Source organism: Drosophila persimilis, unplaced genomic scaffold, assembly GCF_003286085.1.
Source record: "Drosophila persimilis strain 14011-0111.01,24,50 unplaced genomic scaffold, DperRS2 tig00000191-arrow-pilon, whole genome shotgun sequence".
Lineage (NCBI taxonomy): Eukaryota > Metazoa > Arthropoda > Insecta > Diptera > Drosophilidae > Drosophila > Drosophila persimilis.
Genome location: NW_020825298.1, coordinates 5557729 through 5677802, shown reverse-complemented (window position 1 = coordinate 5677802; position 120074 = coordinate 5557729). Strand labels below are relative to the sequence as shown.

At 41.5% G+C, this 120074-nt stretch overlaps 13 protein-coding genes and 1 long non-coding RNA gene across 20 annotated transcripts; 5 read left to right on the top strand and 9 right to left on the bottom strand.

The window, feature by feature from the left end:
• Positions 1–18187: 18187 nt before the first annotated feature.
• Positions 18188–19514, bottom strand: LOC6588682 (stress response protein NST1). The gene has a single exon (XM_002015174.2). It carries the CDS (start codon positions 19512–19514, stop codon positions 18534–18536), a length of 981 nt encoding a protein of 326 aa, XP_002015210.1. The 3' UTR covers positions 18188–18533.
• A 212-nt stretch (positions 19515–19726) lies between these two features.
• On the bottom strand, positions 19727–20454 carry LOC6588683. Its single transcript, XM_002015175.2, has 2 exons — positions 20315–20454; positions 19727–20253 (listed from the first exon to the last, which is right to left on the bottom strand). The coding sequence occupies exon 2, from the start codon at positions 20233–20235 to the stop codon at positions 19882–19884; it is 354 nt and encodes a 117-aa protein (XP_002015211.1). The 5' UTR covers positions 20236–20253; positions 20315–20454; the 3' UTR covers positions 19727–19881.
• A 482-nt stretch (positions 20455–20936) lies between these two features.
• On the bottom strand, positions 20937–22279 carry LOC6588684 (GPN-loop GTPase 1). The gene has a single exon (XM_002015176.2). It carries the CDS (start codon positions 22230–22232, stop codon positions 21066–21068), a length of 1167 nt encoding a protein of 388 aa, XP_002015212.1. The 5' UTR covers positions 22233–22279; the 3' UTR covers positions 20937–21065.
• Positions 22280–22553: 274 nt separating this feature from the next.
• On the bottom strand, positions 22554–24318 carry LOC113565737. Its single transcript, XR_003408753.1, has 4 exons — positions 24181–24318; positions 23866–24004; positions 23003–23807; positions 22554–22941 (listed from the first exon to the last, which is right to left on the bottom strand). It is a non-coding gene; the product is annotated as an uncharacterized LOC113565737 (long non-coding RNA).
• A 209-nt stretch (positions 24319–24527) lies between these two features.
• Positions 24528–25947, top strand: LOC6588685 (endonuclease III-like protein 1). The gene is made up of 4 exons (XM_002015177.2): positions 24528–24644; positions 24702–25199; positions 25258–25428; positions 25488–25947. Exons 1-4 carry the CDS (start codon positions 24540–24542, stop codon positions 25902–25904), a joined length of 1191 nt encoding a protein of 396 aa, XP_002015213.1. The 5' UTR covers positions 24528–24539; the 3' UTR covers positions 25905–25947.
• A 116-nt stretch (positions 25948–26063) lies between these two features.
• LOC6588686 (replication protein A 32 kDa subunit) lies at positions 26064–27065 on the top strand. Its single transcript, XM_002015178.2, has 4 exons — positions 26064–26116; positions 26177–26238; positions 26300–26859; positions 26922–27065. The coding sequence occupies exons 1-4, from the start codon at positions 26104–26106 to the stop codon at positions 26998–27000; spliced, it is 714 nt and encodes a 237-aa protein (XP_002015214.1). The 5' UTR covers positions 26064–26103; the 3' UTR covers positions 27001–27065.
• Positions 27066–27473: 408 nt separating this feature from the next.
• On the top strand, positions 27474–29206 carry LOC6589412 (probable aspartate aminotransferase, cytoplasmic). Its single transcript, XM_002015179.2, has 4 exons — positions 27474–27929; positions 28015–28489; positions 28549–28717; positions 28777–29206. The coding sequence occupies exons 1-4, from the start codon at positions 27531–27533 to the stop codon at positions 29120–29122; spliced, it is 1389 nt and encodes a 462-aa protein (XP_002015215.1). The 5' UTR covers positions 27474–27530; the 3' UTR covers positions 29123–29206.
• Positions 29207–29332: 126 nt separating this feature from the next.
• LOC6589413 (zinc finger FYVE domain-containing protein 26 homolog) lies at positions 29333–37192 on the bottom strand. Its single transcript, XM_002015180.2, has 8 exons — positions 36753–37192; positions 34934–36700; positions 33503–34793; positions 31767–33439; positions 31450–31708; positions 30298–31397; positions 30116–30243; positions 29333–30061 (listed from the first exon to the last, which is right to left on the bottom strand). The coding sequence occupies exons 1-8, from the start codon at positions 36834–36836 to the stop codon at positions 29593–29595; spliced, it is 6771 nt and encodes a 2256-aa protein (XP_002015216.1). The 5' UTR covers positions 36837–37192; the 3' UTR covers positions 29333–29592.
• Positions 37193–38355: 1163 nt separating this feature from the next.
• On the top strand, positions 38356–42569 carry LOC6589414 (microsomal triglyceride transfer protein large subunit). Its single transcript, XM_002015181.2, has 6 exons — positions 38356–38546; positions 39562–40358; positions 40425–41355; positions 41412–41952; positions 42025–42192; positions 42264–42569. The coding sequence occupies exons 1-6, from the start codon at positions 38465–38467 to the stop codon at positions 42412–42414; spliced, it is 2670 nt and encodes an 889-aa protein (XP_002015217.1). The 5' UTR covers positions 38356–38464; the 3' UTR covers positions 42415–42569.
• A 923-nt stretch (positions 42570–43492) lies between these two features.
• Positions 43493–98146, top strand: LOC6589416 (TBC1 domain family member 24). Of its 7 annotated transcripts, XM_026988253.1 has the most exons (13): positions 43493–43542; positions 44986–45231; positions 62693–63329; positions 83321–83523; positions 83582–83786; positions 92907–93031; positions 93110–93438; positions 93502–93673; positions 94033–94062; positions 95669–95755; positions 97060–97218; positions 97282–97502; positions 97586–97727. In XM_026988253.1, exons 3-13 carry the CDS (start codon positions 63179–63181, stop codon positions 97725–97727), a joined length of 1824 nt encoding a protein of 607 aa, XP_026844054.1. In that variant the 5' UTR covers positions 43493–43542; positions 44986–45231; positions 62693–63178. The 7 variants fall into 7 exon arrangements, with proteins under 7 accessions (XP_026844054.1, XP_026844056.1, XP_026844059.1 ...); XM_026988252.1 differs by lacking the exons at positions 43493–43542; positions 44986–45231; positions 62693–63329 and adding an exon at positions 78954–79689 and having other exon boundaries at positions 97586–98146; XM_026988255.1 differs by lacking the exons at positions 43493–43542; positions 44986–45231; positions 94033–94062; positions 95669–95755 and adding an exon at positions 96317–96373 and having other exon boundaries at positions 63179–63329.
• A 1052-nt stretch (positions 98147–99198) lies between these two features.
• On the bottom strand, positions 99199–101485 carry LOC6589417. Its single transcript, XM_002015184.2, has 3 exons — positions 101214–101485; positions 100936–101112; positions 99199–100820 (listed from the first exon to the last, which is right to left on the bottom strand). The coding sequence occupies exons 1-3, from the start codon at positions 101260–101262 to the stop codon at positions 100594–100596; spliced, it is 453 nt and encodes a 150-aa protein (XP_002015220.1). The 5' UTR covers positions 101263–101485; the 3' UTR covers positions 99199–100593.
• Positions 101486–101849: 364 nt separating this feature from the next.
• LOC6589064 lies at positions 101850–104404 on the bottom strand. The gene is made up of 3 exons (XM_002015185.2): positions 103889–104404; positions 103334–103507; positions 101850–102376 (listed from the first exon to the last, which is right to left on the bottom strand). Exons 1-3 carry the CDS (start codon positions 103938–103940, stop codon positions 102150–102152), a joined length of 453 nt encoding a protein of 150 aa, XP_002015221.1. The 5' UTR covers positions 103941–104404; the 3' UTR covers positions 101850–102149.
• A 1292-nt stretch (positions 104405–105696) lies between these two features.
• LOC6589065 lies at positions 105697–108424 on the bottom strand. Its single transcript, XM_002015186.2, has 3 exons — positions 108287–108424; positions 108046–108222; positions 105697–106102 (listed from the first exon to the last, which is right to left on the bottom strand). The coding sequence occupies exons 1-3, from the start codon at positions 108345–108347 to the stop codon at positions 105894–105896; spliced, it is 447 nt and encodes a 148-aa protein (XP_002015222.1). The 5' UTR covers positions 108348–108424; the 3' UTR covers positions 105697–105893.
• A 2761-nt stretch (positions 108425–111185) lies between these two features.
• LOC6603930 lies at positions 111186–113032 on the bottom strand. The gene is made up of 3 exons (XM_002028837.2): positions 112918–113032; positions 112341–112517; positions 111186–111554 (listed from the first exon to the last, which is right to left on the bottom strand). The coding sequence occupies exons 1-3, from the start codon at positions 112976–112978 to the stop codon at positions 111346–111348; spliced, it is 447 nt and encodes a 148-aa protein (XP_002028873.1). The 5' UTR covers positions 112979–113032; the 3' UTR covers positions 111186–111345.
• Between the last annotated feature and the right edge of the window lie 7042 nt (positions 113033–120074).

The following is a 120074-nucleotide window of genomic DNA, read 5'->3' as shown; positions in this document are numbered from 1 at the left end:
TAGCAGATTTCACTTTTTCCTTAGCCTCAAAGTTGGGATGTCAGTTTTTTGTTTTTTTTTTTCATCCTGTTTTTTGTTTTTGTATCCTCCTGCTCTCCTACTGGTGTACGGTGTGTGGTGTGTGGTGTGTGTTGAAGGTGCAGCTTGAACGGTTGCAACTGTTGCGCCAGTGTTGCCTATGTTGCCTGCCTTGTCGTCGTTTTGTTGCAAGCCTCCGCTTCAGCCTCCATCTGCCGCCCCATCTGCCTCACACTCCGGGGCTCTGGTGGATCGATCTCCCCGGCACATTGCACATTTTTATCTCAATGAGTCGGGCAAACATGTTGTTGTTGCTGGTTGCCGGTTGCTGGTTGCATGCCACAAATGTGCGATTGGCATGTCAAAAGAATTATGTATTGATTTTTGATTTCGCCCTAAAAGCGGCGGATACGTTTTCCTATTGCTTTTCTCGAGAAAACTTATTAAATTCAAACAAATTAAAATCCAGAGTTTAGTCCGGGATGAGTAGTTGCTGGGTGGCTGGGATGGGTGGATGGGATGCGATACGGGGAGGTAGAAAACAAGTTTTTTCCGTGTCCAAGTGGGCGCCGCACCGTGCCGCGCTTGAACGCAAAATGAATGACACTAAATGCTCTTGACAGCAAACATTTGTCCGGACCAGAGGTAGTTAATTAGTTTTGCACGAAATTATGTTAGTTAATTGATTAACTATCGAATATTAAACAGAGGCTGCAACATAGAGGCAGAGAGGCACGAAGCGGAGTAAGAGGAGGCGACTACCGGTACAGGTTCAGGTAGAGGTACAGGTAGAGATCGATCTGGTCAGTCCCAGGCCCTGCCTTAAAAGCCAGGCCAGCCAAAGTCAAGTCGAGCCGGGCAAACGAACATAAATTGCTGTGTTTTCTTTCTGTTGTATTTTTCCCCTTTTTTCTTTCTTTTTGGTTGGTACGAGGAGCTCTGATATCTCTCTCTCTGAGTCTCTGAGTCTCTAAGGCTGCACCCACGCAACAAGACTCGAAAAACCGCGCAATTCCCGGCTAGTCGGAGACCATAGAGATCGTTGTGCGCTGTCTAAATATGGACATGGGCGGCCTGATATTTCGAGGGGCCGAAGAACACCGTCATTGTGATCGCTGTGTGGAGGAGTAACCACTAGACTACACTACACTTCACTATAAAAGACCAAAGACCAAACCAGACCCAAACCAGGGTCTGGTACACGGCAGAAGCTGATCTTCAGCCTTTGCCTCTCTTCGGTGGTAAAATAGTGTCTGTGGAAAGAATTTAGAAAAGAAATTGGTTGGCAATGGCAGGGGATCCTATATGGGGAGTAGCATTGTAGGGAAAATGAAAATGCCCTCTTACAGGTTGAAAAGATCGAACCATTCAACCAACCATTCAAAGACTACACACCTCAGATATCAAGATAACAGTCAGATCAAAGATCACCCAATAAAATCTTAAAAATCTATAACTTACAGCAAAGGTTGTAAAAACAACACCAAAAGAGATTGTACGTGGAGCGTGGCGCAACTTATCGAACAAAAGAGAGGCAAAGAGAATGGTAGATCTGGCAGATAGTAAATATGGCGGTTAGTCTGTTAAAGCCATCAATAATTAAAGATACATACTCGTAGAATGCTTGGTGAATGTCGATATCCGTTTCGATTGATTTGTGAAGTTCATCGATTGCGAGACAGAACTGGTTATAGTCTATGAAGAATGAAGAATTTTGTTCTATCTTTAAGAAGATAGATACCCCCCATTCCCGAGATGGTAGGTAGGCCTTTAAGCTGCTCATCGGCTTTTGTTCAACTGCTAATGAAGAAGAGAAAAAAGATGGTTTGGTTTCGTGTGTGTGCCATAGTAATTAATATAAATTTCGACACGACACCAAGCTCACAGCAGATACAAAAAAGTAAGCAAAAAAATACAAAAATTAGAGCCAGTCAGACAATGGGCCCAACCAACGAACGCTTTGCCAACGCATTGAAAATTGTGCGCATTGTTCGGGGCTCGGGATGACTATAGGTAGAGTACATTGTGGCCCTACCTCTCTCTCTCTCTCGCTCACTGTCAACTACTTGAAACCAGAAAAGCAATACACGTACAATACGAGTATCTGAACAAAAATAACAGACAAAACAAAAATCACATACACGACTTTTTCGTAACAGTCACGTTTTTTATTTCACTTTATTTACTTTGCTGACAAAACAAGAAAAGTACGAACAGACCAGACCAGACCCCCACAAAAAAAAAAAAACACATAAACGAAAATCGAGCAGACCTCGCGCCCAAAAAAAAAACCACTGACGCATCGTGCGAGAGCCAACAAATCATAAAAATATATTTAATAGTACACAAAAGATTGTATGGTAGCCGCTCAACAGCTGAATTCCAGCAAATCAGATTAGACACTCCAAAGAAGAAAAGAAGGCTAGATTCGGTAGCAGAAGCTGTGGATACCCTTAGGAAGATCCGTCGTTTTTATGGCAAACATCTCTTCCAATCCTCATGCCATACTCGGAAAAGCGTATCATGTGGGGCACTCAAATCTTTGGGGAGTAGGAAGTTGTCGGTGTATTTTGGGGAGGGATTAAGTATGATGTTGCATTGGATTTAATGACAGCTTCAGGTTGTCTGCAATTAGTTCTCTCTCTCCATCTCAATCTCTATCTCTGCGGCTGTCCCTGGTGGCGTATACGCAATATGGTCATATATCATTCTGCAGCTCTCTGCTTTCTTGTTGTTGCTGCTGACTGGCTGGCTGGTTGGCTGGTTGGCTGGCTGGATGTGTGTGTGTCTGAATGATGAGTGTTGAGTGTTGCAGGTAATAATTGCTACTGGTCGTCATCGGGCTTGTCGTGAGCCCCCCGGTCCAAAAACGTATAATTAAGATTGAGTCTCCACAAAGGTCACTCTCTCACTCGCTCTCTCTCTCTCTCTGTCTCTGTTTGTCTCTGCCTCTTAAAAGGCCATATTTTAACCAAAAAAAAAAGAAGAGAATAAAGTGAAAAAAACTGCATAGCTTGGCACAATTATGAAATATTTTTGCAAAAACACAAAAAAAAAGTTGCAAAAGAAACCTCCAACCGGTTTGGCCAACGTAATGAAGGATAATGATGATGATGATGATCAGGTGAGGCCCAAGCCCAAGCCCAAACCCAAGCTCAGACTCAAGCCCAAGCCTCGTCTAGAAGTGGGGAAAAGATTTATGCCCGCGCGCAACCCAAAGGAGCCGTGCAACATATGAAGATGAAGATGCCACTTTGTCAAGATTAATTACAAAAATTTGCGTTAAATCATAATTTTCAATGTTTTATGAGGCAGGTCGGCCGTCCGGCCATTGGCCAACGTCTAGAAGAACAGTGAGGGTGAATTGTGTGCGTACAAGAGCACCGTTCATTGATTTACGATTTATTGTGGCTGTTGACAAGCCCATGCTGGGGCAAGCTCTTGGCATTTTTTTGCTTGCCTGGGAACGACATTTATCTGTGGAAAAATTCGGCTCAAAAATGTTGTGTCGATTAGATTTTGGGGAGAAACATTGGGCAGGCAGGCAGGCAGGTAGGCAGGTGGGTTCCTTGGGGGTTTGGGTGTAGCTATCAATGAATGGTATGTGGGATTGATAATATATTAATAAATTGAATTTCGCTAGAGTTTGATTAGAGAACAAGAGTCATGGGAGAATTTTATTGCTCAAGAAATCCAGTGGTTCTTTTCGCTTTCCTTTCGTTTTCTAACATTTCTTTGATGGATACACCAATTAATCAAGCAATCGTCTTACACATGTAACAACCCTTTTTCAAACAAAAAATGCATTTCCTTTGCAGTCAAATTCTTGGCACTCCATAACAACAACATCATCAAAGGCGTACAGCGATTGCAATGATTCCCAGGAGTCCTTTCAGCGGAACCGTATCGGAGCCAGAGGCCAAACCCCCCGCTGACGAGAACCAGAGCAGAGCCAGAGTCAGAGCACCTCTGAGGTAAGCCGAACTCGAACTCCAACTCGCAGCCAATGCTGTTTATGGTTTTAATTAAACGGGGGCAACATTGGTGCGCCTCATTAGCGGCAATTTGTTGGGCATGCCGCCGCCGCCGCCATCAAACGTGGAAGCCGTTTTCACAGAAGCCACGCGGTCCCCAGATAACCCACGTTGTACCACAGTGAGTGTTAGGCCACATGGATAACCACCACACCACACCACTTCACTCCAGTTCCAGTTCCAGTTTGAGTTTGAGTTTTGTGGACCTGCTAATTATGCAGGGTTTGACGGTTTGACGGTGTGGCTTTGGCTTTTCTTTGTGGCCTTATCTATCAAAGTGTTGCCTGACTGACATCAAATTCAAATTGACGCTTCGAATCCAGTGAAAGCGTGTGAACTGAACTTGAGACGTGGCACAGACATAGACATGGGCCACCATCAACAAATAACACTTAAACCGCAAATAAACATGAGGTTTCCGAAGAGGAAACAGTAGGCAATGCCAGGCATTGGAGATGGATGCGTGATAGGCAGTAAAGTCACGAAGAACTCATTTCAAACAGAAATGAAAAGCGAAGAAATTTGTATTGTAAAAAGAGCTTTAGGGCCAAAATAAGCGCCAAAAAATGTATCTGCAAAGCAATGTAATGAGACGCATTTCATGTTCGTATCACTTTAACAAAATTTCTTCTTAAACGAATTCCACACTAGTGACTCGTGACACGCACGCCTCACGTTCTCCTCTCCACCGATCAGAGCCATGGAGCTCTTCATGCATATGCAAACCGTGGCAGACAAGAATCAGAGGAAAGGAGAGGGACTTTAACCCATAAATCTACACATGTTTGCCGTGGCCTTAGCCCCCCTCGATTCAGAGGACTAGTACGCTTCCATATCCATATCAGTTGACAAATTTGTCAACTTGCCTGGCAACTTGAATGACATTTTCCAGCAGCCCAGCCTGCCTCCACCCGAAAGGAAAACCAAACAATGGACAGCCAAACAGCAAACAAGTCGAGGGGAGGGCAGGGGTCTTACCTGCGCGGCGCTTTCAATTCATGAAATGGACAATTGTTGTCTCGCCTCGTTGATTCAATTGGAACTGGAACAGGCACAGACAACAGACAACAGACAAGAACGGACAAGAGCGGACAAGTACGCGGACGACAGAGCAGTAGCAGTCAACAACTGTAATTACTCTGAAAACGATAAGAGGAATGTGGTAGAAGTTGGAGTTGAGTTGCAGAGGAGAGGGCCCCCCTTCCCCCATTCGATAGTCGGTGACGTTGCACAAGACACATGTCTTATCAGTCAATAAATTTTGCAGGCCTGGAGGAAGTTGTCCGATCCAATCATTATACTATTCAGAAGATAGATGGAATTGAAATACATGGGAATATTTCCATTAGATTTCTCAAAAGATAACCAAAGATAAAGCAAGCAATCCATCAATTGTACTTTGTTTTGCCTGACTTATAGCCCCACTGATAACGTCACCAATAAAATCCCAATGAAACCCCATCAAAGAATTAAAGACTATAGTCTGAACAATCAAAACAAATTATAAAACGTGCAGTGCCCGCAGACCTAGGCCACAGCTCTCTGGTGATGCATAAATCTTGTCTATATCTTTATCTGCTATCGGCTATCGACTATCAGCTATCTAATACGGATTTCGATGCAGCTGCTACTGAAGCGACCTGAAGGGGAGAAGATAAATGCGACCGCGAAAACTTTGACAAGCGATTAACTTTACAATTTATCGCCAAGCAATTTGAATCGTCGTAAATCTTCGAGGAGGCGACTGTTGCCCAGGCTCGTGTTGCGTCATTAATTCAACCAGTTGTTGCAACAAGCTTAGGCCCCAATGGGTCGGGATCGAGTCTCGTCTCGTCTCTCTCCTGCTGTTATGGCTGCTGCTGCTGCTGCAGTCTAAGAATCGCCCTGATTAAAACATCAGCTTAAAGTAAAGTTGTTCGGGTTGGGATCGGGGTCTCCGGCCTCCTTTTATTTATGCATGTTTAAACATATTTAATGTCATTACGAGCACCTTGCCCCATTGCCCACTGACCATGCCACAAACACGCATTTAATTATCTGCTCAGGCTCAGACTCAGGCTCCATGGCTGCTTGCCTTGCCCCATGCGCATTAATTTAATGAACGCATGCATTTCACATTTTTATCATGTCTTTCGGAGAGGGGCAACCCCAACCCCGACCCGAGCCCAAACTCGAATTGGAGCTGGAGCTGGAGCTGGAATTGTGCTACTACGTCCGGCGTCTGGTGTCCACACACAAGTCCAGTAGCTGTTTGGCCTGTTCCCAATATATTTATTGCATCGTCGCCTTCCACGTTGTCGTCTTCGCTGTTGTCGTTGTCGTCGTCTTTGCGTTTTTAATCGCATTTAATATTTCATTTTATTAAGCCAATCGTTAACTCGACTTGTGCGCCTGCCACTGCCCATGCCCCATGCCACATCTGCATCTGCTTCCATTCGGAGCGAGCCCATTCCTATGGCGATATCCCCGATGTCTGCTTATCGTCTGGGCGGCTGGCGAGCAATTTGCTTAATGCTGTCATAAGGCTGTCAGTTTATCATTTGCATTTTGGCGCGAGGCGGCGCCTTTGGCGACATGGAGATGACACTTAATAAGTGACTTACTCAACACTGGCTGGTTACCACTGGAGGTACCAGTACCACACTTTCCCGATAGCTAGACGAAATGCCAGGCATTTCATTTGTGGCATGGCATGTGGCAGTCGGCAACAACTCCTCTCTGTTTCTCTGGCTCTATAGCTCTTTGGCTCTTTGGCTCTCCGTCTCTCTGCCTCGTTGCAGCTGCAACCACCGACTGCATTCCATTGAGTCAACCAACCGATCAGAGTCGACCCGAGTCGAGCAATTGTCAATTGTAGCCCCAGCCAGTCAGCCACCACCACCCTACCAGATCTGTTCACATAAATCAACGCAGGAGCGTAGTCCGGCCAGTAGATTGGGGGACGGGTGACTCGCGGACAGCCTTAATTCAATTAACTTGCTTCCAGTTCCAGTCAAACTGGATGCTAAGTTCAGGGTCCCAACCCTCTTGTCCACAGTTTTTGGACTACGCATCTGGCATCGCATCGGGCATGGCAAAAAAAAGGGGTAAGGTAAGGCCGCATGTAACGCTGTGGCAACTTATTGAGGCAAGTTTTTGTTGCTCTCGTTTCCTGTCGTTATGGGAGCTGTAAGTGGTAAGCGGATAGGATACCACCGAGGGTCGTTCGATGGGGTTACATCAGTCTCAACCAAAGAGCATTGAAATCTATCAAAGATATACATGTGTAGTTATACTTTCTTATATGATAAGAATATTATATAGATGTTTTCAGCTCTTCTCAACTAATTGTTACCTAATTTGATCAACTTACGTATCGACCCTCGCCTGAATTCATTGATACTTATGTCAATTACCATTCCCCATTCTTTTCTTGCAGACAAATGCTGTGGACTCTCGTCTTGTCAATCAATTGGCCTGTGATGGGGCCTAGAAACTGGAACTGGAAATGGTCGTCGCATCGAATGCTTCCTGTTCGGGTAAGTTGATACGTTGGACCAGGCTCTGGGTCTGGCTTAATGAGCGACCCCGACCCCGACCCCGACCCCGACTTGACCTCAAAGCGGACTGAAAGCAAACCAATTTATCAAAATGGAAAGAAGCACTGAAACAACTCCACGCATAATTAAACCAAACCAAAACAGAAATACACAATGGAAAGGAAAAAATGAGAAACAGCAACAGAAACAGAAACATAAAGATATCCAAATGCGTTTTTAAACCGTTGAGCAACGCCTCTTTCTAACAGTTTTGTTTTCTTTCTTTTTTCAGTTTTTTTTTGAGTTTTTGTTTGATTTTTGTTTCTTTTGGTTAATTGCCGCTTATTAATCTTGGCCTGGCTTGGTTCCTAGGCCAGTTTAATGGTCTCACAAACGAAATTCTAATTAATGAAATATTTTTCTGCCTCGAAAACTACTTTTCTGAGCCATTGTCTGAGCGTTCCAACTCCCCAAAACAAAAACTAAAAGGCAATTAATCATAGAAAAAAAAAATAAAAGTTAAATTTGAGAAATGTTTCCCTCATTTTGGTTCGTTTGGAGCTGTTGACAAATTTCTAAGTTTCTCAGAAGATTGACAGGAAAATTAAGTAATCAATCATTTGCTATCAAACGAAGCCGCCTCGAAGACGTATGGCCTTTATGACCGACCGACCGACCACCATCTGTGCTAGAAACTGTTAGAGCTCGGACTTGGGCCAGAGTCTTATCAACAGATGATGCACGTCTGGGCCATTATTTAAATGTTAATTTGCGAAATCACGTTAGTGGAGAATGTTGACAAAATCTCAGCGTAGTCAAGCGGCTATGATTAAGCGGCGGATAGACACTTGTATTATAATCGGTAATCGTGGAAAAGTACAAAGGTACGAGTATATGGTATATGCGTTGAATCTGTGGCGGAAGGTAGAATGGATGGTTTTCCATTCTTAATCTGGAGCAATAGCTATATATCCAGAAAAAGTAGTTGTCAATATTTTTTCATATTTCGGCAACAAATGAAATACCCAGAGGATTGTTGTTTTGCTAAACCTGATTAGTAGGTATCCCATAGTCGCTATAGCGGATATAGCATTCCTTACTTGTTTTCAGTTTGCTGCTGTGCTATCTCGCATGCGATTGAAATGAAATATAAAATTACATTAAATTACCGGATGTAATTGCGGTGGTCGTGCCAGTCGCTCAGCTCGTCATTCGGTCCGACTCCTCCGAGATCTACCAGCTTGGTCAGTGAATCATGATGGGGGCCCCTACACAGCACACAGCGCACACGAAATGCGTCGAAACACAAAAGACTCAGGCCACGAACTCGAGTCGCTCCGTGCCCGAGACCGAGCCTAAGCCTGAGACCGAGCCCGAGCACTCATGACCAAATCAGGGGTAGAACTATGTACGAGTACAAACAGCCCACACACTCAAAGAGTGGAAGAGGAGACCCACACACAAAGACCAACTTGAGTTGTCTTATCAGGGCTAACGATTTTGTCAAATGACAATTTCCCCAGCCACATTGAATGCCTCTTTTTCACGCCATTGACTTTTGTATGGTCCATTTAGTTGTCAATTATTTTTGATAGCCTCCGCTCGGGCAGCTGATAAGAACCTCCTCGGAGAATGGAGTGGGGCGACCAGACTTGTTTAACCAACAACAAACGAACGAAAGAAAGGAAAACAAACAGATTTGGGATTGTGGATTGGGGATTGTGTACTGGTAGCTCCAGCTACTCGTACTCCTTCTTCCTCTCTCTCTCTATCTATCTATCTGTCTGTCTGTCTGTGCCACATTTGCATATTGAACGGCAGTTTGTCTTGAGCCTGAGCTTTTAGTTATGGCCAAACATTAAATTTAACTATTAAGCCATTTTTGGTGTCCAGCTTTGTGTGGTTCGACTTTCCAAGCGGCCACCAAACATACCACCAAACATTGTCCGTTGACAGTTGTACCTTACGAGAGTCTTTTTTTCGTCTGTGCCTTTTTTTTCTGTTTAAATTTATGAGCCAAAGACACGGGAGGACAAACATACAGACGGACATACGGACAGAATGATTAACAAGAAATGGAGAGGCATGGGAACTAGGAATTGGAGGAGCTAAAAGGCCAAAAACTCACTCAAAGGTGAAGTGAAATTTGCAGACATTTCTGTTGCCAACTGAATAATAAAATATGTAAATAGGTATTCACGAAATAGCTTTAAGTAGACTGTTTTTGAGAATAATCCCCTGATGATAGCTTGTAAAGTGTAGCAATGTAAAGCTTTACATTTCGGAGAATCCGATACGGGAACCTCGTGAGACCTGATTGAATCGTACCATTAAAGAAATTTCAAATTGCCATGAGATAAAAATCAATTTTTTTTTTTGCAACTCAATCAAGAGGCTGCTGACCTATATATGACTTCCACTTATACAGATATGTACATATCCTCGTTACATATTCCCCCTTCATATTGATATTTCCCCCTGCCATTTCCATCTGTGTCTCGTTTGGGGTTCGTGCAACAATTTTCGACGAAAACAATTTTGCAGAGCCATGGATCGTATCAAAGGGGAGCAGTATACGCAGGCATGGGGGGCGGGGGCTGAAGGAAAGATCAACAGAAAATGAGAAATTTTTGCAGTGCATATGCCACGCACGTAGAAACCAAACCGAAAGATACAACAGTAACAGTAACAATCAGACAATCATGCACATAATCATGCCATCAATATATGGCAATTATCAATGAAATTTATAACAATCCTCGAAATGTAACGAAAACTTAACCGACCAATAAAAATTTCATTTTTCAACAAGAAAGGCAGGAAAGGAAGGCTTACCAAACGAACCGAACTTTGGGATACTCTTGCAGCCATCATTCCTATGATATCGGAGTGTAGTGATTCGGATTTGATCATAAGATCTAGTCATACCATTTTGGTACATATATCGTTTCACTGTTGAAGTTATTCCCGAATGTATACTATGGTGGAAGATTTGTCTTCCTTTCTGTTACAAAATTCTGTTTAAAATCGTATTGCTCTCTGCAAAGGGAATCGACTATAGGAGGAGTCTCACGTCAAGTCCAGCCCGTTGCTGCTGCGGCTGCTGCCTCGTGCTGTGTCCAGTTCGTCATCCTCATTCCACAGCAACATGATAATCATGATCATAATCATGAGCAACATTGTTGTTGTTTGGGGACTGTGCTGTGCTGTGCTGCTTCGCTTCGCCTTGTGATCTGCATCATAAAAACGTGCCAGATTGATGCGTGATTGAAATGCCAATTGGTTTCCAGTTGAAGTTGGAGTTCGAATTCGAGTTCGACTTCGAGCTGGACACCAATTGTTTCGGCGTGTGTTTGTTTGAGTGTGCGTTCTTTGTACCGTTATGCCGCTGGCCTGTGTTGGCGTACCCGACACCATTTTTCCACCTTCTCCATCATCTTTTTCCCGATTACAATCAGCATTGTCATCTTAGACAATTAGAGCAAGACAATATAAGATTTCGTTTTTAAAGCATTTGACTACAAAGAAGAGGGATTATTAGGTACTGGCTAAACGGAACAAACAGAATTTGTAGCAAACTTATGATTATTATATTATAAAGGGATAAAATCCAGCATGAAATTTATTTGATATGCTGTAACGCAGGTGCTGCCTTGTTTGCCCAGTACTTAAAGCGGAGATGTAGCAGAAAGAGAACAGAACACAGCAAGAGAGAGAGTTAAATCGATCCGCTAGATAAACAGTTAGAGCTTCACCCATATCAAGAGAAGTAGCGAGAGGAAGATGGGATGGCAGGAAAGTCAGAAAGAGAGAGAGATTTCCGTTGACCGCTTACCGTTGGGCGATGTGTTGTTTTTGTTTTTGTCGCCATGACCATGACTTGTGGATGTACACAGTTGTTGTTTCTTGGGTCCCATGTGTGTCATGCTCTTCACAGATTTTAATTTACTGAGCTTTTCCATAAGGTTTGTAACGGATGTGGCCAAGAATGACAGTCAATGTATCGATAACAGAGAATTTCGACTGCCGTTAATTTAATTCATATTTAATTATTTCTTTTACGAGTATACACATTCATCAATCAACATTCCATAGGAGAGTATTCCCAGTTCGTTCTGGATGGAATTCCTATTAATATGCATTCGAGATGCCGCTGTCACCGCCGCCTGATGAATGGAAGTCTGCTGGCGCCACAAACCAGAGAACTATCAAACTCCTCTTACAATCTTACCATATAGGGCAACGGCAAGCCGATCGACTCCTCCTCCGTGGAAATATCAATGCAACCTAACAGCCACAGCCACAGGAGGATCCGAGGATGGACTGCCACTGCCACTGCCTCAACAGCATCTGCCACTTGCTGCTTCTGCTTCTACTTCTGCCAGCAACTTCCTCTCTTATCTCCGACTACAAATTGACCATTTCAATTAATGAAACGCACTTAAACATTAAAGAGTCGGTTTTCTGTTGGTCGGGGGACCTCTGGCTCTTCGTATGAGTGTGTACTCAAGTGTCGGCACTAATGAACATGGCGAATCGTTAAAAAAACAACTTCTTTCTTTCCTTTACCCTTTCCTTGGCTTATCCTCCTACTCGAGCCGCCGCCTCGTCCCGCTCACATTTGCATATTTTGTTGTCGAGATTAAGCGCGTAAATTTGTCGTTAAAAATCATGTTTGAGATCGGCAATGGAGACACACGCGATTATACACCTAGACAGGGGTGTAGACAGGATATTTTTTGTTTCATTAAGGGGGGCTTGAAATTGATTAATGCAGGAAAACTAAAAATTGTAATAAATATTTTATATTTCCTTGATGCTTAATAGCAAAAAAAAAAAAAGAAAAGGTTACCCCCCCTTGGGGAGAGAGAGCAACTAGAGGCAGCTGTTGATTTTTAACAGTTTCTGTTTCTTTTTGGGTTGTGGCGTCTCTTTCCTGCGTTCGCATTTGATTGCCGGCCTCTCAATTTGATTGATGGCTGTCGCCTCACGGCGCATGCTCGGCATGTCTATGCCACAGCCGTACTGATTTACCGTTACCTGATAAGCAAAAAAAAAAAAGAAACCGAAACCAGAGAGAAAAAAAAACGAGTGGCAATTACCTCAAGTGGAGCAGCATTTGGCATTTGCATAAATTGGCCTAAAACAAAAAAAAACTAGAGGATAGAAAAGCAAAAACCCAAATGAAACGAAACCAGAGAGAGAGAGAGAGAGACTTGGGGAATGAAACCCGAGCTTTCTTCGTGACTGGCGACGTTTTCCCAGAGATCTCCGGATCATTACAGAGGTCCCAGGGGTCAGAGATGTCCAAAGCAATTTGATGTTACAATTTGTTTGGGCAACGACAAGTCAATTTGGGATCCGAAGTCCCCTCCTGGGTAGCCTAGCATGTCTAGGGGTAAGATCTTCATCAAATCAAAAGTTATTCAATGAAAAAATTAACCATTTCCAGCTTACCATTTCCATTCGCGAATGATCTTGAAAAGCTTCTCTGGATATGGATATATAGTAACACTTAATCGGACCCAGATAATATGTAGTTCCGATCCATGGAGTTGGCTCTAACACTGAATTTTTTTCCCACTTTTCCACTGGAGCATGGAAATGCTCTCAATACTTTTTTTGCTTAATTAGTTTATCCACCATTATAATTTTTAATTGGCTTGGTCTCCGCCACAAACACGAAAGATGACGACGAAAAAGAGACCGTCTAGATGGAGGGAGAGAGAAAAATTTCAATTGTAATTTTATGCAACACGCAGCCGCAAAATGATTTTCACAGCAAATTATGCGGCCAACCGCAGTCGGTGCCCCCAGAGAGACATGCAACATGGATTTCCCACGCATGCCCCCAATGAATGGAAATCAAGAGAGGCACAAAAAAAAATGAAGAAGCAGTCTCTCTACTATATCTACACAGTAGAGGCAGAAGCAACTTCCGCGAGTAGCCGCAGAAGAGAAGGAAAAAAAGACAACAACAAAAATTTGCGTTTTTGATTAAATCGTGGGATAGATCAAAGCCATCTTATCAAAAGTTCGCCAAGCAGGTGAACTGGTCGGGGCCTGGCCAGGCCCCAAACGTGGGATAGTATTTGAAAGATATTCCGGCCTTGATTTTCAGATCAGTTGTTTGTGGGAGAATGGGTGAGACAATGTGAAAGAATGGAGCCAGAGAATCTACATAGATGAAGATTCTCTGAAAGACAGAAGATTAAATTTCTAGATTATAGTCTAACTTTGTTATATGGCTCCCAATTTAAGGGAACTTTACTCCAAATATTTCAGATTTGTACTGCGTAACGAAGGGTATCAGGTGAGTAGATAACCTTTAATCAAAGTTAAATCAAAACTAGTCACAAAAGTGAAATAAGAAGTGAAAAACTCATAAGTGTATCCACATCCCGGCACAGTTAATGGCACTGGAAGAATTCACGGGGTTTTTCAATACAACCCGTGATCTCTTAGTGGCATCTATGGTGCGGGACTCATCTCAATCAATCCCAATCGCAACCAACGTTGATAATTGTGTTAATGTGTGAACTGCATTAAATCGGTTACTCAAAAGGGAAATTTTTGTTGTTGTTTTTTTTTTGTGTGTGGGAAATTAATTATTAAACCGGACTCATTAGCACCTTAAACCCTCCTCAAACCTCGGACCATCTAATTCATAAATTTTCGAATGTATGCAAGAGAGAGAGAAGAGACTTTCAAAAATAATCAATAGGAAAATAAAGGCAACGAACAAAAATGGAAGTTTACAGCATTAAAAGAAGTGAGAGGAGGAGTGGTGTGGTCTGGTCTGGGAACCTGATGGGGCACCAGGTACCGGACATGGTGGCAGCCTTGAAAAATCACCTTTCACACCGCCTAGAGTTCTCGAATCTGTTCTGTTCTTTTTTTTATTTTTATTTTGTGCCCACAATTAGCAGTTCAATGAACCAGTCGTTCCACTGTTCCAGACCAGCGGATGGAGCCAGAGCGAGAGGAGAAAAAAGTCAGCACTGAGCACTGAGAAGAAACGAACAAAGTACCAATCTCCCGGAGAATAGCACAAAACCCATGGATAATAACCCAATGGAGCTGTTGGGCATGCCAATGCCCATGGCAAGAGACGACCAGAGAGAGAAAGAGAGAGAGGCAGGCCACAGAGAGAGAGAGAGGTAAAAAAGATAATTAACTTTTTTTCTTCTTTTTTCTTATTTTTCTTTTAGCACTAAGTATGCCAAAGAGGAAGCACTAACAACGACTACAACAGCAACAAATTACAACACATTACAATGGACGGGGGCCCAGGCCCTGCAAGTGTGAGAGAGTTCCTCCCCAGCCGAGGGGGAATTCCCCCCGTCTTTTACCCTTTTCCTGCTTGAATGGTTTTGTCATGCATAAATTTTGTAGTTTTGCTTAAAATTTTGCACTCTGCCAAAGCAAGAATCAAATAAATTCCTGCACAACCTTTTTTTTTCTGTTTGTTGTGGGTACCAGTGCGAGTACCCTTCTGGACAAGTTCCGCCCGACTGCTCTGGAGGGAAGGCGTCTGGATGGGGGCAGATAATGATGATGCTTCCTGTTTGGCGGCGGCACATAGCACATACATACATATGCCAGTGTCCGTGTATGTGTATTTATGAGACACCTTTTGCGCTGATAAGTCTGTACTCGAGTTACAATTGAAATGTGTACTTAATTAAGGGAAGGCGAGTCGATTCGGTGTCTTTTGATCTATGGTCAAGAGAGAATACTGAGAAGTACAGGGCGAGAGGAGATCGAGATGTGGAAGCAATTATTCACTTAAACCTAAAATGGAAGATTGTAATTTGTAAATTCCTAAGAAGACCTTGTTGTTAAGATAGTTTTGGTTTTTCTTTCAAAGTTAAATTTGAAATATAGTATGATGCACACAAAAACTCCATCTTCCCACACAATCCGACACGATCCGATTTTATGTAAGAGGTTTTCAACCTTTACCGAATTTTAATATAACATTAATGCTTTATATAACAGCAGAACACAAAAACAACTCCTGAAATATATATATTTTACCCAAAAATCTACGAGTGTGTGATATCTTTGGAACAAAACTTGGCAAAAAAGTTTCAAAACCTTTAAATAAACTGGAAAAATCAAAGAAAAGGAAGGTTCATTCACTCTTTAATGACAGCTTCACCACACACGATTCAAAATATTTCCGAATAATGCATTTTCGGCTGATTACTTTGATAACCAATTCTAATTTTAAGAAACAAAGTAAACCGTGCTACCAAGTAAGTTAAGGATAAAGCTGTCCGATATGTAATGGCATATTTAGGGGCCAACCAATCACATCCATTGTTCTAATATTATGCTGGTTTGTCGGGGAAAATCCCACAGATGGTAGGCAATACAAATTGATTGGCGGCAAATGGTTAAAATTTTTGCATAATTCAATGCGCACGCGTTCTGGTTTTAGTTTCGGCAATTTTCCTATTTCCCGCGGCCACAGCTGGAACCAGAGGGACACAGGAATGGCCCCTAGACATTGTCCGGTCCGGTCGCGCAACATGGTGCACCACCAGACATCCAACAAGTTTCTGGTCTTGGGCCTGGGCCTGGGTCTGGGTCTGGGCCTGCTGCTCCGATTTGAAATCATTAAATGGACGACAGGCGAGATCGAAATTGCCGGCAGTGCCAAAGTTGCCGCCTGGCCTGCTGTTGTTGCTGTCCGTTCCCGGTGTCGCAGAGGGTTGTTGGGGAAATTTGAAAATTACCTTTAATCAGAGCGAAAATGAGATGGCTAATTTGCATTTGCCGGAATTGGCTGGAAAATGTTGCATGGACTGTGGGAATGGCCGCAATCCTGTCATTTGGTCAGTGGGAAAACGTGGCTCAAACTCGGTTTGGTTTTCTTTTTTTTTTTTTTGTTCATTGGCGTGGGTGGGCACTGGCCACAGCACTGGCTGGAACGACAGCAGCTGTGCGTTGGAATGTGATCAACCCCTGCCTGACTGGACTGCCTCTCGAGTGCCTGATGGGAACTGGACCTGGTTCACATAAGGAAAAGAGATGCAGCCACACGTCTCGCTCTTCTGTTGTTCTCTGGCGCTTTTTGATCTATGAGCTGCGATTACGAGGCGCAGCTAAAAGCTGTACAGATAAAGCACAGTTGATCCCCAAGTGAGGCAGCTGCTGCCGCCAGCAGTTGCAAATGATGATGAGGCATGCCACCAGCAGCAACAGCAACAGCAACAACGAATGCAACAGCAACATAGATCAGACCGGGAGACCATGACAAGCGACAAGTTGTCGTTAGGCCCAAAATTAGATGCATTTTGTATGCCAAACAGAGAGAGAGGCTACGGAGCACACAGCCAGAATCGGAGCTTGAGAGAGGGAGAGGGAGAGCACCACTCTACAGGCGGTGGCTCAGAAAATTGCATAGCTAAGTGCAGCAACGAGAGAGCGTGCAACAGCTATGGGCCTAGGGTAAACATTTGGCGACGCATCAGTGCAGCTGGAAAAGATACCTGCTACAAAAAAAAAAGCGGAAAGAAAGAAAGGCTAGCTTTGGAGCCACAGCTATAGATACCCTTGCAGATTCAATGCTTCAATGGCAACTGTTGTTTTTATATACAATAGTGGGAAAAGGATACATGAATCATGTTTTGATACTGTGCACAGTGTGATTCCTAACTATTAACACGAATTAGTGTGTACTCGTGCAGGGCTTTATTATATAGCTATATAGAATATATCAACTGGTGACATTGACTATTGATATAGTGATCTGCAAAGCCCACTTTTTCCGCCCTATTATTTTTAATTTTTAATGATAATGATTCTTCTCTGCCCTTCAAAAATCTGCTCAAAGTCAAAATACTCTTCGCTAGGGTAGAATATATAGCCCCAAGCCTATACCTACCTATACTGTGCAAATATTTTAGCAGCAATTTTCAGCTTAAATGCCTGCAAAACGAGATGCCCAACAGCTTTTGGCGGTGGCCAGAGGCTTTTCTTTGGTTTATTTCCCTTCTTCAGCGCTATTCATTTGGAAAGAGCTCTTCTTTGGGGCTATTATACATATATACACTGGAAAGCTAATTGCGTACATCCACATATTGTTTATAGGAGAGGATGATAGCAGAATGAAACTATTTTAGACATTTTAAAGTGGAATTTAGACAAAATCGAATCGATGTAGTCCGTAAATTTTTAACTGAGATTGATCATAAATCTATTTCTAGTGCTCTTTAATTATAAATGTGATTTACACTAGCTAAGTGAAACTGATTTTTGTATTACACTCCAATTAAAAGAGATATACGAAACAGAATTGAGTACAGATCCGCTCTTTCTCACTCTCTACTATATTGGGTTCGGGGAATTTCCTAGCGTTAATTAGAGAGCGCGGTACACGTGATAACAATGACTCTTCATATCGGTTCACAGAGATCAACGCAAAAGTAATTCCTAAGCTTCCCCTTCCCATACTGGAATGAATGAATGTATGGCGTCACAGAACTCTCGCCACACTACCCCTAAGGCGGCTTTGCTCTGGGCGTTGGATTTGTCCATGAAATTGTGCAGCAACCCCGTCCCCGTTTTCGGGTTTCCGTTATACCCAGCTGTGAGAAATCGTATCGATTGATTTTATGCGAATTTATTAACAATTCAAATTTCCAGTGGAAGTTGAAACTCAAGGCGGATTAATGACGAAAGAATACGTTTGATGGGTGCTTCTCAAACTGTATGGGTGTTGAGCCTGATTAAGCGAAGACCCCAACCAGTGTGGAGAGTTTTCGGTGGTTCTTGTCTTTACTGAGTGTACTGATGATCGCCATTATATATCCATACCACTTCTAACGTTTATACCGAATTTTTTTATCGTTTGAGTTATCTAGAAGTCGGCATTATTGAAACGATGAATTTTGCGACACAATTGCAGAATGTGCGGAATTTGATTGTTTTTTGTTGTTTGCTTTTTTTATATTTATGTCTTGTTTTTGTTGCTCCCATCTGTTCCACAAGGGGGCTTCTCCTCATTTTCGTTTTTAGCTTCATCTTCTTTTTTCTTATGCTCCGCCTCACATTTCATCTTCAATTCCTCTTGCTCTTTCTTTTGTTTTTCTTCCTTGCATTTTTCCTTGTTATTCTTTTCTTCCACTTCACATTTAGGTTTTAACTTCTCGTCTTTTTTCTTCTTTTGCTCCGCCTCACATTTCATCTGCAATTCCTCTTGCTCTTTCTTTTGTTCTTCTTCCCCGCATTTTTCCATTTTCTGCTTTTCTTCTGCTTTGCACTTAGCCGTCTGGCTATTCCCTTTCCCTTGATTCTTCTCCACCAGTTGTGCCTGGAGGGACTTATCGCACCACTCTCTGAGCTGTTCATCTGTCATCTCTAGCAATGCATTGACCTTCACAGCTTTTGTTTTTTCCGCTTTCTTTTCGCACCGTTGCTTCTCTTCCTGCTCCTTGCAGAGTTCCTCCTGCTTTTTCTTAGCCCTCTGTTCGGCTTCTTCCAGCTCCTTGGCCTGTTGTGCGATTATCTTGTCGCACTCCGCTTCCAGTTTCTTCATGTTCTCCATACTGACGTAATCGCACTCCTCCTCCTCATCTTCTTCAATTGTGTCGTGTACTCCCCCTTTGAGTCGACGGTCGTCTCGCATCTCCAAGGCATGGTTCTGCAGCTCAGCAAAAGAGAATCGATGGTAGCCAAAATATTGGCCATTCTTGTATTCTAAACCTCTCCCAGCTCCTGGTCCCAACTGTTCATCAGGTCCACAAAACTGACGAAAGGCTGCTGGTCTCACATAGTCCGGCACTTTAATACCATCATGATCGATACTCGTCGGCTCGTAACCCTCATCTGGGGGATCCTTAGGTGGACGTTTGGTATTTGAGAGTTTGCTACTCATCTTCGCCTTGTCGCTAAACTGGCGACGGAGCTGAGGACGAGAGAAAAACTTGTACATGTTTACGTGCTTCTCTGATCTGATTTGGAAAATATATGAGGGTGCAACTATCTTTTGAATGAATTTACTAAGGCTACTTCATATTCAACAAATATTATTTTTACGTTTGATACATATCGTCAGAAAATATCTCTATTAAATTGGGCACTACTGTACTATACTGTACAGTAAGTATACTGTATGACTAGTGGTAAAACATAATACTAATAATAACAAAAGTTGAAACAAATCAATCAAGCAATTGGTTTTCGAAAATCCAGTTTTCAGTTTAATAGAGTTGTTGCGTGTATTGTTTCAGAATTTAATTATTTGCCTAGATTTCCGGTCGCTACGTTTGTTGGCTACCATTTTGAACTTTACAGAATTACTAATTTTTGGCTTTCTTCTTCGACTGCTCCGCAGCCAAACGCGTTGTGGCCTCGTGTAAATCGTATAGAGAGTAGGAGTGATATTTGTAGTCATAGCTTTTCTGCTTTTCGTCCTGATGCTGCTCCCCATTGACAGTTTTCTTTAGACGCACACCTTTCCCAGCCGTCACGGGCTGGAGGCATTTTGGATCTATATAGTCAGGCAGCTGCACTGTAGCGGTATCTTCCTCTACCTGCGGTACCTCAATTGAGTTGCATTCGGGTTCCCGTAGAGCTCGGAGTATGGGACCCTTAAAAATATACTTCTGATGAACGAGACGGCGCCCGAAGGTCAACAGCGTCTTGGGCAACATTATAATTTGCTTAAATATCTAGGAAATGGGGAATTTTTATCGAAGCGGAAAAAATAAATATGCTTTTTCCATCTTTTACCAATTTGCCGGTTTAGTTGATCTGGGGTTTATGTGACAAGCTGTATATATTTTACCATTTTTTCGGTCAAGTTTTATTCAAGGCAAACTGTTTTCCAAGAAACGAATAAGTTTCATATAAACAGAAAACGCAGGAATCAAGAATACGATACTTGGTTTAGGTCATCTTGGATAAGAATCTCCGTAAATCTCCGACTGCGTCCTGGGGCATGTTTTCTGCGTATCGTTTTGTTAGGAAGCTTGCCCCGCTTGGGAGGAACCGCATCTTGTTCCTCAATGTCAGCATCTCATTTATGTGACAGAACCGCGTGATCCTAAAGGCGGTGTCGGTTGAAAAAATTAAAAATGACGAGGAGCTGGTGGCTGGTGCTGTTGACGAGCAGAAGTTCAGCAATGGCGACATACTAAAAATAGTGGAAATTTCCAATTGCCCATGAACAAAATTCAATATTTCCACCGCAAATGGTTAGGAGAAATAATAAATAAATTCATGTGGGGTATATGTAGGTACAAGACAAGATATGGAAGAGATTCTTTAGAAGACGGCTTTACAAGCTCAAGACATTCAATAAATAAGAGAATTCAAACCTGCTGAAAGTTAAAGTAAATCGATTTGAATCCACTATGTTTTATCATTCTTTATATAGAATATATTATATTATATTATCTCACCTCCAGTTTGGGGGTCACTTCGGGACAACAAGTTATGGTTAAGTCCTACAAAATATTTATATTCAACTCTGCATATCACGTTAAGGCTTTTGCTGCTCCTGAATGAATTTGTTGCGCTTGGTTTTCTGGGCCGTCAGGTGACTCTGGACAAATGTCTGAAAGTTTTGCTCTTCGGTGTTGCCCTTGGCATCAGTCTCCATATCATCCTCGAACTCTTCAGAATCCATTTGCTGCGGCACAAGACCAGGGGCCATCAGGAACATGTTGTTGCCAGAGTAAGGAGGAGGATCTTTGAGGTCCAGGCCCATGGGAACTGCAGTACCCGAATCTTCAACCGTGGAAGGTGGCTGTAGCGTGGCTTGCTTCTCGGCAAGGCGCTCCTTTCGCATCTTCTCGTACACGGGCTTGTAGTCCTTCTCGTATTCCGTCACGCAGTCGAGGACATGCTTTATGAGCTGGGCAAAGCCGACGCCTGTCTTGGCCGAGACACCGCAGGTGACCAGGTTCTCGTAGAAGGTGTCCAGAGTGAGGGACATGGTGCGTGTGAGGTTGTTCACGAAACTCTGCTCCTGCTCGAGGGCATCCTGGTAGGCCTCAAAGTCCGTCATCCATTCCTGAACAAAGCTGCAGTCCTTCAGGTCAATCTTATTCAAGGCCACAAGGAAGGGCAGCCGGGTCTTGTAGAGAATAGAGCAGGCGTAGAGCATGTTGGACATGAAGGTGGTGGGACAGGCGGAGCGTACCACATCCATAACATATACAATAATGGTGGGGAACATGGTAGCCAAGCCTTCGGTAATGATGTTGCCCGAGGCCGACCAGGTGAAAACTTCAATCTGGCCAGGTGTGTCGATGATGCACCACTTGTGGCCACGCTGCCCGGCCCGACGCACCAGCTCTGCGAATTTGGCCATCTTGGTGGTAAACATGTTTAGGGCCGTCACTATACCGCCATTGGGTCCCAGTTGATATTGCTTCATAACCTCCTTGTAGTTTACTGTGTCGCGGATGTCGATGTGCGTCGCATACGGCACCTCGCGGCATGCGGGGTCCAGGTTGACTACATACGGGTTGAACTTTTCCTGGGCGTGCTGGATGAGGCTGCGCGTGAAAGTCGTCTTGCCGGAACCAGCCATGCCCAGCACAATAATGCAGACGGGCGAGTCCTGGATGCCTTCGCTCAGCGAAAGGGCCTCCAGTGAAATGTTCTCCATGCTGAGCTCACTGCCAGCTGGTTTGGCAGCCATATTCGTGGCTTTTTAGTTCGTATTTCACTGAAATTGAGGAAACAAAACAAAACGTGCGCTCTATAGGGATCAGTGTGGCCGCGGGCTTATCGCTAAAATATACCGCCCGACCCTCAGAAATATACCAAAATATACCGTCTCATTTTAAAAATATACCATGAATATACTGACGAATCCAAGTTCTATTATACATATTCCTCGATTTTGATATTCCTTGGAAAATAACTAGCTTTTTAAATCTCTTAGCCCTGTCCACATGATTTTATCCGACTAATGAACCTATTTACTACTTGACTGGGTTGTTTTAAATACTTGGTTTTATTGGATTTTACGTAAAAAAAGGTTTTAACGAAAATGGTCAAACAAAAAAAAACGAAAGTTGATAGTCGTTCAATGGACTTGAGTGTATAGAATATGCTATTCCACCGAGTGGGATATTCACTTTGTAGGCTTGACTTTAGATTAACATTTTCCAGTAATATTTTCAGGTATTTAACGAGTTCCGTCGCTTGCAGCTTCATATCTTCCAGTTCCTTGACATCTCTGAATGATTTCTCCACAACGTTATTCAATAAATGATTGATGCAATAAATGTGATCAAAGTGTTTAAATGCAGAATACACTTCCGAACTACGATCCGTCACAATGATGGCTCCAGCCAAATCGAGATTATGTAGGCAGTCCTCCACTTCCTTCTGAATTTGTTGGTCTGCGATTGTTACACATATGTAAATATATTCAAATTGCCTGACTTTAATACTCGTAAATACCTGTAAACGGCTCTCCGTCCATCGAACGCATGGCCAACAGTCGGTTGAAGAGTTTGTGCTCGTGTATATAGTGTATACTCGCACTAATGTAGGACCGTTTTAAGAACATGTCAGTCCATATATCAATCGTAATACTGAAGCCCTGTTCTTTGATCTGAGCCAGTTCTCCTTTAATTGTGGAAAGCACTTGCTCAAATGACTCCGAAGCGACCCGGGCTACTGATGTCGGATGCGGCAGGCTCTCCATTATATCAATGTTAGGTCCATATCGAGACGAGGCTTTAAGAAACACACGCAACAGATCATGCAGGCCTTCATCGACAAATATATCAAATGAGTGGCAGCTCTTGATGCACCACTTTGTCACCGCAAGTGCTATTTCATCCATGCTGATGGCATCTATCACAGGACTCTTTTATGTATTGATGATTGAATCTCCAGCAGATTTTTGTGCTGCATTAATGACTAAATCTACTGTAGGTTTTTGTGCTGTATGGCTGATTGAATCTACTTTCGATTTTTGTGTTTTTTTGCTGTTTTCATTTGCCGAAGATGTTTGTGTTGCCTTGCGCGCTCGCACTTGAGGAATAGACTGTTTGTAACACTTGTGGCGAACTAAATTCGAGGTATTGCCATAATACCCCATAACACTGCCACACGTTCGACACAAGACCACGCCATTTATTTCTACTCCTTCGCCGTCAATAATTTTTCCAAAAAACCCCCAAACTTTGCTACGGCCATGTTGCTCTGCAACGGTGTATTCGCCCGCAGCTAACTTTGCCTTCACCAGGCTGAGAAAGCCCTGCATATGGTTAATAAAAAAAAAAAATCATTGAAAAGGTAGAAATGCTTATATTCACCTCGCGCGGGTCTGGGATGTCTTGTATTGGGTATTGTATTGTATTGGGACCCAATTCCACAAACTCATCCGTCTCCGTCTTTGGCCAGTTCTTGTGCCTGGTAATTGGTATTGGTAATAATTGGTGGCTCGTCAGAATCCTAAAAAGTATCAAAGCAAAGCAATGAACAAAATACAGACTTTTTTGTCGCAAACTTTAATGCTCCACAATGCTCACAAACAACGTCTATTAAAGCAAACGAAAGGATGCAAAGGATGAATAAATCATGGAACTTCATTCATTCTTCATTGAGCTGCAAAAGCACACTGTACGTACCATGATGATAGACATTCTGCTCTCTCCTGGTCGATATTATGTTTCGCTTAGAACTGATCACCCAAGTTTGCCTGCACCGCTCTTTCTCGTTCTGTTCGTTCAATAGGAACCTTTCTATTAAAGCTATTTCACTTTGAAAACTACAAAAAAAAAACAAACATCAACAAGACAATCAAGGAGTGTGACCAGAATATACCGAATACCGGTTGCCTTTCACAGCTGATGACTGTTTCTCTGCTGCTACGTAGCTAACATTTAAAACTGTTTACATACATATATCCTTCTCACTCTCACTACATGCTTTTTTATAAACAAAAATCAAAGTGAACATAAAAAAACTCGCACAAGTCTCACGCAATATGGCCAAAAATGTCAAGAAACTCACATTGGCCAGCAAATTGGCCAGACAGGGTGCCGTAATTTCGCCAAAAACAATAACTAAGAGGGAAAATGGCAGTGTGGGGGTAAGTGCGGAGAGTTTGAATTGAAATCGAAGTCAAGACGTATTTTATCGTCCACAGGATATTGAGGATCTGGTAGGAGGTGCCGCACCGTCCACTGGTCCCCTATATTTTTCTCCCATACAAACTCGAAAGCAGCGCTTACTAAATGGCGAGGCCATTAGAAAAACTTCCACCAAGGAGGAGATTTTGACTCCTTCTCGAGTGCCCCAAAAGAAAAAGCGTTCATTTGTGGATAATAACAAGATTGTCGCTTTGGCTTCGGGTGGGGCAGAAACGCCTTCAATTAAGACCGAAGCTCCAATAAAGAAGGACACAAAGCCAAGGATCAAGAAAGAAGTTGAACCAAGGAAACAGAAGAAAGTAGAAGAGCAGGTCAAGATGATTGAACCACAGCAAAAGAATGAAATTGATCCTCTGGTAAACCAAGAAGTTGTGTCGCCCCAGTCCATGTGGTATCGTCAGTTGGAGAACATTCGTTCCATGCGGAGTCTAAATGCTGCCCCTGTTGACACAATGGGCTGTCATCAATGTGCCGACACAACTGCTGATTTTAAGGTATCACATATGTACATCTTCTCCCTCACACATCTGTATCATCCTTTCGCCTTGACAGACACAACGATTCCACAAATTGGTGGCTTTGATGCTTTCCAGTCAGACGAAAGATCAAACCACCTACGAGGCAATGACTCGCCTGAAGGCGCGCACACTTACCCCCGACAGCTTGAAAGACATGCCAATTGGTGAACTGGAGACCCTTTTACATCCCGTGTCCTTCTATAAGGTAGATTCTTTCCTATAGCGCATTGGAAGATCTCTATCATTTAAGAAAAACCATTTCAGAACAAGGCCAAGTACCTTAAGCAAACCACACAGATACTGATCGACAAGTACGATTCGGATATTCCGAACAATGTCAAGGAGCTGATAGCCCTGCCCGGCGTTGGACCCAAAATGGCCCACATCTGCATGGCCGTTGCCTGGGACAAGCTGACTGGAATCGGCGTCGATGTCCATGTCCATCGTATATCCAACCGACTGGGCTGGCTACCACGTCCCACCAAGGAGCCGGAGCAGACCCGTGTTGCTCTAGAGAGCTGGTTACCCTCCACTCTCTGGGCGGAGGTCAATCATTTGTTTGTGGGATTCGGTCAAACTGTTTGTACGCCATTGAAGCCCAACTGTGGTCAATGCTTGAACAAAGATATTTGTCCATCTGCAAAAGTGGGGGTCACTCCCACAAAGAAAAAGGATAGATAGAAAGGAGAATAAAAAGATCTAGTATCAAACAGTATTTCTTTAATACGCGCGTTTTTCCTCTTGTCGGCTTATATGAAAAAATAACTATTTCTCTAGTCTCGACACTCGGTCACACTATTGCAGTGCATTTTGGCGCATTTTGTTGTTTACGGAACCCTCACTTGTGAAATTATTAGAAAACTATTAACACCTGAGCAAAATGAATGATTCGTGTAAGTTAAATACTATCCATTAAGGAAATAAAACAACTTAAGGTTTATTTCGTATTTTAGTTGGTGATTTCAATGCCACACAGACGGCACCGGCGGGCGCCGCCAGCAACCAAAAAGGAGAGGTGAGTGAATTTTAGCACAATTAATTAGAACTCGTGTATTTATGTGCCTCAAATCTCTTAGGGAATTGTGCCTTTGTTTATAAAGCAGATTGTGGATGCGCCCGAAGGGAATATTGAGCTGTTCGGCATGCAATTTGGCATGGCGTGTCTGGTGGCAATCGTTCGGAATGTGGAGACCTCTTCCACCAAGATAACCTATACGCTGGAGGACCACAGTGGTCGGATCGATGCCCACTACTGGCTGGAGGAGGGCGACGCCCTCAAGGCACCGGAAGTGATGCTAAACAACTACGTCAAGGTCTATGGCACCACACGCTCGCAGGCGGGCCAGAAATCGCTGATGGTATTCAAGCTGCTGCCCGTCCTGGATCCCAATGAGGTGTGCACCCACCTACTTGAGGCTCTGAATGCCCGCTACAAGGCGGAGGATTACCAGAACAAGGGCGGTTCGTCTGCCATGGTCCCTGATTTCACCGCCTCTCAGAGCACGGCTATTGTGAATGGGCTGGATCCCAAGCAGCAGGCGGTGTTCCAGGCCATCAAGAGCAACATGTCCGAGGAGGGAATAAATCGAAAGGAGCTGAAGGCCAAGTTTTCGCACATCAGTGATTCCGAATTGACGTAAGCAAACATTTTCTGCGCATTTACTTGATGTTTTTTCTAAGTATTTTGGTAATTTTTAGCAACATTTTGGACTTTATGATTTCGGAGGGCCATATCTACTCGAGCATAGATGCTGATCATTTTATTTGCACCATGTAAAATGTTTTGGTTCAACAATATCCACTAACTTTATAATTAATCGAATAAATGTATTAAGTTTCCAGAAAAGCAAGCGTTCCCTATTGTTGCTATTTTTCAGCATATTACTTTTATCCACATTACCAATAATGCTTATGCGGTTTGGTTTGTACTGGATCGGAAGAAGAGATAAGTGTGGAGATGTCTTAGCGCCCAACATTTAACCGTACCTCTAGCACTCAGGGATATAGTTATAGATAACGGTATTGCGTTCAGAGCAGCTCATCATCTACTCTAGCACCTGTGCCTGCTCCAACTCTGGTTCCTGGTCCTGACCCCCTTGATGTACATACTTCTCGTGATTTGCATTTGTTACTGTGTTGCGATGTAACATTGTCAGCTTGAGTCCGAGTTGGAGCCATCTACTACTATCTACTATTCAGTACCCTTTGGTATTAATATCATCACAATTGTTTAGATTTTCCCACCTACGGACTAAATTCAAAATAGTCGATCTCGACCTTATCGCTGTTCTGGCTGACTGACTCAAAATGAGTGCGATCTTATCCGTGTGGCATAGTCTTCTGCTGCAGACCGTTGTCAAGTCCTCAAGTCATCGTAGTGCTGCCACAGGAAGACTCCGAAATGATGGAGAAAGGTTATCGCCATTTGCCTGCCTTAAGCGAGCCACGCCCACCGAGATGGAAAACCTTAATCAAGACTACCAGCTGGATTCATCGCCGCGGAAGATGAATCTTGCACATGAGGTGTATCGAAATGAGGTTGGCAAGGCTCAGACGTTTCAGGCGGTGAAAAAGGCTGAGGTCAGTATTGCCTGCAATGATTTCAATTCGAGCGAACCGCTTCCGCCACTGGGGAATCCAGATTTCCTCCATGCAGCTACTGAAATGGTCCTCGGAAAGTCTTCTCCAGCACAAGCAGTGGGTCGAGTAAGCTAATCGTTTCTTCACTGAAGAAAGAGGCCAGACTTGTCTGAATGGATTTTAGAGTGTTTGTTGCATATTCTTTCGTCAGGTTGTTGGCATACAAACAAAAAACAGCATCGATGCCTTGGCCCTGGCCGCACAGTTTCTGCGCCAGAAGACGACACGGGACGTTTGTCTGCTCGCCCGTCCCTGCAACCCCATCTACTGGCAGATATTCAAGGAGGCGGGCTTCAATTGCCAAAGATATCAGTACTACTCCGATGCGAGGGGCGAGCTGAACATCTACGGATTGGTGGCCGATTTGATGACATCGCCGGATGGGGCAGTGGTCGTTTTAGATGCATGTTCGCAGCATCCCACCGGACAGGATCCCAGTGTGGATGAATGGAAGCTGCTTTTCCACATTGTCAAGTGCAAGAAAATGCTACCCCTGATCCACTTGGACTCTCCTGGGCTGGCCAGTGGCGATCCCAATGAGGATGCTTGGCCAGTGCGATTCTTTTCCGACTGCGGCATCGATGTGCTATGTGCACAGTCTTTTGTTAAGAACTTTGGACTCTACAGTAAGAACAGCTCAAGTGCCTAGCCAATGCCAATCATTAATCACTGTTTCCACCTCCAGACGAGACAGTTGGGCATTTGATGGTGGTGCTGTCAAACGTTGCCCAAGTGCATGCGTTTCGTGGACAATTTGAGTCGATGCTGTTGGACAAAAATGCCGAGTGCTCGTCCGTGCATGCTAGTCGAATTGTAGCCAAAATTCTGACCGATGAGAAGCTCCGCTCAGAGTGGTAAGAATTTATAGAGAACCATCAAATGGAACCATTTTGTATAGATTTTCCGTTTCCAGGTGCCAAACCCTAAAGGACATGCACCAGAGGGTCTCTCGAATGCGCGGCGAGATAAGGAAGAAACTATCAGAACTTAAGACCCCCGGAAATTGGCAGAACTTGGTGAAACAGAACGGATATCATCTATATTGGAATCCAAGCCGTTCTCAGATCCGCCAGCTGAAGGACAGACACATCTATGTCCCGAGCTCGGGTCGCATGAACCTCACTTCAGTGAGCCCCACCAACCTGGATAGCTTAGCTGCAGCCCTCAACGATGTGATGCAAGCCACTAAGGGCGACGTTTCCTCGGATAACTACTTTGTAGCCGATAAATTTAACACTCAATACTTTCACTCTGTCTGAAGTTTGTACTTGTCACTTTCCAGAATACTCGTAATACAAAATTATTATTCAACTTAAAACAGTCAGAGAAAAACTTCCAACACTGCTTGAAGAAATTTTAGTTTGCTGGGAACCAATGCATTAATCCAGATCAGAGCTGGCTATCTCCGCTTATTGCTTGCTGGGATTGTGGGAATATATAACATGATTTAATAAAATAAAAAACTTTGATAAAATTGAGATAAATACAATAAAATACAAACAATAATATAATTTGGTTACTTAAGGAAGTCTTTGAGCTGTTTTTTTTGATGAGAGAATACTTGCTGGACAGCAGCAGCATGACACTGCCTCTGCCTATGCCATGGGATGGGACTTTGGAAAGATTAAAATTGATCTAGGGTAAATGTTAGCTACTAAAAATTATTATATTCTATCCCAAAAATAGGTACTAATAACGTATAATGAAGGGGGGGTTGTTTATCACTTTATCACAGAGGCTTTGGCGCTGAAGCTGACGTTGACGTTGAGGCTGCCGCGTTTGGCGGAACAGTTAGTTGCAGCTTCAGTTCGCACAGCTTTTTGATGTGTATCTGATTGGTGAGCTCGGCCTGCCAGCGAATTTTACGTATATCACTCAGTCGCTCGTGCTTGTTGGCCAGCAAGTAGGCGGACTTCAGCTGGCCAATATATATATAGGAGGAAATGCGCAGCTCCACATTCGAGATGCGCTTGATTAGCCTGTCCAGGGTCTGCTTTGTCTCCGGCAAATTGCTATGCACGGCCGCATTGATGGCTATCGAGAGAATCTCGTCGGATTCCGAGGTGATGGCGCCACCATTGTTGCTCCCAATGCAGTCCAGCAGACGGTCCACCTCCGAGAGGCGTTGATTCCGGGCCAAATACTTGGCTGTGGCTCCAAACACCTTCATGGCTGACAGTTTGTAGTCCTGTATGATGCTGCAATGGAATGGAATGGGTTTATTTGCATTATGAATGGACATGGACACCTACCCGTATGCCAGTCCGAAACCCTCGTCAATATTCTTGCCGCACAGGAGGACCAGGATGCACAGCTGAATTCTGTCTGCGGCCCCCTCAAATAGAGTAGGCAACGTAGTCCGACTGGACTCGAGGCGGATCTGCAGTAGGAGTGGACTTTAGCAATCCTCAAGTCAGATTTAAGATTATGTTACCTGTTTCAGTATTTGCAGGGTCCTCAGGGGCTGCTCGTCGGGCGACTGTTCCCTCTCGCACTGCGACAGGAATTTGGCCACCTCCATCTGCCGTCGAATGGTGTTGATGTGTCCGTTAAGCGCACGTGCATCCATCTGCATGGCAAAGCAGGCCCCATGGCTGCTGCCACTGCTCCCTTGGGCGCTCACGACGCTCACGCGTCGTCCCTGCTGCTGTCTCTGTAGGTGCTCCCACTCGGCGAGGTCCAGTTCCCCCTGTAGATGCATGTGCGCAGCCAGCAAGTGCTGGGCATTGGCCTGCAACTTTTGGAAATTCTCGCACTGCAGTGGATAGAACTTCACGCAGGTCATGCTCGCCCGTATGGGATCCTTGAGCAGCAGCTGGAGCTGGTACAGTGAATTCAATTGCTGCTGCTGCTCCAGATGGCGACAGGTCTGGAGCAAAGGTAGCCGCCAGGCACCCAACTGTGGATCATCCAATTGCTGCAGCTCCTCCACCAAAGCAGGTAGATTGCCGGTGGCCAATTGCAGCTGAAAAATGTGCTGAATAAACAGATCCGTGTCCAGTTGCTGCTGCTGCCAGTAGCGGAGGGCGGCGCGCAGCTCTTCGCGATGCATGAGGAACGACAGGATGTCTCCTTGGCTGCCGTAGGTAAGGACATAGTGGAGGGATTCCTCAAAGCCACGTTCCTGGCGGCGACTCTCATCGCTGACCACCGCATGGCCATGGCCCCCGTAGTGACCCTTGGCAATGTTCTTCAGATTGGCCAAAGCATTCATCACATTCAAAGCGGGTTCTTGGAGTGGTCGCTGCTGAATGTAGGGCTCGCGGCGTCGTGTGAAGAGCGAGGCCAGCGAAGTGTTTGAATTGCGGATGAGCGAGGCTCGATGGAGGGTCTCCGGTTGGGGCTGGCTGTGTGGCAAAGTTTCAATCAACTGCAAGATCTCCTGCAGCAAAGCAGGCCCCCGCTGCGGTCGCTTTCTCGGCAACAGCACGGGGTCTGTTTGAGTCGTTCCCGTGCCGAATATGCTCTTGTAGATGCAGCTATTGAGCTGCTCATTGGACAGACGCGTCATGCAATGCCCAAACTTCTCACGAGCTGTGGAATAATACTGTAAATATATACGAGGACGTGGAATCATGAGAGTTACCCGCATCGTAGCAGCCAGCACGCAGACAGGCCAGCCCGTGGGCTGCCATCACGCCCGTTGTGGCAAAACCGCATTTGAGGTGAACTTCGAGCGCCAAGGTCCAGTGCTCGGCCTCGACCAAGGCATCGGCTAGCTTGCGTAAATTGTGATTACCGAGTTCTCCCACGGGTAGGAGGGATTCACAGCCCTGCTGCACCACAGCCATTATGATTTCCGAGTGCTCGCGTATGTTTTCAAACTCTCCGGGCGCGCCACGAACCTACGAAAAAGTTGATAAGGGTTTAGTTTGCACTCCATATAAAATATCGCTATTAAACCTTTGCTGCAAATGCCAGACAATTGATCATTTTGGCCACCAATTCGTAGTCCACCTCTGGATTCGGGTCAATCAGCTTCTCCAACTTCCGACAGTGGTAGAGCAACAGCTCTACGCATGTCCTCTGATCCTGATGGTGTCTTAGTATAGACAGACTCATGGCCACGCTGGGGGCATGCTCGTAGGAGAATTCCTCGCGGATCAGCTTGTCGTGGGTGATGTTGCCGCTAAGGCGCCACTTGCTTGACTCCACCAGCGAAGAGCAGCCCGACACAGTGCTTTGCTCCCACGATGCGCTTTGATCTCCCTCTCCATTAGCGTTGGTGCTGATGGCACTGGCACAGTCGTTGCAGATGCGCACCTCCAGCTCATCGTATAGCTCTGGTATCCGCATGCGTTGTGTGGAGCAGGCAAAGCATACAACTCTCCCGCAACGACGGCAGTGATGGCGCCTCATCAGCATGGTAAAGGCTGCCCTTCGGCAGCACATACAATGGCTGGCTGCCTCATCTGGCGTCCACTGTTGTCGTGCGGGCGCTTGCTTGGGCATCACAAAAGCCCCGCACAGCGAGTCCAGAGAGTGCTGCAGATCCGTGCCCAGGGAGCTATGTTCGGAGGAGGAGGAGGGCACTGAACGGTAGTCGAGCGCTTTGCTGGCATAGATCCTCAGCAGCAGATCCAGGCACTCCGGGCCTACAAAATGATCCTGCTGGTAGGAGTTAAAGTTGAGCAGAATAAACGCCTCCGATGTGGCCTGACCCAACTGGAAGCGCAGCTTTCCCGGCTGAGTGGCTGTCGAATGCACATCGTACGCATGTCCACGCTTTTCGAAGCAGTAGGGACACGGACCCGAAGGCTTCTCACGCTGTAGTCGGTCTCGTGCCGCTTCCAGGAGCTTCGAGAGCAGCTCAAAGCGGGCGTTCATCACCAGCTGTTCGACGATCAGCAGCGGATGCCTTAGCAGGCGCCAGAACTGCTGACGCTCGACCCCTTCCATGTGCCCGAGCAGCACCAAGGAGAGCTGGTAATTGCGATAAGGACGCGGATCACGTGCATGGTGTTCGAGATAGTCAATCACCCATTGGAGCAGTGCCAGCGAACGGAATTTGTCCTTGTGCGTGTCCAGGAAATTGACCAATGACATGGGCGGAAACATCTCAACGATGCCCAGTAATGAGGCGTCCAGCTCCTCTCCATCCCGCAGCTCCAGCAGGGCATCCAAGAGTGTGAGCAGACAAACCCTCTGCTGCCCCTCCGATCCGGAATGAAACACCACGCGGCACCACTCCAGACACAGGCCATAGCGACGTCGCTGCAGCAGCTGCTCGAAGATCACGTTCGGTGTCTGCCGGCCAAAATCATAGGCCTGCGGCCAGCTCTCGAATTGCAGCAGTGCCGACACGCGCGCATATATCGTTATGTCTGACAGCGTGTGTTCCAGCTGGCTGCGCAGCGCCGGTTGGATGGAATCCGCCGCCTGGCGATGCTGCAGCGTGCGCTCGATCAGCTCTTTGGCCAGCTGGCTGCTGGGTATCTTGGTAAAGTGCTGCTTCAGCAGACGCGCCCTTTGGCCCAGGTCATTCATGTGCACCACCAGCTGTATGTTACGAGGATCTTCTTCGATCAGATCCCGTATTAGATGATCTATGCGGGACTTAAGCTCCTCCGAAGAGTCTGAAACAGGACCGAAATGGAATATAAAAGGAAAAGGGCTTTTTCAAGAAATATTCTCCTCACCCGCATGTCCACCAATCCCAAGCAGTAGAATCTGCAGCAGCAGCTCCTTGCTGGTCACCATCTCCGCCAGGGTATGGCTATCCAGTTTATAGGCACTCAAGGCAGCCAGCAACCGATTGCCCTCGTGCATCGTGGCCAGAATCTCTAGCTCTGGCAGCCGCATGAGCTGCGAGAGGCAGGCAAAGTCTAATCCTCCCTCGCTGTACTCGGGCAGCTGCTGGCCGAGCTGCACGGCCATCAGCAGTTGGGCCAGCAATTGGTTGTGCTGTGCCATGTAGTTGTGGATAGATTCCTGCTTCTGTGGCGACACCACACGTGGCAGTTTACGGCTGCGCAGACCCTCTCCCAATTGGGGGCAGATATTCAGAGCAATCACGTGCACCAGATTCAGATGCAGAGCAGCCACATTGCCCTCAATCTCCAGGGGAGTGATGTCACACTCGTAGATGAGCTCTCCAATCACATCGTAGGGATCATTCCTTAGCAGCTGGCTGTTGTGGTACTCCAGATTGGGATCCCGCAACTGCAGGAGAAGTGACAATTGCTGGATGTACCCGCAGAATCGAGCGTAATAATTGTGGCGCGAGCGAAGCTGCTGGAAGTGCACTCCATTGGCACGTAGCTCCGAGGAATGGGCGTAGTACGAGGATTTTTTGCCGTACAGGGTAAAGAAAGCAGTCTCCCGTTGGAGCTGCAGAGCCAGCACAGACGGTCGCAGGGGCTGGCATTGCAGGGAGAGCAGTTCGTTGAGTGCCGGCTGGCGGCCAGCACGCTCCAAAAGGCGCATGCATTCGCACAAATTCTGCAAGAGATTCATGGCTCCAATTTCAGAGGATGCTGGTGTTGCTGCTGCCTCGTCTGTCGCGGGCTGCTTCTGCTGGCGGCGTATAACCAGCAGCAGATTGCACGTAATCTCCCGATTGAAACCCAGATTAACGATCAGATCACAAATGATCAACGCATTGAGATTCCGCTCTTCAAACTGCTGCAGGAATCCATACTGTCCATGGCCGCTGTGCCGATGGATGAGGCTCTTCAACTCGGGGCTCTGCTGCAGCCGCTGGGCCTGGGCCTGCGCGAAGTTGTCCACCACACTGATGATCTTTGACAGCTCAAATCCCTTGGCTGCCACGCCCTTGATCTGCTCTACAGTGGTGCCGGCAGGGCTGCCGGCCCTGGCCTCCAGTGCCCGATAGTTTGAATAAATGGTGGCCAGCTTTTGTTTGATAAGCTGCTGCTGCTCCATGAACTGCAGTTCTCGATTTAGTTGGCTGTGCTCCAGGCTAAAGGTCTGCAAAACGGAACATAGATTATACAATACCATTGACGAACAGACGAAGGATAGCTCAAAGCGGAATTCAAATGGAATTTTTTCTTGATGCTATATCTTGGTAATTTTATAGTCGCTGCTATAACAAAAAGGTCTCCTACCTCTATGATCTGCTTGACATCCTTAAAGTTCTTCAAGGCCAGCGACATGATGGCCAGCTGTTCGGGCGTGCTCAGCATTTTTGGAATGATGGAGCGATCATTAGGGGCGACGCCTCTCTTTGTGTTGCTGTCTCCGCTCAGGATCTGCGCACGAGCTCTATACTGTTCCATGTCAGCAGTCCCACTAAAGCTGACTGCCCGGCGCTGTTTTCTAGCCTTGCGCCGCGTCAGACTGGAGGCATGATTGCTGCGCTCCCGGCTCTCATCATCGCTGGAAGCCTTCTCCCTGGCACTACTATGCAGTTGGACCAACTGCAGCAGTTGCTCCGGCTCCAGGAGGCAGCTCAATGAAGGAGCAGACTGGGCCACAGATTGTTCGATCTTTTGGAGGACACCAAACTTCCAAATGGCCTCGCTGATGGCATCCACAAGTCGCTGGAATCGCGACTGATGGTCGGTGGCGCATTTGTAGTCCTGCGAGTGTAGCTTTTTGGTGACGAAGCTCTTGAGGAATGTGAAAAGGACTCGCAGGGAGGTTGCTCTACAGATGAAGCCATACTTTATCCTTTGGGCCGGCATGTGGGCCTGTCGTGGTGACGTGTGTGGTGCCTCGTCATCCACATACTGCTCATCGTCATCATCCTCCTCGTCGTTGTCGTTGTTGTTCTCGCACCGACGCTGTTTGGTCTGCTCCAGCTGCTCCCAGCGCAGGAATACAAGCAGAAAGATGTCCTCGAGCAAGGAGCACAGGGTTCCCAGTTGATGGATCTGCCGCAGCTGGCTGGATAGCTGCAGCAGGTTCGACTTGATGGTGGACCCCTCATCCTGGTCCAATATCAGATTGTAGACGTGGCCGAGAGCCGTATAGTAGCTGAGAGTCTCCATCTCCTGCTGGTAGAAGCATTTCAGTTCAGGAGTCTGCTGCTGCCACTTGTAGGTGTCGCCGACCAGCTTGAACAGCTCCTGGCTATCACACCGGATGTTGTGGTCATGAACCAGGGAAAGGACGCCCGGGGCCCGTAATAGGGCTTCTACTTTCAGCGATTTGCTGGCCTCTCGCTCGCCCAGGAACTGCAAGAGCACCGACAGACGTTGGAAATCCGCATAGAAGAACTGATGGACGGGCTGAAGTTCGTCCGGAACGGCAGCCACATCAAAGGCGGCCAGATCCTTGTCCAGGTAGCCCAACTCGTCCACCGTCTGCGGTCCGAGTGCAAATTCATTGGCCAATTTCAGGATCAGCAGAGTATTTCTCAAGGTTTTGTCCGCCAAGCACTCAAAGTCCTTCAGCTGCCGGCACAGCGTCGGAACAAAGTTCTCCCGCTCGTCAAGAGCAAGCCACAGAACCAGCTGCCTTGTGGGTGGCCCCTCGCTGCACTGCTGACGAATGGCTTGCTGTTGCTCACGCAGCAGCTGGTCCAGTAGCTGTCCTCCGTCCTGGCGTGCTAAAAGAGCGAGTATCAAGTGCTCGCTGGTGGCTGATTCATGCACAAGACGCGTCATAAGCTTCTGCCGCAACGTAGCCGCCTCTAAAATGCTCGGCGGAAAGTTTGCCAGCACACAAAGAGAACGTGATGTGATATCGTTTGCCAGTATTTCATTGAGCACTGCACTAATGATATTTCCAATGTGCAACTTTGACCTTTCGTGGAGTATCTGCAGTATCTGAAGCGTGGGATATGGCGCATCGTGGAGTGATACTTGCAATCGGCTTTGATAGGACTGCACAGATCCGCTTGAAATACCATTGAGGCATTGGATAAAGTCCTGAAAGGGATTTAAAATAACAACAAACAATCAGAATACTTTTGGGACTCACTTGAAAGACTTTTCGCTGTTCGGGTGGCAGTAAGGCCAAAAACTGGCATAGATCCTCATGCTGTTGATCCTGCTTTGCCGTCATCTTGGGGGTAGGGTAGGGTCACCTGTTGGTTGCTCCGCCGCTCAAGTCTGATGATCTTCTGGGTGTGATTGCTCCCGTCTCACGAGCGGTTCATTGTACTATGGGCGAGTTCTAAGTAGGCCTCCTTCTCTCACCGAATGAATGTGACTTCTGTGGGTCTGTGGCTCTGCTGATTGCGATTCTATCTAGACTATTGTTATTGCTCGACGGGTCTCTCGCTGCTGCGCTTTTTGCTTTTGTTTCTGGGCAGCAGCTGTTCTGCTCTCTGGCGACTTCCACTGGCACAAGTGCGAGTGATAACAGACGCCCGCATATTATCTCCGTACAGCCTAGAGTTGATCAAATTAATCCGGATTCGGACCTCTCAAAAAACAAAGACTTTTGTGTAAAATTCAGCGCCGCGGATAGAGCTGCCAACTTATATGAATTTAGGCAAACATGCAAAAAATCGAAGTTCTGTTCTTTAATTCCATTATTTATTTTATGACAAGTTATTTTGGCGCATCGTGGGAGGAAAAGATGATATAAAATGTATTATCTATGGAGTGGAATCCTATTTTGATTTGAAAGAGAACAGCTGAGTGGACAGCACAAATTTCGGTGGTATTTTTCTGCAGGTGTTTCAGTGCTGACAACTTTTTAGATGAAAAAGTACTGGTTTTTTTTTCAATTAGAAATAGTCACCACTTTTGAAGATCTAATTTTTTTTGACAAATTGGTCATTACTATCCGTCCTGTAGCAACCATAGTATTAATTTGATGTATTTACTTCTGCAGCAGAATTTATAAGTTCAATTTTATCAACAGAAGAGAATAGCTAGTAGCAATAGCAACAGGTAACAGGTTACAGCAATTTTCAAATATGTCTACATATCGTACTGTGAAAATAGCCAGAACAAGCTATAAAATAGCTGCACTTTCAGCACTGGTGGTATTTTTGTGCAAGCGTTTGCCTAATTTTGGTACATCTTCGTTTCAGCCGGTAGTACCAGTAGTGCTGCCAGATTTTGAGCGTCGAAATATGCTAGATTTCACAAAAATAAAAGCTAGAAAAAGCTACAAAATGTATAAAACAGGCTAAAAGGCTATTTCAAAAGAATTTTAGTCGTATACATCAAACAATAAAATATTTATAAAAAAAACCAACCTTATATTTAATATTAAGTTTAAGGATTTAATAGTCATTTTGTTCCTAAGTAGACTAAGTTCCACTGTAGACCTAAAATTCCAATGACATATTAAGCGATTTCTTTAAAAGGTTTGTTTTAGCCAGAATCTTTATAAGTCAGTATGTACTTCTGACCAAAGTTTATAGTGTCATCTGTGCTTTTCCAAGGGACTAAGTGAACTTTTTAGTGAAATTAAAAATGGCTAGATTTAAGGCTATAGGCATGTTCATAATTTTTCAAGCATATCCGTTTTCAAATAAGCTAGATCTAGCCTTAAATAGGCTAAAATGGCAGCACTGAGTACCAGTACACCCGGTCGCGAACACATTTCTCTCTCGTTTTCTGTAAAGGGCGGTCGCCGATTTAAAGTCACCAAGTTGGCTTAACACTAGTCTTATCAATGATTTAACACCTAGAAATAATCAAGTGCCAAGTGAAGCAATACAAAAAGCAACAAGTATGCAGAAATTTAAAAGCAAAACGAACAATCCAGAGCTGCGATCTCTGCTCCTCATCGGTGTCTTCGCTGTCTGCTGTTTGGGTAAGGTTCTTAAAGCAAATATTTAGTTACTAAATGGGTTTTTGGCATATGCAAAGCACGTAGAAAGTACTTCAACTTTAAGTTGAATGAACTTTGTTTGTTTGTATCGGTTTTTACTCAAAGAACTCTCTCACCCACTCATTTTGGGGGACAGAGAGAGAGACTTTGACATTGCTCTCCCTCAGAGATTTATCCACTCACACATTCAAAGCCAAGACCAAGACCGTTTATCTGACACACTTCTCAATTGGAGCAGCTGTTTCTGCACAGTGGGCCAATATGGAAAAGGCAAGTAAGGAAACGATGAAACTGTTAAGATCAGAACAAATTAGGACAGGAATTTTTGAGATTTAATTGCATTCGAAAAATTATTCGTTTTAAAAAATCCATAGAGTAGAGTATTATTCAAAAGTTTAAATATTCTGAAACGCACTTTTTATCTGCCTTGAAGAGCACACTTGCCACTTTTCTGTTCTTCATCTTCGATATTCAGTTTCTTAAAAATGTAGTTTATCTTCCTTTGAAATATTTATTCTATCTTGTGTTAATCCTGTCCAATTTGTTTGCTTAACAAATACAAAAAAAAAAAAAACCACAAGGAACGAGCTTGGCAGCGTATCTTAATCTTATCTTAAAAATGTAGGAATGCATTTTTATGATTAGGAGAAAGTGATTCAAAAACTATTTACCATCTTTCCATCGCTTCTTATTATTTGTACGACCTTTGCTCCCTATCTGCTCATCCCATTCCTTGCTTATCTCTTTCTGGAATTCTTCCGAGTTGATTTATTCCACAAAATCGGTAGAGCCACCCACTGTGCGGCGGAGAGGCCCACTTGTTGATGATAACCTCAGCCGTAGGCCACATGTTGAATAGGAATTGAAATTTCTGATCAGCTTATTCCTCTTTTGCTTGGGTGAAAGTTATACAAATTCTATCACTAATGACGTGTTCCATTCTGTTTCTTTCTTTTCCTATGCTCCCATTCCCGCTCCACCTCACTGTCGCCTGCAGGTGTGGTACAAGCGGCACTGGTGCCTCCAAACAGCCAGCAAATCTTCAAGCTGCAGAATACTGTGAGTCTACAGGGCTTAAGTGGCACCGAGGAGACGAGATACACCTTCGAGACCGAACTGAAGATCAATTCGGTATGGAGCCAGGGCGAGGATCAGCTGCTGGAGGTGTCCTTCAGCGGGAGTCGCGTGAGTGCGCCCGGCCTGGACCATCAGGTGGAGCGTCCGATTAGCCAGATACCCGACAGACCCTTCTACATCAGCCTGGTCCAGGGACAGCCGCATCAAGTGATTGCCCACACTGGTCGGGATCAGTCCCTGTTGAATCTGGAGCGGGGCATCGCCTCCCTGCTGCAGCTACGCTTCGAGGGCAGCGAGGAGCTCGATGTGTCTGGCCACTGTCGTGTCGCGTACAATGTTAAATCGTCGACGAGCTTGGAAAAAAGGAAGATGGATTGCGCGCTCTGGGATCTGCGCGTAAACTACCATCCGGAAGAGGCTCTCGGCGTATCTCAGCTGTCCCAAGAGCAAGTCAGCTACGAGCTGTCCGCAGATGGAGCCCTGCTGCGGGCCGAGTCTGTGGAGACGCACCGCCTGACCCTGGTCGCCAAGCCAGATGCTGGAAGCACTGTGCAAAGCAGCCTGCTCCTACAGCATGCGTACCAGGGAGCAGAAGAGGTGCCACAGCTTGATGTACCCAGCCTGGAGGCGGCCATTGAGAGTCTATTGGAGTGGTATCGCGTGTTTCAGCTGGAGGCGGATGTGGACAGTAGCATTAGTGAGCTAAAGCAGCAAAATGTGAGCAGAAGGGCTAGACCTTTTTAAAGAAGTATTTGGTAATGTCTATTTTTTGTTCATTTTCAGCTTGAAAAACTGCTGGCACAATCGGAAGATCAGCTGCAAGCCGATGACGTGGGCAAATCCTCGCTGGCCCTGCTGTACGTCCAGTTACTGCCGCTGGTACGCCTCACCAAGCAGCCGCAGTTCGAACAGCTGCTCCAGAAGCACACGAAAATCTTGCCCCAATTGGTGGATCTGCTCGGAGCAGTGCAGACCTTCGAGGCCCACAATGCCACCTTTAGTCAATTCTACAGCGATGCAGCGACCAATACAGAGCAATTGGAGCTGCTGGAGAAGTATCTACAATCGCTGGCCGTGGCCACGCATCCAGAAAGACGAATCATCGAGCATTTGTATGGCCTCCTGAAGGTGGATGCCACCAACAAGCAGTCAGCGCTGAGGGAAAGTATCATCCAAACGCTGGCCACGTTGACGCGACAGAGTGGCTTCGATGGCAACGATCTGCTGCTGCAGCAAGTGCGCGCTTTCCTCCTGGAGGGACTTGGCTCCAAGCAGCCCATTTTGTACATACGCGCCCTGCAGAATCTCCAGGATGTGGCCACTATTGAGGCACTGCTAGAGCAGGCTCAGACACGGCAGGAGCCCAATCTCGCGGTGGCCGCTTTACAGGCCCTGAAATCGTTCCCTGCGAGAAGTTTCAATGTCTCGCATCGCCAGCAGTTCGAGAGCATCTTCTACCAGCGACGACGACGCTTCGATAGCTCTGCTCGCACCTTGGCTTTGGATGTGCTGCTGGCCCTGCGACCCTCGGCCGAGCAGCTGGGCCACATCCTCGACTATTTATCCTCAACAGACAGACAGTTTGAGATTAAAACGTATGTGCTGCAGAAGCTGGGCATGCTGGCCGAGATGTGTCCACGTTTTAGGGGACTCCTCAGGCAGGAGCTGGCCAAGCGGTCTAAGGTTAACAACTACCACGTAATGGGACAAAAGGGTAAGGAAACGAAAGTAAATCCAAGGACCAAAAGCTAAAGGAAGTTCCTATTTCAGGCCTCACCACTGTCCTCAGGCGACAGCTCTCCCAGTCGCCCGCCTTCAACGAATCGCTGCTTAGCACCCAGGAGGTGCAGCAGGGCATCCTAAAGCGGGGTTCAGTGGAGTTTCTACTGCAGGCGGGCCATGCCCAGGCCAGCAGCTTTAAGCTGGGCATCTACACAGCCGGCCTGGGTGCGGTGGTGGGCGATGGCGACGCTAGCGATGAGAGCGATCCCATTCCCGCCGATGATGAGCTGGACAGCGGGGAGAGCGTCACCGCTGGCATGGAGATCAGTGTGCAGGGCTCTCAATTGCGTCCACTGATCTTTTTCAGCGGCCAAACAGAGCTGATGGGTCATGTGTGGGGCGGAACGGCTTCGGACTCGACGCCTGCGTATCAGGCCACCACTTTGGCCCAGGATCATGAGCACTACATAGTCCTGGCATCGGGTGCCAGCCTCCATTGGAGGGTACTCGGCGCCCGCAGTGTGGATCTCAACGGAAAAGTGGGATTCAGCTTGTGGAATCGCAATGCCCAGACGGAGATACAGCAAAAGTGAGTGCAGGAACATCTAAAAAGGAATTTTGAGGATTATCATAATATTTTGTGATTCTCTTTTCTTTTTAGCACGGGCAGCGCTGTCGTGGGACATGTGGCTGTGGGCTTCACCTATGCGAAACTTGTGCAGGATTTCACTTTGAGGCACGAACCGAAACTGAGTCTGCAGGCGGATTTGGACTTTTACAGCGGCATCAAGCTGTGCATGCAACTGCAACGACCCGAACAGCTACTCAAGTGAGTTTTACACGGAAATATACTCGAAATTTCCTTTATTTTAAATATAATCCCATCCCTTTGTTTACCAGGCAAACCAGCACTCGTTCGGTATTTCTGCAAGAAGTGGGGCGGTCTTATGCGAAACATGTCCACTCCACAATCAACCATCGGACGCCCGGCTGCACTTTTGCCCTCAATCAGAAGAACAATGAGATGTGCAACCTGATATTGAGCGATTAGTAGAATTACAAACCAAGAAACAAAATGAGATTTGAGAGATTGCTTCCATAACTTTTATCAATTTAACTGAAATGCTATGTAAAAAGCGCAGAGATTAAGACTCGATATAGTTGTAAACTTGTAAGAACAAAGACAATATAATTTTCAATGCCAAAGCGGTTTTTTTTAATTTAAAAAAGTACACTAAATTAATTTGAATTAATTATTACACAGTTTATTGCACAAATATAACGATATTTGTTTGCACCTTCACTATCGAAATATGAAATACCCTTGTAGGAATAAGGGTGTAGAATTTGTGGTCATCTCTGGCTAAATTTTTTAAAAGCTATCTGAAAAAAAATTTTGCGTATACATACATACATATGTACATATGTAGTCTTCTTGCAGTCGCGAGAATACCATATCGGGATCGAGATTCATGAATAGGTCAAAAATATGCCAATCTGTGAAAAAAAACATTATTAATTACTTTTAAAAGCAACTTGGATAACAGAATTAAGAAGAAAAAGGGTATACAAATGTCCATACTCAGCATTAATACGTAGCATTTCCCACACGTTTCATTCCGTCACACTTACGTTTTATGCGGTGACTCTTTTTGCTCAAACCTTATTTTTCACATAACCAAATAACAGAAAGTACTTAATATTAGCCAATCGTGTAGGAAATTGACTCATCAATCGGGTAAAATTATGTGTTCTGGACTGAGGATCCTAGCTAGTTAGTAATATCAAATCGAATATCAAAATCAAGAAATATGATTTCTGATCATGGGATATAAGCGATTAACCCATTGTAGTCCAGTGGGTATTCAAATACGCTTCACAAAAATTTAGAATTTTGAAGTGTTTTCGCGCAGTTCAGGTGAAAGATATCGTGGTGATTTTGTTTCTTAGTAAGAAGGAAGAATGGATTTACATGAAGAATTTAAAAACAGAAGTAGGTTCCGCTGCTTAAATCATGTTGTTCACCTGTTTAAATTGAGGGGGGTTAAGTGGGTTAAGTAAGTTTTTTCATCGGTACGAACGCGGCAAAAAGTGCACAAAAAACAAAAAGAAGAAATTTTATAAATAATAATAGCGATATCTTCAATAAAAGTTAAAGGGGTTTGAAACGTGAGCAGAGGTAAACGCTGGCAGATTAAATGCAGTTTCCGGGAATATCCGCATGAAATTAGGCCAACAAATGTCGCCTTCTAATGCTGTTGCTCTCGGAGGCCCGTCTCCACACACACACACACACTTGTGGGCGCCCTGACACAGCCACAGAAATACCAATGCATATGTAGATAAACGTACCAGATTTGTCGCGCTGTGAACACGAATATAAACACATATTCGACAAGTGCTTAAGGTTTAAATTGTTTGTGTGAAGAACTATAAAAAATGCGCTAACTAAAAGCCCAAATTAAGTGTTAAACCATATAACAATTGAATCTTTTTCGTGATAATTTTTCTTTCCTTTTTCGGCACTCACACGAACACACACAAACGTAAGAAAATGTTCACAATTGGGAGAGAAGAGTGTGGGAAAGAGAGCAAATGAGCGAAGATGAGAGAACAAAAATCCTCCAATTTGTTGTTGCCTTAAAGAAGGAGAAAAACCACGTGTGGAGGAAGTGCTCTGCAATTTATGTGCAAAAATATAGAGATCTAAAATGCAGCTGCTCTTGTACAGCGATCTACAATAAGAAGCGTTTTCTCGTAACAATTCGAAAGATGTTTAAAATATCGCTTTTTAACATAAATTAGCCGGCAAAATTAGCATTTGTATTTTATCAATATCGCACCCGAACACATACATATGTACATGCGTATGTGGATATGAAGAGTAGGGCCTGAAATAGTGCGAAGAGAAGAGCGATTGATTGCTGATCAGTTTGCTCTCCCGCTCTCACTGAACCGAAACTGGTTCCGTAATCAAATTACGTGACCGATTTACCTGTGTTGGTGATGAACGATAAAAAAATATATATATTTCAAACTGAAAGTTTCAATTACATGAATTCTGAAGCCATGCACTGTCTTGTTAAAGTGTCATTTATATTGTGACATAAATTATTTGGCAAAAATTGATTGATTAACCGTACTAATTGTGTCGGTTTGTTGTACCCCATTACAGGAATGTAAATTAATTTTCCAAATTTGAATTTCCATGAATTGCTTTTGTGAACCGTTTTGCGCATATTTGGCTCCCTGGCTCCCACTCACAGAAACTTGCGCACGCTCTTGCTTGGCGCTCGCGCTCTCTCTAGCTGTCCCCCGCTCTGGTAACGGTATCACGCGCTCTGGACTCAACGTCATCCATCGCTGGCGCTCATTCGAATTTCAACGCTCGGCAGTGTAAGGTGGTCCGTCGTCGCAGCACTCAGCACTGGTACGAACCGTACGAACACTCTGCCAACTAACGTCACACTCTCTCGTGCCACCCACACTTGTGCAAAAGGCCAAAGAGCAGTCAAGAGCCAGTGCAAAAACCGACCCCGCCACAGCCCCGTGCAAGGTGCTTGGTACCCCGCCCCCGGCTGCACTTGAGCATAAATTCTTTTGCTTTTCCCTTTTCCTTTAGAATTTAACTGTGAAAGTGAAAACGTGACAGCACGAAGAACGAAACGAACGAACGAGGCAAGCAAAACAAAAAACCCGCGTGTGTGTGTGAAAATAAAAGGAAGGAGAACAAAACGCAGCAGAACACAAGAGAGAGAGAGAGAATAAAAAAAGATAAAAATAATCAACGAACGAAGGGACAAGGTGGCCCTCAGGCGAAAACAAGGAGAACAACAAAAAACCGAAAAAAAACAACGAAAATTGACAGGTAAGGGAAGCAACACAAAAGTCTCTTCTTTTCAGCCTCACTCTATCTCCCTATCTGGCCATCTCCCACTCTGTATGGTTCTATCTCTTTCCATTTCCTCCTCTCTATGGCTCTATCCCTTTCCCTTTCCTTTTTCCTTGTGCCTGAAATTGATATTTCGTTGCATTTTTGGTATACCCTATGGAGGGAGTCAGTATGAAGACTTTGACAAGCTGTTGTGTTTGGAAGGATTTTTGAAATAAATATTCAGGGCCAGGCAACATTATATGTCTTTCGGTTTCTATCCCCAAGTGTTAAAGAGTTACAAGGGTATCAATAGCCTCGGTATCCACTCTCTTTCCTGTTTCAGTGTCGTTTTTGGGTTCTTTTCTTATCTTCGAGTGCTGTGCTTCTCGCTTCTTCCATGATTCACTTGTTCATCGATGTTAACCCAACCATTTCTTTGATAATAATTTTTGTGCCAATCATTGGGTTAAAGGTTGAAACATTTAAAAGGATGAATAATTTAAATGAATCACAGTTCTAAACATAATTTTGTTTTAAACCAAATTCATGTTGAACCTTTTTAGTTTCTCTTTGGTTTTCTTTTTAGGTTTTTCCGCTTTTGTCATACATAACGTAACTGATTAGATAGAATACTTTTAGTATGTTTGGCTCCCCAACCTTGCACAATTTATGACGGCCCTAAAACGATGTCTTCTGGGTAGATAATGGCAGTGGAAAGAAGGGTTTCGATGGGTAGAGTGGGGTTAACCCTTGATTAAAGTGAAGATGAGATGTTTCGTTATTTATTGGATTTGCTTTTTGGGGGAATTCTAAATTGGTGCAATGTCTTTTTGCTTCGATATCGTGAGTTATTTGTTGACAACTTTAGTATTTTTACAGATATTTGATGTTGTATTTTATAATCTTCAAAGAAATCGAAATAAGATAAAGATGGTTTTATGTTTCTGTGGTATCCGCGAATGCTTGTTAAGATTTATCTATTATTGATGTTTTAGCGGGCTCCTGTGACTCATTTTTTTTTAGATATAACTTGGGGTTTTTGTGGGATTGACTTCAATCAGATATGACGTTGGTAAATGTACCCTCGTGTTCGTTATAATTCTTTAAATGAGTCACAGTTAAAACAATCATTTGTATCCGATCACTATGAATTGACAATATTTATTAAGGCCTTACAGACATTAGAATTCTTGGGAAATTCTTGGCAAAACACAAGCATTTGGCAATAAGAAAATTCAATTTCTGCTTTGGTTTTATCTTATCTGTGATTTCCCAGCCAGCGACCCAATTAAATAAACGGATATCGAGCATGAACACTCGTACGAATATTCGTTTTTATCATTAATACATTTGACGATTGGCAATGGACAAATTGTATCTGTCTGGCTGTCTGGCTGTCTATCTGTCACCAGGGACCCAGCAAATCGCTCGCTCACGTGAGTCAATCGCCGCCAGTCGAGAAGTTATGCAAAACGACTTTTCAAATCGGTTATGCTTTCAAAATGAAAATAAAAAAACACTCAGTCGTGCAGCGACAAACAAACTTTTGCAATTACAGACAGATCCGGCAGAAATAAAAGCAAAAAAGAAATAAAAAGACCAGAAAAGTACCGAGAATCGGAATCAATCGATTTCAATCGAGTCAACGTGTCGCCAGGCCAGGCCAGGCAGGCACTCAATCCCTCAGTAACACATTCAATCCATCTACGAGTAGGGGCATATTTATCCATATCGAATATTCAGAGATTCTGATTTGTGTGTACGTGCCACTGCCTAGACGATGACAACGTGATTTATTCGATGATTCACTTGCGATTATGGATTATGGATGGATACAAATGCAAATCCAACAAACAACTCAATGTCTCTGAGACGGGCAAAGCCCAAAGGGTTCATTCAACTCAGGACAACCTAAGGACTGACCCACCTCATCGACAGGATCCACAATCCACAATCAAACCATCGCCTGGTAACCCCATTTCTTCAGGGAAAATCAATAATTTTCGGCTCATTTGTGCTTCTGTTTATATTTATGGCCATGCTACGCTTTGTGGCCACCACAATGTTGCACAAAAACTCTGAATTTATTTTGGTTGTCATGCAACTGGGTTTATGTTAAATAACCAGAAAATTAATTGGTTTCTGCAACTGAGGTTGGCTTGAAATGTTTTTTAGCGGATGTAAACTTGTAATTGCTTTAGCTTTTGGTTAAAAAATAGTATTTATATAGAAAAACTGAGACTACGAATAGATGTACGAGTATACAGATGTACGAGATGTATGTCTGGGTCTGTTGCTGTCTGAATGTATGTATGTAGGGGTATATGCATGGATAGTCTTTTAGATTGAAAGCGAATATATTTATTCCCTGACACAGTTTCCTTGTGGAAAAGCTGAACAAACCTCCGATTCTTGTGTATTTGCATGGTAGATACGAGTACAATGTGACCGAAGAATGATCCTGTAGTGCTGTCCAACATCTCAAAGGATTTTTGGGGCTAAACTTTTGGGACTCTGGGAGACCAGACACCCAAGCTGCATGAATTATTAAAAAGGAACAATAAATCTGTAAAAAGTTTAACAAAAAGATGTATAAAAGATCTTCAAATGATGTATTCGTTGAACCTGAAAGAGTATTCCACAAATTTTCCTACTCTGTAATATAATAAATAAGTAAACAAGGAACATCTGTGTAACAATTTTGAATAATTGATCTTCAAGTTTGCCTGCTCTACTAATACGTTATTGGAGACGATCACATGATGAAATTATACCCAGATACCAGGAAAAACTTCGCACATTTGGTTTCTCGCTGGATCTGGCTTTGCCTTTATTGCAGTCTGAAATTGAAAACCCCCACACACACACTTGACCGAGTCGTAAATCCTAATCAAATTTATTAAATCAAGTACCTATCCGCGCGATGTGTGTTAATGACAGAACAGAGAAGCGAAACAAACAACGGACGCCCACCAACAAGCATAAAAAATAAAGACTAAAATAAAACCGAAGCGACCGAAAGCAATTTAAGCGATATGAATGCGTTCTCTCCACCATATACGAGTAGAAATGCTCTATATAGAGAGCAGCAGATACAGATACAGCTGACTGTGTACAGCATATGCCTCGACGAGATATCAAACAATCAATTTGTGTGTGTCTGTTCTGTCTGCGGCATTAATTTGTGCAAGTAATTTCATTCGGTGGGGGGCTTGGGCTTCACTTCACAGCTGCAACAAACAAAAAACAAAATATTAAATACTCGTATATGTATGTATGTGTGTGTGTATCGTTATATATCGTGGCATACCTACATATAGCTATATATATTTTCGTTAATGAATAAAATCTAATAACTGAGAACGCGATCAGGGGGGGTAAATATTTGTCCATTTCCCCTTGATTAAATAACCTTCATAACCTGCCTGCTGCCTGCCTCTGTGCTGTAAACGTTATCCGTGCTTGGATTCGTAAGCCGGATAAGTTGTAAATCAATGACCAGATCTGGTTATATCGTTATCAGTGTCATTTATTCGGTAGGAAGTGTTGTAAATGTATGTAAATCATATCGATGGGGGTTAATTATGCGTTTCTAAGGGAAACTTTCGAAAATGATAAGAATTTTCTGCGAATTCCTTATGGTTTGTTCTAACATTTTGCGTCATTTCTTTATCAGTTGAATTGTATCTATTAAGGTTTATCTGTTCCTTCCAATCAAGACGAATATGGAGTAGAAAATACTTTACAATTGAAATATTTGAATTCTTGTAGCTATTTTGTTTTATTCTCCTTTGATATCCGAGAGTTAGGATAATTCTATATCATTCTTTAACCTTGGCCTTGGCTCCTATCCCTGATCTTCTATTGACGCGGATAATAGAAATACTCTATGAAAAGAATATATCATTCATAGTTGATACTTTAATTTCTTACCCCTTGTTATCCGAGAGTTGTTTAAAGCCTGGGATAGCTAAAAATCCGGCTTCTAAACTCTTTAATGTTGTTCATTGCTAATCCTTTACTTGTAATTGAGACGCATAATTGAAATATGCTATACGCTTTTCCCTTTATTTGCTTTTATGCCAGCACTTGTGATACTTTAATTTGTTATCCGAGAGTTATTTAAAGGCTGGGATAACTATAATTCAAGCACTTAAGCAATTTAATGTTATTTATAGCTTATCCCTGACCTTTTGTTGTGACGGATAATTTAAATATTCTATGAAAATCACACCAGATACAAATTAATGTTCATTTCCCTTATCCGCTGTTATCCGAGCACTTAATTTGAGTGCAATAATGCAAGGCTCAGCTTCAGATCCCTCGAGAATCTACTTGGAATCACTCTTATCCACTGCTATGCATAGCGTGGCTGTGGGTGTATACTTTGGCGGACTGATAGCCACTAGAGACTGCCTCTAGAGTGCACTGTCCCGTCATTTATCCAGTGCGACACCCCCAGCCGCAGTCTCGAGAGTCTCCCTCTCATCCCTGGGCACTCGTTGCTGTTGTCGCCGTTGTCACTCTTCATTGAAGATAAGTTCAATTCGCATAATGCTGCTGTTGTAGTTGGCGACTTGGTTGTGAAAAAAACATCCGGCGCACAGCACAAAGCCCCAGACTGCCCTCAGGCTCAAGCCCCAGCTCCAGCCTTAGCCTTTGTATCGGTATCCGCGAGACGCGAGGTTCGAGGCAAACCAGCAATCGGCAGAGCAACCAGATTTTGGCTCGACAATGGCCCAGGCAGCCAGCCAGCCCCGTAGTTTACTTGTTTTGCTTATTGTATTTTGCATACAGGCAGGCCCAGGCATTTATTTTATTATACTACATATTTGAATAAAGTGAATTACGTACACAGACACAGACATGGAAGAAACAACAACAAAAAGGTCCAGACGCCCGCCAGGTTCCGAGCAATGCGTTCTGAACAGCTCCTCCTCCGTGCCGTGCGCCAGCCAAAAGTTTAATTGAATTGAAAACTGAACCCCAAACCGAAGCAAAGCCCAAAACGAAACGAAACGAAAATATTTCAGTAGGAGCCATCAACGGAATTCAAGTTGTACGATTTGCGAAAAAAAAAACATTCTTGGGCTTCACCTCCTCCACCTCCAACGCCTCTCAGTCTTTTGCTGTATTACATGGTAATCATAGAGTGCATAGAGTGGGGTATATACGTGGGACAGTCAGGAAGAAACGTTTTCTTGGATATAGTACTCAAACAGGACTCAGAGACCAGTCTAAAATTTAATATTTTCTACAGCCAAAATGAAGAAAACCATTTCCCAGGCGAGGAGAAATCTGAAATCTATTGTATTATCCTTTGTCCCCTCTATCTATCCTTTCTCAGTGAGACTGAAAACATATCGACCCCTTTTGCAAAATGATATCAACCAAAAATTTGTTTCGAAATTGGTTTTTGATGAAGAATTATTCAAAAATCAGGAACTCTCTGAACTAAGGGGTACTCGCCCTAGCGATACACCCGGAACTAAAGCATTCTTCTTTTGTCTCTTGTCTTTGATTCTTTTTTTTTTGCTGGTTCCTTTTTTTCTTTTTCCTTTTTGTTTCGCTTGCATATTTTATGCCCGTTGTTTATTTTCCCGGGGACTAATTTGCAGCGCTTTCGATTGTCGAGTTATTCAATTATTTGCCGTTTTTTTTGCCCTACTGTTCTGCTGTTGTACGGCCGTACGGCCGTACGGCTGTACTGCCGGACTGCCGTTGGGATAATAATTCAATTTAATGCTGCGTGGGCAGAGGTCAGCGGAGATTTGTTTTAATTAATATTTGTTCGTATTTCGCTGGGGGCTTTTAGGGCAGGGGGTGGCGTTGTTTGTGCCCGCTGTTGGATGCAAATTCTGATGCATCCGGAAGTGTCACTCATGGTCACAAATTATTCAAGCATCTGCTTCTGCTTTGCTTTCGTTTCTATTGCAGAATTCTAGGCAATTCCCCCACGGGGCAGCAGTGGGCAGCAGTAGCCAATTTGATGGGATATTTATGGGGCCATGAAAACCGTTTTACTGCTTTCAATTTGTTCCAGCTTAACGCTTGATTCCACCTCCCACCTCCCTGTGTGGGGGAGGCCTCTAAAAATAGTGGGATTATGGTTTTGGGTTCTCATGGCTGAATTGGCTTTGATTAAGGGTTTATCCGTTAGTTATTTACTCGGATAAGCTGGGCTAACTAATTTGTATCTATTTCATTGACTTTGGATGTACCGAAAAATATTTTAGACTCATTTAAACGGTTAGAAAACTATTGTGATCGTTATCCCAGTCTATCGGATAAGTGTTAAGAATCATCTACTTTGTAAAATACACCATTTAATGTCTTTTAGATGCAAAACTTGTTATCCGGTGATATCCATGGCTAGAAAATCCGCGTGATATGGTTTCATCGGATAAGTGTTGCGTTCAAAGAAAAATAATATTCCTTATAAAATATTCCATTAAATTTGTTTCCATTTAGCCGATTTATTTATTTTTTCGATGCAAAATCTTATCCCTACTTATCCGCTTGTTATGGCCACATCGGATAAGTGTCGACTCCAAAGAAAAATAATTTTCTTTGTAAAATATTCCATTACTGCATGTTTTCATTCTCGCCATTGACGCAAAAGTCTGACAAAGAGTCAGCGTCTTGGATTTTTTTGCATGTCTATGAAATTAGCAAGAGTCTGTCGACCCACGCACTCATATGGGGAACGTGATCGCACAATAAGAGGGCGGTATTAAGCAGTTAAAAAAGTAAAGAAAAAACACACCCACATACCCCTCGCTCCCCTCCCACCCCATAAGCCGAAGAGCGCGAAATGAACTCTGAAAAAAAAGTAAATAAAACTCGTGGATAACCCAAAATGGTATTGTATAATAAGCGGCGAGAGATACCGAATTACACACAGAGCAGAGACCCCTTAGAGCCCCCAGAGCCCTCAGAGCCACTTGCATTGCACGCAAATGAACACGCTATAAATATTTAGAAACAAGCCTCCCCATTGTTTACAACAAAACGAAGAAAATGTAAGCGAAAAAAGCGCCGATAAAGCCGAATCGAACTCGACAAGCACGTGACGCTGAATACCGAAAGCCGAATACCGAACACCGAATACCGAAACCCGATTCGAGCCGCGCTCTCAGCTGGCCGCTACCGATCGGTTGGGTTGGGTATATCCAATACCATTCGGAGGGGTTCACTGGAATGCCGAAAACAAGTGTACAGACAATCGCAAACCCCACCAAAAGCATTTATGAGCCCCCCGCGACTCTGTGTCTGTGTCTCTGAGTCACGCGGCGGATGGCAGAGTTTTGCGAAAATATTGCCATATAAAAAAAATACATACAAATACATTTATATTTATGATGCCAATGATGATGGCATCGAACCGGTGTTGCTTGAGATATTGAGAGTAAACTCGAGAATGCATAAAAGATGATAGAAGCTAAAGCAGTCATCAGGTAATCTGGCAATCAGACAATCAGGCAATCATTCAATCAGAGATGAAGTTCTGTCTAGTAATCCCCCGTTCCCATTCCCATTCCCACTCCCACTCCCAATCCCATTGAGGCATGCCATTGCCGCTGAGATTTACAACCCGCTGCCAATGTCAGGCAACTATTTTTAGTGGCTACGACTGATAGTAGTAGTAGCACTTTCTCGCTATGGTTATGGCCTCCTCCAGCTCGTGACACAGTGCTGCCTCCCTCCATCTATCATCCGTCGAATGTTATCAAAAAATGCCTGCCCTGCCAAAAAAATACTCAAAGCTTCAAGTTCTCTCCTTCGCTCAAAATCAAAATACAAAATACATAGTACGCCGCGTTATCAGCAAATTTCGTATTCTTTTTAATGCTACCTACTCCTCCCCCCGCCCTCGTCGTATCTTATCGGCATAAATATTGTGTGTATTGTAGTATGCATATTTTATGCCATCAACGCGTGTCGTGTTCCAAGCCCACAATTTATGTCGCTTATGTCGCACGGCTAAACAATTGACACGATTTTTATCGTTCACGGTTACAGGTTGTGTGATTTCATCGGGGAATACTGAATTGTTGTGCTATAGAATATGAAAAATATTGCAGAAAAGATGCATATAAAGGGTCAAGGGGTCTTGGGGTCATTCGGATAAAATATATATTGTGATCAGGAAATAAAAACTAGAGCGGATAAGGGATAATGTGTTAAACGGCCTCTAGAAGAGGTGGAAAGATTTGCCAAGAATTATAATCCATTTTCTGAGAGCAAACGAAAGCTTCCCATTATTTGTTCCCAATCTTGGAGAATATGAAATGTCATAGAAATTAATACATGCGTATGTCTGCTTATCATTTCCACGTTTTCAAGGATTATACATATACTTAGATTACCGATTGTATTATCAACTCTAAAGCTCAACCACAAAATCATTCTACAAAAACATGGAATTCTCTGCTAAAATATATTCATATTTACAGCATATTTATACTCTAAAAGTTTATGGATAAACACATTTGTTTACTCAAAGTGTGGCCTCTGGGTCCCTGGGCCCTTGGGTGTTGCAACAAGAATGCTTTTTACATAACCGATGTTTGGTCAACGCCTCCCGCTGTGTTCTGTGTGGCCCTGCCCCAAAAGGGATTTGACAGCAGTAGTAGCAGCAGACCTGGCGCCAGACTTTTTCTACACTAGTTTTGCATTATATAACACAGCCAGAGTGCTCTGTTTTTTGGCCTTTGTTTTTGTTTTTTGCTGGAGCAAACATATGGGGAAAAATATCTATTAAATTGTCCATGTAATTAGCCATAATTTGAGTGGAACTGCTGCTGCTGCTCTGCTTCTCACAGCTGAATGTCTCAATAAAAGTTTCATTGACCAGACCAGGCCAGGCCAGGCCAGGCCCCTCGTATGGGGCCTTCCTTGATGGCCCAAGAGAACACATTTTACATGCACATTAAGTGCCGTCGAATAGTGGCAAATTACCCACAAAATGTATACAATTTGAGTATTTTTGGTGAAATATTGCCATCTGGACATATGGCGAGCATCGAATGTCGCCGGCAATTAAGTAATTATTCCGGGGTTTATGGATATTTGAGAGGCTTAAACCTAAACCCAAACCACTGCCATTGTTGTTTGTTACACGATACTTTCTCCACCAACGTTTCTTGGGAATCGAATCAGAGACAAATGGAAAGCCTATGCAAAATTTTCCTTCGATTGGTGGAAATTAGAGCCATTCTGTTGTATACGTAATACGTATTTAGTATTTATTTGGTATTATTTAGTATTTGTTTTTTTGTTAATATTTAAAATTAAAATTCTGAGCTGTATTTGTTGATATTTTTTAGTATTACTTGAGTGGAATTTAGAATTTTTTGATGGCTTTAAACATTTTTGGTTAGTATTATTTAGAATATTTAAGGTATTTTCTGGTTTTTTTTGGTACTATTCAGTAGTTTTGGTATTTTCTTTATTATTTTTGGTAGTATTTAGTATAATTTGAATTGTATTATTTTTTTTTTGTATTAGTGTTTATTTTTTAGGGGCTAATTTCGAGTATTATTTAGTATTTTTGGTTTTTTTTGTGTATCGAAACAAAATTATAATATGTTCTTGAATATGTCTGATCGTGCTTCCAGTGGGATATACATGAGAACAGGGAATTGTGTGAATACAAAAAAAAGATCACCGGTGGGAAACATATCATTTCACAGAAACTCAAACGGAGGGCGCGGCATTTCTAGACGTATGTTTGAGTCGTTTGCCGTATCCACGTGTCGTATGAGTAACGCTGAAATATTATGTATTCATCATCCTCAAATACGACACATATAAATACCCCTTAGAATGTACCAATCTATTGCCATCCATCCATCCGTGAGGCGTATGGCGGCTGAAACGATAAAGTAAACATTGTAGGTTACCGAATAAAAAAAAAATTCTGATGATTCACTTTTTGCTCCATTTCACCAGCAAACGCGCAGCCAGCAACATTCTCTCCGCCATCAGAACGCCCAAACGCTGCACTTTTCTCCATACATTTTTTCCTCCATTTTTCCTCGTTGTTGAAGGTTTTTTCGTATTTTTTTTGGGTTGCAATTTTCTGGGCTGCATTGCGAACTTTTGCGCCAGCGAAGCGCAGAGGCGAAAAATGTCTGGAAAAAAGAAGCAAGAAATATGTTGAAAATGCGCGCTTACATAACACACATTTGGTCGAAGTTTGGGGGCCCGCCCGTCCCCGTTTTGGGGAGTTTGGGTTGCATGCAGGTGGCTGGAGGGGGGCTGGAGGCCAAGTGGCTACCGGTTACGTCGTTGCCTTTGTTTCCCTGCGATTGAGTGACGCCGCCTCGTCATCAGCGCGAGGGTTGTCTGTACGGTAATCGAATGGAGAGTGGGGATCACTATTCTTGTGTGGATTTGTAGAGTTTATTCCCCGAGAAAGAGATGAGAGTATTTCCTGTTCGCTTTCTTCTAATCCATCTACAAGGGAGAATACAGATATGCCCCACCGCGGATCTACAACCCTTTTCAGGGTCTATTTATTCCTTCTGACTTCCTTATTTTATTAACTTTTGCGAGATTCTTTCGAAACGACCCTTTAAATGGATTTTCTGTTCTTTCTATATAATTTCATCAGGGAATTTTTTAGCCCATCGCTAGTCTCATGCTCCCTCCTTCCCTCTCTCTAGCCAGCCTCTGTTCTGTTGGTGCTCTTCGCTCTCTAGGCCAGTCTTTGCACACATCTTTTTTTACATCTTTTAACAGCATCTATGGCCCCATTTTAAGCCCTCTTTATAGACTTTATCTTAGCCCATCTCTGGGATCTCTTGGTTTCAAGTTCCTCTCGCTCCTGCCTCTATTATTTCTTTGTCATTTGGCGGCAGTTGGTTTTTGCCTTCTGTCTAGGCCAGGGACCGGGACTTATGAGACACAATCCAAGGCAGCGAGGAGGCTAAGAGACGTGGCCAAATGGCCATATAAATATCTGTATGCCTGCCTCCGGCTCAGGGCCCGCATTTCACGTGATTTTGCTGCTGCTGCTGCTGCCACAGCTCTTATATGTAATGATTATGAAATAAAAATGCTGCTGTTGCCGTTGCTGCTGCTGCAGTTTGCAGTTTTTTTTCTATAGGTTCAATGACCCCCAAGTCGAGCATGAGAGCTGCTGCGATTGTGTTTTGTGGCAAGTGCATTGTACAGGTTTTTCCTTGTGTTGCCAAAAAAAAAAACACACAACACACCGAGAAGAAACTCTATGGAAAATGAATTTCGAATGCGGCGACGCTTGAGATACACTTTCGAAAGTTAAGAAACTCCCATGAAACCGAGTCTTAGCCACCCCCCGAAATGCTTGCCTTTTGGTTATACCCCTCTCTGGCCATAGGGTGCGATACACACAAAATAAGGCCCATAAAAAAGCCTTGCGTGTCCATGAGCTGTGCCTCGCGGAGTCGAGTCGAGTCTCTGCTGCGGCTGGCATTTTCAGCCGTCACGAAGTCTGCCGCCAGAAAGCCAGGCAGCAGAGACAACAGCCAACAACAACAATACATTCAAAACGGGGGCAAAGATGGGCGGGGGAAGGGGCAAGGGGCAAGGGGAGATACTGGAAATCAGGTCAACAGCTTCGGGCCCTGTTTTAATTGTTGCCTGTTGCCGCCTGCCCTGACAAATTCTCTGTGTGGCAAGTGTCGCAGAAGTGGCTGTCCTTGCGCCAAACTGGAACTTGATTTCCTTGCCAATCAATTCTCACTTAAGGCTCCACGCTTGGCTCCAGGCCTCCGCCTGTCCTGTCCTGTCCTCCTGCTGCTGCTTCTCCATGTCCTCTGCTTGCCCTCTGTGTCCTCGCTGCTCTCCCCTGCCTTAAATTGATTCTATCACCATCTCTTTTGCACATGCGTGCGACTGACGCGTTACTTTATTCATTCATTGATTTAGGAGCCAGTCTGCTCACTGGAGCCGCATACACACCCCGGATACCAGTTTCAACAACGCAATTCCAGCTTCGTGCGTGTTTTCGCATACCCTTTTCTGAGGGTACTACGCTATTTACAGCACTGAAACTTTAGAAAGGTCGAAAGTTTGAGACGCACAAGCGAAAAGACGCAATAGGGAGGACCCGAGAGTGCAAAAACAAAATACACCAATAATGCTCGACTCGAGTGTGTTTTAATGGATCTTCTAAGGGTATTGCATGCCTCGACACTCAAAGGGTAGAATTTTCGTCATTTTTTTTATAGTCTGCTGCTGACGCAAAATGTCCTGTCACACCCACTCACAGACTCGCAAACATTCGCTCAAACATTCATTCACTTGCGTAGCAGGGAGACATCTGCCCACACCCACACACAATGGGTTTTATGTTGTCCCACATTTTGTGATGTCGATGCCGTCCCTTACTTTAAGGGCTTACCAAGCGACCAGGCAATGGCATAATTTCTCCAAGTCCTACCCCCCGCACCGAACCGATTTGACACAGTTTTCAGAATGAATAGAGAGGGCGAGGAATTCTAAGGAATAGGACCCAAGCAGAAGGAGTGCTGTACTGGACAAAGTCATTGCACTCGCCGCTCTCAAGGAGAAGGACTTTTCCGTGCAGAAAGCCAACAGCTGCTTGGCCCAGTTTTTCATGTAACACGTTTCAAAGTTCGTTTTGAAACGCACTTGAGGCGTGGCCCAAACCGATTTCCACCCACTCATATCATATGCAAATAGGAGGCGAAACCCTCAAGGGAACTCGTGTTCGTTTCACTCCCCAACAGGTGACCCACTTATTTCACAAAATGTCACTTGTTTCGGTACTGTAATTACTTGTTAAGGACATCAAGGAGACTTGCTAACTTTGACTTTCATAACTATTTGATGTTGAGGTTGTGGTTGGTTTTGTGCAATGCTCGTTGAAAGAATTTCATTATGTAAACATCGCTTCAAAGGATTTCTTTAGTAAGGATTTTGGTGCTGTTGGTTATCAAACTTTACTTGAGGTTTTGCCACTAGAAATTAGCTTTTATTAGAGGAAAAATATTCCCTAAAGGGAATTTCTTATTTTACGATGAAATACTGAAATTATATCGAATATGTATCGATGTTATTTGACATTTATAGATATCTATAATTTATAGATTTTAATATATAGTATATAGATAATTTATTGACGTTATCGGTTATAAAATGTATCATTTATTCACATATATATGAGATATCTTGAGAATTGATCAGAGTTATCGAAAACTATCAATGGTATCGATCCTTTATCGATGGAAAGCACATCCAAAAATTGGTTTTAGTCATATTAAAATAAGTAAGATCCAACATACTCGTATATTTAAAAAGAATCCATAAATTTCAAGAGCTATTAAATATTAAATTAATTAGTTTCCAATTGAATACTTCCAATTTAGACAATATTTAATCGAGGGCCGCGTGTGTCTTGATGTTGAAAGCAGAACCCGCCTAAAACTTGATTAGTTGCACAACTTTGTTATCTCGAGTTCCTTTCATGAGGATTACTTTCCTCCCCACAGCCCACACTTGATTCTATTATAATCCATCATGATCCCATGCTTATCGAACGGGGGACTAACTTTTGTGTTCTGTGGCTGCCTGAAGTACGAACAGAAACAATTTAGTTTTCCCCGAGTACCCGAGTCTCCGAGTCTCCGAGCCTCCAAGTCCCCGTTGAAGCTAATAACTTGGGTGGTGGAGCTTTGGTGTAGTGGAAATTTACTTGGAAGCCTCAAAAGTTTTCCCCTCTTTGCTAACTGACGCAAATTGCAGCAAGCATTACGTGTGTGGCCGCGAGAGTCGACTCGACTCGAGTCTTGACCCAAACGTTGTTTCTGTTGCACTTGCGTCACTCCACGCCGCCCACAACATTTTGTGGCATGTCTTTCGGGGTCTAGTCTGTCAATTGTCGGGGCGATTAACCCATTGTGTCCAATGTTTAGCACCAGAAACGCTTAACACCTGTTTGGCACGATTTAAATGCTTATTCAGCGTAAAACGAGCTATTTTGGGCCTCTAATTGAGTTGTTGATGTCTGCCATGTTTCGCCTGCCTGACATTCGCCCCGCGGCAGACGCCATGTTTAATCTGCGCTAAAGTCCAATAGAAAGAAAAGAGAGGAGGTAAACAGGAGGCAAACAGAGAGAGAGAAACAGAGAGGGACTGTACTGCGTGTCTGTACTGAAAGGCAGTTGGCGTAGTCATTTTTTGGCTCATTTGACCTCCGGGATGTCAATATTTCTGTGACATTCGCCGCTTTTCGCAGCTTCTTTTGGATGACATCTCGCGACACTGCGACATGACATCGTGTCAGGCCATTAGCATAAACGTTTTAATTAGCAGCCGCTGGACCCGAGAGAGTTAATCGATTCATGGCGCAACATTTCTGTTCTGTGCTCAGTCGTAGTCCCACAGCCCACAGTCGGTCGGTGCTTAGTTTTGTGTCGATTTTCAGTTTAGTTAAGTTAGTCATTGTAAACTGTCCAATTGAATTCAATTGAGTTGCGCTCCGTTTGATTTCATTAGCTTAAATTGGGTGTATTTTAACATTTAGATAAGTCCGCTCAAGTCCAGGGGCTAATGCCCGTTCTCAGACTGTTAATAACTCTATATACATACGTACCTATAAATATATATATACCTGATGACTTTAATTTTGTGTGTGTACCTGCGGCACCTTGAGAAAACTAGACACACTCGTAGCATAATATTGACATACATATGAGAGAATTGCACATCAACACCAGTCGAACCGAATCGAAACGAAGCGAAACGAAACGAAACGAAACAAATCGAGTTCTCAATTGAGTTGAGATTCGATGTAAAACAAAATGGAAACTGTTTAGGCAATTAATGAGGCTTAAGTGCTTTGATATTTCTTTCGAGGAGGAGCCGCAGGGGAGTTCTCTATTTGCAGGCTTATTATGTGATTCAGATAGGACATGTCCATGGAGTAGAAAAGGTTTGCTTTTCGGTTGGCGCTTCGGTACATTCATTAGTGGATAAGATAGGTTGCTATCGAAGGGGCACTTTGGTGACCCCGTTCCGAATTAATTTTGGAATTAAATTTAGAAGAAAATGTGGGACTTAAAGTGAATAAATTTTAACTTTACGCAATGGTGACCCTAACAAAGTCTTTTCCATGGCTTGGTGACCCTTAAAAATGCTTCTGCATAAAGTGTGGACCCCAATCGAAGAGGTAAATGAGTATGATGGCGACCCCAGCAAACAATTTCCTTTGTAATTACATTTTACGAATAATATGTAGAATAGAAAAAGTGGTGACCCCAAACTCAATTTTTTTCCACACAAAATGGTGAACGCAATTATCACAAATGTTTTTTGGGATCATCATTGTCGTACTTTTTATTACATTTTCGAAGAAAAAATATATTTTCAGGATTCTCATGTAATCTAAACTCTTAAACACAATGTAACCCACTAGGTTTGTAAGTTTTCTTTTGACTTTGACATCGTGCATCATCAAGCAACGTTCCATATTAATTAGAAGTCATTTCAGTCATATGAACACGAGTACTCGTACTACACATATTCTTATCTACTTAGCATAGCAAAGTACACTCTTGAACCGCCTTGGATACGCACACATACACACACACTCACACACAACCTGTCTTCTAGCCTCAAAACTAAAGTGACGGCAGCCGTCGTCCGCCTGCGACACCTTCTATCGGACATCAGAAATCAAGCAAACGCAGCGATCTATCAGACATGTCTGTCTCCCCAGCCCACCACCCCCTTCCGTCGCCCCTAGACCAGCGTCAAAGCGCCCCAAAGTGAAATGTGGTTCTGTCGTTTTTTACGAGTAGCCTGCAGTTGACGGGGGAAAATCATTAAGAGTGTCAAATGAAAATGAAAAAATAAAACACGAGAACAAATAAATACGTGGCAAAATTGTTGCTGGTGTTGTTTATTTTTGCTGTACTTTTCTTGGGCGAACTGTTCTGTTGTTTATTTTTCTATGCGTATGCACTTTGCATTTCATTAGAAATTTGCAATTTAATTTTCCATTTTCTTGGGCGCGCTCACTTTGTGCATGCGAATTGTGACAAAAGCAGCAAAACATTTCCGAGTAATTGCCGTGCGTCGAGTGGTTTGGTGGGGGGTAATTGAGACCAAAGTTTTTGGTTATATCACACAAATGCTTTATGATAAATAGCCTGGACCTTAAAAGACTGGCACCAGGTGTGGATATGCGGTAAAAAATTCTGAAAGAAAAATTTGAGCATAATTTGGGGGAATATTAAGTATACGCAACTTTTTCACAGGCGGAATAGATGGGTATTTTATTTTAATTTAATATTACAACATTTTGTAGGGTAATTTCAAATATATGTAAAGTAAATTTATTCAAGCCGAATGACTGCATAGACGTTGATGCGTCTAAGCCTTAAGACTCTGGGGTAAAGACCCTTACGTTCCATACCATTCCAATGCCAAACGAATTTGGTGCTTCTAGTATTTTCTCGTAGATCTAGTATTTTCTAGTATATTTAATTATGTGTTTTCTGTTATGAATAATGCATATACTATGGGATCTATGCCGTTTTTCTGTTATTTCCAGTATTTCCTGATATTTGAAGTTTTTGGTATTTCTAGTTTTTTTTTCGTGTTTCTTGTATTATCCTAATTTTTGTATTATTTTATATTTCTGTATTGTTTTGTACAATTTTAAGTATTTTTAGTATTTTCTGGTATTTTTTTTTTAGTATTTTCTCTGGAATTTGTTGTATATAATTACGAATCTTATTTCTTACTAGTATCTTTTATTTTTCATGTCATCGTCTCTTGTCATCATCTTTATTTGAAGCTGTTTCTCGCAGTCCTTATCTGATTTATATCAACGAAATTTACCAAAATGTACAATAAAAAATCACGTGAAATTGTTTATTTAAATAAATTGCTTACCAATTCGTAGTATATTATAAGTGAGGAGAATTTGTATGGCGAAATGAAATATTTGTGCCGGTTTTTCTCATTCTCATTCTCGGATTTTTGTTTGGTTTAATTAGAAATCAAACCGGCTGCTGCCGTTGCTGTTGCTGGTGCTGCTGTCAGCGGCCACCCTCAGCAAAATCAGAGCCACCTCATACAATGTACGAGTGTATATGTATATATATTATAAATCTGACCAGTTGGCTGTTGTTTTTTTTTTTTTATGACTGGCCCCGCAATTAATGCCCGGCCAAGTATTTTATGGGCCAATGGCGCCTTTAGCATTATCTACAATTAACTTGTATGTAGATGGGTCATGTCGTTGAACCGATTACGGATCGGTGGATAAACATTCGGTATTCTAAATGGCAAGGATTTCCTTCCACAAATGATATCTTGTCTAATTGATTGATGTTGATTGACTACGAGAGTTGATTGTTGATTGTTTATGCAATTGGAAAACAATCGGAATGAAATAATAAACAAATTTCCGCCTCTCTTTTACGTTTATTTGCAGACTTGGAAGCGCGCCCACACCTTCGATTTGATTATAGTATATCACAGCTATGCTCTCGCTGTATTTGTCCTAAATCGTTCACTATAATGAATTCTGCGCGGCATCATCGTATTGGAGTATTTCTGTCTCCATAAGTTTGCTGAGAAACACCAACATCAAAAGTTGAATACTAAAAAGAAAGAAAAAAAAACAACATCAAATTCTATAAATCAAAACAAGGAACAACAAATTCAACAAATCAAAAGGAACACCAAAATTGTATAAATATCTAAAAGTTTTCTAGTCAAACAATAAAAGAAACAACGAAGGAGATTTACTCATCAACTGCCTCCTGCCCAAAACAGTAACACAAACAGAAACGGAAACCCGAAGTAAGGTGTAAGGTCTTGGAGTGGTCTCTGAGCCAAAACCCAAATCAAAAAGTTGACAGCGACGGAAAGTGACCCAAAGGAGGGCACACACACGACTGCAAACCTGGCCAAAAAGATGCCATACCATCGGAGTGGAGACGCCTCGGCACAGGCCGACAAATTGAGCGGCATTGTGGAGGAGAGCGATCTGTATGAGGGGTTTGCGCCGCATGTCGAGACCTCGGAAATCAAAACCCTTGACTTTTACAATCTGCCCAAGCCAACCGGTAAGTAAAGTCTTCTTTTTGGTTTTTATATAATATCCATATTTCTGGGGGCTTTTAAAAATTTGTTTTTGCATTCTCGGGCCACAAATAGATCATACAGCTGCGTCCCCGCACGCTTGTGCATCTTTCTGGCACCTGGGAAAGGTCGTACTCTAAAAAATTAGGTCATGTTTGAAAAAGGTTACTGAGATTTTAACGAGGTGTGAAACAGATTCCAAGACGACATCAAGTGCGAGAGGATCTGTTCTGGCCGTTTGCCCACTGAAAGTGTTTCCGATGTATTTGCATCGGAACCGTGAGGCTCGTGTCATCTCATCTTTCGGCATCACGGGTCGGGTTTTGATTATTTTTGCGCCCACATTTCTGATGATGGGTGTCGTACTTTACATTTGCACATGTGTGTGTGTACTGCCTGGAGCCTTCGGATGAATATACTGTGGAGCGCGCGATGAAATTCGTGAAGGTTCCATACTGCGTACATAAGTATTACGATTTGGATTATCAGAGTATGAAGAACTGAGGCCTATCTCGTGATTATCGTGCCTCTATACTACCGATTGGGACTTGTATCAACAGACTACATTTATTATGGACAATTCTTAACAAATTTGCTTATAAATAAATAAAAAATTCTATAGATATCAATAACGAAAAACAATTTCGGAATCATAGAAATTATGATAGCCACTTTCACTTCCTCTCATCAATTTGATATCTTTTTTTGTTTACAAATGCAAAAGATATAAATGAGAATTGATGCAAATAAACAAGACATAAATCCCAATAAAAGCCAAAAAATAATTGGTGATTAAAATTAAATGATTATTTTTGGGAAACTCAGTGCAAAAACAAAAAAAAATCGCCTCAAGAGGTCGTATATTTAAGCGATTTTTCAGGTATCTGAAGCTAGTGCCCACGCCAAATAATCACAAGTATCATATGATCCACAGACGATCCTCGAGCACATGTTCTTTTGTTATTGTGTGGGAACAATTTTAATTTATATCTTTCCCGAAAGGAATATTTGTTTTCTTTTTAATTGCGTTTCGGGCAAAATTCGAGTACATTAATCAGAAGAGCAGAAAACAAAAATCAAACAAACAAATACAGATATAAATTAATTATAGGCATTTGCAAAAATAATCAAAGGCAATAATAATATTTCCACTCTGCAGTCGCCTGCCCCCAAGCCAGAAACCCCAACGGGTTTATTTTTCGCTGGAGAACCATTTCGAGAGATCTCTCGGACCAGCAGTTTCTTTGCAGCTTTTTTTTTTGTGATTTTTGTGGCTATTACAGCACGCAAGCGATAAATGAAATAAAATTCAAATATTTATAGTTATTTATGAAAAACCCGACGGCAACCGACTGTCAAATTAATGCAGTCCGCTCTGTGCTCTGTGTAAACATTGCCCAGGGCAGAAAAATATTTCATTTAAATACAGAGTCGTACAGTTAACGAAAAAGTTTAAATAAATGACGGGATTTCGTATTGGATTGTTTGGAAAGGAAAGCCCGGAATCGAACAGGAACAAGGAGAATAGCTCTCTCTCGTGTGATTTCTTAAGCAATATCCTGTTTTTACCACAAGAAATAACTTTAATTTAGCTGAACATGAACTGGTAAATAAAAGGATTATAAACTGATTTCCAGGGGGTATACAACGGAATCCTGAACAGCCCCTCCAGAGTGGTCTGAATGTCCCAGAATCTGCATCAGTGATGACTACTTTGTTTAAATTATATTTAAATCATACATGTTTATAGAGTATCGCTTTGTGTCTGCCCTACAAGTGCCCCAAGTAAATTTTCCTTTTTGTTTACACTTTTCGCTCTTCAATCAGAATTTCCTTCGGAAAATGGAATTATTTCTGTTTATTTTTCTTTTGAAAATGCAAATTGCAATTTACATGTGATTTTTACAACGAAATTTCTGCCCTTGCTCGAACCTTATTTACACAGTGAACAGGGTCCGAGAATTTCCGCACTTAAACCAAACACCAAACAATCGAAAGCTTATCCATCTCGGAAATAACACGATTCGAAAAGGGTACAAGACACCAACAAGTGTTGACCCAAATAGCACAAACAATAATATTGACAAATAGATACATATGTACATATATGGATATGTATCTACACATGTTTATAGATATATGTATGTATACACTCTTCGATACGAAGGAAAACCAAAGCAAAAGTGATATATAATTGCGTCTTATGATTGCCAAAACTGCAAATTCGATGCATTTCCATGCGAGTTATGCCATCAAAGCCAATTGCGTTTAACAGCTTTACAAAAATTCTGTTTACGCTGCATTCGATTATGGTTTATGGTGGGGCGAATGAATATGGATATTGAATATACTTGTACTCGTACTCGTATGATTTGATTTAGTATTGGTTCGAAAGAGAGGCGAAAGAAGGGTCTTGGGTTAGGGAAGTCTTATTGCAGAATGAAGATAGCGACGGGGATACTTTTACTTGCTTGGGATCCGAAAAGCCTGAAGAACCATCATGAATGTATTTAAAGATCATTAAGATAAGATATCTCTTACTAGAATAACATATTCCTCCATAAGAGATTCTAATTAATATTAAATACTAAAAGGAAAACTGAATCTACTAAATAAAAGTACTATGCCAAGAGATTTGACAGGATACAAATACTAAAAATATACCAAAATATCGCTAGAGCGGACACAAATACTGAAAATACTAGTTAATTAAAATACTGAATTTACTGCATACTGCATTTACTAATACAAAATATTACACTAAAATGTTTGATGGGATGAAAACACAGAAAATATACTGCAACATCGTTTAAGTGGATAAAACTTTCTGGAACTGGAACTTTCTCGATTGAGTACACACTGGCTCTCTTCTTCTAGTTTTTCCAGGAATTTCCACCTTTATATATAACTGCTCGTACCACCCTCGCTGTGGGCTAACGCGCTTGTCAGAATGCCAAATGGCAAAATCCACTAAATGCAATTTCAATTCCAAATGCAATCAGGCGATCCCAGCCAATCGAACCATTAGTGGGGCACTCTACCGTCTCCATCCTCCACGTATTCCCATATCCCCTCGGAACCATAACGCCAGAATTCCTCCCTCGCGACGCCTGTCGACATCGACATCGAGATTGGCCTTGATTTTGATTTACAAAATAATGAGCCTTGTGCACACACAGTTCCATTACGAGTGTGTGCATATGGATAAATGGATAAAACCCAATTATATATGGAAGTATATGGAAGAAATTTGTTCTTTGCGAAACGAACCAATGAAAATTGATTAATCGAATAAAATCACGCCACGGGTTCCTTTTGAGGCACTGCGTAGGTTGACTAGAATTTCCATTGGGTCTATACTTTTTCGATATTATCTATATTTCATAAATAAGATTTAATATTTGATGCACACGTAGACACCAAGATTCCACAGATGATTCTCTTTCTCGGGGATCGTGGATCGGGGACCGCTGTGAGTGGGCAAACAAATAAAAATATTCACGTTTTTATGGTACTCTTGGCCGGCATCCAATTAATTTGTTTATAAATAAATGCAATTTTCATCATCACTTTTGCCTCCTCCTGTTGTGGTTTTCTGCTTATGTTTTCTGGCTTTCTGATAAAAGTTTTTTCCCCCAATTTAAATCTGCTGCTGAGCATGTGATTGGGAATGGGATAATGAGATAAAATATGTTATTCCACAGGAGAATTATGGGGGCGGCAACATTTTGTATTTATTTTCGCTTAAATTTAATAAGAAAAAATATGCGTTGCAGATATGTATGTTAAAATATGCATATATTTAGAGGGATGTCTGACATTATAAAATGAATTCAAATTAAACAAGGAATACAGAATGATAATGTTAAAAATATTAGACTATGGATCACAAATTGTTCGAAGAATTTACAAGATATGTTGAAAGGAGTTTCGGAAAAGGAAACCAAAGAATTTCCATATAATTTAGGTGTTTATGAAGGATTCCCTTCTTACGAGTAAAGAAATAGTCAAAAAATATACCCAATAGAATCATAAGAAGTTCTTATGGATAAAACCTATACAAATATGTCTGTTGGAAATATTAACTAACTCAATAGATACCATAAAAAAGATTCCTGGAGTGTATTTGTCTTGAAAGCCCTGATAAGAATCGTACGAAGTAGTTTACTTGGATTATTTGAATGTTAAAAGTGTTCAATAATTGCCATAATGCAAAAAGATGACTAAAACCGAGCACTCTACAGATGAAATACAACAGAAATCCAATGAAACACTCTGATGGCTGTCAATTAGCATGATCAATCGCATCTGTGAAGCGTACATATATAGTATCTATCTATCTATAGTCGTACATCGTTGGCTAATTTTAAATATCTATATGTAGATATATTTTGGTGGTATTTTCCGTGTCGCACAGGCCACGTGCCATCTGCAGCAACAATTCGGATAGAAATAATCATTTTGATGGCTTAAAGTCGAGAATTTATTTGTTGTTTGTTAGCAATAATAACATTTTTGCTTACGCAAGCGAAATGGAAACAGAATATTCTTCCCCAATTCTTCCCCCGCTGACGTGCAACCCCTTAGGAAAATACGTTTTTGTTTTGCTATTTAATGCCAAATGAAATTATGTCTTAGGCAAAGCAAAAAAAAAAAAGAAAACAAAAACTAAAGGCATAAATTTTAATTTAAAGGAATTTTTTATGTTCCACTTGTGCGATCGGAAAATGTTTTTTCCAAAAAATCATCTAAGAAATATTTGTATTTCGGATGAAAAATTTTCCACTGGCAATCAGGCGGTCTTCTATATATACATTCACACAGATATATTAGTATATATATTTTGTGTGTGTGTGTATGAGAAATTTTCGATAGTCCCAATAATTGTTTAAAAACTTGTGGCACACGCCCCTTCGCGGACACCTTGCCCCATCTGCCTGGCCAGAAAGCACGTGCTGCTGCCTCTGCCTCTGAAAATATGCGAAAAGTGTGCCTCGAAAGATTTTTCTCAGCATTCTGTAACCGACACAAACTGGTTTTCGCGAATTTCTTTCAGCATTTATACGCTCACAGAGGGTACTATGGATTTTCGGCAGATATATGTATATTTGCAATGCAGAGAGGGATCGTCTAAGAATTTATATATTCGCGTCTGTTTCTTAGTTTAAAACCTATCTGGATGAAACTCTACCAGACTATCTCATTGATCCACGAACTATATAGATAAGAACCGACAAGATCGAATCACTATATCATATCGAAGCGAAGTCTTTGTGAAACAAAATGTTCTTGGTACTGAAGATATTCGAATTGAATTCAACAATCTCTAGCTTACTGTGCAAAGATCGAACGAAGGATCATTGGTCGGTCTTGGGAACCAACGATCATATTGGTGAATGACCAAGTGAACGAGGATGATCCTCAGGAACGACCGATCTCGAAGGGTATCTGCAGCTTCGTCTCCCCTAAAGCTAGCTTTTCTGTGTCGGGTTTTGTTTATTTATATTTCGTTTCGTTTTCTCTTTGTTTCCTTCTCTGTTTTGGTTTTGTCTTTATTTTTAGTCCATTTCTGTTTTTATTCATTTTCAAGAGGATTCTTCGGTTAATTTTTTTTATTATTATTATTTTTTTTAATTTTTTGTTTTGCATTTTGTATATCTTTTATGTATGTATGTATGTATGTATGCAAGTCACTTTCTCGCATATTTTATAGTCACCAAAATTTCTGTTTTTGTTTTTTTTGCTATACATTCTTGATGTATAATTCATTGGGATTTTTTGCTGGCGAATCTTTTTGTTCTTGGCGAATCTTTTGACCGATTTGACCGCTGAACCAAAATAAAAGTAAAATTCAAGTAAACGCAGAACAGAACCCCATGACAGCCAGTCTTTTGGGGGAGTTGCTAACTGAATTTGCTCTCATTTTGGTTGGCTTTTATTTCGGAGTTGATTCGTGTTTGATTAGATTAACACAATTAGGAAATTATTATAGTTGAAGGAATATTTTTAGCCATGTGAATTTGTTTTTATCAAATATTCAAAGGTCTTTGGTATAATTTTTGTAGCATTTGTAGCTTTTATGCTGAATATTCTCAGTTTGTAAAGATCTGTTTGCGATTTTGTAAACAAATTACAAATTGCTGAATCAGTAACCAGTTTCAGAGCACTATTTCTCAGAATACATTAACGTAAGTACAGTTTTTCCAACATCCGATCACTATGTCATCAATCATTGTGCTGTCATCTCAACGATATTTAAGAAAAAGGATTGAAACATGTGTTAAGTTTTGCTCAAAACATTTGCACAATCTGTTAAAACTGTCATAGTTTTTCCCAATATCTAACCAGAGATTCTTGAACATTCCCGCCATTCTATCGTATTTTTATGTATTTTTCTTCTTTGTGAGTTCAGAGATCAAATCCGCAATAATTCAGATGCGCACGCCCTACCCCCAAAGCACTCTTCACCCCAATCCAATCCATCGGATCTCATCCGTTGTCGAAAAAGCAACAGATCACACGCCCACATGTCGTTGGGGTCTCTTTTGATCTTTGGGTCGCGTAAAACAATCAACGACGGCTTTGGGCTGTTGGAAGTTGATGAAGGTGACAAGAGATAGGGCGGGCAGTGGATGTATGTGTAGTATTATGAATGAGAGAGGGGTCTGTCGTAGGCCTGTCTGCCTGACGGTCTATATGGTCGTGCGCCCCCGAGCACGACACTCTGCGTGACGACAGATCGCATGCTCGTCGGTTTGTTCTTGTTTGTAGTTAGGGCCAAGCGGAAGGTCTTTTCGTCAGTGGAGAGCATTGTTTTTTTATATTTTTTTAATAAAAGTTATCAAAGAAATCCTTGTCTGATTGACACACATTTATTTGACGAAGATAGACGCGAAAAAATGGTTGACTTTCCATTAAAATAGACACCTATAAAATCCAATTGAAAGTTATCAATAAATATTTGAACATCTGTTGGAATTCGCTGCACGTCACGCACACATTCCCCAATCTTTAGAAAGGTTTCTAAGTCCATCAAACAATCGATGAAAATAATGAGCAAATCCATCAAACAATCGGCAGAATTGTGCCCCTCAAATGTAATTTCTTGTAGGATTTTCTAATGTTCTTTTCTTTAGCTCTTATGGCCCCCTCCTGTCAACAGCGGCGCCTCTAATTAGATGTAGTATGTACAGATGCTACGAGTATATATACATATATTTGTACGACTATGTACGTATACGTGTGTCGTATTTCTTTGAGGTCACTAAGCAGCCGAACGTCACGCACTAGGTAATCTTTCTGGCTTTGTTTACTTGCTCTTTGATTTTCAAATTTCTCTGCGTTGATAAAAGCCGAAACACGAAACAAAAAAGAGGCGAAATAGATAGGAATGCCACTGCCAATATTAAGACTATGCGATGCCCTGATTGTGCTGATTTCTTCTTTATATTTATATGTATAATAATAATAAAAATTCTGTCAATGATAAATTTTATATAAATAAATCCTCCCTCCTCCATAAATCCTCAGAAATCTTCTGCTTGTTACATAAATGTACGATATAGTATGCTCCACCCTTGTCCTACCTGATTACAGGGTATTAAAACTGTTCTTTTTGTTGCTATTGTAACAGTAAAATTCGTAACATTAAAGCAATGCAGACGGAAAGAAATCTACCGGCGGATTGCTCGCTCGCTATTTTTCACTCTCTGCTCTTCAGTGCTTCCTCTCTCTCTCTCGTTCTCTTCTGAGATCCAACCGAAAACAGTGTTTGCGTTGCGCACTGTTTAGATAACAGGGAAACATTTGTTGGGGCAGACCAGCACCCATTCATTTATTTCAATTTTTTGCCTGCAATGCTCCTCTGCAATTAGACAGTTTTGAACACACTTTTGCTTTTACTTTTGGTTCATAAAACTTTATATTTATTTGCACTTCCATCCCCGCCCCATTGTCCGCCCATTTAATTAATTTTTCATTCGTTTTAAGCACGATGTTCACATAATAATTGCCTTTTCGCCTTGCTGGTGGCAGTATTTTAATGAACTGCCCGAAAGTATGCTTTAAATTTATTAATTACCTGTGCCGGTGTCATGGTAATTTCGGGACATTAGTGTGGCACACTGTCGGCTAAATAATATTGCCGATGGCTGTTGGAAATTAAATAAAGGCTGTTGTGGGTTTTAATTTATTAATTCTAATTTTATTTTAAGCTGAGGATATTTTTAAGAATTTGAATAAGTTGTTAGAGAACCGTTTTGGAGTAAAAAATTAAAAATTGTAAATTTTAATTTTGAACCCATAAGAGATGATTGCGGATCACCAGAAAGCATTTACTCAATATGAGTAAATAAATGGATGGCAAATAGTGAAAAAAGAATATCATTCTTAATAATATTGATGATATTGATGTAAAAAAAACTAGTAGTGCTCCGCAAGAAGTTATAATTATCAAACGGTCTTCATTTTCGTATTTCCTTTTCCCTCCAATAGCTAGTCGCATTCAATTTGATTTCCTGAGTCACAGATCACCTTATGATGATACAATTCACAGAGAAAAACAAGCAAAGGTCAGTTATAGTACACAATAAACGTAGATACGAGTATGAGGTTCATTTCAATAGCAATTAAAATCGTAGTATCAATCGATTAATATGATTATTTTCGATTTGAATAAATAGCTTACGACTCGAATGATTTGTTTGATTTGAGTATGTATGGCATTTGCATTGCACACACCTACGCTAGAAGGCTAATTGCAGGGAATTTATAAATCAGTTCCGGCAGCTGTTATGCATACAGTACTTGCAGAAAGTGCACCCATAACCAAACCATGAACTACTTAAGGTTTTAATCTCCGAACTACAAAGATCTACATGCTGTTTGGGCTTGGACGAAGCAATACCAGAACAACTCAAAGTCTATCTTTGACTCATCGACTACTGTACAGCTTCTAAACCTAATAAAACAGCTTTGTATACTAGTGCTAAACCAAGCTCCTGAACTAGGGCTAAATCTACCTTTTACTCCCAAAAAAAAAAAACACACCCCACGTTTCAGAGCCCGTGTTAGACGCGCCCCCGAAAATATCCAGCCCGAACGAAGTTGAACGAACTTTTGGAGAGTGAAACAAATAAAAACTTCAGGTGAAACATGTTGAGAGCTTTTAATTAGCGAGCTTTTGCAAGAGCTTTGCAGATAGATCCATCACTCGCAGAAAAGTGTGTCGCGCGGCTGCATCGTTCACCTGTTTTTTCTCTCTCTCCCCTCACGAACACACACGGCGATGATCGCTTGCTCGCTCAACCTCTGCCTCTGCCTCAGTCTCAGCCTCAGTCACAGTCTCAGTTCAACCCTCGGGCGTTGCGGTCGCTTTCTGTCGCACTCCTGCACTGCTCGCTCTCACTAGCCGCCGTGTGCTGCCCCCAAGCCCAAAAAGTTGTCAACTGTCAAATCACGAAAGAAAGAAAGAAGGCGACAAATAAAAGTGGAAAGGGTGGAAAAGGAAAAGCGAGAAAACAGACCTACCGACAGACAGGCGGATCAATTGAAATTCGGAATAGTTTTCGAAACAAGTCGCGTGTCAACGTAATTACCTTAAATGTTTATATAGTGCGTGTGCCTATACAAATACAATCCACAGTGTGTGTGTTCGAGTGTATGTAAACTTGTGCGTGCCAGTGTGCGAGTGTGTGTGTGTGTGTGTATGGGGCAGCCTCCAAAAACTGCAATCTGAAATGCACATTAAAAGCGAATCGACTTTTAAATCACGGCTCGTTAATTATCACGCCTAGCTGCCAAACTCTAAAATAAACAAGAAAATACCGAGTACGATAAGCAAAAACAACAACAAAAATATACGTATACGATTATATACACAGTTTTTGGTTGTGTGCAAATAGTCTCGTGCGTTGCGTTCAATGGTCAGTCAGTCAGTCAGTCAGTCAATCAAGCAGTCAGTCATTGCTACAATATATGTACTCGTATGCTTGATGAATGCGCGTTGCTTTCGATTACGCATACGCCATGTGTGCGTCTCAAGTGCTGTCGCCCTCTAACAGAAATACTCTTATGCCTTTGCTGTGCATTAAAAATTGATCTAAATGGGTCTCTAAACTCTTATATTACTGGAAAAATACCAAAAACAGTTTCCAGTTTACAGGATTTCTAAATACACAGAACATACATTGCAAGTTTTGGTTCATTTTCTGGAAAAATACCAAAATATACCAAATACATTTTACTGTTTTCAATACTTATCCAATCAGGATGATTTTTCATATATTGTTCGATAAGAGCATTGTGAACAAATATATTGAATATCAGCTCAATATCTTCTAAATTTCAGATACTACAGCGTTTCTAGCCTCCATATGGGTTCATACCTTTTCCAGGGGGGAACATCTGTCGTTTAAAGACGATTTTCTTCATAAAACTTTTCTAGAGCAAAATTAACCGCAACAATGGAAACTGAATGAATTGAAGAGGGGTTTTTTGTGTGTGCTTTAAACAATAATTGAATGCAAAATTATGCCCATAATAAAAGAAACGTGTTGTAGAGAGACAGAGAGAGGGAGAAGCCATATAAAGAGAATCGAATCAATTGAATATATAATTCCGAAATGACTTCAGTTAAGTGCAATAACAGAAGCTGACCGATGAAACGGGTTTTTGTTCAACGAATGCCAAATGCAGGCGACTGCAAAAAATCATCTCAAATGAAAATCTTAAAAAAAATAAACACAAACAAAAAACAAAGCAACATTCTGTGCCAGGCTCAAAAAGGCGCCAATCAGGCATCTAATAAATGCAATTAACACGGCAATAAGTTGATTAATTTCCCATATGCCATATTCCCCACTCGTGGCAAATCCGTGGCAAATCGGAAAACCAAAGAGATCCACCCTCAACCGCCCACTTAAAGCGGACTTTATACGATCCCCATCGAATCTCAATTAATATTCATTTGCGAATATTCAACCCACGTTTCCCGCCCCTCTACAGGCACTCCCACTCCGAAGCAGCTGAGAGATATAGGCGTACTCGTAAAAAAAGATCAAAAAGGTCGCGCCTGTCATGTGCCTCGTCCCTCGTAATATAGTCCAAAATACAACGAAAATATGAAGCGAATACGCTGCTAATTGACAAATAGGAAACTCACGATCGGTCAAAGATATTTATAGCACTCGCTAAACAATCTGAACAATCTGACAGCCCCCAAAGCCGCAGAAGCAGCAGCAGCAGCGGCAAGCAGGCTCGTTGACCATTCCCCTGTTCTCTGTTCTCTGTTGCCTGCCTCAAGCCAGAGCTAAATTGATGTGAATACTACCTATGTATGTATCACATATCGTATCTGTATCTGTATCTGAAGTAAATCAAAATTTATAAAAATAAATTGGATAAATATTCAAATTTGTTTTACAAAATTACTCAACGATAAACGAATTAATTTGCAAGTCTCGAGAACAGCTTTTATAAATAAAATTACACTCCTTGAAAAGTAATAATATTGTTTTAAACACGAAACGGCCAATTTTAATAACGGAACACAGGAAAGGTTATATCTTTGGGTTATCAGGTACTGACGATAGATGTGCAAATCGATTCCTAATCGCCTCTAATAGAATAACTTTGACATCTTTCTGATTCCTAGGAATATTCTTTGCCTTTCCTGATTCATCTTGTTTCCCAATTAATGAAATAATTGTACCAAATTATGCCGTACGCTTCCTCTACACCTTTCGAAGGTCTTTCCCCCTAGACAAATCCCAACAGTTTCTTCTGAAAATCCCTTGACACCACACCCGTACATCCAATGACGCCTGCTGTGGCCGTTTGATGCAATTAAACCGAAAAATACGTCTACAATTTGGAAATCAAAACAAGAGACAACAAACAAACACTCGGCAATAACAACATTAATCCGCACAGTTTGCCAAAAGGAAAATCGGTTGAACGTTGCTTGTTTCGTGGGTTTCCGTTCCCTTGGGGGAATAATTATATTTAGCTGCAGTCGGCAATTGTTGTACCCTATTGGGGGGTATTCTAGTATTGTGAACAGAATCATATTAGAATACCATGAAAAACTAGTCCCTTAATATTGATGCTATCTGGAGGATTCCACAGATACTGGCTTCTCTGAAAATTTCTGATCTAAATCGGATGACTATATAAGCGGCGGGAGGGATTTTTCAATTTTAGTAAACAATAAAATTATAATAACTACAAAAATGTCCCAGTCGAGTCCCAGTCTTTAATCGAGCAGCAATATGTTTGGTCATGCACACGCAATGTATGTTGATTTAGTACTATTCTTGGGCATTCTCCTTTGCAATCTTTTCTTATAACATCAGCGTCATGTGAGATCCGTTGATCTATATTTTCTATGCACAGGAACACAGAAACGATCGATCTGCCAGGGTATTGAAAGGTTCGACCCCCGAAGACAGCCTGTTTTTCATTTTGTTGCTATTGTTGGCACCCGATTCGGTGACAAATGCCGTCAGAGGGGGGAACAAAATCTAATAAATTGCATTTGCAATTTGCATGCCCAGAATGTGTTGCCCCTTCTACGTACAATACGTATTCGTTTCGATTCTGCTTAATTTTATTGTTTCCGCCAACTAAAAATTGCACATTAGATCATGTCACAATAATTTGATTCTATTTTACATACAATCCAAACAGATATACAGATTTGTTTGCCAAAATCTCTATTGAGAATCGTTACGGCGCCTTTTGCGTTGGTTTTCCAATCGCTTCGTAGGAATTTATCATCTAATAATAGGATCCAAAAGGTTCAAGATTCCACAATTAACGATTATTAAAGGTATTCGTGCCAATCGCATTAGAAGAAACTCACGAATTGATTAATAAACTACGTCAATTACTATTCAAATTAATCAAAGAATCAATTGACATCTTCTGGACTCTTATGTAAATGCATTCGAATTATTCTGCTATTGAGCCAGTCAAAGATGTCAGCATTAGATCGTAAAGATATGGCCAGGGAAATCTTTATCTATAATTGTTTTACGATCACTTCACTGATACCAATTAGAGTACAATTAGGTGCTATGATGGCGTATTTTGGTAGAATCTTTATGGGCTCCTTGATTTCCCCAGACTTGTACCTTCATACATCACTTATGATTGACCAATTAGGGGACTCACAGAACGCAGATTGCCATATACATTAATGTATATATGTATATAGTTTTGAAATTAGCTTTCGGAGGTGTGTTTGTTTGATGGGGCAACGCTTAAGTGTCGCCAGAATTCTTGGCAATCTCCACTCTCTCATAAATTTCCCTTCCCAAAAAAAGACGGAGAATATAAAACAGAATCCGATATAGCCAAGTCGAAGATAATTGTCATCAGGCTTATTTTGTTTTTGGGTTTTCTTTCTTTCAAAACATTTTGGTTAATTAATCTTTTGCCCCTGCCACGGGAAAATGGCTTTTCATCTGCCATCGGCACCGCCACCGGCACATTGGGCACGCGTTGGTCTGCGTTCAACATTTCTGTTCCGTACAAAATGGCCAAGAATCGCGTTAGCTTTGACTTAATTTTATTTCGCCTGACGAAACATGTGAAAAATCAATTTTCGTATACGCTAAAAAAAGATCAACAGATCAACAGTGTAGGAAAAAATATAAATAAATAAACAAACGAAACGAAAATTGTGTTGAAATGCGTTTGAGATGATGGCTATGATGCTATGTATCGAATAGAGGGGGGCAGGCAGGCAGGAAGGAAGCTTCTCACGTGAGAGGTTGTTTGGAAATTGTTGTTCGGTAAATTGAGTTTTGGGTTTCCTCATGCGCACATCTCCAACCGCAAAACGAGGTCTATAGGTCTCTAGATCAATGCAAAATATTAAAAATTTACACATAATTTACACATGGGATTTTTATATTTTTTGTTATTTCGTTTTCTATTGTTTGGTATTTTTGTATTAAAATACTACTTTTTTGTGTAAATATTTTAATATGAAAAGTTTTTAGATTATAGTTTATTCAGATTATACAGTAATTTGAGTACATTGAGATCTTAGAGTTAGTATTTTTTTATTTCGTATTTTTTTATTTGAGTTTTTATTTTTTTGGGCGTTTGAAAACCTTCGAACATTATTATTTTTGTATGATTGATATTTATTTCTTTATGAGCAATACATTTTACAACTTTGCTAATGAAAAGATACACAAGGAAATCCTTTAGAATCTTAAAAAAAATATTCTAATTGAATTTGGGTCTCGTCTGCTTTCCGGCATACCCCCAAATACACCCAAAAAAGCCCACTTTTCACACGCAACTCTTCGGCTCCCAAACACCTGTTCAAAAGGAAAATTCCTCGCAACTGAGGTTTCCCCATAAATTTTCTTTCAGAGGCGGTCGAAGGGGTGTGCTGTTGAGGAATGTAGAAATTTTCCATGCCATGGCGCACAAATATTTTTACAATTTTTACAGCAAACCCAAAGAAAAATGCTCATAAATTTTGTGTGTACTTTCCCCCCATAAATAAGATGGCAGCGCAGAGCTAGACGCACATTACGTATACGAAAAGAATGCCAGCGAAAATGGTTACAGCAAAGAAATATTTCCTGGGATTTTCCAAGCGGGGCATTTGCTTACGACATTTCCCACAAAAAGCTATTTATAAAATTATTTACACTAAGATTTGGGTAAACCGTAACCCCCTCTCTCCTCTGTCCTGTGGCAAAGCAGAGATGGGAAGAGAAAAAAGCAGAGAGAGCCGATAAGATCAGATCAGAAAAAGCACAACAGAAAACAGCTGTTTGCTCTATGGCGCCGACAAGCGCTACGCTGCTGCCGAGAATCCGAAACAAACAAAATACACTCGCAAAAGAAGAACAAAAACAATAAAAATAGGCAGAAAATAGAATAAAGCAGAGAGACAGAGAGAGAGAGAGAGAGACCAATAAACAGTAAAAAGCTCACACAAAACTTGCACGCGCCACCAGGTTGTGATCTGTCACAGGGCGCGCTCTTTTTGATGTAAAAAGCTTATTTGCTTGCACTCACACACACTCACATACTCCCGATACCACATTCCTTCTCGTGCATTTCTTTGGGACACTTACCATACATATTAAGAAAACAATGAAGAATCGGGGTATGTGGTTGGGCCTGAGAATATGTTAATCGGAACGCCACAGATAGGATCACTTTTAAAGCTGTAATAAAAACGATCAATCTGCCAGCAGCCTATTTTATTTCTTGTCTTTCAGTGTAGCCCACCGCATGCACTCTCTCACTCTAGTGACGCTCTCTCATTTTCACTCTCTGCCAAGCCCACACGATGCGCGTGAAGCTTTGATTTACGCGCTCGTTTTATTGCACTCTCACTCACTCCCATTCCCATGCTCAATGTGCTTTACGCGCTCGCCTTCTTGCACTCTCTCTAGGCACTAGCGCTCTCTTTTTCGCTCTCTCCACCACCCCATTTAAGCTTTTTGGTTTCATTCAGAAAGCAGCATGAAACCGGCCTGTCCGCCGGGCCGCCCCATGAGAACATTGAACGCATTCGAACGCTCCGCACGTAGGCCTAACCCCCCGTATATTTTTGTTGTTGCTTCTCAAAGGGCAACAGAGGGAGACCGGACGAGACGCGACTGTCTCGCTCGCACCTTTCGCTTTTTAACGATATCTTTCAACCCTCCCCACAGTCGATAAATGTGTAAAAATATTGAAATTAATTTTGAAATACCCAAACAATAAGAAGAAAAAAATGTGAATTGAAAATTTAAATGTGTTGCAAATTAAATTCAAGTGCTGCTTCTGGCACGACGAATGACAACGACAAAAGCAAATTGCAGATCGCAATAAATTAAAACAATAAAAGGCAGTCGAGAAGAGACGAAAAAGAAGGAGAACGCTGAGGAGAAGGAGACTGGCAAAATCTACATAAATGTGGTGGTCGCTGTCGTTGTCGTTGTTGCTGCTGGTGTTGTTGTGCGCGAAAAGTTCTCGATGCCAAAAAATCAAGTGATCAAAAAAACAAGACTGTAAATCGAACAACAGAACAGAACTGAAATACAGAAACAGAACAGAAACGGAAAAGACACCGAGAAACACACGGAACACAAACGGAAAGGAAACAGTAACAGAAGCAGAAACAGAAAAGAAACATTAAAACGTTACAACAACAAAAAAAGATGGTTGGCAAAGTCTTTGGCCTGAAAGACTTGGAGCAGTTCAGCAGCCGTCGGAGCAGCGTCTACGTCGATCCCGAGTGCGAAAAGTTCTTTGAGCTGCCGCTCTTCATAGCTGCCAGCTCGAATGATATCACAACCAAATGCCAGTGCTGGCAGCTCAGTCCAGGTAATAAAAGTCCACACATCATCCATCCGAGAGTTGAGATCAGACTATAAAAACTCCAGACTAAAACTAAAAAGTAGCCAAAAGAGCAGGAAATTTATGTTAATATTTAGAACCGGGTGTGCAAAAATTTAATGAAATTAAAGTAATCCCTAGAAAGGAAATTTAGCACAGAATCAGAATCCAGAGGAATGACATTAATTATGCGCAGAAATTAGCTAAATTAGAACCAGAAGAAATCATATGGAATTAGAGGAACAAGCGATAAACCAAAATCAGAGGCTAGTTTTCATGTATTTCGATTTCAATTAGCTATCTAATGATCCGTGTAGTAAGATAAATACATATATTTCCTGCAGGGAAAAAAGGGTCTGTAAGAACGGAATTGAAATAATTTCACTTGTTGAACAATGAACAATATGAAGTCATTTGCATTTAGCGAATATATTGATTACATTCCTTTAGAAATAATAAATAAATAATTCGAATTAATTTAAAATACATTTTCCATTCATTTATAAAAGACGTAAATGCTAATTAGGTTATATTTCAATATTAATTTAATTATGAACGCTAAAAAATGCTTTATTTATTTTGCATTTTGTATCAATGATTCACTGTGATACTGAGAATTGTTTAAACGGAAACTGAAAAGTTAAACAAAATAACAATTAGGAAGATCGAGATGACGCCAGAGAGAGAATTGCAAAGTAAAATGGGGAAAAGTGGTAAAAATAAAGATTCAAAGGTACATACATATGTACATATATAGAAAAAGTTAAAACATTATAAAATTTGATAATAAAGAAGAGAACAGATCAATTATTATGATCAGAATTTTTACATATGAAAATAATACAAAAGGATCCCAAGGTTACAGATGTATGTAAAACATTCATAAATCTCTTTACACAAGTCCCGATCCCGATCCGATCATTGTTTCCAATCCATCAACAGAAGAAAAAATCATAAAATGTATACAAAACAAACCAAAATTTTAATATGTTTAACACAAATGGAAAAAATTAACGCTGCCGTAAATTCAAGGAAATATAAACAGTAAAATAAAAGCAGTAAAATAAAAGCAGTAAAAAAATGAAGAAAAAATCATTTAAACAAAAAATTAAAATCAATCAAATGGTTGTGTAAAATGCTTTACCAAACCAAATTAAGGAAAACAACAACAACGAATGATACGCGAGTATTTTGTTTGAACAAAAAAAGAGAAAGAAATAAAGCTATTTAATACATATTGGATCTGTTTCAGTAATTGCTAAATTTAATGACAAAACATTTTATGTCTGATTAGGGATTGCAGCACTTTGTTGGGATTTACAATATGTGAATAATAAAAACACCGATTAGACCCATTTAGATCTGTGTAACATCATAATAGATCCAATTATGCATCCAATGCATTTTGTGTGGTTTTGTTTTACTTTTTGCCACAAAACAAATAAAGTTGATTGCTGCGTTGATAGGAAAATTACCGCATCTGTTGTGAGTGGAATGTTGTATAAGATAGACACAACACATACATATGTACATGTAGTCCCCCCCAGTCTCCAGTTCCAGTATTTCCATATTTGTTGCTTGAAAATGCAAATGGATCGCTGTGGATTGGATGCCGTATAAATGGGAGGGGATTAATTACCCACACAAGCTGTGGGGACCTTAGAGAGAGAAAGAATAAGTGGATGGCTCATTCAATTATACCAGTTTTTATTGTTATTGCATTTCAAACAGCAATGAACACTCTCCACATCCACCATCCCCCTTCCTATCTTCTATCTTATCGTTCGTTCTTCTATCATTTGCAAATGCATTTACCCTAAATGATTTTGTATGATATTTTATACAGTTTTTAACGAGAATTGCATTATAAAAAACAAAAACTACAGAGTCCGAAAGAGTAAATAAATCAAAGGGTTGCCAACTTTGTATCTGATTTTTTGATGACTGACATTGATATGGCGCTGGCCGGCGCTGCGTTTACCGTTTGCCATGCTTATCAGTAGCGAGTGATAACACCAGGTGTTAGATAGCAGATAGAGAGGGAGAGAGAGAGAGGGGTATACCGAGGGGAACGTCATGCAAAAATCGATCAGCTGTCTGTCGTTTGCTGTAATGAGAGTTGTCCGCGCGCTGCAATCAATTACCCCGTCCAGATAGCTAATCAATATGGCAGCCAGCCAGCCACAGGCACAGGCACAGCCACAGCTACAGATACAGATACAGCGCACCCCCCGAATGTGATTCAATGTGGCATTGGACGGGTAGTAGTTCAAGGGTAATCGGGGGAATTGTGGGGGAACTGTTGTCCTACTTATGGCTGTTGACCAGCTGACCAGAGCGATAGAGAAACAAACCCCAAACATCGATCTACGGTTGTCATATGGTTGCTATATCGTGTCGAGAGAGGGTACAATGGCTGTCAGGAACGCCAGATAATTACATTTGAATAGATCTTTGGTATTCGATTACATGAATTCTTCTATAACTTAGTATTTATGACTGCAAGCTGAAGGAAGTATCTCGAATGAGTCACATATTTAAATTTCGAAATTGATCGATTAATAATTCGATAAGTCGTCTCTTTTTATTTAATTGTTTCTAATTTCTAACATATTAATTAATAATTAATAAGAATATATGTAAGCCTTAAAGAGGATAAACGGATCCGATACCAATCCAATCGAAGCTTGATTATCGATAATCATTAAATAATCAGTAAATTCGGTAGCAAATAGTAATTCCAGAATTAATTTATTTTCCATCGGTGATATATTTTTAGATTTACCCACCCATTACCCATTATTTCTCAGTTGATATTTGATATTTGCCTGAATTATCCAAATACTTTTCCCTTTTGCTTGAAATATTTCACAAGTTGTACTTTGATCCATGAAAATAACCCCCTATCAATATCAAATGCTCAACATTTCAACTTATTTTATGATTTTTACGTGTACTCCTATGGGTGATGGTAGACAAACCTATAAACTCTTTTTTGATAAACGATTTCCCAAGAAATTTTTTGCTTCAAACCAAAATTACCATAAAATATTTATAGTTCCAGTGAACCCTCGCAAATTGGTGGAGCACTTCATGTATTCTGTTTGGTGGTTTTTTTTTTTTCTTTGGTTTTGTTTTTTTATCAATATCAGTATCAAAAGTTATCAGATGCATTTTCTCAAGTATTTTATTTTGACCACTTGTCGAATGAGTAATTTCGAACATTACGTACACGCCGCTCTTACAGGCGAAATTTAACTACTTATCGGTGCGAATCGAATATACGAGTATTTATATCTTGAGCAGTGGTCTGCGTGCAGGTTGCGACTTTGATGATAGTGAAAGAATGGTTCCTGTGCACTCAAGAGCCCCCCTAAAACAAATAAAAAATAACAATAACAATCATGTCATATGATTAGATGGCCCTCAAGTGGCAGCTGAAACGGCAGCCTCAAACACTTCTTTGGACCATGGCCTGATCTTCAGTGCTTCAGTGCGTAGAGTAATGACCTAACCTAAGTGGAATTAGCTTGTAGTGTAATCAATTGAAATGTTACTATATTTAATCCGTAATCAAACCCTTGCTAATCGCATTCGTACAATCGATCTATATTTACAGGCAAGGAGCCGGCACTGCGCTCCTACACGGAAATCCAACAGCTGCTTCAGCAGGGCAAGAAGCGTGACGTAAAGAACATACTCAGAGAGAACTCCTGGCCGATCAACTCGCCCATACGTGCCCAGCTATGGCCGATGCTATGCGGCCAGCACCTGACCAAGCAGCAAATGCTCGATGGGTTCTACTGGGAGATGGTCCATCAGGTAAATCAGCGAACCCCAACTAAATAAGGAATGGTATATAATTTTTGTCATCTCCAAGGTCTTTGGCACCACAGAGCTGTCGGAGAAGCCGATTATGCTGCCCGCCTTTGTGGATGCCACACACTGTTTGCCCTATCACCTGACCAGCACGGGCCGTGCCGTTGCCGATCGCATTGTGAATGTGTTGGGCTATGATTGCCCCGATATTACCTACAGTCCAGTATTGTATCCCATTACATCGATACTTTTGCATTTCATGTCGGGTAAGTTATCGAAAAACGATCATTAATTGGGAGTTGGGGAGCAATAGTAGAGGAAATCGGTGTCCAGGATTTTACAGATATATATATATAGTATACATAAAACTTGAATCATTATGTTCCTATCTTGCATTGAGATTCGAGCACAGTTATATTCCTTGTCCTCCTTATTTTCCATTCATCTCTCCGATGACAAACCTGCGCAATCTTACATTTTTAATAAGTATAACATTATTACTTGTTTCTGTGTTTTTCTGGATGTTCTATCTATAGGATAGGGGGGTACTCCACACCAATCCACTCCACTCCACACCACACACGTGAAGTGTCAATATTTGCTCAAGTCATTTTTATCGCCTCAACAAAATACACAAATAAGTGGCACAATTGTAAGGCAACTCAGTCTGCCGCCTGCCTTCTCTCACTCTACTCTTACTATACATCTCTCTCGCTCTCTTAATTTCTATATATTGGAGGGGAATATGGGAGATTCTCTGTGCGAGTATCGCAGCTCATTGCAAATTGATGTATCGTGATTTAGTGGCTAATTGATTTGGCCAACATGCAATGAGCCGGGCCATCAAATATGCGTAATTACAAATGTAAATTTCGTCTTTTCTTCTCTTCCTTTTGTACAACTTTTGACAGTACAGTGTAGTTCATGGCTTTAGGGCAGATTAAAGGTTAGCGATCGATAGGAAGTGGATATAAGAACATACTGAAGGTTTTTTGAATATGTGATTTTATTTTGGAATTATTTCACTTATAAATAATTTAAAAAAAAAATGAGTTTATCGAATGGGTAAAGCTATCGAAGCCAATTCTTTTTTGGATCTTAGATTATTAAGGAAATAATTTAAAATAAACCCATATTTTAGTTGGAGAGTCGAATAGTTTCTAAAATTTAACCTAAAATTCTATTTGCTCTGTTATCGTTCGATAATAATCGAGATTGGTAATCGAATCTAAATTGCAATTGTACACTCTTATCGGATCTGTTTGATTCTGAATGCTCATTAACTCCCGTTGTCGTCAAAGGGAAGCACAGGTTCAACTGCTTGCCAGACATACAATCACGCAACGCACAGTGAACAGTGAACCTTTTCCAGTGAACCTCGTTCTTGACCGTAGTCAAATGATCAACGTCTAACAGTCTGCTGTACGCGTAGTTCCGCATTTGGTGGATGTTTTGTTGTTGTTTTTTGTAATTGTTTGTATTACTTTATTATCAGGCTGCTCAGCATTGTCGGGGGCGCACACAGTCTTTGTAGCTTAATCTATTTAATATATACAGCACAGTACAGTACAGTATTTGTACAGAAATTGGTTAAATCCAGTCAGGTGTGGGACATAGATGTGTGCAATTCTGGCAAAATCCAGACAATTGTTTGGGAATTTAGTGGAAATTTCCAAGTAACAAAACGGAAGAGACGCTGGAGGAAGAGGAGGAGTGAAAGGTAATCATCTTTAACCTTCAGAGATCTATGCATTTCGGAAGCTTTTGTTTAAGCGATTCCCAGGCTTAAAACACAGATTAAACAGACAGCTGGTCATGTGCCTATAAGCGATGATAACCCCCCAGACCTCATCGATATTGCAACGTATAGGTAGGCCCCTAATCTATTCCATCGGCAGCTATTGAACCCTAAGATCAGATCAGTTCAGACCCCATTCATAGAACAACAGAGGCAAGAGAGCGATCGTTCAAGTTTGTAAGTATCGCTCCTCCCATTATGAACATTATTATCTCATATTTATTCCCAATTATCTCGAATTTCGTTGGGTCTATATATAGTGTTAATGTACATACAGGAGGGAGGCTTATGCGTCTTACTTTTGGCGGGGGGAGAGCCTCTCTCTGCTGATAAGCCGATTGGGGGAGAGGTCAGACCCGGCGGCGTTTGCTTGTCATTCTGAAGGTTTGTTTACACTGAGCGAAATTTTTGTTACTGCCCCTTTTCCCATCTGTCTATCTATCTGTCTATCTGTCTGTCTGGGGCAGACATTAAAATTCAATTCCGGTCGAGATCTCAAGGCAGAGTATTGTCTCTCCCTCTATTATGATTTCGTATTTTGTACACAGAACAAAGTTCTCTGAATGTATTCGTGCTATAGAAATCCCATTCAATCCAATTTGAACTGAATTCCATATTTCTGTGGTTCATAAATCAGCCATAAAATCTTTAGAGATATTAAAAAAGGGATACCGTTAAAGGAATGGTAAACAATATTAGTACAGTCGAACTTCCATATAGCGAAACTCAAGGGGAAATCGTTATACCTAAAATTCGTAATACAGAATTAATTTTTGCAGCATATAGCATTGCAGTGTTCTGGAAATAAATTTGTTATATAGAGAACTTTGTTGTACGGAAGTTCGACTGTAATTATTTATTTATTATTTCCGAGAATTTTATTATGTACTCCTTGACGCTGTCACGTGGACCTGCAGCGTTTTCTGGTGAGACATAATTTCCGTTTCGATTGCATATTCGATGAGAGCCGGACTGCATTCGTCACATATTTGATGGCGGCAATGCGACGTGTTTCTCCTACAGACCCACATCATAGAGAGAGAGTTCAGGGCCAAACAGCGGAAATTCATGGATGGAAGATAACCTATGGCTTGGCCGCCAACGATGTGTTTAGAATTCTGAAGGAGCCGAAGAGTGGCAGACGAATTGAAGCAAAAATCTTAAAAGGTCTTTCTTGTACTTGAATATATATCATCTATATATTCCCTTGAATATTCCATCCATTTTTCCAACCATAAACTGAAAATTTAATACTTTTTCCATATTGTAAACCCAAAAACTGTGTGGAATAAACAGAATCAAAAGAAACAGAAACGGAATGGGCAGCTGCAAAAAATAAAAATCTCCATAAAGTGTCCAAATGAAGGACACTCCAAAATCGAAATCGAAATCAAACGAAACGAATCAAAATGAAATAAATGGAAAAACTGACAGGGCATGAGATGGCAGTGGCAGTGGCATGGCAGTGGCGATGAGCTGCATGTTCAATCAACGCATTTCCATATTGAATATTCCGCTCCTTCTTCTTTGTTGTTTGTGTATTTGTGTGCATTTTCAAGTTCAAGAGTCTGCCGCCACGCCGCCGGTACATAAGCAAATGTTTAAAGTGATATAGATAGTAGTACCATATGCAAACGTATCTTTGTATCTGTCTCTTTCTCTGTCTGTTTGCATTCTGTTTGCTGCCTCTGACGTCATTGCCATATGTACGACTCGACTCGATTCGCTTCGATTCGATTGGGGGGCTCTTTCTGCAATTTGCGAATTTCGATTCGCCTTTACCCCACTTAAAGTAAACAGAAAGGCAAACGAAGGAGGAGGTGGTGGAAGACTCTCAAGACTTCTCCCCCATTGCTCTATATCCCACTTGAGTTCTCTTCAATTCGTAGTTTACTGACACACTTTTCTTAGGTGCTTGATAATACAGTGACGGCAGGACAGGAGGGCGCCCTAGAGTAGAGTATTATCACGGATTTCTCTGACTGAGAAATAAATGGCATCGTATTTTATTTTTTTGGTATTGTACCCAAACGCGGCGTGTACTTTGTTTTTGCATTCTCGGTCGCAGTGCTTTCGGGATATATAGAGAGAGATCGTAAGGTTTCGCTTAAGGAAGAGCTTTCAAAATAGAGAGAGAGGGAAAGAAAGAGCTTAAACTTTGTTGTTGCATTCTCGGCCGCAGAGCTTTCGGGATATAAAGGAAGAGATCGAAAGGTTCCGCTTAAGGAAGAGCTTTCTAAATAGAGAGAGAGGGAAAGAAAGAGCTTAAACTTCGGCTGTAAAGTTCCTGTCATAGGAAAATTTTCATTTAAGACCGTTTGTCGGGAGTGTAACATTTCTCTTTCCTATGAGATCTCTTCTCCAAGGAAACTTTTAGCCTAAACTGAGCTCTTACTGTATGTACTTCTAGAATTGCTCTTCTCTATTGTTTCTGTTTTCTCCTGCTCTGCTGTGATTTGGCTAATGACGACAACACGTGAGCATAAAATTCGCATAAAACGTAGACTGAAAACCCAGAATAGAAACAAAACAAATGCTCGCATATTTGTACTCTTTCGTTTATGACGGCTTTGTTTGCCTTTTCCATTGCCTGTTCCTCCATTGTTCCTAATGTTTATCTCATTCCATGTCGTTCCGCCTCCCCCACTGTTTTGTGGCGTTGCGGGTGTGTGCCCTGCCCAAACATTCTCGCCTCATGCATATTTATTTTGCACGGTTCTTATATGGAGGAGTGTGGCTGCGACTCATCATCAAATCTACATAGGTACATATATACGAATACGAGTAGTTGGGGATTCGAGGCACGCACAATTCAGATTAAAATATATGGCATATTCTATATATACGTGTAGCACGAGTATGTACTTCTATTTCGATGGTTTGCTATTTTTTGACGTCAGCCTTGAGGCAGGTGGGGAGTGGTAAAAAAAAAGGTGAATATGTAGAGTGAAAGGATCCATTTGGACGCAAGGCATTTACGGGTATAGTACACATCTGTAAGGGTTAAATTCTCCCTTAGATCCCCATCTCAGATCTTAGATCGAGGAGAACTTTCACTGTGGTATATGCTATAGCGATTGAGCCCCATTCATCCATGACCTAACTAAACGAATTAAAGTTTATTCCATGCAAACAAATGACCATCCGTTAATGTATTAGTGAGCTTTGCACCGCTACGCACAATTTTGATGGAAAGCTCTCTCTCATTGTTCTGTCTGTGTGTTAAAGCTCTTTTGCAGGGCATTCAATGGTGTCTTCATTGCTGACTTCTGCAGTCTACCCCCCCATTTAGCGATTGAAAAAATGTTATTTTCGTTTTTATTTAAATTTATTATGTGTTTCTGCGGCTCGTCTGTCTGTCTTTTGGTCTTGGAAATATTTGCATTGTTTATGTTTGAGTTTGTTGAGCTAATTAAGGCAGAGGCACAAAACGGATGATTCCTGTTTTCTGTCTTCTATCTTAACTTGAGGTTGTTTAGATGTGATACTATTTTTAGGCGGGTTTACGACTGTATCTTTTGGTCTCTCACCTACTGCATCATAAATAACTCGGCACGTGCTCGCTAACGTCTAAATAATGGCACTTTTTTTGCCCCCCTCTCTCCCTGCTCCATTGTCCGATGGCAGTTCAACCTTTGGATGTTTGCTAGCCACTGTAGCCATTGTATTTTGTATACACAACCCACTTAAATGTAGCTCAAAACCTTATCGGACACACAATACATATGGAAACCCTAGCGATTTATAGTTTAGCGTTTTATTGTGATTATTTTTTCCAGAGCTTAATTGCCTAATTAGAGGGGCTCATTGGTGTGTGCGAGACAGTTCTTTGATTAATTTCTACTTTAAATTGTTTACTTTACTATGCACGGTAGTCGGGGCTTTTATTCTAGATTGTATTGCTGTTGTGGGGTTGGATGTAAAAGGCCAGGGAAAAGGCAAAGGATCTACATATATAGTCAAGTTTTTCTGCCAGTCAGTGGATCACAAAGTTCTGTGTAGATTTCTGATGTTTTTTTTCTCTTAGCAAAAGAGTTTCATATAAAGCTATTATTCAGGATAAAGATTACAATACTTTTACTCTTTCTTTGTTCTCTCTTGTGCGATGTAATTATGGGTACTTCCTGCCTAAAGTAGGGTATCCTAAAGTCATACTACTATATCTACAACAACGTTCATTCTTATTCCACTTCGAAATCGTTGACTTTAGCTTGATCTTGCCGCTCTCGTTTGCTCTTTCTTATTGATAATGATGGTTCATTAAAATTTGAGCTGTCGCCAGTGGAATGCAAATGTTTGCAGATTAATGCCCACATTGCAATTGCCATTGCAATGCCAATGCCAGTTCCGAATACTGCAGTCGGCGAATATGACTCTGCGTCATGCCCGATCTCCGACTCTTGCCCGTAAGATATTTAATAAACTTATCAAATGTTTGCCAACTTGGGTTGGAGGCTTTCCGCAACAGATAAAGTTCAATGGGCGGTCGCAGGGGACGCTGCTCTCCCGACTCGGCTTTCCGCTCTCCGCTGAACGCTTCGGAAAAGCCAATTATAATTAAAAGCAATCTCTTATAAACTAAGCCAAACCGCCTTAGGCTAGTGTAATCCACTGATAAGTTCCTGCCCGGCACAATCCACTGATAACGACATCGGCGCGGCAGATCGACTTTTGTTTACTCGAGCGTTTGAAAGCAATTAAACTTTGTAATGCAAAGCAGAAGCCACAGGCAGCACAAATCAATATGGAGGCGCCTCCTCCTTATCATCCGCACTCCAGAAAAGAAAGGTTCAATTCGGTTCAGTATCTAAATTGAATTTAAAGTCCCCCTAATCGACTGATTGCTAATTGATGGTTGAATGGTTTTATATGAAATGTTTACACATTTACACTGCTGATTTGTAATCAAAGTTCTTTTTACAAACACCAGATAATACAGCTAATGAATCCCCCACGAACTCTTCTGCGGAATGGGAATTATTTTTAGCACTCGCCATTGCATAATTTGATCTAATTTTGTAATCAAATAATCAGGCACCACATACTGCATGTATTATATCCGAGTGTACACAGAGTACAAATTGCCACCCTGCTAATTATGGTTTTTCGCAATTGAAGAGAGGGGCAAATGGAGATGGAAAATGGCATTTGTGATGTGCTGGTCAAAGTGCATCTCAGACAGAGTCTCAAGGCAAGCTCTCAATTCAATTTTCCTCTGCGTCATTGCGGTAATGCATTTGCTCGTAGTCAGCGACAGAACCACAAACCCATATACCGTATACCATATACCACCTCCCTCTCATCCAATCAACACTTGGAGGGAGATGGATCCCCAATCGCCCTGAGCTTTGAGCTGCTGCTGCAGTAGTTCCACAATTAAATTAGAAACCCGCTCCGTCGTATATGTGGTTTTATTGTACAGTGTTTGATGGAGGGGATGGGATTGGCTCTATAGAGGTGGAAGGCTGGATAAATTGTGGTTGAGGTTAGGCCAGTCATAAGGTTGATAATTGTTAGGAAAAACTGCAATTTGATCACTTCGATAGACTGACTGCCAGGGCATATTGTTTACCATCTATTACATATGCAACACGATAAATTGGTTAGATTTGATGGATCATATTTAAACAGAGCATTCGCTGAGTGTGTGATGGATTTATACCATTGAGTGCTTGCTGAATCCTGGGCACATAATCAATTAAAAGTTATTTTCAACACTTAAAACTTCTGTAGACTCTTAAGGAACCTCTTAGCCTTTACGATGATCTTTATTTTTATACCCGATACTCAAAATGAGTATTGGGGTATATTAGATTTGTGGTAAAAGTGGATGTGTGTAACGTCCAGAAGGAATCGTTTCCGACCCTATAAAGTATATATATTCTTGATCAGCATCAATAGCCGAGTCGATTGAGCCCTGTCTGTCTGTCCGTCCGTCCGTCTGTCCGTCCCCTTCAGCGCCTAATGCTCAAAGACTATAAGAGCTAGAGCAACGATGTTTTGGATCCAGACTTCTGTGATATGTCACTGCTCCAAAAATATTTCAAAACTTTGCCCCGCCCACTTCCGCCCCCACAAAGGGCGAAAATCTGTGGCATCCACAATTTCGACGATACGAGAAAACTAAAAACGCAGAATCGTAGAAGATGACTATATCTTCTAGAGTGCAAAATCTGAACCAGATCGTATAATTATTACAGCCAGAATCACGAAAACAATTTCACTCTTTCTCGCTCTGTCTCACTCTAACACACAGGTTTCATGGTCGGTTTTGCCAATTGCAAAATATGAGTTCAAGGATCTCAGAACCTATAAAAGCCAGAGCAACCAAATTTGGTATCCACACTCCTGTGATATCGGACCTTGACCGTTTCCTGTCCAAATTTCGCCACACCCCCTTCCGCCCCCGCAAAGGACGAAAATCTGAGGCAACCACAAATCTCAGAGACTATTAAGGCTATAGTAACCAAATTTGGTGCACACACTCCTTTAAGATGTCACTATAAAACGTATATCTCAGAATTTCGCCCCACCTCCATCCGCCCCCACAAAGGACGAAAATCTGTTGCATCCACAATATTGCAGATTTGAGAAAACTAAAAACGCAGAATCATAGATAATGACCATATCTATTAGATTGCTGAATCTGGATCAGATCAGACCATTTTTTTAGCCAAAAGGAACAAATCAATTTGCAGTGGCTACGCAGCGCCCGACGTCACGCTCAGACTTTCTGTCTCTCTCGCACGCACTCTTTGTCGTGTCGTTAAATATTAGCGGCGTCTGCCGGAGGAGAGCCATACTGACTTAGTATCGGGTATAACCGTAGAGTTGCGGTGTCCGCAGCAACTCACAACGTTCCCCCTCGTTTAATGATTATTATTATTACAAGGTCTAAGGCACCTAAGATTGGGATTGGCAGGGGGATTATATAGAACAGAGGTGGGCTGACATTTTGAATTTGAAAACAGTCCAACAACAAAAATCACATATCATTGTGCCGTATCATGCACACGCAATGTATGCGGTTTTTGCAATTTTCGGGAGCATCAATGTTATGTGGGAGAGATGACAGTTCCCACCTACATTGTAGAAGATAGGTATTTTTCCCCAATCCTGTTAGGGGTTCACTTATGCTGTCCCCATGTATACGGCAGGAGATTCAATCTTGATGTGACACTTTATCAAATGACAGTGGGAAATATCTTAAATGGAATCTGGAAAGTTCTTTAGTTTCTAGGATTGTCATTTATAGTTGCTAAGAAAACTTTGATTAGATCTTGACCAGTTGACACAGTCTATTGAATATAAAATCTTACTCAGTATATGAATATATTTATAACCATAACAAGTGATTGAATGTGTTTGAATACAACAATTTCTACTATAAGCTTAGCAGTCAACAATCATCGATAATACGAAGCTACAGATGGGGCTATACAGATAATTGTTTGAGAGATCGCTGCAACCAATTATAGGCCTGCGAAATGCTCCCTTAACTCATAGTAAATGGGATGAAAAGATGAATAATCATCCACAGATCCAACAGCTTTCCTAATATTCGCCAATTCTTGATTTTTCTTTGCAGAGGAGGAAGCCTACATGTGCCTCGCCGGTCTGGTGGGCAGCAAGGAGAAGGTATTCATCAATCAAACCAAACTACAGCATGAGGTCACCTGGAAGACGGTGATGCAGATAGCCAAAAAGCACACGGTAAGCACACTCACCTCAATCATCGCCCAATCAATCAATCAATCAATCGTTAATCAAATAATTTTTTATTTTAAATAGAAAAGTGCAATTTCGTATTTCCAACGTATTTGTCCGGGCCTGAAGCTGGAGCGCGTATTCATGGACTGGTGCTGGTGGATATTAGCCGGTCTACCCTTCCAGCATCTGGTGCGGATCATGGACTGTTATTTCCACGAGGGCATCAAGGTCCTGTACCGTGTGGCCCTGGTCGTGCTCAATCTGTTCCACAAGGAGTGCCAGTCGAACAACGAATGGAGTCCGGATAATATTAAAAATGACATTGGCAACGCTTTGATCAAGTTCTGCAAGAAGATACCAGTGTCGCCGGCGAAACTTCTCCATGCCGCGTTTAGTATTAGGGGACTGAGGTATGGTAGATCTTGCAACAGAGTAGAATCCCTTATAAATAATTCCTGTTATCCATTTTGCAGTACCCAGTATATTTCTAGAATATTTATCAAGACTGAAATGCTACTAAAAAGCCGTTCCGTGCTCAATAGCGGTTCGAAGCAATTAATCAAATCGCGTTCAAGTGATAATCTGCCCACTAGTCAGTCGCAGGTGAACATTCAGATGATGTCGCATACATTGACCATCCGTGAGGTATGTAATCCATAATCCAATCCAGAGTTTCCCTGCACCCTACCGCCCCCCACCCAAACCAAACCAAACCAAAACCCACCATCACACAAAATACAAATATACAAAGAAACAAAGAGAAACCATAGCCCAGCCAGATGTTAGGCCTAGTACTACTATCTCTGGAACCCCAAACAAATACTCTCTACTACACAGCACAAATACGAAACACTTTTGTCTAATGGTAAACTCTTATTTCCATCTGTTTTTTATATATATCTTTTTTTTTTCTTCTGGTTATGTTTCTGAAACAACTTGAACGCACGCCCCCAACAAACAAACAAAACAAAACCAAAATATATTTATGTAAATCCATAAACCAGAAGCTGCACTCCGAGAGCTGTCGCAACTTGGTATGAGGCTAGAAGCAAATTATTCCAAATTATACAAAATACTCATACTGATAATGATAATTATATAATTGCTGATGTTGGATTGAATCTGCTTGTTCTGTTCCTGTTCGGTTGTTCATATTTCTTTTCATATACATATTGTATGATAATGTTTATTGAATGAGTTTCAGTTCAGTTCATTTGTTCAGCTATCAAATTGCTTACCGATGCTTCGAGTCAAGAACCAAGCCTTAGACCGAAGATAATGCATGAAGCTTAGATGAGGGATACGAAGAGTACGTGAATATCGGTTATGTGCTAATATCTGTTATACCCGTCTTGAAATGTTATACTTCAGAGGCATACAAAAATTATGTTTGTCGTATTTCTAAGACAAAACAAAGTGCTTTCAAAGTGGAAATTGTATAAAAGCAGGTGTTCATGTGATAGAAAATTGTACAGTCTTCTGCTTTACAATCTTCAAAGATTATAATACGAGTATAAAGGTACCAGTGGTCCCCACGGACATATCTATTAGATTCTTCATAATTTCTCAACAACGTAATGTGCTTTATCGATATGTGTAGCTTTTGTCGATAGTTTAAAAATCGATTTTGTGATAACAAATAAAACAATGAATCGATGTATTATCGGAACTACTTCTACTTAAGAGAAAGTATAATAAAATAAATATTTACTACCTAAGCTTTATAGAATTCAAAATATCAACATTTCAAATATCGATTGATCGTTTATTGATAAAAACGATTTCTGTATGCATTCGGATCTCCTTTTAGTGAACGATTTCTTTGATAGCATTAGCATATAACCGATATCAAATGAAAATTGCAATTGTTTTGAGAACATTGTACAATATGTGGGAGATCTTAAGATTGGTTTAATCTGAAAGCCAAAGACTTCCCCGAGTTATACAATGCCAAAGGCATCGTCATATCTCTCTGGAAACTTTCCCGCAATTGACAAATTCGACTCAAGTTTTGTGTTCGTTCTGCTGCCACTTGACTTTTGTTTTTTGTTATTTTATTTCCATTTTGTTTTTGCTGAATGAACTAAATTTTCGTTTCGTTCTGTTTTACTTATCAAATCAAAGCTAAAGCACTGCCACAAAAACATACAAACAAAAAACCACTCATGATTATAATACCCACAACCATACAACATGCAGCTTTATAAACATATACATATATATTTTTTATATACAAACATAGCTTTTCTATTAAAAATATATTCAAAAAAAAAATATACTCACTAAAACAGAAATATACATAAACCAAAATAAACCAGAAAACCAGAAACCAATATAATATCCTGCAGTACATATGTATATCCTGCTCCTTTATATGAACAAAAATCTTTATAAAAATGTTATTTCTATTTTTCTTGTACCCTTTTTTTGCTGCCTTGGCAAACGAATGAATGAATCAAAAAATCAAAAATCAAAATCAAAATCTGATAACATTTGCGTACGCTTTGATCAATGTATATTCACATATTCGATATCGATGAAAAAACAACTAACTTCTGCGGGTTCATTTGTCTTTATTATGGGTGCATACACACACACATATAAATATATATAAATATATATTCCATTTACCATATGTAGGGCGAAAAGTCGCCCGGTCATAGAGCTATCGCGATGGGCGTCTATCCCATACACAATCTGAAAAGTCAAGTCTGTAAGAACGAAGATGTAAGTGAAAGTCAAAGTCAAACTCCAAAAAACCACTCCAAAAACCACTCCACTCTACAGAGAACCCTCCCAGCACACAACAACATTTCAATTACATATGAAACGTTTTATAAACATCTATTATCCAAATATATATCCAAGCATAGCTAAATTATTACAAGCTTTTGTGCACACACTTTATGATTCCATATTCAAAAAACTATGCATGAAATACTGGAAATTTTCATCAATCTGTTTTTGACTTCAATTTTGATAGAAAATTAAGATGATTTCGGTTTCAATTTGATAGAAATTAATGATGATTTTAGTTGATTTTTATACTTCAATATTTGCTAGTTGTTTTTTTTTTGCCCCCATATGATTTTCTTGAGTGGGAAATACTTAAGCTATAGATTATTAAATGGAGAAGATTTGAAGATGATCTACCCCCATATCGTTTTCATCATTATACCCCAAGACCCCACCCAACATCCGACATATCGTCTATTTTTTTTTTTCTGTTTTGGTTTCTTTCGTTTTGCAATATATATGTATATCCATCTATATATATCTTTTTCATAGCATTTTGGTTTGCCGGGCACAAAGAATTTCATAAAAACCTGGACGGATAGACAATTTGTAAGCATTGCATTGCATATTGAGAAAAAAAACCAATCCCCCACTCCTCCAAAAAACTCCAATATCTTTTCCATTTGCCATTTCCCTCTCCATGTCTCCTTCCATATGAATGCAATTTCCCTCCATTTGTACTTCCCATCCGAAAAGTTTCAATTTCGTGCCGTCTTAGAAATGTTTTGGACAAATGTTTTGTCTATGTAAAAGTGTCTTTGTCCCGCTTAGACTATAGAGATCATCTATGGATCATCTGACAAAATCTCATCAACCATTCATAAATCAGAAAAAAAAACTATCGAAGTTTTACAAGCGCTGCTGCTGCTGCTGCTACCAACGCTGCTGCCTACAGTTTGAGCTGCTGCTGAACTTGCGCCGTAGTCATACCTCTTAGACCATCCTTAGAGTCCCCCTTACCCCATAGATCTGTTGAGAGTTCTTTTACCCGTATATACATATATATGTTACTTTGGCTTTTAGTTGGTTTTCGTTGGCTTTTGGCCTTATAGTTCATGTTATTTCACGTCTTTTTTGATACCCTACGCCTACTACAATACGTATTTACTTTGTTTTGTCATTGGCTAATTGCTACCCTCTTAAATCAGTTACTTGTACGAGTAGTTGTAGCAACAAAGACACCTGCTCTTTTGGTAATATAACAAAACTGATAAATGATATCTGTGTTCCTTTAGCTATTCACGTTGTGGTCGTGGCTGCCTGTGCGGATAACAATGTACCAACCGGTGCTGCTGTACACCACAGAAGAGCACGGCTGCTCTCTGACCACATTCTACGTGCGGGTGGAGCAGCACGAGCCCACGCTGCTGATGATCAAGACTTGCAATAATGAGGTACGTTTCAAGAAAAACCACATATCAGATATAGATTGTAATAACTCCTCTCTATAATCGCAGGTCTTTGGCGCCTATTGCTCGTCGCGCTGGTTCGAAAGGAATGTCAAGGATGACAAGGGCCAGCGGCAGGCCTACTTTGGCACCGGCGAAACCTTCCTGTTCTCCTTGTATCCAGAGCGAGCCAAGTACCCCTGGGTGGGCATTGAGGGTGACAAGGATCTGGGACACAGTTCCGAGCTGTTTATGGCAGCCGATTCCAAAATGATTACAATCGGTGGAGGGTAAGTCGTGACGTTGAATCGATACTGTACCTGCTTCACCCACTTATATATGGCTTCTCTTTCCTGTGCTCTTTCCTGTTTAGTGAGGGTCAGGCCATCTGGATGGACGAGAATATACGTTTTGGCAAAACGGATGGTTGCAAGACCTTCAACAATCCCCCGCTCTGTCCATCCGGTGACTTTGAGATCCGCGTACTGGAGGTCTATGGCTTTGTGGGCATCTAAGGGGCATCGGAAGCTCTGTTCAATCCAACCAATATTGCCCGCCGACGATCAAGTGCTCAGCCAAAACCTACCCTTATGCATCTCCACCACCACCACCAAAACCACTCAAACCTAAAGATTTCAATACAAACACACTTCCTTCCGCAACTCCTGGCGGAAGATGATCGTAAAATGTTTCAACATTTATAAAAACCTATTTATAAATAAATTTATCGAAAGTGGCAGAAAGCAGCAGTTTAGCCGTCGTGTTAATGTTAAATGTTTCAAAATGAATGAAAAATTGATTGATAAAAACATACAAATTATATATTATATAATGGAAATACTCTGTGAGTTCATGTTTCAAAACGCAAAGCTTTGAAATTACAATACAATACAATAGTTGTTATACAGTAATAAACCCTATACACATATACCATATATACTATACATAAACATATATCTATACGTATGCATAAACAATTACTATATAATATGTGTATAACTAAATGTAAATCCGTATTTCTAGAGCCATGAAAAATGTTGAAAAGGATAAACCTATAATATTGAAAATGAAAAATGGAAAAGTGAAAAATGGAGAATGGAGAATGGAAAAGAAATGTTTATTATTGTTTATTATAATTTCGTTTAGCATGTATTTTATTTTTTCTTTTTTCTGTAAACCAACCAAATTTACTGACTTGACTGAATTCGTTATTAATGTTGTTAAGATTATTATTGCTATGTGTATAGAAAGTGTATGTAAACCTTGTATAAATTGCATTGAGACCGACCCAATCGAATGTGTCTCTGAACGGTTCACTCCTCCATTTGGTCGCAACTAAAAAAATATATATAGATAAAGCAAAACCCAAACCATGTTTCGATTAAAGCTACAAATGATATGCTCAGATACAACATATACCATATATTAGAACCCACAATACGATATATAGCCCACAATTGATACAAATGTAAAGCCAATGTCCTTAGCCAAAAGAGTCTGTAATCAGCTTAAAGTTCACAGAGAGAGTAAGAGAGCGTCCCACGTAGTCATGTCAAATTGATCTCAAAATGGAAACAAAATGTAGAAAGAAATGTATTACAAGTTGAAGGCTACATGGAAATGAAATGCATAAACAAACCCGATGGAAATTCAATAATTATTTTAAGATTCCATTCCATATTCAATACCAACGAAATTCTTTGCTCACAGACACACACGCGCACTCACGAAATTTTTGCACACTTTTCTAGTCAGTTTTTATGTTAAAGAAAAAGAAAGAAAAAAAATACGAATATGATGTGTGGGATAGGTCTCTTCCTGTGTATGCCTCTCTTGATCTGACTTTGAGTGATTGCAGACTCTGTTGGATCAGTGGAACGATCATTGCACTACTCAAGCGAATTGTTACAACTAAAAAATGGAAAAGCCACAACGAAAATTGAAGGGAAATTGAAGACATGGGCCACAGATTGCACCAAATGACAGGCAAGGCAACACTCCACAACGATTGTGGAGGCTGGTACTCCACAATACCCCACTATCCAATACAATCCAATCCCTATCCTTTCCCCATAAAATATCTAATGCAATCTGTGGGGTATACATAGGTAGAGAGAAGAGAGAGAGAGAGAGAGAGTGGCAGTGGAAGCTACAAGTAAATATGAATAGTTCTTTAGGTTTTAAACAAACTCTCTGTGTTGTTGTTGTTACTATGATTCAATTGTATATGTGTATGTACGTAAGCGCAGCATTATATGGCCTATGAAATAAAATAACCGATCTATACATTACAAAATACCAGCTGCAAATAGTTGAACAAGTTGATCCCTGATGTTGATACACGAGCTAATGCTAAGCGATAAATAAGAGAATGAAATCCGTTTGTTACTTGTTTCTGAATGTGAATTACTTTATTTGGTTGACTAATTCTTACACAATCGCTCGATGATATGATAATGTTTATAGAGCTTAAGACGGTGGAATGCTTGGAGCGGATTGTTTGTGGCATTGACTCAGTCGCTCCACTCCCACCCGGAGGATTCTCGGAGATTCTGCTGGGATGAAGGGAACGCTTACATGGACAGTATTTGGTAAAGCAAACACTAAATCTTTTGTACATAAAAACTGTTTTCTATCTGAATTGTTCTCAATGTGTAGTTTATACTATTTGATATATGCCTATATATTATATACAGATAATTACCCATATACATATATATTTATATTTGAATGTTATTTATGTGTAGCCCTGCAAGCCCTGAAATGAATAGATATAGGATATAGCCAGCAGCTAAGCCTAAGCCCCATAAATCATGCTATAGTGATCGTGTGTTATCTATGTACCCACATACCCAATCAATAATTTATGCAGCAAAACTGGAATTAAATGTACATCCTGCGTACAATATATACAATAGAGTATATATGAAAATTATATTTAAAGATCAATTGAGTGTGTATTGCTGATTGAAAGAGTGACGAGTGTGTTTTGTTTTTCAAATGTTATTTTATTTAATTTATGCATATTTTTAATCGATAAATCCTAATTACAAAACACACATACACACACAGACAGACACTTACTTACATACACACACATATATAGTAGGAGACGAGTAAATTTTTATTCAATAAATTATATTATTAAACAAACAAGAATAACTATTATATAAATATATATGTATGTTAAATCATTTTAGTGGATGTGTAAAAACAACGGAAACAAAATCAAATAAATGAAAATTAAAACAAACAAAATACTATTGTCTCTCCAAGGGAGTTCTCAAACAAGATTGTAGTTTCAAAATAATTATCCTTATGTTCATTATATTTTTTGAGTTTTGGTAAAGTTTCTTATGTTTTTTTTTCTCCTTTTTCTTATCAATTTGCGAGAAACAATAGTAAGCCATACGCACAGAAAACAAAAGATAGCAGCATGGAGGGGACACTGCATCCGGCTGCATTACATAGATCGCTGTTGCAGAGGGTACAGCCGAGGAAGCTCTGATAGGGCACCAACGGATCCGGGGACTCATCGCAGCTGAAGCCCGCCGGCGAGGAATCGCCAAAGAAGCAAGAGCGCCGAACGAAACGCGAACTTCCAGGCACTGCCAAACAATAAACGATAAAACATTGGAATGCATCATTCTTAGGTATGTATATATGTACATATATACATGTAAGTAGAGTAGAACGTTTTATTGTGCATATATGTATACTTACTACCCTCATAGTACTTGGTCAGGCAAGTGGGTTCCACGCCCTGGGGGTTGTAGGATCGCATGTCGCCCAGGACTTCGACGGCATTACAATCCGTCTTGGCTATGTCATCGCCCGAGAAGCTCTCCCCACACCCAGGCTCGTTCACGGAATCGCATTCGAAGCAGGTAATCGCCAGAGCTATTCGCCAGAGGAGGGGTGACGATGACGACATGCGTAAATATGTGTGTCAACCAAGAGAAGGAGGATGGGGAGGAGGAGGAGGAGGGACTGGGACTCACCTGTGCTGACCAGCGTGACGAGCAGCCACAGAGCGACAAACACACGCATTGTTCCGTTCCGAACGATCCCCACTCGCCACTGTCCACTGCGCTAATGGGGCTGTGCTCGAGTATTGAGGTGATTCAATAGATACGATACGGATACAGATGCGATCTGTGCTACAGATGTTTTTCACAGTCTTCACAGATGCCGATGGCAATCACATTATATATAGTGTCTACAGCTAGTGTCTACCCGACTATTGACTACCGACTACCGACTCGAACCGTTGCACACATGAGACTGAGACTGAGACTGAACAGCAACCAAACAGAACTGAGAGCTGAGCGAACAATCGCATTCAGAAATGTGATTTTCATAAACAGATTTTCTTGTTCATTTCTTTTTCATTTCATTTCATTTCGGTTTCCTGGCATTTATACGAGCGTACCTTCGAGTATATCCCATGGAGTGGAGTGGGGGCCGAAATACCGACCGCATTCGTGTTGACATTGTGGGTCGAATGGATGTGGAGCCGTGTGGTGGAAGGGGCTTGCCGCCATTCCTGCCCTTCTCCATCATTTATCTATCCATCCATCGGTGGCAGGCAAAGCAAAAGTTCATTAGTGGCATTTGAACAAATAAACAATTTGGCATTCTGTGTAAAATTAGTTTTTATTAGTTTGTATTTCGCTCTCCGAATTGTTGTTTGCCATCTTTTCGGCTTATACTCGAATTTGGGCGGCAGAACGGACTAATGTGTAGCTCATACGCACTGGTTGAACGTTAACACAATGGGGCGGATACTTCATATTTCCATTAGCTTAATTAATGCTGAAATTGTGACATTAACTGGGGATCAACTTACACATCTAAGAACTCATTTTTGTGGCAAACAATCTATACAAAGGTGTGACTAATTTTGACTAGGTATTCTCAATGGATCTCGGTTTCATTCAGGCTATTTGGGCGGCCAAAAGAAACAAAATTAGTGATATTATTCGCCACGTCTCCACTCGATTGACCCCAATGACCTCCGCTCCATTGCAGTAGTTCTCGTTGTCGCACACATGACAGCTGGCATTCTGTACCGCCGCCAGAGTAGGGTCCATTCTGCACCACAATTCTGTGTCATTTACCTCGCCAAAGTAGCAGCCACGCACTATTTTGCGTACGCCATTTTCTGTTGGAACATACAATAGACATAGGTTTTCGGATTAGTCTACTTTCGGGCTAAATTGTCTAACCCATGTTTGATTCTAAATGGAGCCCCCAAAACTATCAACGAGAGATGAGCATCAGCCGTCGTCTGGGAAATCTATTAAAAATTTTGATATAGTGCGACAGCTGTTTGTTCAAATATGTATCATTCTATATCAACAAAGTGGCGACAAACTATCTATTCAGTGTGATCTTGTATGGTATGATTCAGTCTTTATTTTGAAGAAAGTTTGCTGTAATGATACAAATTTCTTGACAGTATATCCTATAAGTATCTGTCTGACTTTGGATGTTTTGGATTTTCATTTCTTTTAAATAAATTTAAAGTGATAAATTCTCAGAGGCAGGAAACTTTTTACTACATCTATATTTAGTCTATCATTAATCATGATTCATTTAATCACCAATCATTAATTTAATAATTTTATCTAGTGTTCTATAATTATAAAACTACCCTAAACTTTCCTTTAAGTCATTATTCTCAAAGAAAATAGCCATAAATCACCTGAAAATGCATTATATCTCTTTTAACTTATACAAATAATTTTTGAACATTTATCATATATTTTCTTAAAAGCAATGAAACTGTCATAAATCATCTTTACGTGCGTTAAACATCTTGAAACATTTAGAAACTATTTTGGTGCAATTTCTCTACTTTTTTTCAATAATAGCATCGAATAATTGGTGCAGGTACAGATACAAATGTATACTAGGAATTCCTATCCGATACTAATTACAAACACATTTTCCTTCGAATTTATTTATTTTCTGTGAATCAAAGATCAATCCAACTCGCTGGACAGATTATTATGGTTCAACTCCTAAAAATTCAATTTGTTTCTTTAATTCCTAAGACTCCTATGACAACTCTTTCTTGCAATCCCCCAAATTCCAGTACCCCTGCAGCTATACTCACCCTTGAAGACCCGCTTCAGACACGCCGTGGCATTCACGCTGAGCAGATCGCTCTCCAGGAACCGGGGCGGCGCAATGAAGGCGCAGTCGTATTTGAAATGATTCTCGACATCAAAGTCCTCGCCGCAGCTCTCCTCGTAGACGGACTCGCAGGCATAGCACTTGATGGCGTAAGCTATTGGCATTGGAAAGATGAAAACACGAAAAGATGAAAAGCTACGTCTTATTTATGGCCAAAATGAGATCAGACCACAGGAGACAGACAGACAGGCAGCAAACACAAAAGTAAAATGAAAATCAAATAAATCCAAGCAAAAAAAAGTCAAAATGAAAAATGCATTCAAGCTAAGAGTTTCGTTGGGAAACCGAAGCTTAGATACCCTTGAAGTTCGACTAACAGTTTACGATTTGTGCTAAGAGTATCACAAACATGTACAATCGATTCATCATGAGTGCACTTTATTGCATTTTGAACACCCTGTCAAGTCTGTGATACCTTACGGAAGAGTATCAAAAGCCAAAACCAACTGCAGACCAAAACAAAAGCGGAACAAACCTGAGGCCAGCAGAGAGAGCAGCGCGCCAAACAGAAGTAAATATTGCCGCATATTTTCTGGTGGGAGTGCAAAGACGGTTGGGACGTTGGGACGGACAGGAGGTAGGCAAAGGCACTTTTCTCAGGGACGGAGGGCAAAGTTTCCTTTGGATTGTGTTTTATTGGATGGCTTTTATGGAGAATAATTCAAGTTGAACGCTTATTTATAACGATAACTCTTCTCACGCGTCGCCCGCGACTGAACGGCAACAGCTATTGGAACGATCCACTTGAGATTTAAATATAAAACATTTTCACATATGTATACAATACGTATACGTAATAGATGTATATCCACAATATAAAGAAATGTGTTCTCTGGTTCTATAAATTATTTCTACATAATTCTGTTAGAGGGGGCACGTTACGCGAACGTAAACACGCGTCTTTCCTTCGCTTTCCTTTACTTTTTTTGTTCTTTTCTATAAACTTTTCACTCAATTTCCCGCTTAAATGCCAGCCAGTCGACGCGGCCGCCAACGAATTCGAACTGAAAGAATGCCGAAAAGCATTTCCAAATTCAACTCCTTGTCTCTCTGCCTCTTCTTTCTGCATCTCCTTGCCCTCTCCCACACAGCCCCCACTGCCACACAGCCCCACTGCCACGCTGCCACTCTGCCACTCTTTCTCTCTTTTTTGAGTGCTGGTGCGGAAGAAACTTTATGGCCATTTCGTCTGGCGTCATCGCTCACCATTTTAATTTGTCTAATTTTAATGAACGTTTTGCTTTTGGGCTTTACCAACGAGTGGCTGGGGGGAATTTGTACCCCACATGTTTGGGGGGGTGGGAGTGAGTTTAAAGAAGAGACTGGGTGAGCGGACCAGAAGAAAAGGTGTATTTGAACAAGGTGGGAGCCCTTATGGCGACGCTAAAGGCTTGAAAGTATTGATTTGCAGCATTGCACTTTGCGACGCAAAAACAGAGCCTACCCTTCCATCGAGTACCTCCCGTTATGAACGGTGTTTGCTGTACATATATAGCGAAACATCATCTTCCCTGTGACTACGTAAGCGACAAGACAAGACAAGATAAGCGCACAAAGAGCACAATATATAGGCTGGCTAATGCCCCACCTTGTATTTATGCACCTTGGGCTTGCTGTTCTATTATCGGCAGGAAAGAGAGTTCCAAAGAGCAAGGCCGGCTGCAGCATGAGTCAAAGGCAGAAGAGAACGAAATTGAATGGAATTTAGACATGATATTCAAACGGGTGCCCCATGTGTGTCATGTATGGAGGAAGATTTAACGAAATGTCAGAAGCAGAGGCATAGGTCATTCAGCTAGCTCAGAAGTATGGCCTTGTGCGGAGTCCTTTTATAGATTGAAAGCCCCTCCACTTTTCTTCGGACCGAATGTGATGATTATATATTTAACATATTCGATCTCAATCGATCATAAATAATATCGAACCATTTTTTTGAGGAATTTGGAATTGCAGTGTGGAATTCTGTCGTACCCACATATATAATGAAGATGGATGGATCAGGTCATATGATCCACAGCCAAGCCATCCATTTCCTTAAAGTATGCTTTACAATTTTTGTTTAAGGCAAAAAGCTTGAAAATAACGAGAAAAGTTTTTGGTACGTACATATTTTCTATCATACCTCTACGAAATTTCATCGATTTCCACTATCCAGTATTCTATCAAAAAAAAAAATTAATTTACTATCCATTGGTATCACATCTGTGAAAACTTTCACCCATACAAACCATTTACACCCATTCTTTTCAGAGTCTCCCAGAATAGCAATAGCAATAGAAGTTGTACGATTAACAAAATTTTTATTCTAAATAAATAAAGCGATTCGAATGCGGACAAAAAATGTTCGACGAGTGTACAACAATAAATCCAGATTCAGATTCAAGAAGAAGATTCAAGCGGATCCATTCCAAGCTTTCAACCAAAAATGCGCACAAAATCTACTACGGATATGGAAAGAGAGAGAGCGGTTCTCCGGTCTCTTAGGCCAGCAGGCGAGCCACGCCAAAGAAGAGCAGAATGGCTCCGGCAATGGGGGCGATGGTGGCAGATCCGTTGCACTCGTCCTTGGTGCAGACATCGCAGCTCAGCTGCTTGGCGAAGGGCAGGGAGGGGTCCGAGGTGCAACCCGTCTGGGTGTTGCTAATGTCCCCGAAGTAGCAGCTGCGCACCACCTGCGGGTGTCCGGGAACTGCAGAAAGAAAGAAGGTGTGTGTTTAGAGAATCATTTATACGGATTCAGAAATTGATATCGTTGTGCTTATGGTGGAATATTTCATTACTAGATTTCGTCTGGTCATTGAAGCTTATCCATAAAGAATTTAAAAGGTGCCGCACTATTTAGTCTAAATTGATGTACATATATGTATACAATATACATATATCCAACAAATTGTTCACATATTGTGTACGTGCTGGAATTTTAAATTAATTACTTAAGAATTTTCATCATATTGCTTTTCCATTATGGTTGCGATCGTTTCGATGAAAATAAACTGCAATTTGATTACCCGATCAGACAATTATAGCCGCAACAATTATTATTTACAATTGAATGCCGTATATGTATATTCCTCGAGGGTGGCTATGTGTACATCGTTTATTTAAGAGACTACATATAGTACCCAAGTGAGGTATTCTAGTCCGTTCAGTTGCCCAGATAAATCATTTCCATTCCTATTTATCAAATACATTTAGCCACACCCCAGTTTTTCCGCTGCATCTCAATTATATTTGCAGCTCATCCACTACCTATACTATTGACCAAATACAGAATCGTATATACATATACATATATATATAATATATAACGTTTCCGATCATCAAGAACAAATAACTCATATATAGTAAAGAGTGTAATCAGAAGTAATATTTATATAAATTTAATAAATTTTTTTTGTAGTGCCTGTCCTTGCATTTTTTTGTTTAATTGTAGGTTTTAATTACACTCAAGTATGTATTCAAATTAGCATATTTTCCCTCCCTTAACATCGTTAAGAGGGCAGATATGTATGAGTACTCGTCCATAGTTATGACTAATTTGTGTACCCGTGACTTGTGCCCGTCTGTCAGTTAATTGCTCCTGCCACTCCCTGTCACAGCCCCCCCGATTGTTCTGGGGTTGGGAAACGAGGCGTAGGTCGACTGTTAATGTAATTAACAAACAATTATTCGAGGCGATGTTGCGGTCAGCAAGCATAAATACTCCGATTCCTATCCATAAAATATTCAGAAAATATTCGAATCGTTCTATTTCGGAATAATTTTAATGCGCGACAATCGTTGGGCTATCCGAATAACTGAGTTAAAATGCCAAGCCAGCAACTCAAATATGATTTCAATAACACTTGTTGAATTAATAATGAAATGAGCAGATTGCTGCGCGTAGGATTGGTCGGGATGGGGTGTGGCTTTGGGGCATAAATATATGTGCGTTTCGTGCCATTAAGCTCTTATAAAATGTTGAGAAATGTTTCTGAATGTAAATGCAAGATTATGGAAATATGTTTTATTGAAATGAAAAGGGAAACATCAAAAAGAGGAGAGATACTCGTATTTATGAGTTATTTATAAACCGAAATCTCAATGAGATGACACTGAATATGTGGAAATGGTAAACAAATGGAAAGATTCTCTTTATCTATAGGCAAACAACATACACACATATACGATAATGTATATGCATATATTGTAAAGTCTCTTAATTTTGCGGGAAATCTTCCTCTCAGTTGTTTGTGGAATGTTGTCATCGTTTTATTCAGTAAAAACCTTTACAAGTTTCCAAAGAACATACTATTGAAATACTTCTCTTGAGGTCTCTATTAGAATAGGTATTCGTACTATTAAGCAACCAAGATAGATATTTAAACTATCATTCGTGACTGCGATAGAATTGAATAAGAAGTTAGGCATTACCATAAGCTTATCTAATTATATTCCCACACATATCATAGTCTTAGCCGTGCTTTTTTTGCGTAAAAAAGGCTTTGGTCACGCCCCCAGGCCCATGGGTTCGATTCTAATTAATGTTAATCAAGCTAATTGGTTAACTGAGGACTCTGCGTCTGCGTGGGCAGCAGACGAGTTCAAGGGGTGACGTCACTGGTGATCGCTGGTTGCTGGTTGCAGACTTACCCGTATCGATGAGCTTCTTCATGCAACCGGTGGCATTGCGGACGGGGAAGAAGCTCTGCAGGAAGCGTGGCGGGGCAATCTTGCCGCAGTCCAGCAGCAGACTGTCGTCCGACTCGAACTTTTCGCCACACTTGGGATTGGTCACCGACTCGCACTGGTAGCACTTGATGGCATAGCCTGGAACAAGAGATCTATCTCTAGAGATCAATTCAAATGGGATTAGGGGAGTGGGATTTCCTACCCGTGCAGGCCAGAGTGGCCAAGATGGTCAGGGCCAAGATGAGCTTTACACTGGACACCATTTTCACTGACAGGGTAAATTCTTGATTTGAAGAGTATATATTTCGATTGCGACTGGCAGACCTTGACGGTACGGCGACTGACGAGTGTTTAATATATGGCTCATCGAAAAGACGCGTCCCGAGCCCCAGTGACCATGCTCGCGCTCGCACTCATTCGCGTACACTCGAAAGCTTCCACTCGCATGGCGGTGCCTGAGTTTGAGTGGAATTTCATGTTCGTTGCGTGTCTGCTAGTTGAATACTGTTTTCGAAATTTCTATAGTCGGGCTGCTACACAATGTTTTGTGACACACAAACCATACACACACACACACACACACACACAGCGTCTCCATGTTTATAAACGTATATACCCGTAGTGTATATGTAAATATGTATGAAGAATTTTCGCCGACTTGTTTCGGGTGATGTCAGAGACGTTTAGTGTTTTATTTATTTTCAGTTTGTGTTTTTACTCTCCGCCTGAGACAATTCAGACGCACCCGACACGCCATACCATGTCGTAGCTCTTGATAGCACTCGTTTTCTTTTTTCTTTTATTTTCTAATATACTTTTTGAGTATTATGTAAGCCTGAGTTATGCCCTATCCTATACGCTTTCTATGCTTTGTTATGCGAACCCGTTTTTATGCCCTGTAAGCGCGACGTCATCGTTCGCTTTGACCAGCATTCATTCGTTTCGTTTCGATTCTAGTGCGCAGTTGGGAATATACTCAAATTATTCACTATGTGAGTATGAGTATGAGTATGCCGGTTTCAAGTTCTCATTGATGTGTAAATGTGCAACAATTAACAACTGTAGAGGCTGTCAGCCAGCGAATATCGCCGATGGATCGAGAGTTTCGAATCCGTTAGAACACTGTCGGTACAGTATCTGTCACTGTCGGACATCAATGACATCTAAATGCCATATATTTAACCTACCCACACTTGGGTATCTTTCGATCCATGCTCAATGGCAGCTGATGGATCATTTTTGAATATAAAAACTGTGCATTCAATATTTGTATACTCAATTCTTAGGAAGACTAGATCTATACAGGTTTTACCAATAGAAATTAAGTTCAGCCAGACTTCGACTTTAAAGATATTTTTGATATCGTTTCACCATTACGAGATTCCTTTTCCATTTTCTCCCATATTCTTCCATTCTTATTTCAGAATTCTTTCGCACTCTTCTAATGTACTTGCGACACTCCTCCTTCATTTAAAAGTCAATATTTCCGTATGTTCGTAATTAAGCTCAATCCCATTCCAACATCCTCTAAGTCAAGAGTTTCTATTCTCCTTGAAATTTCCATCAGTCTGCATTTATTTCTACTCGTATAAAAATCGATCTTCTAGCTCCCCGACTGGTAAGTCCGCTTGTCAGTTCCCAATTGAAGTTCTCTCGATTTTAATCGTTTTATTTATTGTAGTCCAAGTTTTTTTGTGAACGAAATTTCATAAACTTGTGAGCGCAGGGGAGGACAGAACTCCTCTTTAAGTGGCATTCCCACAAGTCTTATTATAATTTTCTATTTTCTTCAATTAAGTAATTTTTTTCGAATTATGCCAAATGAGTTTGGGTTAATTGAGCAGTCGGAGACGGAGGCGGAGGCGAAAGCGCAGGCGGAGTGAGCCCCCAGCATCAAGAACACTCTCTGATCTGGGGAAGTGGAAGTGTTCTCGGGGTCTTGGAGTTTTTTGAACTTTTCAGAAACGCATTTAACACTTAATAAACTCAAATCCGAAGGGTAGCAGAAGCTGAAACTGAAACTTGACTTCAAAATGAAATTGAACTCAATTATATGTGATTAAACAGGCAGACAAGCGTTTGCCTGCGATGAATTATGCGTACAAATTGCGATTCGGGAAGGTCTACGGATGTTTTTTTATTTTTTACTTATTTCCATTGTTTTACAATATTGGAGCGTTACTCACTTCGGTTCGTTTGAAGCTACCACTTGGGCTGGGCTACAAGGTTCAGGTACTGCAAATAAGAGACTTTTTATTTCACTTGTTCCTCGGAATTTCCCGGGGTACTTACCCTATTCATCCCATAGCGAAATTTAACTATTACTTACCCACCTACATTCTGAGTGTGAATATATCTGAGCAACACCTTCGAGTGTCTAATGTCATACATCCCAAAGGCAAATCTACTGACGTTTTTTCCTCAATTTAAGTACATTCTGAGTGGGTTTGGTTAGGAGTCAGAACTTTAAGCTACTCAGAAAATGGAAAAAAATAAAAAATGAGGTAATTAGACACATCTAATCGAATTAGAGTATGATTTACGGGGACGGGACTGTCATGAGCGTCAATGGAACAGCCTAAATACATACATTTTATAATGATGATCATGAACCTAGATATATGTACGGATGTACGTATGTACACAACCTTCACACTGACAAATACAATAATAATAAAAGCAATTTTGTATGTTTCTCCTCTTCTGAGATATCCGACCTTATCATAAGGATGGAACAATAGAATAGATCTTTACAAGATTTGTCTGGCTTCATTCACAACTATAGGGTAGAAACGAATTAGCTGGGGGTATTGCAAGTGGTTTCTAACCTATCATATGAAAATCAGTTTTTATATGTTCCATAATTGTTTAAATAATACTTGGTACTATTGATTTCCTATATCCCTCTTTATACAACAGAAACTATGCAGAATTCTTCTATTACTACTTCTGACTGCAGTCAATAAGTGGCTTAATAGCTCTAATTCGTTTCTACCCTATAGTTGTGAATGAAGCCAGACAAATCTTGTAAAGATCTATTCTATTGTTTTAACTGGTTCTATGTCTCATTTTCAGTTTCCATTTGCGGCTCATACAATTCATTTGGATATTAGCAAGGACACGCTTTCTTCCATCTTTTATTATCATTTAAATAAGATCAAATTTAAACAAAAAATTTCACAATTTAAGATCCATGAGCAAGAGAGATACACATACTACTATCAAAGGAATTAAGAGACTTAAGAACTATGGAGGTAAGATCTATGCCAGCAGGCGAGCCAGTCCGAAGAAGAGCAGGATGGCACCGGCCACGGGAGCCAGGGAAGCGGATCCGTTGCACTCGTCCTTGGTGCAGACATCGCATCCCAGCTGCTTCACGAAGGGCAGAGAAGGATCCGACTGGCAGCCGCTCTGGATGTTGGAGACGTCACCGAAGTAGCAGCTGCGCACGATCTGCGGATGTCCGACCACTGGAATGGGAGCAAAATGTTGAATGTTGATTACGGATGAGTAAGTCGGCAAATAGCTTTCACTGGCAGTAAATGGAGTGATTGTTCACCGTGAAAACGGAACACTTGTTAATTGCTGTTCACACTTATTTATGACTCCACAGTAGACTGTCGACTGTACCTAATTGTACTAAAGCAACCCCACTGAGCCCTCTGACGAGTCAAGACAAAACACTCTCAAGGCGTCGCATTAAGTTAAGTAAATTCTGAAATTTTCCAGCTGACTGATTAAGCGGTTTTCTCATCGTTTCAATCAATTAAATTTTGCTACGAATTTTCCAATTGGTTCGCCACATGCAGTTCATTTCTCTCAGCTAAGAATTCTATTCATAAGTTGGTCAAACTGAAATATGAGCATAGGATGATCACAATATTTACCACTGAATAATCTTTTGATTCGTTTGCCTTGCAAATATATTCAAAAATGCAAATTGAAATGTTTCACAGACAGAGAATCTTGCGGCATTCATTCACAGCACAATCACGTCATTATTATTATTATTTCCATACAAAACCAAATTAAGCTTCAACTTCAACGTAATTACACGTAACAAACAGAGACAGAGAAACGTGAGAGACAAATACACCTAAAGAAAAAGCATGAAAGCAACAACAGAAATACCCGTATTTACGCATGACATCAGAAGCTGAAAACCTGAACCGATTTCCTCTGATGATCTCAACATATTTGGGTGAACTTTTAAGGGTTTCGGCTTAAGGGCTAAGTTTGGGGATGGTTTGACTTACCGCTTTCGAGGGTCTTCTTCATGCATCCGGTGGCGTTGCGCAGGGGGAAGAAGTTCTGCAGGTAGCGCGGGGGTCCGATCCGGGCACAGTCGATAAGGAGACTCTCATCCGCTTCGAACTTTAGGCCGCACTTGGGCATGGTCAGCGACTCGCACTGATAGCACTTGATGGCATAGGCTGTGAGAGGGGAGGCAGATAGGATTACATAGTTGATTATTCAAGATGGAGCAATAGATTTACAGTAAACTGTTGTTTTTTCGAGAAGTCCTTTCATTATAGAGATTCTTTTATCTTTGAAATATATTTTTGCTGCTATTATACAAGTGAAAGTGATTTTCATTGGATCTTTAATGAAGATTTTATTTTACATTATTGTGCTACCAAATATTGTTGGACAATATGTATTTCCTCTAAAACTTTATGGGAACTCTACAGTTTCTTTTTTTTCAAGAGAACTTCTCTAGCTTGTTCTCCTTGAACTCATTTTTTGGTATATTGAATGAACCGTTCCAAAGGCCTTTTCAGAGACCGTTTGCACTTTGCATTCACTTCCACTTCCACTCCCAACTCTACCCACCCGAACAGGCAAAGCTGATGATGACCACTACGGCCAAACTGCATTTCAGAGCGGACACCATTTTCGTTAGCGCTTGATTTGGTATTTTCTTGAAAACTCTTAAAACTGAACCGCTTTCAACGATGTCTGCTGCACGTCTGACTCTGCCGTTCGTTTCAAAACTTAGCGGCACAAGCCCCATCTCAACTGCGTCGCAGTCGCACCCCAACATGTGGCTCAAAAAACGCTTTGTTTTGAGTGGAAATTACAGCTCGATGTGCAGTTGATGTTTGGTTTTTGAGAAACCGGTTTTATTCAATTATGTTCTAACCAATTTGTTTTATTTGAGTGGTACTTTATGAGGGCTGGAGAGATCTGAGAGCCAAGATCATTTAATAAGGCAATTTGTATGCCCGAGTGCATCTCAAAAGTGTCAGTAATGATTGGGACTAGCGCGTGGAAAGATACTCAAGTTACGATAGAGATATTTTGAGAGTTAACCGGGGAGTGTAGTGGGGTTGATGTCATGGGCTCACAGAGTAATGACTCAGGTTTACAGATCTATTAACATCTAGCCTCAAATTTGTTGTTTGCTTATCGAACAATGGCATTCGATTCAAGTGACAGAATCAACCCACTAATTAGTATATGTGATTTCTCCCTATGGAGTGGTTTTTAGCTCAGAGAAAAGTGCACTCAAATGTATGGCAGTCGATTGGCAGGACTATCACGTTTTTTTTTTTCTTCAAGTTTTCGGCCATTTGAGCAACTGCAAGTTGAGTGTTTTTTGTTGTTGTAGTACAAAATCTAACAAAATTCATAAAATTTACATTCCGTAGGTTCCTGTACAGAGGATCCTTCACAGAGGATAAATAAGACCTCCTACGCTTTGGCAAAAAACGTGTGGTATTCGATTTCCTCCCGCCAGAAGGAGTTCTATCCAAGCAATACCTGGGCATATTCGAGACAGACCGAGTCCTATTCCAGCCAGACAGAATAATATCCCCAGCAGGACAGAAGCGCCCCCTTTGCAAGATCCGAAACTAACAAGCCATCGTCAACCGTCGTCGTCAAGCCAGGACTTTGACTATGGCAACCAAGGGAGGGGCTACGCGGTGTACTAGACTCTAGATAGATATCTTTGTTGTTAGGTTTAAGGATATACCCGTCCATGTATTTAGATAGTAGATACAAATGTTTTCCACTTGTTTATTTATTTATACTAAGCTAAGTTATGATGAATAAAACTATTGAAAAATCATCCTTGCTGTATCCTTTTTCGTGGAAAATATAACGGGGAATATAGGGGAAAAAATAGCAGGGAAAATGTAATATTTTTGATTGGGGAAAATGTCCTTGATCCTTGAAAAGGACTCCATTAAATCATGGACAGTTTTTCAATCACAGGATGCCGTTGCACGCCCAGATCGGCCCACAAATAACCGAGAAAACAACAAAAGTTATTGTTGTCAAATGTTGTACAACAAATTTTTGTTGTTGTACAACAATAACTCCCAACAGGCAACCGCTCAAATGGCCATGAACGAGAATTTAAAAACTGGAATACCAGGCGAACAGAAATCAGCAGCAAGCAACTTTAGCGATTGAAAAAATATTGTGGCATACTTTTGGGGTTTGAAAAACTGAAGCGAAAAATTTAAATAAAAAAATTTTAAAAAAAACCAGCGACCTTCTGCTGATTTCTGTTCGCCTGGTATCCCAGTTTTCAAATTCTCGATTTTGGCCATCAAAAATTTGTTGTACAACAATTGACAATAGCAACTTTTGTTGTTTTCTCCGTTATTTGTGGGCCGATCTGGGCGTGCAACGGCATCCTGTGATCGAAAAACTCTCCCTGATTTAATGGAGTCATTTTCAAGGATCAAGGACATTTTCCCCAATCAAAAATATTACATTTTCCCTGCTATTTTTTCCCCTATATTCCCCGTTATATTTTCTACGAAAAAGGACACAGCAAGGATGATTTTTCAATAGTTTTATTCATCATAGCTTAGCTTAGTATAAATAAATAAACAAGTGGAAAACATTTGTATCTACTATCTAAATATATGGACGCGTCTATCCTTAAACCTAACAACAACTATATCTATCTAGAGTCTAGTACACCGCGTAGCCCCTCCCTTGGTTGCCATAGTCAAAGTCCTGGCTTGACGACGACGGTTGACGATGGCTTGTTAGGTTCGGATCTTGCAAGGGGTGCGCTTCTGTCCTGCTGGAACTGTCCGGCTGCAATAGGACTCGGCCTGTCTCGAATACGCCTCGGTAATGCTTGGATAGCACAACTACATACTGATTCAGCGTTTGATTCGACGGCGGATGAATGAGGTACCGACGGCGAACGGACTGCAAGGGCAGAGAAAAGAGCGTGGGATGCAAGGAAGAGGGCCATGGCAGTCGCCGGATCCAAAGGTCGCCCAGACCAAAGGACACAGCCTCGCGCGACAGGAAATATGTCATCGTGGCCCCGTGTGCAGGAGCCGGTGGAGAGTTTGCGATATCAGCCGGTCATGCATTTGGAGTGGATCGTCATCGTCGTATGAACCGGAAGACCAAAAGGGTGATGCCCCTGGTCAACGATGGAGGGCATGTCGGTCTCCGGGGCACGCAAGTGGTATTTCAAGCCACCCAAGGGTGCGATCTGCCAAGATAATAGGAAGAGTTAAATAAAGTAACAATATTAAATGATATGCAAGCCTTCAGAAGGCTATATCTCAGACAAATAGGGCCAGATCGGTAGATGTCCTTTTTTCCGATGGCAGTCGACTGGCAGGACTCTCCCGATAACGAAAAGACATGCCGCACTCTGATCGGCTGACGGATAGCAGAGTTATAGCCTACGGAAAAACCAGAATTCTAATAAAATGCAAAATCCAACTCTTCGGAAGGCTATATCTCAGACAAATAGGGCCAGATCGCTGCAGGACCAACTCTCCCAGGATCGTGAGGATCCAGACTGTCGAACGGCATCAAAATCTCGACTATGAATATGGGGCCGATTTTTTGCAAATTTAATGATGTAACCATCATGATTTTTTGCGAAAATCGTGAAAAAATGGATGTCCCTTTTTCCGATGGCAGTCGACTGGCAGGACTCTCCCGATCACGAAAAGACATGCCGCACTCTGATCGGCTGACGAATAGCTGAAATATAGCCTACGGAAAAACCAGTATTCTAATAAAATGCAAAATCAAAATCTTCGGAAGGCTACATCTCGGGTAAATAGAGCCAGATCGGTGCAGGACCAACTCTCCCAGGATCGTGAGGATCCAGACTGTCGAACGGCATCAAAATCTCGACTATGAATATGGGGCCGATTTTTTCCAAATTTAATGATGATTTTTTGCGAAAATCGTGAGGAAATGGAAGTCCCTTTTTCCGATGGCAGTTCATTGGCAGGACTCTCCCGATCACGAAAAGACATGCCGCACTCTGATCGGCTGACGGATAGCTGAAATATAGCCTACGGAAAAACCAGTATTCTAATAAAATGCAAAATCCAACTCTTCGGAAAGCTATATCTCAGACAAATAGGGCCAGATCGCTGCAGGACCAACTCTCCCAGGATCGTGAGGATCCAGACTGTCGAACGGCATCAAAATCTCGACTATGAATATGGGGCCGATTTTTTGCAAATTTAATGATGATTTTTTGCGAAAATCGTGAGGAAATGGAAGTCCCTTTTTCCGATGGCAGTTCATTGGCAGGACTCTCCCGATCACGAAAAGACATGCCGCACTCTGATCGGCTGACGGATAGCTGAAATATAGCCTACGGAAAAACCAGTATTCTAATAAAATGCAAAATCCAACTCTTCGGAAAGCTATATCTCAGACAAATAGGGCCAGATCGCTGCAGGACCAACTCTCCCAGGATCGTGAGGATCCAGACTGTCGAACGGCATCAAAATCTCGACTATGAATATGGGGCCGATTTTTTGCAAATTTAATGATGATTTTTTTGCGAAAATCGTGAGGAAATGGAAGTCCCTTTTTCCGATGGCAGTTCATTGGCAGGACTCTCCCGATCACGAAAAGACATGCCGCACTCTGATCGGCTGACGGATAGCTGAAATATAGCCTACGGAAAAACCAGTATTCTAATAAAATGCAAAATCCAACTCTTCGGAAAGCTATATCTCAGACAAATAGGGCCAGATCGCTGCAGGACCAACTCTCCCAGGATCGTGAGGATCCAGACTGTCGAACGGCATCAAAATCTCGACTATGAATATGGGGCCGATTTTTTGCAAATTTAATGATGTAACCATCATGATTTTTTGCGAAAATCAAGAAAAAATGGATGTCCCTTTTTCCGATGGCAGTCGACTGGCAGGACTCTCCCGATCACGAAAAGACATGCCGCACTCTGATCGGCTGACGGATAGCTGAAATATAGCCTACGGAAAAACCAGTATTCTAATAAAATGCAAAATCAAAATCTTCGGAAGGCTACATCTCGGGTAAATAGAGCCAGATCGGTGCAGGACCAACTCTCCCAGGATCGTGAGGATCCAGACTGTCGAACGGCATCAAAATCTCGACTATGAATATGGGGCCGATTTTTTGCAAATTTAATGATGTAACCATCATGATTTTTTGCGAAAATCGTGAAAAAATGGATGTCCCTTTTTCCGATGGCAGTCGACTGGCAGGACTCTCCCGATCACGAAAAGACATGCCGCACTCTGATCGGCTGACGAATAGCTGAAATATAGCCTACGGAAAAACCAGTATTCTAATAAAATGCAAAATCAAAATCTTCGGAAGGCTACATCTCGGGTAAATAGAGCCAGATCGGTGCAGGACCAACTCTCCCAGGATCGTGAGGATCCAGACTGTCGAACGGCATCAAAATCTCGACTATGAATATGGGGCCGATTTTTTCCAAATTTAATGATGTAACCATCATGATTTTTTGCGAAAATCGTGAGAAAATGGATGTCCCTTTTTCCGATGGCAGTCGACTGGCAGGACTCTCCCGATCACGAAAAGACATGCCGCACTCTGATCGGCTGACGGATAGCTGAAATATAGCCTACGGAAAAACCAGTATTCTAATAAAATGCAAAATCAAAATCTTCGGAAGGCTACATCTCGGATAAATAGAGCCAGATCGGTGCAGGACCAACTCTCCCAGGATCGTGAGGATCCAGACTGTCGAACGGCATCAAAATCTCGACTATGAATATGGGGCCGATTTTTTGCAAATTTAATGATGATTTTTTGCGAAAATCAAGAAAAAATGGATGTCCCTTTTTCCGATGGCAGTCGACTGGCAGGACTCTCCCGATCACGAAAAGACATGCCGCACTCTGATCGGCTGACGAATAGCTGAAATATAGCCTACGGAAAAACCAGTATTCTAATAAAATGCAAAATTCAACTCTTCGGAAAGCTACATCTCGGGTAAATAGGTCCAGATCGGTGCAGGACCAACTCTCCCAGGATCGTGAGGATCCAGACTGTCGAACGGCATCAAAATCTCGACTATGAATATGGGGCCGATTTTTTGCAAATTTAATGATGATTTTTTGCGAAAATCGTGAGGAAATGGAAGTCCCTTTTTCCGATGGCAGTTCATTGGCAGGACTCTCCCGATCACGAAAAGACATGCCGCACTCTGATCGGCTGACGGATAGCTGAAATATAGCCTACGGAAAAACCAGTATTCTAATAAAATGCAAAATCCAACTCTTCGGAAAGCTATATCTCAGACAAATAGGGCCAGATCGCTGCAGGACCAACTCTCCCAGGATCGTGAGGATCCAGACTGTCGAACGGCATCAAAATCTCGACTATGAATATGGGGCCGATTTTTTGCAAATTTAATGATGTAACCATCATGATTTTTTGCGAAAATCAAGAAAAAATGGATGTCCCTTTTTCCGATGGCAGTCGACTGGCAGGACTCTCCCGATCACGAAAAGACATGCCGCACTCTGATCGGCTGACGAATAGCTGAAATATAGCCTACGGAAAAACCAGTATTCTAATAAAATGCAAAATCAAAATCTTCGGAAGGCTACATCTCGGGTAAATAGAGCCAGATCGGTGCAGGACCAACTCTCCCAGGATCGTGAGGATCCAGACTGTCGAACGGCATCAAAATCTCGACTATGAATATGGGGCCGATTTTTTGCAAATTTAATGATGTAACCATCATGATTTTTTGCGAAAATCGTGAAAAAATGGAAGTCCCTTTTTCCGATGGCTGTCGACAGGCAGGACTCTCCCAATCACGAAAAGACATGCCGCACTCTGATCGGCTGACGGATAGCAGAGTTATAGCCTACGGAAAAACCAGTATTCTAATAAAATGCAAAATTCAACTCTTCGGAAAGCTACATCTCGGGTAAATAGGTCCAGATCGGTGCAGGACCAACTCTCCCAGGATCGTGAGGATCCAGACTGTCGAACGGCATCAAAATCTCGACTATGAATATGGGGCCGATTTTTTGCAAATTTAATGATGTAACCATCATGATTTTTTGCGAAAATCGTGAAAAAATGGATGTCCCTTTTTCCGATGGCAGTCGACTGGCAGGACTCTCCCGATCACGAAAAGACATGCCGCACTCTGATCGGCTGACGGATAGCTGAAATATAGCCTACGGAAAAACCAGTATTCTAATAAAATGCAAAATCAAAATCTTCGGAAGGCTACATCTCGGGTAAATAGAGCCAGATCGGTGCAGGACCAACTCTCCCAGGATCGTGAGGATCCAGACTGTCGAACGGCATCAAAATCTCGACTATGAATATGGGGCCGATTTTTTGCAAATTTAATGATGTAACCATCATGATTTTTTGCGAAAATCGTGAAAAAATGGAAGTCCCTTTTTCCGATGGCTGTCGACAGGCAGGACTCTCCCAATCACGAAAAGACATGCCGCACTCTGATCGGCTGACGGATAGCAGAGTTATAGCCTACGGAAAAACCAGTATTCTAATAAAATGCAAAATTCAACTCTTCGGAAAGCTACATCTCGGGTAAATAGGTCCAGATCGGTGCAGGACCAACTCTCCCAGGATCGTGAGGATCCAGACTGTCGAACGGCATCAAAATCTCGACTATGAATATGGGGCCGATTTTTTGCAAATTTAATGATGATTTTTTGCGAAAATCGTGAGGAAATGGAAGTCCCTTTTTCCGATGG

What these genes read in the sequence shown, in the direction of transcription:
- LOC6589413 (XM_002015180.2), bottom strand. Translation starts at nt 36,836, where the DNA reads ATGACGGCAAAGCAGGATCAACAGCATGAGGATCTATGCCAGTTTTTG. An exon ending in AACAGCGAAAAGTCTTTCAA is followed by an intron (nt 36,701 to 36,752) that starts GTGAGTCCCAAA and finishes AATCCCTTTCAG; the next exon opens with GACTTTATCCAATGCCTCAA. An exon ending in GGTTTCGGACTGGCATACGG is followed by an intron (nt 30,062 to 30,115) that starts GTAGGTGTCCAT and finishes ATTCCATTGCAG; the next exon opens with CATCATACAGGACTACAAAC.
- LOC6588682 (XM_002015174.2), bottom strand. Translation starts at nt 19,514, where the DNA reads ATGTACAAGTTTTTCTCTCGTCCTCAGCTCCGTCGCCAGTTTAGCGAC.
- LOC6603930 (XM_002028837.2), bottom strand. Translation starts at nt 112,978, where the DNA reads ATGGTGTCCGCTCTGAAATGCAGTTTGGCCGTAGTGGTCATCATCAGC. An exon ending in CATCAGCTTTGCCTGTTCGG is followed by an intron (nt 112,518 to 112,917) that starts GTGGGTAGAGTT and finishes CCCCTCTCACAG; the next exon opens with CCTATGCCATCAAGTGCTAT. An exon ending in GAAGAAGACCCTCGAAAGCG is followed by an intron (nt 111,555 to 112,340) that starts GTAAGTCAAACC and finishes CTCCCATTCCAG; the next exon opens with TGGTCGGACATCCGCAGATC.
- LOC6589412 (XM_002015179.2), top strand. Translation starts at nt 27,531, where the DNA reads ATGAGTGCGATCTTATCCGTGTGGCATAGTCTTCTGCTGCAGACCGTT. An exon ending in CAGCACAAGCAGTGGGTCGA is followed by an intron (nt 27,930 to 28,014) that starts GTAAGCTAATCG and finishes TTCTTTCGTCAG; the next exon opens with GTTGTTGGCATACAAACAAA. An exon ending in TAAGAACTTTGGACTCTACA is followed by an intron (nt 28,490 to 28,548) that starts GTAAGAACAGCT and finishes TTCCACCTCCAG; the next exon opens with ACGAGACAGTTGGGCATTTG.
- LOC6589065 (XM_002015186.2), bottom strand. Translation starts at nt 108,347, where the DNA reads ATGGTGTCCAGTGTAAAGCTCATCTTGGCCCTGACCATCTTGGCCACT. An exon ending in GGCCACTCTGGCCTGCACGG is followed by an intron (nt 108,223 to 108,286) that starts GTAGGAAATCCC and finishes CTCTTGTTCCAG; the next exon opens with GCTATGCCATCAAGTGCTAC. An exon ending in GAAGAAGCTCATCGATACGG is followed by an intron (nt 106,103 to 108,045) that starts GTAAGTCTGCAA and finishes TTCTTTCTGCAG; the next exon opens with TTCCCGGACACCCGCAGGTG.
- LOC6588684 (XM_002015176.2), bottom strand. Translation starts at nt 22,232, where the DNA reads ATGGCTGCCAAACCAGCTGGCAGTGAGCTCAGCATGGAGAACATTTCA.
- LOC6589414 (XM_002015181.2), top strand. Translation starts at nt 38,465, where the DNA reads ATGCAGAAATTTAAAAGCAAAACGAACAATCCAGAGCTGCGATCTCTG. An exon ending in CTTCGCTGTCTGCTGTTTGG is followed by an intron (nt 38,547 to 39,561) that starts GTAAGGTTCTTA and finishes TGTCGCCTGCAG; the next exon opens with GTGTGGTACAAGCGGCACTG. An exon ending in GTGAGCTAAAGCAGCAAAAT is followed by an intron (nt 40,359 to 40,424) that starts GTGAGCAGAAGG and finishes GTTCATTTTCAG; the next exon opens with CTTGAAAAACTGCTGGCACA.
- LOC6589417 (XM_002015184.2), bottom strand. Translation starts at nt 101,262, where the DNA reads ATGCGTGTGTTTGTCGCTCTGTGGCTGCTCGTCACGCTGGTCAGCACA. An exon ending in CGTCACGCTGGTCAGCACAG is followed by an intron (nt 101,113 to 101,213) that starts GTGAGTCCCAGT and finishes TCTGGCGAATAG; the next exon opens with CTCTGGCGATTACCTGCTTC. An exon ending in GACCAAGTACTATGAGGGTA is followed by an intron (nt 100,821 to 100,935) that starts GTAAGTATACAT and finishes ATTGTTTGGCAG; the next exon opens with TGCCTGGAAGTTCGCGTTTC.
- LOC6589064 (XM_002015185.2), bottom strand. Translation starts at nt 103,940, where the DNA reads ATGCGGCAATATTTACTTCTGTTTGGCGCGCTGCTCTCTCTGCTGGCC. An exon ending in GCTCTCTCTGCTGGCCTCAG is followed by an intron (nt 103,508 to 103,888) that starts GTTTGTTCCGCT and finishes CAATGCCAATAG; the next exon opens with CTTACGCCATCAAGTGCTAT. An exon ending in TCTGAAGCGGGTCTTCAAGG is followed by an intron (nt 102,377 to 103,333) that starts GTGAGTATAGCT and finishes ATGTTCCAACAG; the next exon opens with AAAATGGCGTACGCAAAATA.
- LOC6588686 (XM_002015178.2), top strand. An exon ending in CCAGCAACCAAAAAGGAGAG is followed by an intron (nt 26,239 to 26,299) that starts GTGAGTGAATTT and finishes CAAATCTCTTAG; the next exon opens with GGAATTGTGCCTTTGTTTAT. An exon ending in ATCAGTGATTCCGAATTGAC is followed by an intron (nt 26,860 to 26,921) that starts GTAAGCAAACAT and finishes GGTAATTTTTAG; the next exon opens with CAACATTTTGGACTTTATGA.
- LOC6588683 (XM_002015175.2), bottom strand. Translation starts at nt 20,235, where the DNA reads ATGTTGCCCAAGACGCTGTTGACCTTCGGGCGCCGTCTCGTTCATCAG.
- LOC6589416 (XM_026988252.1), top strand. Translation starts at nt 79,524, where the DNA reads ATGGTTGGCAAAGTCTTTGGCCTGAAAGACTTGGAGCAGTTCAGCAGC. An exon ending in ACTGGGAGATGGTCCATCAG is followed by an intron (nt 83,524 to 83,581) that starts GTAAATCAGCGA and finishes GTCATCTCCAAG; the next exon opens with GTCTTTGGCACCACAGAGCT. An exon ending in ATACATTGACCATCCGTGAG is followed by an intron (nt 93,674 to 94,032) that starts GTATGTAATCCA and finishes TCCATAAACCAG; the next exon opens with AAGCTGCACTCCGAGAGCTG.
- LOC6588685 (XM_002015177.2), top strand. Translation starts at nt 24,540, where the DNA reads ATGGCCAAAAATGTCAAGAAACTCACATTGGCCAGCAAATTGGCCAGA. An exon ending in GGGAAAATGGCAGTGTGGGG is followed by an intron (nt 24,645 to 24,701) that starts GTAAGTGCGGAG and finishes TATCGTCCACAG; the next exon opens with GATATTGAGGATCTGGTAGG. An exon ending in ACACAACTGCTGATTTTAAG is followed by an intron (nt 25,200 to 25,257) that starts GTATCACATATG and finishes TCGCCTTGACAG; the next exon opens with ACACAACGATTCCACAAATT.